Genomic DNA, 144,179 nt, shown 5'->3' with positions numbered 1-144,179 from the left:
TTTGATAAATCGCTTCAATTACCGACCAAAAATGCACTGTCATCAGTGTCATCGATTTTGATTGATGATGATCCGTTTTACGTGCAGTCGAAGCAATAAATCATCCCGGTTCCCAAATCTTCCCTCACCTTGAGATGTCAATCGCGAACAACATCGTCCACGAAAGCTAAAAAAACGCAAAATTTCCCGCTTTTATCACCGTAATGTACGACCAACACGAAAACCGCTACGGACGCGTCAAACGGTCTGATTAATCTTTTTGGACAGCGGCTGTATTTTCTCTCCTCATAATGATCTTGGCTTGAAGAACGCGCCGACATTTATCTATTGAAGATTTGCATGAAACAGCAAAGCGTTTTTATACGTTTCAGTTGATCTCTAAATTCGTCCTGCGTGTAATCAGAAAGAGCAATACAACCGCCCGCTACTTCTGAGTGTGAACCAGATGGTTTCTCTGGCGCCTGCATATTGACGGTATGTGTTTTGGTGCCATTCTAGAAATATCAATCACTGACTTTACCTTTTTGGGTCGTGTATGACGTTGGTAAGAAGTGAAATGTGTAATAATAATACGTGAGTCCCTGGCTCTGTGTGTGTGTGTGTGTGTGTGTGTGTGTGTGTGTGTGGAGTTTTTATCTTCTCCCCGTGTCTGCGTGGGTTTCCTCTAGGTTTTCCAGTTTCCTCCCACAGTCCGAAAACATGCAGGAGGTTCAGCGGAGATCCGTAATTGGCCGGATGTGTGAATGACAGGGTGAATCTTTATATGACATGTGAATAAGAGACTGAATGGTTGTACGTCTTTATATGACATGTGAATGAGAGACTGATATGATTGCGTGTCTTTTTATGTGGATTCTGTGGAAGAACATGCAGAAATTATTTGCAGCTATGGTGGGATTTTTGACAGCCGACGTGCAGCGAGTTCCTCGTTCCTGTTTTTTATATCTACAGGACTGTCTCAGAAAATTAGAATATGATGTTCTTTATCTTCTGTGATGCAATTAAAAAAAAACAAAAATTACTTTTTCATGATATTCTCATATTTTGAGTTTTCTTAAGCTGTAAGCCATAACCAGCAATGTTAAAATAATAAAAGGCTTGCAATATTTCATTTGATGTAATGAATCCAGATTGTATGATATTTTCTTTTACAATATTAGAATATCATGCAAAAGTAATTTTTTTTATTACATTACAGAATATAGAGAATTTTATCACAATATTATAATTTTCTGTGACAGTCCTGTAGATATATAAAGTGACAGCAACAGTGTTAAACAGATAGATAGATAGATAGATAGATAGATAGATAGATAGATAGATAGATAGATAGATAGATAGATAGATAGATAGATAGATAGATAGATAGATAGATAGATAGATAGATAGATAGATAGATAGATAGATAGATAGATAGATAGATAGATAGATAGATAGATAAATAGATAGATAGATAGATAGATGGATAAGATAAGACTACCGCTGTCACGATACAATACAAAAGAAATCTGAGCCGTCCTGAGCCGTCATCTTTATAATCAACATTATTATAGTAAGAATTTGTTGAGGGAGCAAATGTTAGGTAAATACTCTGAAACTTTCCAAATCTGACTGTTTGTTGGTGTGTTTGATATTGATGTGAAAATATCGGACCGTTTGTTGGAACAGGTTCCGTGTGCGAGATATTTGGGACGGGCTTTTTCCAATTACTTTTGGACATTTTGTACTAAATAACAGACGAGCTAAAGATCATCAAAAGTTTAGATCATATTGGAAATGATTATTAGTTGCAGCACTATCCTCTGGCTGACACCACTGTTTACTTCTATCCGTATCACCACATTGCTGACTAACTGGAAGCCCATTCCGGGCCTGTCTTCCCCACACACTAACATTTCCTCCCGGGGTTTTTATATTTTACAATATTGAAACAGCGCTCTCCTCGGCATCTACGATGCGGTTGTTGCCTGCGGGCAACACCTTTCCTCTTCTTCTCCAATCGTCTATTTATAAAGACTTTCTGATGTTTCGCTTCCCCATCAAGCAAGGTAACGATTGCCAATAGTGTAAGCCGCCTCATTCATCGAGCACACAAGCATCAGCTGAGTGATTAATCCACTCAATAGTGTGTGGGTGGTATGGGCCGTGTCCTCTGGGTGGTCATATTTTGGGGAATGTGAAGTCCAATAAAGGGGGTATAATTTGCTGGGCTTTTTTTTTTTTTTTTAATCCAGCCTATATAAATGTACACAAATGTCCCGAGGTTAAGACGGGATTTATGTTTACATTTATATTCCCCGTCTCCCCACATAAGTTGAGATCCAAACGAAATTCCTTTGAGAACCGTATGCAAATAAAGCTTCGTTCTTGCAGAAAATTTCCATTTGGCAATGTCTTTACCGCGCGTCGAGCGCAGGAGGGAGTCAAACCTTTGCCGTGATGGATTTCTCTTGCTCATGTGTTCAGTTTCCGGGAAAACAACAAGCTTATTGTTTTTTTTTTGTTTGTTTTTTTTTTTTGCTGATCCCGAGGAGATCGATCGCTGGTTTTCGCGCGGCCCCGAGTCACTGTACGCGTCTCGGCTCGGGGGTATCAGAGAAACCTATCCAGGGAAATGAGTGACAGGGAGCAGCGGGGAAGAAAGAAAGGAGCGAATGAGTGTTTTGGCTTCTTGACCTCTTTGCATCAGAAGTCTTGAAAGTTCAAACTCCAGTGATTACAAGCTGAGCTGGTATTTAGAGTCTTCCTTCCCTCCCGAATCTGCGCTCCTCTCATCCTCCTCCCCCACTTCACTGCATGTGTGATTGTCTCCTTATTTACTGTAAGGCTGCACAAACCTGTGTGTTTATATGTGTGTGTGTGTGTATATTCACAAGAATCATTGTCGGGATGAGATGAAAGTTTCCATTGATTGAATGATTGCGTTGAAGAGGGAAGGTTTTGCAAAAGTACTGTCTTCAGGAAATTAATGTAAGTCAATACATTGGCCCCTCAAGTTTGGACATTGGCTGTCCATGTGTGTGTGTGTGTGTGTGTGTGTGTGTGTGTGTGTGTGTGTGTGTGTGTTCAGGGGTTTAGTAAAGTAGATGGGCAGGGTCAGGGGTTGCTTAGTGGGGTTCTGGAGCCAGTGGGCCTTCTCCATTGTTCAGGCCAGAGGAGCCAAAGGGGGGTAAAGAGTATTGATGCCAAAGGTATTGCCTGCTTACGGCAGGCAATACCTTATGTGTGTCCTCTACTGTGTGTGTGTGTGTGTGTGTGTGTGTTTGTGTGCGCACCCCAGGAGAAACGCACAAGGGGCGGGAAAAGGAAAGTAATTACAGATGATATAAGACCAAAGGGAGGAAATTGATTAAAGAAAATGGGTGACCAGGAAGTAAGCAAGGATCTTTCTTTCCCCTTCAATTAAACTGAAATGTCTCAGCAGTCTTTTTCTTTGAGCTTCTTACAGCAGAGCGAGACTTTTGGGAAACAGGGACTAAAAGGGGGGTTCTTTCTGGACTTGGGGGGGGGGGGGGGGGGGTGATGTTGATGAATGGACTTGCAGCACAAACAGTGGGGGCCGACACTGATGACGGCGCTCCCGCTGCACGCATCCATCTGGCATCAGCTGTCTGCAGCTCGCGGGCACACACACACACCTACACCAGCGCAGGCTCACAAGTTTGGATATCAGCAAGCCCTTATTCGGGGATCAACAAACAGGCCAGCGATGATCCAAAGCGAGCAGCCACATTTGTGATAAGAATATAAGGAAAAAAAAACAAAAATTTGTCATTTCTAAGTTATGCATTTCACCACTTACACACTCATTTTTAAATATTAGCTGACATGTTTGCCCACATTCATTATTATTGTATCATTAAAATCTCAAAACCTTAAAAAAAACAAAAACTCGCCCATTTACAGTAAATTGTAATAATTTAAACTGTAATAATTTATCTGTATATATGTTCATAACTGTGTAATATTTCATAACAGCTACATGTACAATATTTTTTCATACTCTTGTGCACTCCTTATCTTTCACTTGTTACTTAAGACACTTTATAGTTTTTTTGTATTTCTTACTCTCCTTTTTTATTTTTTACTGTTTATACAATTTTTCTACCATTATTTTTCTTGTAACTCTGGCACAACAATTTCCTTCAGGATAAATACAGTTGTTCTTATTGTTATTGTTATTGTTCTTATTATTTTTAATATCTGGCATGGGATCAATTTATATCAAATCTATACATATACATTCATAAATATAAGAAGTCTTAAATGCAGTTTCTATATTCCAACTGAGCTCCACTTTCCATTCAAATGGTCAAGTGGAATGACATTTTAACACATTCTCTCCAAAGCAGACTCAATAATTCAGTAAGTTGATAACTCAGACCCAATAAGTTGTTTTTATTAAAATTTAGATATCGGGTCACGTGTGACCTACGTGTAATCTTATTTGCATTTAATGCGTTAACTTCTCGGCGTTGTGAACAAGTCAGGTGAAATCGGTTAAAAGGACCGGCGACGTCACTTTTGCTTCTCTCGTCGCTTGTTTGCGCAAATGCGCGTATACAGTATGAATGGTTTTACAAGGCCGGGGGGGAGAAATATCAGCGAGGTGAGGGTGTTTCTTTGAGAGGTGGGGGCGAAGAAAGAGAAAACAGGTTGTCAGTGTGGTTGAACAGCAAAATAGCATTTTCTCCCTCGGGCTCAGCCTCCACAGATGTTTCATTCAGGCCCCATAACAGGGCCACTCTAAAAAGTGCTCCAGCCCCGACACAATTCAGCCCCTTTGTGCGCTGAAGGAGAGAAGCTCAGCCCACTGTTTACTGCTCGTCCACCCCCCGTCCCCCCTCGCTGAACCCCCCTCCTCATGTTAGCAAGCGGAACAATTGGGGAGGGCCTTGCCCAGAGCAGGGGCGGTGTGGCAGGTCAACAGAATGGGCTGTGAATCCTGTGCCTCTGAATCCGCCGGGTGGGTGGTCCGGCTCTCTCGCCTCGCTCTCTGTCTCTCTCACACACAGATACACAGAGAAACACTCTCCTCTCCTCCTCTCCTTTCCTCTCCCCGTCCACTCGTCCGGGCCCGGGCGTCGATGCCCGCGCTCTAAGAGGATAGGTGTCCCCGGAGGAAGCCAGATGGGGGGGGGGGGGGTTTCTTTTTAGGATTAGCGAATTCCCGATTCGTCGCCGGCGCGAACGGGTCTCGGTCGGCCCGGCGAGGCGGCCGTCCACGTGGAACCTGCCAGAGACCGGGGTGGCGGTTAACGCGATTCCTGTTACTGATTACGACTGGCGTGGGGAAATAAACAGTAATAAAAGGGCCCCACGGGGCTGAGCGCGCATGCACGCTTGCGACGACTCCACCCGTATAAGACGAGTCACCCCGACGGGGTCGCGGCGAGGGGTCGTAAGACGTTCGTCTTCCCGCCGCAGCATCCTCCAGCATAAACGGCGGATTTACAGAATTGTAAATATAATGCTTCTCTCAATTGTTGCATGCGGGTAGTTTTTATTTTCTGTGCAGCTACATAGTAAAAAAAAAAGATATTTAACTTGAGCCCAAAACCCGGTGAGGAGAGTGAAACAGCGTTGACCAACTCTGCTGGTTTTTCCCTTAGCCACAGCGACATCTAGTGAAAGGACGAGAGTAATGCCATACAGACGTACTGTACATACTAAATTTCCTAATTCTGCATAAGTGGAAATAGTGAACATAATTTCACCGTTTCTGTGTTAATCTTTGCGAGACCCAAAGAAAAAAAACGCGCCGATGAACGATACGGATCGAACGACCGATTAAATAAAATGCAATATCTGAAAAATCATAATCATTCTCAGGTCAAACTATATGGAAATGGTTTCTAACTAAAAGCAAACGGCTTAAAATGTCGGACAAAAAGAGAAGAGTATGAAGCAACGTATAAGCTGTTTGATTCCGGCCGGTTTCACTGCTTGAGCAACGCTCGTCTGATACAACCTGTTTTGGTAAGAAGCTCTGATCCTCTTTTTGGTTCCTGTCGAGACTCTTCAGTACTGAAGAAGGAAGGTGTTGTGTTAAAACGCAGCTGCTGCTAAAAAGAGACCCGAGGAAAGAGACTTTCTCGACTTTCACAAAGTAACGGTTTTGCCAAAAAAAAACGCACAATGCCGAGGGTTGGTTTTTCCATCTTTATCTTAGGTAAGCCTCTTTAAATTTCCTACTTTTACTGATATAATACAATATATATTGCATTATTTTATGTCATATTATAAACCAGGGGGCCAGATACGGCCTAATTTGATGTCAAGGGGACCGGACCAGTAAAATCATTACCTAGAAGTAACACTAAGTCCAAATTTTTCCTTTGTTTTGGTGTAAAGGATGCAAACAGGTAAATGATAAAAATCTTAATATGTCATGAACTGTTCCTTTGAAAATTACATGACGAATTAATATTAAAAATGAATATTAAAAAAGAATTGATGAAATTACAAAATTACACCCTAAAAATATTGTTGAGTTCAAAGAGGAAATCTTGTCACTGTGGGAAAATTTGCCACTAGAATTTATTAGAATATTGATACGTATCATGTATAAAAGGAGTGATAATGTTTACAAGGCTATTCTGGTTATTAAATCCATCTTTTTAATTTTGCCCCTTTTTTTTCCCATCGGTTTTTTTTTTTTTTTTTTATAGAAATAAGAAAAGAAAAGCGTTAACAATGTCACTAGACGTTTTTTCATCAAAAAAATTTGATATCAAATTTTGAAGCAAAAAATACATCGCAGAGTTACTTTTTCATTTTTTTTCTTGCCCATCTTTTTTTAAAACCCACTGTATAAAACCCCCAGATGCATGTGAGAAAAGAAGCGCGGGCCGCATTAACACAAAAATTCGATTTCAGGCAAGGGGGCCAAAAAATATTCTTCCGAGATCCGCGACTCTGAGACCCCTGTTATCAACCAAAGACAAAATGTCACGTCTCTGACGCTCAACTTCTCCTGTCATAATCAAGTTTAATCGAATCTCGTGCAAAAATGCTGTTGTGACTTTCTGCAGGGGTTGTCATGGTTTCTGCCACGGCGGCCCAGGTACAGGTGGACATGACTTTACCCACCGTCACAACTCCATCAGAAGACGTGGAAAACACGACAGCTGAAAGTAATTTCACGTCGGAAGCGCCCCCCTCCAGCTCTAGCATCGATTTCACCATGAGTATGAACTCCATAAATCCCAGGATAAAGGTGAAAGGTGAGATGTGATCTTCCGTAACGTTCAAGTTTGTACGCCTCATGAAGGATTTTGTTCAAAACCGGAACACATAGATCAAGAATCTGAGCTAATTCACCGGGAGTTTATATCGTTTTAAATAAGAAACCTGCATCTTTCAGATAATGTCACCACGGATGAAGACCTGATAGGAAATATAACCACATCTAAACCCACGTCCACCGTGTCCACCACCAAAAACAGAGACGGGAATAAAAAAGGTGAGTTGAAAAGCAGGTTGATAAGTCGGCCGCTTTGACTCGCACGGAAATTAGAAGGAGTCACTTCAGCTTCTGATGTTTCCAAAAATAAACACGAGCTTATTTGTAACGTCCTCTCCGCTACTGAGTCACAAACTCAAGTCTTGTGAAAACTTGACTCAATGAGATTGTTATAAAAGAATTACAAGGGGACCAAAATCACCGAAGCCCCTTGAAGCTTAGAAAAACCTTTGCAAGCTATTTATATATATGTATATAAACATATATATAAATACGTGTGCAAATAGACACTCTCACACACACTATACACTATATGTATATACAATAATGATAATAGTAATACATTTAAGGTGCTTTACTTGACACTCAAGGCCACCATGCTGGCATATACTTATCCACAAAACACATATTTAAAAGAAAATTAAAAATAAAACAATAAAAGTGATATGTTTATCAGGATATATGTAGCAAGTAGATAAGCATAACCTATGAAATGCGGTTTGAGACGATGATGTCGTAATACTTATAGTCCGGTTGTCTTTGAACGGTGGTTAATATTCTTCTTTATTTCTTCATTAGTCACTTCCTTCCGGATGTTCGAGTGTGTGTCGGTTTGGGGTTTGTGATTATGTCGTCTATGAAGGACCTGATAACTTCTTTGCTTATTTATTAGTAATAGCAGGTGAATACAGTGGAACAGTTTTGAGTGTCTGGAAGGTTTATTCTAAGCCCCCAGTGACTTTAAGGGAATTTTCGACTTCCCTATTCCAGCTACTGTGTTCAGATATGAACAGCTTTATCAGGTGGTCAAAGATCTACTGACAATATTTATCGTTTTTGTCATTTCTGACAGTGTCCCACAGTGACAACACCGGTGAGTGACCTCTTCCTTCCTGTGCTTCTTAAATGACATCACTTTGTTTTCCACTGCAAGTAAACACCGTTGCCTTTCTTCGTTGTCAAGGCATCGTCATCCTCATCATCATCATCGTGGTGGCCGTTGGCGTCGGTGTAATCTGCTACCTTACAAGACGCCGAGGACGGGTTAGTGAGGACCACGGATATTCTCCGAGCCGCAACGGGATATTGACGCTAATGTCTGACGTTGGGAGGCAGGCATCTTTGCTTTGGTTCGAATGGTGGTTCGAAAAACGCCGGTCCAGGTCTGAGAGGCTCAATGAGGCTAAAAGAATAAACCGTGATGTCTTGCTTGATAATAATCATCATGCAAAATTGTTTTCTAACAGCTCATCAGCTTAGTTCTCCTGACCACCCGGTATCTGTAGAAGCCAAGTTTGGCTAAAAACAAATAAAGAAGATCCATAAGCCACTGGGCATCGGAGGGTCTGGTCACTTTTTTTTTTTTTTTTTATTCCGGTAAAATGCCATTTTCTTGTGTTTTTCTGAATCCCCTTTCCCCGCAGCGCCTCTCTGTTGACTTTCCTTCCCGACCGGATGAGGCCAACGTCCCGCTCAGCGCCGTCGACGCCGATATCGCCGGCGATTCGTCTAATCAGAACGGTCGGTCAATGTTAGTCCCGTATCTGTATTTGTTTAAAAATGACAAATAACAGACGCTCAAATCGGTTTTGTTTTGTCGCAGGGCTGCAAACCTTCACCGCTGTGGAAACTACTGAAAAGGAGTCCCAAGAAGGGAAGGCAAATAACGAAAGCGATGCAGAAGATAACGGCGAGCGAGGTAAATCGGTCATGAAGAAAAAAATAAAACAGAAAGACGGGCAAACGATGTGACAAGACAAAGCGAACTGTGTGCCAATAGCGTGGTATGTCTCTTCCTGTTTTTCAAGAACAAATGCAGGTTTAATTTTTTTATAGCAACTCAAAGCATCAGACTTTTAATGTAGCACTGTGGAGACTTTAACCTCAATGCCACTGCTGCGCAGTTTATTCTTAGCATTTGATTATGATTTATTTTATGTAAAACAAATCTATCTGGGGCAGCGGTTAACGCTTCCGCCTCACAGAAAGAAGATCTCTGGTTCGATTTCGACAGGCCGGATCTTTCTGTGCGGAGTTTCCATATTCTTCCCGTGTCTGCGCGGTTCTCCTGTTTCCTCCGGCGGTTCAAAAATATACAGGATGTTCATTTGAGAGCCTCGCTTAGCTCAGATGCGTTAATGAGAGGGGAAATAGCTCGGCTGAGCGTTAAAGAGAACCGATGAATGACAAGGAAATCTGGAAACGTGCGAAAAAAGACAACGCCCTCACAAATTCTGTTTCACAGAAATATGTGATAACGTCCAATTTATGGACTCCTCTGGAAAAAGCCTCCTGCAGTCTCCAAACCCGCCACTTGGTGGAAATAGAAACCTGGTCCCCAAATCATCCACTGCCTCTTCACTGTCAGTTTTGCAACCGAGTGAAAAATAGGCTTCGGCTTCTTAGGATGCATTTTACCGTTCTTATATTTGGTTCGGAGACTAAATCCGCATTATTAGCTTAACAGCCGATCTGAGTTATTTCAAGCACACGTGGAATAGTAAATTTCGTGATTCTCCTCCGTTACATCCACCCTGTAATGGCGCTCTTCTTGGAGGCTGTCCGAGAAGAGTGGCGGCGAAAGGTTCGAGCCCGAGCGTGTCTCCGGGCGCCGTGAACAGCAGATCCCTCTCAAATAGTTCTCTTTTCTCCCAGCGCATAAATGATTTCAGTCATTCGCAACATTCACAGCAGAGCATTAAGTCTTACTTTTAACTTACTTTTGCTTTAACTTAATAACTATGAAAGAGCTGGGAGACATTTCTTAAACTGGTTCGATTTCCAGCGTGATAATGACAAAATAAACCACCCTGCGTACGGCAAATTCCACATTTAGTCAGAAACAGGAAGTGACCTAAACGCAATGTTCTCACTTCAGAAAATAAGTTTTACACAATAATTATAGCCCCAGCTGCAACAGTGCAAGCTGTAGTGCAACTTTGTTGAAAACCCTGTCGTTCTTTTTCTGAAGTTTCATGCGGCTGTATTAAAAGAATTTTCAGGCAAATAAGTTTCAATTCCCACGATTGACCCTCACCTCATTCTCAAATATTAAAAGAATGAATTACGCAAAATGATTATAACATTCTACAGAACAGGTTGACAGGGTAAGACACAAAAATTGCAATTGTATTCAAAAAACGGTTCCAATTTTCCCATGGGTTATTATACCTCTGAAGGACATTGAAAAAAAATTGCCTGGCAACATTGAAAAGTCAGGTAAACGTATAAATAAACACGCTATTAAGAAAAGGGAGGATAAAAATTAGAATTAAAAATGTCTAGTAGCTATGTAAAAAACAAACAACCATAGAATTAACCATGTTTAAATAGGAAGTGAGGTAAAGCTGCATTGAACCCCAGCTGAGTCCTTGGTGTCTGATGTTCTGTTCTTAAAATATATTTATTTTAAACCAACCGCAAGGATGCGCAGTGGTTTGCACTTCCACCTCAGAAAGAAGGTCCCTGGTTCAATTCTGACAGGGTTTTCTGCGTGGAGACTCCATGTTCTGTCCTTGTCTCCCAGGTTCTCTGGCTTCCTCCAAAAGTCCAAAAGCATGAAGGAGGTTCATCGGAGTCCCTTAATTCACACACTCATTCAATGTGTGTGAATGAGTGTGTGAATGGTTGTGTGTCTCTATATGCGGCCCTGTGATCGACCGGCGTCCTGAGTGCAGGATAAGCAGTATAGGGAACGTGTGAATGAATGAATCCATCGATCAAAATCCAAAATGGCCAACATAGCCCCCTGAAATATTTATACACAAGTACAGGAAGAGTACACTTTTTGTGTTGTTGGTAAACACACTAGAGGTAAATGAATCTACTCGGTAAAGAAACCCCGATGTTCGCTTCTGTCTTAGTACCTCCGTTATGGCCACGATTTTGGTTCACATTCGGGAATCAAGAAAAGGGGAGATATTTAAAAAAAAAAAAAAAACGGCTCTGTTCAGTTCCCCTCCAAACTCTCCGGTGACTTGCAAATGTTGCAAGTCCGTTGCATCTCATCACCGAGGGTTTCCGGTCCGAGTGTGTTGCTCAAGGGTTATTTGACCTCCCATCGTCCTCCGCCGACGAGGTAACCGTGATGATTTTCTGAAATTCGGCGCCCGAGAAGCCGACCTCTGATTCGTCCTAACCCCAATGGCCGCCTTCCTCCCGGCTCGGGGTCCCCTTTCCCTGGGCCTAACCCCGGGTCACGTAATGACGGGGCTGCTGGACTTTCCCACAGCGTTCAACAGCTGCATGGCTGTGGCTCATTAGGAACTGCTCAGTAATCAGCCGCCTCATTACCAACATGGTGGCCTCCTCAAAAGCCTGAGAGAAAACCCCCCTCCCCTGCCAGAGAGAGTGCAAAAAATATAGGGCAAAAACTGCTAAATCTGCACCGTCACAGACGTAAAGATGATGAAGGTCAAAAATTCTACTTTTCTGGATTTTTTCACGTTTTTTAAAAATAAATTTACAAGTGCCTCTATATTGTAAAATATTAAAATTTTCCAATAGAGTCAATCAATTTGTAAAATATTGTAAAATAATATATATATATATATATAAATATATATATATATATTGTAAAATATTAAAATATTGTAAAATATTAAAATTTTCCAATAGAGTCAATCAATTTGTAAAATATTGTGAAATAATATATATATATATATATATATATTGTAATAATATATAAATATATATAATAAATATATAAATATATATTGTAAAATATTAAAATATTAAAATATTGTAAAATATAAAAATTTTCCAATAGAGTCAATCAATTTTAGGGGGAAAAAAAGTGAGTTTATGTCCTCGGGAACAACTGAAAGGGCCGTTTGCTTTTATTGTCCTTCACAGCTGAGGGTGAGAAGTCCGCGGACGATCACAACGCCGAGTCTGCGGCTCTGGGTCCGTCTGGAAGCGGCTCGGAGGAAAAACCCAAAGAGCCGACTCCCTCTGCACCTGTAGAGCCAGACATGGAGGAGAAAACTGATGACGAAGGCATCGTCTCCAACAAGACCTCAGTGGAGTCGCTGAAGGAGGTCAATGAGAACAACAGCAACAGCGTGACCCCGGGGAAAGGTTTGTTTTGAAGTATTTTTTTCTCCAAAATGTCCAACTGTGCAGCTCTTACACTTTAAAGGGTCTTTCAAGGCCTGTTCCGAACTTGATATTTTAATTGCATGACTATCTCGACGCGTCTGCACTCAATTCAGATTCTCTTTTATTACCCTTAAAACTGCTCGGATTCTTCCAGGGGGGGCCGAATTCCCGCAATTTGCCGAGACAATTTTACTTTGTGTGTTCTGTGCCTGGAACAGGTGAGTCAGCTTGCTCAAAAGGGAAAAAAAAAGGAAAAAAAAAACTTGGCAACAGACGGAAGAGGTCATCCCGCTTTTACTAAAAAAAAAAAAAAAAAATTACCATAACATTCGTACCAAACCGCATTTGAATGTTTATTTTATAAGGTAGCAGCTGAGAAATCAGAGCCCAACTCTTTATGTACAACATTTTTTACTTTCTACTTGTTTCACCTCTCATTATTTTATGGGGGAATAAATATATGATAAAAAATGAATTGAAAATATATGATCATGATATGATAATGAAAATAAAAATAAATAGTCATGAAAATGATGACAATGATAAATAAAAAAAATTAATAAAGATGAAATGAATTGAAAATATATGATCATGAAATGATAATGAAAATAAAAATAAATAGTCATGAAAATTATGACAATGATAGATAAAAAAAATTTATAAAGATGAAATGAATTGAAAATATATGATCACGAAATGATAATGAAAATAAAAATGAATAGTCATGAATATGATGACAATGATAAATAAAAAAAATAATAAAGATAAAATGAATTGAAAATATATGATCATGATATGATAATGAAAAAAAAAAGTCATGAAAATGATGACAATGATAAATAAAAATAAATAAATAAAGATAAAATAAATTGAAAATATATGATCACGAACTGATAATGAAAATAAAAATAAATAGTCATGAATATGATGACAATGATAAATAAAAAAAATAAATAAAGATAAAATCAATTGAAAATATATGATCATGATATGATAATGAAAATAGAAATGGTCATGAAAATGATGACAATGATAAATAAAAAAAATAAATAAAGATGTAATAAATTGAAAATATATGATCATGATATGATAATGAAAATAAAAATAAATAGTCCTGAAAATGATAACAATGATAAATAAAAATAAATAAATAAAGATAAAACAATATAAAATAAATTCATTTTGACCTTTTTTGTCCCTATTTGGAAATGCTTCACCCTTTGCATTTAACCCACTATGGACGAAGCATGAGCAGCGGGGAGCGTCTTTTTTGCTTGGGAACCGAAGCAGGAGCTTTCAGCTCCCACCACCTGAGTCACACCGTTCCAGATGTTTTCATGTTTCCATTACATTAAGGCTTATTCCCGTCACTGCTCTGCTCAAGGTCCCCGCCTTTCGTTTTACAAATTCATTCTTTCCAAATATGTGGTACAAACAGCGACAAGCTGTGAAAGCAACGTTTCAACATCCTTCTGATCGTCCATACGTGATTTTGTCTACATTTACATGGATCTATATTGATATCAGCAAACTGGAGCCTTTACAATTTTGGGATATACAGTCATTTCACTGTTGAAATACATTAAGTTTAAGCTCTCAGTTGTATTAGTTGAGTAATTCTAAAGAAGAAACAGTTGGTTTGCAGATCATTCGCCTGTTCATTTGCAGGCCCTTTAACTTTAAACAAAGGATTCACAGCAAATCTCAGCAAGCATTTTCACATCCTGGCTCTCCGAGTTGCCGCCTGCTTACGATCCGCTCGCTCGTCTCTTGAACAGATTCAGAGTCGACAAACAGCTTTGGGAAAATTTCCCTCGACAGCCCGATGTGAGACGGGATTCCTATTCCATCCCTCCCTCCGTAAAACATGGTAAGACCCCGGCCGGCACCCCTCAGCCTTCGGCCAGCTCAGGTGTTGGTAACAGGAGAGCTCCAACCCTGAAGTGCGTGTCAAGAGTCACCACACAAATCGGTGGCATCTTGGAATATGAAGTCAGCAAATGTGCCTTTAGTAAACTAAGGATATGAAAAGAATAAAAAAAAAAAATTAAAAAATGTGATTGAATGCTATACAGTGATCCCTCGCTATAATGCAGTTTACTTTTCACGGTTTGGCTACTTCAGGGATTTGCATCATGCGCTGTGTTCTGCATTCTGATTGGCTAAAAAGTCACTCCGCTTCTTCTCTACCTGCGCGTCAATAACGTTGCAGTTTAATATGTGCACGTACGTAAAACAGCTTGCCAAATTTACATTACGTACGTGCAAATTCTCTTGCAATTTCGAGTTTCTCTAAAACCCGTAATGTTGACAAAACGCTCTGGACCGACAAAAGCACCTGCGGCAGGGCCCAAAAGGCAGCGGAAGATGCTATCTATCGCAGATAAAGTTAAACTTCTGGACATGCTAAGGGAAGGTAAAAGCTGCTGTAGGTCGGCATTACGGAATTAATGAATCTTCCGTTCGTTCCATATAAAAGGAAGAAAAAAACATAAGGACGATTTAATTTTTGTAATAATTGTAAAAAAAAAAATTAAGGTTTCTAACCACCGTGAAAAACAAGGGTATACTGTATTCAATCACATTTTTTTTTATTTTTTTTTTATAATTCTCAGTCAATTCCACCTCTAGCCCATGTCAATCTCTGTAGTCTTCTGTCTAGGTTAAATATGTTAAATTTCATCCTGACTCCTGGCATTTTATAAACTCTAAATTCTATAGATAAATGTATTCTTAATTCTTCTACTTTTCTTAATTATTGATGTTTTATTTATTTTTTGATACGGCTGTGACAATCTTCCAAACAATACCAATTTATAGCCCTCTTGCAGTCAGGGGTGCGGTGATACGACTGCGTTTAAACAAATGCCATAAAACCTGAAGAGAAGAAAAGCAGACGGGATCATTGGGGTGATACTACATTTCTTGGACGCCATAAAACATCACACAGCCACCAGGATCTTTTGGGGATGGTGGGCGTGTTCAGCAAAGACCAATTCTCATTGTTTCCCATTTACAAGGCCTGGTTTCATACCCCCAAAGTCCGCCCTATGGCATCACCCCAAACCGCTGCTTGCTGCGTCCTAACAAAACCAGCATGATTGAGATAATTTTCGATTAAAATAGTCATATTGAGCTTCACATTACTAAATAAATGTATTGCAAATAATCAAGATGCAAATAACCATGGGATTTTAAACAAACAAAGCAGTGGATGCTTCCAGTGGGGTGACACTGTTGATCCAGTGGCTAATGGAATTCTTACTAAAAATCGATATCCAAGCTTTGCTCGGTGAGTTGAATAAAAAAAATAGTCGGCATCCTCGGAAAAACTTATTTCCCGATTCCTACGATATTCGCTCTCATTGCTTCGGCTTTTTGAAATCCCCAGGTTTGCTCCGTTTGTCCTTGTTTAATGAGATTCCTTCCCCGGCAGTAGTGACGAGTCGCCCCCCCCCACATCTTATCATCATCTACTTCAGATCCACATCTGCACCTGTGACTCTCTGCCTTTGCATTTAGGAGCGAGGAATTCAAACAGCTCTTAACAGCTGATGATAAGCTCACATTTGAGAGGCTGCCTGCTCAGATGCTCTGTGTTTGAGTAACGGATCATCTACCTTCACACAAAAACAGCAGCTTGAGAAATCTAAAGAATCTTAGTTTAAGGAAAGGTCGGTCTTCTTTCTGTGAGTCTTTATACCCGTGCACTTAGTAACAGGAGATAACGCTTCAGTGGCCGCGGCGCCTGATGGTGAAACTGTATCTGAAATATTTCCAGGTACGCAAAAGTAGCCACGACATTTTCATTTTTAATACTCAAACATTACTGGAATGCCAGGGATTTTTTCAAAATCTTCCAAAAACCGGGTCCATCGATGACAGGATTGATGCAACTGAGGACCCTCATTGGATTTAAACTTAGACCGCAAACCCGCTAAGTAATGTGAAGTGACAACATCCACGGCGTGAAAGCACCTGGGCGGGGATCTTTCCGGAAAAGAATTGCACTCTTTGTCTGAATTGCACTTTTTGTAAGTCACTTTGGATAAAAGCGTCTGCCAAATGACTGATACTGATCCTGTCCCAACAAATGATTTTAAGATCCTTTTGCATCTTTAAAAATTGCAAATTTCCAATTTGTTTAATGTTTGACAGTTTAATGCAACACACTGAGTATTTAGCGTGATTTTAAAGAGAACGCTAAAAAGCCTATGTGCCACAATGCTACCTGTATGAACGTACATGTAAGAACAACCATTAGTTCATTTTAGTTTCATTTTATTTCTGAGTGAATTTGCTATTCACACACAGTACTGTGAAATTTATAAATCCTGCAACCACCTCGTTGTTTTTGTAATGACATATCACACCTAAAAAAAACCACGATCGCATTTGGGCAGAGATTTGAATTTCTCGTCCTCGGACGGCTCATAACAGAAAAGGTATTTATTGACCGCGTGAAAATGTCAAACTGCCTAGTAAAACAAAAAAAAAAAATGAACTGATGCTGCAAAAACAGTGAATAACTCAATTTCGGAGGAAAAAGTGAACTCTTCACTCGCTCCCACCTGGTTCAGGTAGTGATGAGAAAGCTGGAAACCCAAGTTGAAAGGCGGCGTGTCGTTTTGTGATGCGGGATAATAGATATGAGCTGACAAGTCGTAAACTAAAGCAGCATAATTGAGACCTTGAATCTTAGCCGTGTTATTTTCCAGTTGGAGCCGGGCTTTCATGTTTCACGGAGGAAACGGTTCGCGTCGGCCGGGATGAATGTTTCACAGCGAGGAGGAGGCGAGCGAAAGAGAGCGACACGCTGACATTTACCGTGCGAGACAATGAGGCTGGCAATTACTTAAACGCAGCTTTTTTTATTTGCGGAACCTCTCGCTGGAAATGGCTGGAAAGTGACGTTTCAGAGAAAGGTCACGAGAATATGTGTAAAGTCTACAAAAATCGCACCTGAAAAATTCCAATTTATGTCTACATGCATGCCGGTAGAACCGGTAATTCTTCTTTTATATCGGTAATTCACTGACTTTTTGGTCCATATGTAAGCAAATATTTGAACAGAGCATCATCGTGATTGTGCTGAGTCTGGGATCTTCATAATAACTGGGAGGAAGTTCCACCTTGTGAGGTTTGATGTGGTTCACATTGGCCGTTACACCTGGGCGGCTTTACAAGAAGGAGGGACTGCCAGAAAGCGCAGGCTGACACTCCCATTCACACGACAAGAAGGGAACATCTGGTGGAGGCCGGTTTCTGCCCTCTCCTCCGCACTTCCTACCGCACACCATCACATTTCGGTGGAGAAATTGAAAAGCTAAGCGTGCAGTTACGAAGCTGTGAAAATAGCTATTACGCTCGCGTCATTAGAGGGGCCACGAGTGCAGCTGCTGCCACTCTGACGCTGGCATTGAATATCTTGAAGATACACCATTAAGTTTGGAGGAGTGACGTCGTCTGTGTATCGGTTTAAGTCTCTATAACATTAGATGAATGCAGGGAATCAAACATATTATGTATGTCAAGGGTATCCTAACTTTTTGCAAAGAGAAGCCATATTTGGTGACATTCTTTGAACATTAACATTAAATGTAAATGAACTATTTCATGAAATGTTTTTGATTGCACATGGTTTACAAAGGGCAACACGAATCTATAGTTTTTACCAAAATCTGTCTTTCATATGTGAATACGAGATAAAATGAGGAAAAGGTCTGTCTGGGAAAAGAACACAATGTTTCAAAAAGATTCAACATATCTAGAAATGTTACATATTATTGACTATTAAATGCTTAATTTCAAAACATGTGATCAGGAAAACAACCGATGTTGATGTGATATTATTCAGAAGTATAAAGCGTTGAGGGCCATATGTATAATTGTATTATTATCAAAAAGGAGAAATTCTGTGTTTGTCATTATTTCAATGTTAGACTCAGATCAAAAATACAAAATAGAAAAACAGGCTGGCGGACCACATTAGATTTTAGTATTGATTTTATGACAGGTATAATATTTATAAATTTGAACATGAGCTGGACTTTGGACATGCCTGAAATACATTGTCTGATCTTGGTAGCGCATCTTATAAATAAATGCAGGTCACGTGTCAGACAAAATATGTTGTTAACGTCCCTAAAAGGCCACCGAACCGCTTCTTCTGCATTACATTGCGTGTCATGTTAAGACAGGAAATTGTAAAAAGATGTACTGAGTACAAACACATAAGCCGCGAATTTCCCAAACTGAGCCGTTAGAAGCTCAGTTGTGGCTATTTAAAGAAATATATAAGGTAAAGATTAAAACACAGATGATTTTTAGTCAATATCTCAGCTTGTTTGTTCGTTTGGTCGTTAATTTCTCAGGAATTTCCGAGCCTCACTGCAGATCTTGCTCACTATTCTTTTACCTCAGTCCCCAAAAACTTTGTGACTTCTTAAGATAATGAATTGTATTAGAACCTCCACTGTCCTTGTGATTCAGATCCTTATTTAATTCATAAAAAGAGATTAGATGTCACAGCAGGGTTATAAAAGTGTGCTCATTCTCTCTGAGCCGTGGTTTCCAGGATTAGATGCCGTGTATGCATTTACTTTGACGCCTTTTTTAACACCTGCTTTTTCCAGCCTGTCAAACACATTTACAGAAAAATATAAGCGAGTCTGTTATGAGCTCACCGTGGGCCTTTTCTTTGCGAGGCCGACATAGAAGGTCATATGCATCATTTTCACTGGGAAGCAAGGCTTTTTCACATTGTGTAACGGTACACGAGGCAGATGTGTGTATTGTTGATGCCGCAACCTTTGTCAGCAGGCATACTTTGTGTTTACCTCCCTTTTGTTCCTTTCTCCTTGACTTTATTTATTTTTTTTTGTCCAAAGCAAAGGGTGTCTCCTTTTCCTGCTCCAGTCCTTCATCTGCCGAGGCTTCTGGTAGAAGTCTGTTACAGAGGTCGTAGGTCAGACAAACCTAATTAAAGGGTGCACATTGACTGCTCGGAGAATAATGTAGCTCAATGTCAGAGTCAACTCCTCTCACATTCTTTGCTTGTCATTAAGCAAGTTCTTGCAGAAGTGAATTCGCGCTGGCCGAAGTGACACGTATCCCGATCCAGTCCACTGATCACTTAACAAGACAAAACCTGAACTAACCAAGAATTCGCTTTAAAAGCTACTGCGTCAACATTTTCGTGAAAGAAAGTCCTCTTCCTTAAAGACAGAGCACGAGGACCCCATGCAGCTTCCCCGATGATCCCCATTCAGTGCACGATAGGTCCTTACATGCACTACTTTCACAGTAGGCGTTTCTGTCCAAGAAGCCGAAAATATTTACCTGTTCTTTCTTTGTGCCTCAGGCTATGACGAATGGTCTGCAAAATATTTATGTTTCCTAAATTATTTGTTGGGTTTTGTTTAAAATTCCTTCTATTTCTCTGCAAATTGGGGTAACACAGGTCAGTCAGTGAAAGAATCTAATGTCCTAATATTATTTTGGAATCATTTTTTTAACTAATTTTCTCATTTTGATCATTTAATGATTAGCAATATATTATAAAAAAACATTCTTTTGAATGGAGCAGTTCATTGAAGTTCAGTGATTCTGTATGTTGACGTTCATCAGAAGGAGGAGCAGACAGGGGAGGTTGAAGCAACTATTTTCCACAACAGTGCCGATGCTGCAGCTCGTTTCTGTATAATTTTCAAAATGCACATCGGACACATTTGTTTATTGACGACACTCTGATCGACTCAAATCACTCCATGTCTGGAAAATGTACATACAGTGTTTTTCTCAGATACTGTCTTCGAGAAATTCTACATTTCTGTGACTCTACAATAAGTGAAATGATATTCAAATGACTTTACTAAACTCTGGATTTTATTTGAGTCCTTTGGAATCCAGAGAAAGAAACAAACCAAGCGTTATCATCGCTCTCATTATTTGCCCTGTCTTTTGTCGAGGAAATACGTGACTTCACAAAATGCATGCAGTTTACATGCGGTGATGAATAACGTGATTAACATTTACTTCATTTCTATTGCAATATTACAACCGAACAGCAATGACAAGTTCGGTTTCCACGATGAGTTGTTCAACTTGAATTGCCCTTGTGAGTTTTATCTTCAAAGGGATGAATATACACTGCTCAAAAAAATAAAGGGAACACTTAAAAAACACATCCTAGATCTAAATGAATGAAATATTCTTATGAAATACTTTGCTCTTTACACAGTTGAATGTGCTGACAACAAAATCACACAAAAATGATCAATGGAAATCAAATGTATTAACCCATGGAGGTCTGGATTAGGAATCACACTCAACATTAAAGTGTAAAAACAAACTCCAGGCTGATCCAACTTTGATGTAATGTCCTTAAAACAAGTCAAAATGAATCTGTGTTCCGCTCCGGCGGCCGACCGGTCCCCTCGGATCTTTTCCTTTACCCGCGGCTCAACTCAGCAAAGCCACATAGCCTAAGATAATGAAGTATTACCTGCAACCTGAACCACGGTAATCACCTGACTCACCTAAAACCAAATCCCTTCATATTGGCAGCAGCTGAGATTTAGAGATTGTGAGGGAACCTTTCCAGAACGGACCGTGCGGTTTAGATGTTGGGAAAGGTGTCATGTTTAAAATTATGCGAATAAAAGATTAGTAGCCATTGTCTTAAAATAACCACAATTATTTAGTCTATTCTTGAGGTGACTCCCGGTCCTGCTGCATCCCCATCACCCTCGGGGATGTGTCTGATTTGCAGGCACTTCTAGCTCGGGCATAAATCACATCAATAGAATCGGAGGAGGATTATGTCAACTAACCTTTTCCTCAAACAGATGTTTCTCCCGAGAGCTCAAAGGTCATGGCAAAGGCCACATAAACTTGGCTAAAGCAGAAGTTACAAGTGGAAAAAGCAGGTGATTCCAGCACACGAGGCTGCGGGACGGGATTATTTTCGCCGCTCTGAACTCGTCTTTTCCTTCCCTTTCAGAGCGGAGAAGCACTTGGAAGCTACAGCAACTTCGGCACAAAGGGGCACTCTAGTCATCATATTTGTCGTCTAAGCTCCTGTTTCTCCAATTGTTATTATCCAATTGGTGCATATTCGATGATGATAATAATAATACAGCTAAAAATAATGATAACGATGTTGCATTCTCCATATTTGTAAATGTAATATATTCACATCATACTTGTATTTAATAATTAACTTCTTATCATGACTTATCTAATAATCAGCTACTTTGCTTGGCACGGCCCATGTAACATTATTCTCATTTCATTCATGTTTATCCGTGATATCTCTGAAACCTTACTTCCAAAACGAGTGGACACAGAGAACTCGTTTCTTGTTCTGTGTTTACATTGTGTATTGTACTCGCGCTGGTCTGGTGTGACATCGTCAAGTATTAAAGTTTTGCACTGACAGACCGTCGCGACGTGAAATGATTGAATTAACGCATCGGATTATCGTCAACGTATCCGCCAGTCAGAAATCGGTTCCGCTGTGAACGCAAACACGCGATCCAGGCGCGAACACGTTTAGTTCAAAGCGGCCGTGTTAAAAGACAGGAATCCCCTGACATGGTGCCACACACATTCCTGTGTCTTTCTCATTTTGGAGCCGGTGTTGTCAAGTAGTAGACGTGTAGTAAGGTCATTACCGGTTCTGATTTGTGCTTAAAAATAAAAACGGGATGACGTGCGAATTATTTCGATTGTATCCAGTTGATGTCTTTTGTGGTTAAAATTCTTCACACTCTATCAGGCACCGTTAACCGCCGTGGGAGGGTTTAACACATGACTATATATAAGGATGCAGATTCCTGTTCAGTTTATTTAGGCACGTCATATTTTTACAATTTCCGTTCACCGTAACCTGTGTCCCAATGTTTGGGTCGGATCCAGACGCTATATCCGGCCTGTTTCCATGGGCTTTGGTTGTGCCTTAATGAGGGCATCGACCTATATCAATCTGCCCGCAGGATGCTTGAATCCAGCACCCGGTAGATGAAATGTTGCACTGCAGCTGTGGGCAAACCCCCTCAAACCTGACAAGAGTCATGGGCACCCTGCAGCAAACCCTCTTCCTCCTTGGAACTGGATCCAAATGTCTCGGGTCTCAATATCCTCTATTTATACGCTGTGTAAAATTACAACGGGCCGGATGGGTAGCAAGCGAGCACTTTGCAGGGGCAAAAAATATATGGAGGCAAACAACTCTTCTAAGGAGATATGGTTTAGGAGGGGTAAACATACTTTCTAATGTATATGTCAGAGCTTCTAATCTTAGCCAATTCAATAATTACGCTGTTGATATCTTATTACAAGTTGATTTAGGGTGAGCTTTTTTTAAAACCGGGAAATATGCTACTTTTCAAGGGTTTCCACAAATGGTCGCCGACAAAAGGGAGCGAAATATGATTTAAGCGTTCGATGCCGAGACTTGCATTGCGCTTGCTGTGTAATAAATATTAAAAAAATGATAGGGTGGTTTGAGCGTCAATTCATCAGTCTAAGTAATATATTTTCATTTCGGACATTCATTACCCGAGGAACTTTCCTTGTGGTTGACCTTCTGTCTCTCTAATAGTCGATGAAGACACGTGAACACAGCGAGCCGCATCCGCGTGTTTCCCGCACAGCTGGTGCGCGTTGTTTATCAGCTGTACGAGTAGTGGAGATGTTCACGAGTGATAAGTTCTCGGACGTGCTCAGAATGTGAAGAATGATCACCGAAAGTGTTGCTTTCATAAAACCAAAGCATCCATTAGAGCCTCTGTCAGTGAGCTCAGCCGTGGAATGTTTGGATGATTTATGCGATTGGTGATATTTCCTGACCTTCTCCCGCACCAAATCATTGGAAGGTACAGTAGATATTGTGTTTTGTTTTGTATTTCCTATTTTTGTAGGGCGTATTTCGCGCTTAAAAAACATTCCCCGACGTCACACTTTGAACCTGGGCTGTCACCCGAGACGAAACCAGGTGTGGACCTTGAGTCGGCAGCCCGCGAGCATCACCGCGAAGCATCGTTTAGATTAAAAGCAAAGCCGGCTGCACAAATGCACCGGGAAAGGAAAAAAGAGAAGGAGCAGTTCGACTCCCAGCCACGGTTATTGATATAGGATTGGGATCCACTTGAGCTCATTATCCGTCTATCTCAAGATCTTTAGCCCTCGCTGTCGTCGTTATGTGACCCCGAATGAAAAGTTGATGCCGGCCACCGAAGCTTGACCTTGGTCAACTTGTCTCGCTGTTTACTTTGTTACTTATAAAAGGCATGTTGTGTTTTTTTCAATCCACAAACCGGTGGCTTAATGAATGCCTGGATATAACTGGAGAACGCATCGAGTACGCGTCCCCTTCCCCTGTCATCCGGTCATCCATAGCGGAACGTGCCTAAATAAGCTTTTCACATTTAACGGTTAAGAAATCAATCTTTTTTGATGAGTTTGGCTCCAAACACACCATCCCGCTGCCGTTTTAGTCCTTCTATTTTCATGTTCTACTGTCCACTTCCTCCGGGGTGAGAGGAATGTGAGTGAAATCCGGGAGTGACAGGGTATAAAAAGCTTGGTGTGTTTGTTTCTATAGTTACACCCGATGGTGTGCACCCCCTCTTTTTTTTTTTTTTTTTTTTATTTCTAGCCAGTCAAGTGAGGAGGGCAAGATTTATTTAAAGGATGCACTGAAAAGTGTGATACAGAATGCACATGGCATCTCTGTTATTTGGCACACGTTTTATGTGAAGGTTGCTGGGAGGTTCACGGTGTCATCCTGGAAGCATCTTTATGTCTAATGAAGATAGCAATGTGGACTGAATGGTAATTTGCATTGTGTAAGGAACATTACCAAATTAGACTGACCAATTTTAAGGGCCTTCAAAACATATTTTCATTTTATATATCTATGTCATTTGTGCAGATTATCAATCAACTGTTCATTAGAGGTGAATTGATTTGATTACTTGAAGAGTACCCAAACTGTTTCAAAATATGCAAGAATATAAAAGACCGTAAGTGTTTTACCCTTTTAAAATGAACACGATTTCAAATAAATCTTTTGGATTTAAAAAGACCGCAAGTAGCGGAAAAAAACGTTTTAGCCACGCGATCAGATCACTTCATCGAGCGTCACGTCTGCCTCAAAAGATTATCCATACAAGGTGACTTGGTATTTTTATCTTAACATGACCTTGTGCACCATATTGAGTACACATTCTCATTTCATCCAGGATGACTTCGTTTCTCCATGCCGGGCTTTGTCACTGTCACTGCAGGGGGAGGCGAACCGATACTCCTTTCTGTACGTTTTACACACCCCTGCTATCGGAAATACACCCTGATGCAACACGGGGGTTCCCGCATCGGGGGGGACACGCGGCCTCGTCTCAATGCTTTATTGTTTTAAATTTTTCTGCAAAAATTTCAACCCTCTTAAGCACATCTTTGAAATCTTGCAACTTGCCGTTGCATTTTCTGCGTGTGTGAGACCACACAGTGGCCATATATCACACGTGTCCTGCCAGCTGATGCCAGGAAACGATCCCTCGGCGTGGGACTGACGGCCGTTTCGGTGCCGAGGTGTCTTCCTTCCTGAGACGGGCCGAGACGTCCTCTGATGCATAGGCATACGCAGACATGTTTTATAATAACAGTGATGAATCGGTAAAACTTCAAAAAAAACATAATGCGTTGATTTTAACCAAAAGCTCACACGGAACAGCGAAGGACTGGTGTTTTTCTGGCACGTTTTCTTGTGAGAAGAGTTGTTGGATTTACCCTAAAAGGCGCGTCCCATCAGCTTATTGTATGAAATGACTTATTTTCCACATTTTTTCCCTTTTTATGACCAAGTCATTTAAATGTAAATGTACTGACCTTTCGGTTTGATTAGAGCACTAATGTTATGAGAAAAAAAAAAATGTACAGAATAGTTCAGAAATGGGAAAAGTGAGTTTTTGCATTTCATCCCCCCCTGGTTTTTCCTGTGAGAGAGGGCCAGAGAGATTTGTTGGGGGTGCTTGTCCAATAGTCTTTCTTAATTTAGCTATGGGGGCAGGAGGCTCCCTCCCTGCACTGACAGAAGGAGGGGTCTGTGTCACTCACTGTCGACTGTGTCATTATTACCTGCATCAGCCTGCAGCATTCACCACACTTCTGTGTCTGTGTGGGCATATAGAGACACAGACTCAAGGTCCAGACCGTCACAGGGGAGTTTTGTTGTTTTTTTTTTTTTCCTATGCTTTTTCCCCACTTGGGAGCGAAATCTGCCTGCTACTGCTGACCTGTAACAAAATTGCAAGGCATCCAGCAGTGGACATGGCAGGTTGTGTTAAAAGTTTAAAGCTCTGTAAAAAGGGCGCGCGCTCGTTTTGCTTTCTCGTTTCGTTTTCGATAGCGCTGTGTTTTGCCGCGGAAGATCCAGAGCCGTATGACCCGGCTTACCTGTATCACCACAGATCTGGACTTAATGAAGACAACATCGTCATCGCCAACAATGGGATCAGGGTGCCGTTCGGGAGGTCAGTGTTTCTCGACCCCGTGAATGATCTGATAACGGAGGTGCAGCCGGGCGACCGGTGCCAGATCACCGTTCTGGACAATGACCCGTTGGCCCAAAAGCCCGGGATGTTGACACCGAAAAAGTTTCCCTGTTCTTTCGGACCGGATGAAGTGAAATACACTCATTTTGGATCTCGGAGCCCCAGCAAGGACCGGGTGAAGCTGCAGCTTCGATACGATTCCCAAACGGACACCGTTATCATCCCGTTTATGCTAGAAGTGGAAGTGGTTTTCCAGCAGCTCGAGATCCTCACTAGGAATATGCCCCTTAACGTAGAAAAACTCAACGGCGAGAGCAATCCTATCGATAAGAAGGCCCTGGAGTTTTCCTTCGAGGACGGCGTCACCCAGTGTAAGATCGCCACTCTGGTCGGCGCCGGAGGTCTCCCCAGGTATGGCACTCTTTTGAATAACCCCGCCAATGGCCAAATGGTTGACTGCGATGAATTTGTGAAACAGGGCATTCGCTACAAGCACACGGCCAAAACCAATTCACCCAACAGGGACTATGTACCGATGATGGTTGAGCTGCAGGATAATGACGGCAATGTGATCATGCAAGAGCATTTCCAAATGATGGTCAGAATCAGAGAGGGATTGGAAAATACCGCCCCCAAACCCAGCTTTATAGCCATGATGATGATGGAGGTCGATCAGTTTGTGATGACAGCTATTACGAGCGATATGCTGGCTGCCGAGGACGTTGAGTCCGAGCAAGATGATTTGATATTTAACATCACTTCATTACCGGGCCCCGAGCAGGGATACATCATCAGCACGGACGACCAGAACCTGCCCATCACCTCATTCTATCAGAGAGACGTCAAAGATCTGAAAATAGCTTATAAGCCGCCTTCAGAGGACTCGGAGGTGGAGAGGATTTTCCAGCTGGAGTTTGAAATTGTAGACACCGATGGCGCTGTGTCTGATCCCTTCGCTTTTATGATCGTGGTAAAGCCTATGAATACGCTGGCTCCTGTCGCCACCAAAAACACGGGGCAGCTTTTGTTTGAAGGTCAATCGCGTCCTCTCTCCACCTCGCAGAATTTAGAGATCAGCGATGAAGATAACCTCGAGGACGTGAAAATTACCGTCGTCAATGGCTTAAAGCACGGGGACCTGACCGTCCTCGGGAGCAGGAGGAAATTCTTCACGCCTGCCGATTTAGATGCCGGCATCGTTGTGTATCAGCACGACGGCAGCGACACTTATAGTGACAACATTATCTTCAGAATGAGCGACGGCAGGAACGAAGTGGAGTTTTTGTTTCCCATCACGATCGCCCCGACAGACGACGAGCCGCCTATCATAAACGCCAACACGGGTATAGTGCTGTTCAAGAATGAAGTCATGCAGATTTCTCCCTTTATTCTGAGCGCGACGGATATCGACTCGGAGGATTCGACGATCAAGTTTATCTTGGAAGCGCCGTATTCCGCGGTAGGGGAGCTCCTGCTTCGACAAGTGGAGCCGCCCTCTGACCCCTCTCTGTGGAAGTTCAGCGCGACAGATGAGATGTTCGAGCAGGTGGTGACCGAGTGGTTTCAGCAGGATATTCTCGATGGGAAGCTGTTCTATCGCCACGTCGGCCCCCACAGCACCACCACGGTGATCGACCACTTTGTGTTCCGGGTCCAGGATGATAATGACCCTCCCAATCAATCGGGCGAGCACATGTTCACCATCAAAATTCATCCGGTGGACGACCTTCCCCCGGAGCTTTTTCCCGGCACCACCTTGCACATGACGGTGCAGGAATATGAAATTACACACTTTAAGAAGAAATTTTTGTGTTATACTGATCTAGATTCAGATGACAGAGACTTAAAATACACCGTCATAAAGTCCCCGACAGACACAGATGAGAACAACCCGGCCCCCTTGGGCGATATCGTGCTGACTGACTACCCAGACACCGTAATTACCGAGTTCACACAGGCCCAAGTCAATCACCATAAAGTCGCTTACAAGCCTCCGGACCAGGAGCTGGGCATCACGCCAAAAGTTGCTCAGTTCACGTTTATTGTGGAAGATACCGCCGGAAACACGGCGGACGGACTGTTCACCATTTTCTTACAGCCGGTCGACAACAAACCCCCGGTTATTACCAACACGGGCTTCACAGTTTTGGAGAGAAACGTTTATATCATCACCAGCAAAGAGCTGCACGCCACAGACACGGACACGGACGATGAGAATATCGTCTTCACTTTGACCCAGTTTCCACAGTACGGGCAGCTACAATATTTGGGCATTGACATGAAAAACGGCGAGACTTTTGTTCTCGACGACATCAAAAATGGCCGTCTGACTTACATCCACGGCGGAGAGGAGTCCGTCAACGATGTGATCAAGCTGGATGTCAGCGACGGCTTTCATGAGGTGCCCGTCGCCATCAAGATCACTGTCGAACCCGTGGACGACGAATCCCCTACTCTTATGCTCCCCGCCGGTCTGCTCGGGGCCACCATCGACGTGCTGGAGAACGGGGCCACGGAGATCACGAGTAATGTTATCCAGGGCCGCGATGAAGACACGGATGACTTAATGCTCATGTTCATTGTGGAGGAGCCGCCCAACCTGGGTGAAATCCTTGTGAATGGCGCTCCCGCTGAAAGATTCACCCAGATGGACATCATCAACGGGGCGGTGGTGTATGCGCATACGTCTGGTGAAATCGGACCCGTGAAAAAATACGACTCATTCAACCTTACTCTGTCTGATATGTCAGACCAGTGGGTCGTCGGTGGCAACAAGGTCCAAGGCGTGACGGTTCACGTTACCGTTCTTCCAGTTGACAGCATTCCTCCCATTGTTAGCGTCAGGGAGCAGTTTGTTGTAGTGGAAGGGGAGAAGAATGTCATCACCTTTGATCACATTCAAGCTGAAGACATTGATACAGAAAATGACGACATCCTGTGCACCATCATTGTCCAGCCAACATCTGGCTATGTGGAAAACATCTCTCCTGCCGCGGGTTCAGAGAAATCTAGGGCTGGAACGGCCATCACAGCGTTCACCGTCAAAGATGTTGCACTGGGTCACGTCTACTACGTCCAGAGCATCCACAAAGGCGTCGAACCCGTGGAAGATCGTTTTACTTTCCGCTGCTCCGACGGCATCAACTTTTCCGAGCGCCACTTCTTTCCCGTCGTCATCATCCCGGCCAACGACGAGAAGCCTGAGATTTTTGTCCGTGAATTCGTCGTTATGGAGGGCATGAATCTGGTCATTGACACGCCGATCCTTAACGCGGCCGATGCCGATATCCCGGGTGAGGAGCTGCACTTTGAGATCATCAAGAAGCCTAAACACGGAACAATAGTTCAGCAGCTGAGCACCGGCACCGTGCAAGTGGACACGTTCAGCCTGGAGCAGATTGTGGAGTCATCCGACATTGTCTACGAACACGACGACTCCGAGACCAAGGAAGATAGCTTTGAGATCCGGCTGTCGGATGGAAAACACAAAGTGGAAAAAACCGTCCTGATCATGGTTATTCCTGTTGATGACGAGACACCAAGAATGGCTATCAACGATGGACTTGATGTTGAGATCGGTGAGACGAAGCTCATCACCAACGGTATTTTGAAAGCCACCGATCTCGATTCTGAAGACAGCGAGCTGACGTACGTCGTGCGCTACGGCCCGGGCCAAGGCTACCTTCAGCGCATTAGCAAATTTGGGGATGTTTTGGGAAACATCACACTGGGGATGAACTTCACACAGGATGAAATTGACAAACAGCTGATCCAATATGTGCACACCGGCCAAGAGGGAATACGTGACTTGTTGAAGTTCGACGTCACCGACGGTATCAATCCCCTCATCGATCGTTACTTTTACATCAACATCGGGAGTATCGACATGGTCTTTCCGGAGGTTGTCAACAAAGGTGTGACTCTGAAGGAAGGAGGCAAAGTGACTCTGACCACTGACCTTCTCAGTACCACCGATCTGAATAGTCCCGATGAATTCCTCAGCTTTAGTATTACGCGCGCCCCCAGCAGAGGCCATTTGGAGTGCACTGACTTCCCAGGAGTCCCTATCTCCACCTTCACCCAAATGCAACTCGCTGGCAACAAGATCTACTACATTCACACCTCAGATGACGAGATGAAGATGGACAGCTTTGAGTTTGAGGTAACCGATGGTTACAATCCCGTCTTCCGTACCTTCAGAGTGTCCATCACGGATGTGGATAACAAGAAACCCGTCTTGACGGTGAACGGACTGATAGTGGAGGAGGGCGAAACCAAGCTCATCACGCCGTTTGAGTTGACAGCCGAGGATCGTGACACACCCGACAATCTATTGCGTTTCATAGTGACACAGGTGCCGGTGCACGGGCAGCTGCTCTTCAACAAAACACAACCGATTACAGCCTTTACCAAGCAGGACCTGAATGAGAACCTTATCAGCTACAGGCACGACGGCACCGAGACCAACGAAGACAGCTTCTCTTTTACCGTCACGGACGGCACTCACACTGACTTTTACATCTTTCCCGACACTGTATACGAGACGCGCAAGCCACAAATGATGACCATTACCATCAACACAGTGGACAACGGAGTCCCCCAGATTGTGGTGAACAAGGCTGCAGCATCACTGAGGGTCCTTCAAACGGGCCACGTGGGTTTCCTGATCACCAGCAAGGCCCTTCGATCAGAGGACCGCGACAGTCCCCAGCGGGTCCTGAGGTACACTGTGTCTGAGGCTCCTTTGCACGGTTTCATCATCAACAATGCCGTTGGGAATGACAGCATCACGACTTTCACGCAAGGTAAGCTGGCGTGTCGCATCAATTGATCATTTAATTGTATCGCGTTGCCGAAATATATACCGGCGTAACCGTGTCGGAAAATCGTACAACACAACTGACTATAATAAAAATCCAACCTGTGCGAATCACGTCTAATGCAACGACTAATGCAAGTGGAAAATCATTTTATGCGTACGATTAACAATTCTAGAAAACTCTTGGCATTATTCTGAATAATTCAAGATACGTTTAGACAAGAACAATGAAAGAAGCCCGATATAAATGAGAAAAAGGTTACCCGCTCGACGTGATCACAGTTGCAAGGGTTCAATCTGGTGCAGCAGTGATCCATTTAAACCACATAACAGTGCGTCTGTACCTGTTATTACAACAGCTGACATCAACGACATGAAGATCTGCTATGTATTGCTGGACGGGAGCAACGCCACGAATGATATCTTCTACTTTACAGTTGAAGACAATGGTAAGAACCCTTTCTTTTTTTTATTGTACTAAATTGAAAGAGGCTCATTAGTGAAAAATCAGTTGCACAAAGGTTTTCCTCCCAGACTTTATTACCCTTTAAATGGCCCCTTATAATCTAAAAAATCCCAGTCTCAGTCAATCTACCGAGTGTTTGCATCACAAAGACTTAAGGCAGTTGGCCATGACTGACAACCGATACAGACCCGCCATCTTTCTTCCTCAGTGGAACGGGTGGCAGCTTTAAAGGACAGGGGTCAAAGGGGGCTCAAGCTAAATACTGAGTCTGGGTTGGAAAAAAAAACGAGAAACACTGAACTACCTCATGTTCCAACCTTTGTTGTTAACCAACAATGGTTTCCTTTCCCTCGGGTTACTTTGCAGGGCTTTCCGACGAGCCCTTTTATGATGCGTTTGAAAAGACGGGGAGAAATATGTAAAGATACGTACGCAGCTTCGATCTGTTTTACATCCTCATGGGAATGGGTCTCACCGAATATCATTAAATTCCCTATACAAAAAAAAAAAAGAAATGTGACGTTCGGTTGTAACTGCAGGCTATTAGCTGAATATCATCAAATACATATCCAATCATTAACCACCATCTGGAAATAATAAAAACAAAGATATAAATGCAGTTACAGTTTCGTTTTACCTCTCCATTTACCGTTCATTTTCTATATAATATTCTCAGTGATTTTTCTTATTTGAGTAATTGAAGCTTGATCATTTACCGATTAAAAAATACAAATACAAAAGCCGGTAACTCGATCCATTACAAAAGTATGAGAAGAGGGTTTTTTTCCACATTAACCCGTGTAACTTAAAGACTTACAGTTTTACCATAAACCAGAGATTAATCAATCAACTAAATTTTCAAAAGTGAAAATTAGCAACTGAAAACTTTTGATAAGAATACGTGAATCAGACTTTTATAATCCAAGACATACTCCTTTTATATAGTACGAAGGATGGGCTCACCTATGAAGGATAAAAATGAATGCGTGTGTTTTGAGAAACAGAAATATTAATTCAAGCAAAAATACAACACTGCTTGAAAATAATTCGAAAAAGTTTTTTTTAATGAAGAGCAGGTATTGCAGTGTTTTAAACTTACTAAGAAATGGTAATCTCTGTGCTGGAAGCTCAATATTCTGTTCCATCGGGCATGATGGTCCTACATATTTTGAATTAAATCCAACTCCCTGGCTTTGGTTTCGGTAATTGTGTATTTACTGAATATTATATTTCCTTCAGACTGTAACGCCAGCCTTCATTTTAAAATGCCACCAGGGTACATGACGGACACAATCATCTTGCCTCTGTACTTGAAATATCGGCGTGGGTGTTCTTTTCCCCGCGGTGGACACACGATGCGAAGAAACTTTGCAATCTGGATTCTTTTGTGGTTTACCTCCTCGAACTCCACTTGAATTTGCGAAGAGTATTACAAATATAGAAAACCCGGGGCACTAAAAAGCAACAGGTGGTCTTTGCTATTTTAACATCAACTATAAAATGCAAAACAAGATTTGGAATTGCAATCGATGCTGCGGGTAAAGTTTGGTCTATAATTATGCTGGATTGATGGCCAAGGGATAATACCGAGGAGACCGTTGAGAGGGCAAACCGGTGTTTTAGTTTGGGCAAATTACAGTCATTTGTATCAGTGAAGACTCATATTAGCCTCCACTGTAAACCCCTCAATCAAGTTTCGCTCTCAGAATGTTAGTGTAGAAGATGTTTATTTATTGTAATGAGGGTTGACGGCTCAAGAATTGATTGAAATGAATAGCAAGGCCACTATTATCATCAATACTGAGCATGGACACCCACGTTATAATTCTTTATCTAGCATTTAAAACCTGTCCATCCACTCGAAGCAGAGCCATTTGTCTCTAAGTGGAGGCTTAACCACAGGAAGGGAAAATAAGAGCTTCAATTAGTGCGCGCGTGTGTGTGTGTTTGAGTGTGTGTGTTTGCTTTATTTCTCACTCTGGCTAACTAAGCTGAACCAGGTGCAGTGGTGCAAGCTCGGACATCAATCAAACCGTGTTGCTGCTTGACCAAACTTCACATTAATGGGTCTGAGACAAGTTCTTCCTCCAGGTGTCGCGACGGATGAGACGCGGCAATAGCGAGCTTGGTTTCAACAGAGTATGTGCATATACAACAACAAAAAAAAAAAACATAAAATACATCCGGAACGAGATCTAATAAGCGCGAGATGAGCCATTGAGTGAGCCTCTAACCTGAAGTGTTGAAGGGGTGACTCTCGAGGGGGTCGGCATGTCGGCGGACATGAAGGGGCATGTCGGTGGAGAGCACGCCGACGGTCAGCTTATCTGGTGAACTGTTTGTGTGCAAAGCAATCGGAAGGAATGTATTGTTTCATATCGCTGAAATTTAAAATCGAACATCTTGACGGGTTGTGCCGGCAGGATAGATTACGGCTCAACGCCTATCATTTCCGTCGTAGTGATACTATCGCCAGTTGGCAGCGACCCAGTCTTTCAGAGAAGACAATCTCGATGACCCAAAGACCGCTGTTTCCACCACAACCAATAAATAACCAATGAAATGTGAGCTGGAGGAGACCAATACATATAAACATATAGAGACAGAACATTTCTGTATCTTACAGACCTACCTGGCACCATATAGTACCTTCTAGTGTCGGTCGGTCACAACCTCCATAAAACCTGATCATAGTAATTAAGTGGGCCACCAAGCTACAACATCATATTTTCCCTTTTAATAGACAATGTAATGGACACTGTGTTTCCTGGATGTGACACCCTGAACCTATTAAGCTACTACTGTAATTATAGTTCGCACGGCTTGCGTTAGGAAATACTCATCGGATGCGGACGACTCAAGGGTCATAGTAGTGTTTAAAAAGGTAGCTGCGACAACATGCACTGCATTGATGCTGCGTCCTCCAAAAATACATGCAAACAAACAATACAGAGTCCAAATAGTTGGCATATCCCCCGATGGGGTAGTGTAGCAATTTGGCTCGCCTCATTAGACGGGGGTGTGAAGAGGAGTGTCTCGGGCAATGCAAAGATCTCAAGGGGTTCCCTGACCTCGCATGTGCCGGATGAATGATAAACATTTTGCGTAAAAAAAAATCATAGAAAATAATTTTTACCTTATTGGAACACAAATAGGAACAATAGATTCACTCATTCTGCAAAAATGATAAGCAGTCTATAATCCAATGCCATGCAGAGATATGCGGATACTTGTTCTCAGACGATGCATGTTCTTGTTAATAACTTGTTACTGGCAAACAGATCTGTTGGAAATTAACCAAACATTGACACATTCCTCAAAGACCTTGTCTCCTAGAATCTAGAGTTTTTTCACTTCAATTTCCCAAACTTTTCACCCGTGTCAGCGAAAAGGGGTTCCAATAATTAGACGAGTAAAGCTTACTTGGGATTCCGAGTTTTTGCTGCGTAAATCCAAGGGGGACTTTAATTTTGTGGAGCTCATGTTCGTGGTTCCTGATTATCTGATGACCCAGGTTCAGTGTGAGCCCTGCAGAGACAAAAGAGTAAAGGAAGTTTATTGTATTTATGTTCACCCAGAAAGCGTAGATCGTGACTCATTGTTTTTTTTTCTCACTTTATGGGAATAACACTTTTATCAAAGTGCAAGCACTTTTAAATCACGCACAACTTTTTTTTATGTCACCATTGACCCCTAACACAAACTGCAGTTAGTTGGTCACTAACCCCTGCCTGCCGGGAATTTCAATTGGAAAAAAATAACCCGCCTGCAAGTGACCAGGTCAGAGACTCCCTGCAGCCATTTAAAGTTTGGGACACCGAGGCAGTAAATACTTGTTTTTACAAGTGGACACACAGCTCGCGTATATCTTTGTCCATCAGAAGTGGCCAAGCGTGCCACAGGCTAGAGAGCCTCAGTGACTGTGAGACGTGTTGAGGCGTTAATAGGGGTTTTGTGACCGGTGCAGGGCAGTCCCCGACACTAGAGCTGAAACAAAGCCTTTACATTCAGATGAATTGGGATTCTCTCAGAGCAACAATATACTCCTCCCGGTCTGGAGAGGGGCAGTCGACCTCGGGCGGCGGAATGTTATTTGATCATTCAGAGCCGGGAGAGGAATGCACTTCCTCCAAGACTCCAGACTCCAGGGAAGCAGACAGAGCAGGGCCTGGAAGTGAATCGGTATCCCGAGCAGACAGGTGTGTACGTGAGAGGGACGGCTCATGCTGGATCCGCTTTCAAAGCCCTCGTCACCCCATTCCCCACTCTGCGGAAATCCAACCCATTCTCAGATAGCCCGATAACCCGCGGATTTCCAACGCAGAGGGTTTGTGAAAGGTAACTCCCACCGACGACGACGGTGTCACCGGCGGAGCGGTCAACGTGAAAACATTTGAACGCGACAGATTTTCCTCACGACGGCGAGCATCTTCCCCAAGGCTGCCGCGGGACTTTGTGCTGACTGGCACAGTCACATTACACCTCTACTTCCTAACAGGGCTTGGGATTTTACATGTCAGCCGTGTCAACAATCACCAGGAGATTTACTGGCGAATGGTGCCACAGTCTGGGCCCCCTGCGAGCCCCCTCCGATGCACCCGTCTCTTTTCTCACCTTCTCAGTTCCCCGTGAAACTACTCCAGGGTATTGATATTTTCTTTCTTTCACATGTCCATTCCTTTCATTTTTCATGTCATTTCTTCGTTTCTTATTCGCTCTTATGATACGTTTCAATCAACGCCTCAGCGCGGCCTCATTGTGTTGTCACTTCTGGTTTTTGCCCCTTTTCTTGATTTATGATGGGCGGAGGGCTGCCGGGCTGGAGAGTTATGATGTATGGTCACAGCGGTTATTCTTAACTGCTCTCATATGGCAAAGCTGTTGCTTCCCCCAGCCAAGCTGTCATTGAGTTACTCTTACACCATTCCTTATCATTTTCTTTTTTGTTTCCTTCTCTCGCCCTGGGCTCAGAGGCTTGACATGTATAAATGCTGCGAAAGGGGTCAACGTTCACACCCGGTGTCTCTGAGAACGATAGTTTATGCCCCTGTCATCTCTCTCCGCAGACATAGAGACACATTAATATTAAAAGAAAACAGCTAATGTTAGTCGAGAGACAATTAAAGCATGACACCAAATTTAGAAAATGCGCATGAAAGTTTATGAGGGCATGAGTAATCACATGCTCGGTTGCATTTGGCCGCACTGTAAATCTGAATTACTCACATACTGAACGCTGACTTTCCATTTTTTGGATCAGCATAAAGAAGATATGCGGGAAGTGGCGCTGCATGTCATTTGGGAACGATATTCTTAGACGGTTGCTCTCGGTTGCATCATGCTGGTGGACCTTCAAAACTTTGAACTGAGCTCATCTCCGGCCTGACCCGTCGCTTGTGTGTATGCGTGCGAGGTGACACAAACGTGGAAGGCTTAGATAGGAGCTGTGATGGACGTGAGGCGAGAGGAAACTCTTATTAGTATGTTTATGATGCTTTCCAGAAAGCAGATGTTGGTAATGTTAAATTGCCATGTTTTGAAATTGTTGCACGGTTATATGATTTGGGGGTTATGTGCTGTGTTACTTTGTTTTTTTTTTTTTTTTGCTTGTTTTGAGAGAAAAGGCAAAGTTACAAAGTAACAAAGGTCTGGAGTTCATCCAGAGGGTCTCACTGACATCCTCAAGCAGGAAAACATTATCATACTTGTTTAATATCCATCTCCTGCCCATGTCAGCAATAAGCATCAATCATAGTGAATGTAATGCATTGGGGAAGTAGCTAACGAAGACATTTGAAATAAGATGCAACCTATAAAATGCTTCATTCTGGTGATTAGTTTAAAATTTAATTGCAATGTGAAAAGAGCCAAGCGGCTTTACAGTATAGGATATGTGAATCATAAAATGTAATAAGACCACCCGTTCGGCATTGAAATCCTTTTCGAGTGTTTCGGCCTGTGTGTTCTGCTCACTGAAAACTCAAGCAGGATGTCAGGCGGCTTGATCATTTTTTTTTTTTTTTTTTTTTTTGATTTGGTGAGACTCACGCCAGCTCCGACCTCAGGGCCCGACAGCGCTTACAAAAGGAGGCAGAGAAAGGGAGATTCCCCGCTCCTACACTGGTGTGAACAATGTGGAGGCAGGCAGAAGGCCATGCCGCGGCGGTAAATCTGGCCCACCCACTGAGGCCTGCTGTCCCGCTCAGTTGTTCATCCCCGTAGCGAACAAAGCTGACATAGGGAGGAGGGGGAGGGCGGTGTGGGATACGAAGAGGGGTGGAGTACAGCTGTCACTCTGCGTCACATTATCTGTTTAAAAAAAATAAAATAAAAGGTTTTGTGAAACAAAAAAAAAAAAAAAAAAGCCGCAAAAAAAAATCCCTGCTCCGATACGTTCGAGTCGGTTTTTGCAAGACCGGGGCCGCGGTTTCGGGTTGCTTTGTGAGTCAGATGCTCGTGAATGGCTGAGTAAGTACTTTGAGAAAAAGAATAACACCGCAAATTAACCACCAACCCTGCGGCACAAGAAAAGCACCTGTTGACCACACAGTGTTAAACAATTCAAGGTGGACAGGCAGGGCAAAAATGGCAGATGTCACTCCGATAAACAACTGAATAAGGTTTCACAAATACATATACGAATCCATTATCATCATAAATCATTTACCTAATGTACTTATTCAAAATGCTCCTTGCAGTGGCATGGCCAGGGAAAAAAAAAACATCTATTATTCTGACAACATAACATATACAAAGCAGGCAAAAGAAAAATGCAGACGGTAACCGCGGCCGTGCACGCAGCCTCTCGTGTCATCTCACGTATGCCGTTTTACACCTGTCCCTTTATTTAACACACCCCGATAAAATCGATGCTGACAAACCACTGGGTATTTCTGTTTTAACTATTCGTTACGCTTGTTGACAATACAAGTTACGAGTAAGTCTCAGTCTTGCACATAATAAATTTTCTTGCAAAGCACAATAAACCTGTGCAGCACAACCCCACAAAGTGAAGCGGTTTACTATATTGCCTCTCAACATGCCTGGTGAGCCACAAACACCTCAGCGTTTTCTAAACCATAAACTAATACGTTCAAGACATTTTTCCATTTGTTCAGGTACTACTGCAAATATGAATAACCTGAAGACTTTGAGTAGTCTTTCTTTTTTTCTGCAATATCACTGGTCATGGTGAAGTTTCTTTCGGAAAAAAAAAAAATCTCTTCTTTTATCTAGTAAATGCAGACACCTTAAATGGACAGATGCCACTGCAGCAGCACCTCTTTGTTTTCCCTCGGAGATGACGACTGATTTAGCTTCTGGCCATATGGCTTTAACAACCTTGTGAAATAAATGCACGTTTGACACGAGTTGTCCATTTTGTCGCTTAAACGGTTCGTCTTTCCAGTGAGGAGTTCACAACAATCATCTTTTCATTTTAGAGGTAGAAGCTTCGACGGTCGGAAATTTCATTCACCGAACGACTCGGGGTTCTCGCGTTGCCTGCGCACAGTCGAAGCGATGAAATACTGTACGATATTTAAGTGCACGAGTACTTTAATGCGCGTACTTTATCAACCCGTGGAGAATTTGCCGCAAGCAAAAACAGACATGATACATGTTTCCTGTATTTATAGCTGTGCCTGCTGGAAACCTGAGCACGCGGCCATGGCGGAGGGTGGCTATGCCCGACGGGCTCTGCTGCTCCACTGCTGCTACCTCGAAACCACAGGGAGCTTTTGCAGAAAGTGCAGTTTTCTTTTTGAGTCAAGATGGAATTATTGAATTTTTGTTGTATTATTTTGAAAAAATACTTAAGGCGTTCCGGCACACCCAAGCAGTTAAGCCCGACGATGTGCCATCGCTCTCCGGGAATGTTTTCCTGTCTGTTTCTCAACACGCCTCTACCTTTTTGGCAAACACAATTTGTCCCCCTTGGCTCCAGCCTGGTTTGGCCCCGGAGTTGACATTATGGTTTGAGGAAGTGGCCCCCTTCCCGTCCTGAATAGCCACACTCGACCCCCCGGTGCTTTCATTCTGTTTAGTCACATAGCAGAAAGGCTGCGGCCCCTGCCTTCCACGCGGTGGCAAAACTGAGCTTAATGCTTTTTTTATTCTTACTTCTTACTATTATTTCCTTAATACATTATGCATTTTCGAACTAGCTCATGCATCCTTTAATAGAGGGAAATCTTAGGAGTTCAAGATCACGCTGTGCGCTGTATCGAACGACCAAATTTATCTGCATTTGACTGACCCAAAGAAGTCCCCTTACTCTTCGAAGTCCTTCAGCTGAGTCGGGTCAACAGGGCTGCTGTCAGTGCGGCCAACGATGCACGACTAAAGACAGACAAACCCTCCCTAACCTCCTTGATCCACAGAATCCACTGACCGTGACCCATTTCACATCAAAAGTCGCAGGTCACCAGTCTCGTCTTACTAATGGAAACACATTAGAGTTTCTTCATGCTTTTAAGAAGAAAAAAAAAAAAAACTATAATCTTAAATATCTCTTGGGTCTCTAAGTATCGAGTCAGTGACCGTGGAAGATCTGCCAGCTTTCGTTTAAGGGATTACACTAGTCATGGGATAGTATGGATTAAGGGTAGGATTGGATATATAGTTTGTGGATCAGTGGCTGGTGACTCTTCTCTTTGGTGTTCCATAAAAGATGTTTTGTATGGGGATGGGAAATACATTTTTTTAAAAATCAAGGTCAAAACATATCGCAGCCCCGACAACCGTGCATATATATATATATATATATATATATATATATATATATATACTCCGACAACGGCGTCATCCTTTGGCACCGGCCGCAACACTTTGCTCACACTTCCACTGATGAAGGACATGGGTGTGTGGCAGATTCGCAAGGGCTCAGCTCATTAAAGAAATACATCTGTGACTACATTTTTCCATAAGCTGACCCTGCGTGGATGTCATACTGTGAGCTGAGAAAGTTAATTCGGGCTGAGAAGCCGGTAAACGGCAGAAATTAGGAAAGAGTGTTTGGCAGAAAGGGAAATTCAGGGGAAACTAAATGGTAAATGTTCTTAAAGCTTGTCAAGTTTAAAATTAGCAAAAAGGCCAAGGAATTAAGTTATCATGTTGCCCTTAACAGACTAAAAATACCCTTTAATTGAATTGAGCCCAAATCCCAGAAAGGATTGCTGTTTATGCCTCGGTGACTCCTGATATGAGTAGAATAGTTTGTTAATGGTTTTGCAGCCATTTTGGAGCCATTTAAATGAGGTCTAGCCACATAAGAGATGAGATGAGATGAGAACAACTTTATTTATCCCGAAGGAAATTGTTGTGCCAGAGTTTCAAGCAAAAACATAACAGTAATAGATAATAGTAGGAAGGAGGCAGAATAAGAAATACAATAAAATATAAATTGTCAAGGTTTAAAAGGCATTATAAAGCATCTTACTGTCCCTCTACAGCTGGAAACAAACTAAAGCCCCAGCCCTTCCGGCTCAACTGGGCCTGGATCTCTCTGGAGAGGGAATACTACCTGGTGGACGAGGACAGCAAATTCCTGGAGGTGACACTGAAACGCAGAGGATACCTGGGGGAGACCTCTTTTGTCAGTGAGTAATTTCTTACGATTCAACAATACATGTGTGACGAACTGAACCGATTTGTGGATTCGTTTCCGTTACATTCCACTCAGTTGGTTATTTAAAAAATGGAAATGGAAAAAAAAAACAAAAAACAAAAAGCACCGCATGACCAAATGATTGTTTGCGAGATGGTTTTGGCGCTCGGTTTCAGGCTTTGTCCCCCCCCGGGAGAGCACGCGGGATGTTTTGTTATCTGGGTCAAAAGCAAATGCCAACACGCAAGTCTATTTGGACTCATCAGAGACTTGCACCATAGTGTGTAGATACCAGGTTTATAAATAACAGTTGATGTGCATCAGACACTTAAACCTTGTGGAGACTATAGGGATCTATAGCCATTTAACCTTTGTGGAAAGTGGGATATCTTGTTTAAATGACACCTCCGGAAAGAGGTCAAAACTTGTGGGCCCCCCTTTCTTTTACAGGTATTGCGACTAAGGACGGCACGGCTGAAAAGGACAAAGATTTCCGTGGCAAATCTCAAAAGCAGGTTCAGTTCAATCCTGGCCAGACCACCGCGACCTGGAGGGTGAAGATCTTCACCGATCAGGAATTTGAGACGTCGGAGACCTTCGAGATTCAGCTCTCAGACCCGGTCATGGCCGTGCTGGAGTTCCCTGACGTGGCGACCGTGGAGATCGTGGACCCCGGAGATGGTAGCATTGACATGTTTGAATAAAGTATTACATTTACGATCACATCTGCGAATATTTCACAGCAAAATCATTTAATGTACTTTCATTTTATTCCTTCCGACTGATTATTTCACGTTTTAATCATACAATTATATCTTAAAGGGTGATGGTACTTTTTTTTTTTTTTTTTTTCGCTACTGTCAGGTACGGTCACTCATTATCTCCATTTCTCATCCCGACCCAGAGTCAACTGTGTTCATTCCCCAAGCCGAGTTCAAGATCGAGGAGGATATCGGGGAGCTGCTGGTGCCCGTTCACCGCTCGGGAGACGCCAGCCAGGAGCTTATGGTTGTTTGTTTCACGCAACAAGGTGAGACCTTCCTTTGAGGAGGTTTTAAGTTGCCTTTCGTTCAATTGCATGTATTATAGCGTCAATCTGGCTTTTATATGCCCATTAGCTGAGCCAGTTAACTCCTATGAGTACTTTTACTAGTGTTGCCATGGATCATTAATTTTTTCATTTAATTACGTTCCCACAGCCACCGCCACAGGCACCATACCCAGCACTGTCCTCTCTTACTCCGACTACATCACCCGTCCCGAGGACCACACCAGCGTGCTGCGCTTCGACAAGGAGGAGCGTGAGAAACTCTGCCGCATCATCATCATCGACGATTCCTTGTACGAAGACGAAGAGAGCTTTAACGTCAGCCTCAGCATGCCCATGGGAGGACAAGTTGGCGCCAACTACCCGACTGCTAAGGTCACCATCTTGGCGGACAGCGATGATGGTGAGTGAAGCAGTCGTCTCTAGTCAGTATGGCTTAAGTTGATAAGAATGACTTCACTTTTCTCACAGCAGACCTTGGATTTCTACTGTAACTGCAACGTGCATAAACATTAACAGGTGTAGCAGGCTACTAAGTTGAGAATCAGACTTGCCCAAACATGATTTTATACTCAATTGTTGCATGAATAACTCCAAACAGTGCAAAGACAACTGATCATTGCAAGATGGCCTTTTCCCTTCCCGACTTCTTTGAATTTAAGTAAGGATTTCGGGGTAAAGCTCCCCGACTTAATTCAGTTGATGGCGCCAACAGAGCAGCCAAGACCGGAGGAGACTGGAATTGCGCATAATTTCGAAGTTAAACATTTCTCTGAATTACACATTGTTAGATTATCAAATGTTACCTGCTATTTCTTGACGGTGGGTTTAAATGTATGCATTGCAGGCCATCTGCATGCAATGTGTTTAGGTGTCATGGCAATTCTCCGCGGTGTCAATTCCCCGCCTGTGCCACCTGCTCCTCGCATTGCGAGGATTAATCTGGGTTAGGTGGTGATAGCGCAGGCTATGTGTATGTCCGTGTTGACTAATGCAAAATTGCCATTGTATTACACGGGGATAAAATTACATACTTTCATGTGGATAACTGCAATGCAAAATATATACGTTTTGACAGGCCTGCAATGGAAATGGAGAGATCCACACAAATCAACCACATCACAAATGCCACGAAAAAAGCCGAGTAAACAGCACTAAGGCCCGACAATTCAGCATTTTCTTTTTATCCGGTGCTGGCGATTTTGAAGACTTTACAGCGCAAGCGTTTGCAAGAAAATGCGCCTTGAGTGTCTGTCGACTTTGAACGGCGCACTCGCGACTGAACTCTGCTGGCGTCGGTAAATTAAACGCAGAGCCGCGTCATCAAGGACAAACGGCGTCATGTGTTAAGGCCATACCAAAATAGGCAGGTGTGTCTCATCCTGCCGCTCAGGCTTCTCTTTGATGCCGCTTATGGTTTCATCACACTGTTAATTCACCGGTGTCGGCCAGACTGTATCATAAACTGTCACCAAAACTAAAGCCCTGCATTCTCCGCTTGTCTTAATGGCTTCATACTATTCTGCGCATCCATTAACCCTCCCATGACTCACTCCTCTGTTTACACAATGCCTCATTTATCTCCGCCACCCGGTATGCATATCTCTCTGCGCTATAAACAATACAACAATGGACAGGTGCTGAGGAGACAACCAGCCCCGCTGGATGTCATGTTATACTGTAGCTCACTGTGGAAGATAAAAAGGACTTCAAACTTTGCTTCCTAAGTGAACCTCATCCTCATTGGCATTCAAAAGAGCTCAGGGGAAACAGAGGGCATCCCTTTGTCTGCAGGGACCAAAAGGCAGGTGGTGGAGACAGAGAAGAACCATTGTGCGGTGAATGCAGATGACTGGCATGTTTTTACTCCATCCCACATGATGCTATTCAATGCCAAGCTGCCTATGGAAGTCTTCATCTCAAAGGAGGATGTACTTTAAAAAAAAAAAAAAAACTATAAACCACAAACTTGACAAATACTTGGCATTACTGGCGAAAATTCCTGACGGACCTCCTTGGCCTTCTTTAGCGACCAGGAACACCAGAATCATCTTTCCTTTTTCCCCGCGGCTCTCCCCTCTGTGCATTCATCAAGGCTAATGTCTGCACGTGCGACAGCCCCGCTCACAGTGTGAGTATCCCTCCCACGTAATTTCCAAGAGGAGTACAATTGTATTAATAAATAATCAGTGTGCATTCCCAGACGCGTAAATAGACAGGACAAAACTGCTCATTGTAAGGCCCCGTTATGGTTCTGCAACTTGGTGGGTCCTTAACTAACACCCCACCATAAATTTCACACAGAGTGTCTTTGTGTGTGTGTGTGTGTGTGTGTGTGTGTGTGTGTGTGTGCACGCGCACGCGCCATCTGGTTGCCTGTGTAAACTGGTAGATTGGAATCTCGCCAATATCAAGCCCCTATTGTTACTGTATTTGTGTGGCTCTTCCTCCCACTGATCTTTGAGGTCGCCATGTTGGCACTCACATCCCCACGCGGCTCCCCTCTCATCACCCCGCCACTAAATAGCCGGCTCAGAAGCTGAAAGGCATTGACAGTTTGCCAGAAATCTTCCTGTCAGCATCAGTTGGATTTCTCAGCATCACCTCACCTCTAGGTCACCAGGCTTGTCATCCTATTGTTTCTCGAGCAGAAATAATTGATTTAAACATCGGTTTGTAAAGAAAATATGTGCTAATTTTAAGCAAACTATCTACCCATTCATACGACCCCTTTCAAGCATAATTGCGTGAAATTTGATTTAGCATCTCTGCAGTGTTTTGCAAATTTGCTGCTTCTCAGAAAATGAGTTGAATTTTTTTTTTTTTAAATCTTGCTAGGAGTAAACAAGAAATGACCTGAAAATCACTCCAAACAACAAATATAATGATTCAAATTGTATGACTAAACTTCATATCACTAATCGTGTATGACAAATTCATTGTTGATTCACCGTCTGCTGTGCAAAATGCATGAGATGTTTACAGCTGGATATTATATTCATATAGTGGAGGATCAAAGAGGTATCAGGGTGTTAGAGCAGAGGTCCCCAACCACAAAGCCATTGGCTGGTTAGTATCAGGAAAATACCAAAAGTCCTCCTTAATGGAGTTACCAAGATGTTATTGTCCTAATTGATCAATATTTATACTAGCTGCATAAAAACAAAATTAAAATCTCCCAACATATGTCATCCTGGGCTTACACGTAAATATTTTCAGTGTCAGACTTTAAACTGAAAGTCGGAAGGAAATCTTAGGGGTGCTTGGCCTTCCATCTTAAGACTAAAGACTTTGAAAGACTTGTGTAAAAGAATCAACTCAAGACTAGTTTTCAGAGGCTTAAGTCTTACTTAGACTTAGACTTATGGAAAACTACAACTAGATTCTTTCAGTAATTCATGTACCACCATGCAACGTTTTCACAGTGTATTTGCAGCGCCGCTGCTATTTCAGTCCAATCAGAATCCAAATTAGAGAAACTTTTTTGAGAGAAACAGGGGGGGGGGGGTACAAGCATAGCAACCTTGAGCAGATGAACTTCTATAAATAAATAAAATAAGGGAAAAATAAAAAATAGATAAAAATAAAATGAAGTAACATCAAGAAGATACTATAAATAAGGTATAATAATTATTATTATCATTATATCATAATAATGATAGTAGTAATAATAATAATCATTATTATTATTGTTGTTGGTGTTGTTGTTATTGCTATTATTATTATTATTATTATTATTATTATTATTGTTATCCTTCTCCACTCGTTTGTTTGTCGACTAGGTTTCCTTTTTCCGGTTTTGTTGGAGCTCATCTATTGGTTGTTGATTCAGACTTTGCGGTGACGTAACGCTGAACCTCGCTAGCATATCAACCATGTTTGTTGTTGTCGTCAGCCCGAAGACTGGGCAGAGACTGGGCAGAGACTGCGTAGAGACTGCGTTAAGACTGAAGACTACCACCACACGCTTGACGACTGAGATTACGGGAGCGCGCAACGACTATTGAGAAAAACCTGACAGACAGACAAACATCAGATAATCGCGGTACTAGCGACAAAGACGGTATTTTTTGGCGGTATGGATGAACGGGAACGGCGAATGACCACCAGATCTGTATGGAGCATCCAGAAAGAGGTGCGGATGGTGCAGGTAAGTTTGTACGATGTCAAACTAGTAGACAAGGAAAAATGATGGGCTGAAATAGCAGAGGCAAATACCAGGGGAAAACGCTGCATGGACGGAAAATAACCTGAAAGAATCTTGTTGTAGTCTTGTAAATAGTGACCCTTTTTAACAGTTTTTGTAAAATCTCAGAGAGACTAGGCTGAAACTTGGCTTAAAAGGTAGTCTTCAGATGTGCACATGATAGTTTTACACAAGTCTTTTCCAAAAATGTACAGAGTCGTTTGATGCATGGGTGGCATTGGTTTGTGTAACATTAGCAATAAATAAATAAATAAATAAATAAATAAATCACTCGTAGGCCGCCATTGTTGTTTACGTCTCAATGCTGTGTGGGTTTTGACAGCCGCACTTAGCTCTGCCGTGCCACACCACGTCATCTGTGCAAACCCTTCCCATTTGAACCCGAAAGAGTACAAAGAATAACACAGCAGACAAAAGTCAAAATCAGCATCAAAATTGAGACGAGAGAATAGGTAGCTGTGAGGAGCTCCATTTTTGTCATCGACTGTTCATTGTGTACTTACGGGCTGCTGTGCTTGACTAACCGGGTGACTCGTCGTTAGCTTCCTCCGTGATGTCCGGTCTCAGATTCTCAGATTCTTCTTCTGTGTAGTAGTGAGTTGTTGACATCCTGGCAGGAAAACGCCCTGGAGTCTCCTGCCTGTGGCGTTACTTGGAGCGGGTTTAACTCGGTGCCCGAGGGCCTTTTGTTTGCTTGTGAAAGAAAACTGTTTACACGGCGTTTGGCTCTAGTACCTGTTTCTAAGCTAGCTGCAACCATGAGCTCTTTCAGTAGCTTAGCTCGGCTAAATGCGTCAAGGACACAGTTTGGGAAGTTGTGGACATCAACGAGCAATTTCTTTCCCATTCATTTCTTCTCTTCTTGTCCCTTTGAAAGCTGCCCCCTTGTACCCCTTGTACAGGAAATTACACCCTTAAGCAGCACCGTGTGGCATTATTACCGTGTTCTGTAATGCTAAAGTTAACGCTAGTTAACAGACAGTTACCAGATGCAACCAATTTATGTCATCAACACAGCATGCATTGCGCAAGTAAATATATATGTTGTACATTGCGTTTGTTTTAGCAAAAAATTATAATTCCTCATGCTTTTTCAACAACACATTCAATGAACAGACAGACATTATAGTACAGTTATGCCCATTTTTCATGCGTGAGTTCTTCGCAACATATTCACCTGTTTCACATATTATGTGCTGAGCAGCTAATAGCTAGCTAAAGAAGCCACAAACCACTCAAATATATATTGCCAAAAAGTAATTAAGCACCCTGCATGAAAAGTAATGGGATTTTTTGGGAAAAAAAAAAAGTTAACTTGAAGAACAAAAGCAAATATTGAGGGGTAAAAGAAAATGATGGCGTAGACTGGACATGAGGAACACATTTCAAGTGTCACCATCTACCATCCCAAGGTGGGACCGTCTAATTGTTGGAAAACAAGTTGAAGTGAGTCACTAATGTTGGGGTTTATGTTGGTTCTTGTTTTCTGTGTGATTTGGGGGTTGCTGGGAATTTTGTGGGTGTGGTTTGGGGTGCAAGGAATTCTGTTTTTTTTTTTTTTTTTTTTTTTTTTTTTTTACCAGGAATTGAGTGGGAACAGTTAGTTGTATTGCAGGCTTGTGTGGCGTGGCTGTGGCCAACAACAGCTATTGCTCATTAAACGGACGTTTTACCGTCAACCAGCTGTTTTCCCTGACTAAAACGCTACAAAGTTCTATGTTCCCACTAAATTGTGCATTAAGATGATGGATATTGGTGTGATCATCATTTAATAGTTACTAAAAGTGCACAATAGAAGATGTAGTGTTTACATTTACATTCCTCTTTTTAAATATAAAATAAAAAATAAAAAAATCCCTTTTTGGGGGTATAAAATCAAATTCAAAATTGTATTCTTTTTTCCTTAGCACTACATCATTTAAAACTAATTCTAGTTGCCTGAAGATATTCAACAATAACATAAATAAAAAACATCTATTGGAGAAACATCCAACACCTATTATGACATTTGGCCCAAAATCATAGTCATATAGTATCAGATGGATGAATAGGTGGTATAATGTTTGTTAATGTCCAACTTTATGACAGCCTTCAATGCGAGATGAAAATTATGGTCCTACACCAGGGGTAGGCAAACTTTTTGCATTGACTTTTAAAATTTGACAGACAGGCTGGGTCACCACAAGATACGATACATATAACAAAAACGCATTTGTGAACAGAACATATCAGACTCGTCTGACATTTGCTTTGAAAATAAAACCAGCTTGGTTTTGAAGGCTCCGACATTTGCTTGCATTTCACGCACAAACTGGTTTTTCCCTTGTAGCTTCTCGTGCAGTTCATTCATGCGTGTCAGTATGTCCACAGTGAAGGCTAAATCACAAAGCCAATCTGTGTCATTCAGTTCAGGAATATTCTCAAGTGTTCTCAAGTAGCTCCAAAAGTGAAATAATCTGTTTGAACTTCCACATTCATTGATCCAATCATTCAATCATTTAAATCAAGTATGAATTCTGTACCAATCTTTGGCGGACCGGGTTGAAAAAAAAAAATGGGGCCGGATGTGGCCCGAGGGCCGTAGTTTGCCCACCCTGTCCTACACCAGCCTGCTGTTTTTTACCCAAAGTCAGGAGCTTGGCCCGTATCTGTCGATCTCGAAGAGTTTTGGCCCGACGGTGTGATAAAATCACACTTGATACAGAAGTGAAGAGTGAGGAATGGACTTAAGAGGCTGAATTCTAGCCCTCTTCAAAGTGAGTGATGTTTCATTGTCACTTCAACCCCCTGTTCCCTGCTGCTCATTCGCTTCTCCGTCGTCAGGAACTGGAACGATCCCTTCACTAATGCCTGATTATAAGAGCAAACACACAGTTGCCCGCTTTATTCTTCAGTCATATGCTGAACCCTTTGGCACCGACTTCAGACATATCTGTTTGGCTTCAGATTAGTGAAGACAAGAAGGCTGAGGGAGGACCAGAAAGAGGGATGACAGCTCCCTTCCTGTGCTGAGTCACAAACGGAGCATTTATAAAACTTCACGTCAATCCGTGTATGCGGACCGGTTGAAATGGTGCCAACGTTTGCGATACAAAAAACACATGAGTTACAGTGAAGATTTTAACTTAGCTCTGAATTGCTTTTGTTTCATTTTTCTGTTTTGTGAAAATCCTGCAGAGCCCTCACTATATTTTGGGGAGCCCGAGTATATGGTGGATGAGAGTTCAGGCTACGTGGAGGTGAAGGTCTGGAGGACGGGAACCGACCTCTCCAAAACGGCCACCGTCACAGTTCGCTCCAGAAAAAGCGAGCCCGTCTCTGCAGAGGGTAAGAGCGGTGTTTCGGCCGGAGGCCGCAACGCGGGAAATGTCACTCGCTAATTAGACTTCCTCTCTACCTGCTAGCTGGACTGGACTATGTTGGTATTAGTCGCAACTTGGACTTTGCTCCCGGAGTGACGATGCAGACCTTTAGGGTGACCATTCTGGATGACCTGGGTCAACCTGACCTGGAGGGTCCCGAGACCTTTGACCTCGTGCTCCGCATGCCAATGAACGCTGTACTGGGAGAACCAAGCAAGGCCACCATCACCATCAATGACACCGTCACTGACTGTAAGCAATTTTAGCACTCCGCTAAGATAATAACCTCTTAATTTTTGATTGGGTTTTTATTTTACTCGCTTGACCATTTAAATTGTTGCAGATAATGTTACATTTAAAACGATCCAGACATCGTAAGGATAAATTGAAGCACAGAAAAATAACTCGCTTGTTGATGGTCCTTCCAGTGCCAAAGGTTCAGTTTAAGGATGAGAGCTATAAAGTGGACGAATCAGAAGGAGAGGTGAAGGCCATAGTGTACCGCAGTGGAGACATCAGTCTTCAGTCCACGGTGCGCTGCTATACTCGGCAGGGCTCTGCACAGGTGATGATGGATTACAGTGAGCGGCCAAACACTGATGCATCAATCATCACCTTCCTCCCGGGTGAGACCTCTATCCAACCTGTTGTTGTCACACTGAAATGCCCTTTTTTATAAATGGTTCAAGACACAAAGAACCTGTCTACGCTCAGGATTATCAGTCTATCTATATCTGGTGGTCCTATCTAGATACTGTGTTTCTCTTTCATAATTCCTGATTATTACACCATTTTGAATAATATGATGAGTATAGGATCACGAGAGGAGACTTCCACATAATTTGGGATCTCTTAAATCACAACCACCACCTCTCAAAATAAAATAAGTGTGGTAAGATAAGCAGTAAAAGGAGGCCTCTGTGTCGGCTTCATTGTGCATCCTGTTTTTCTTTAGGTGAGACTGAGAAGCCTTGTGTGGTTAGTCTGGAAGATGACTCCGTTCACGAAGAGGATGAGGAGTTCCGTCTGGTCCTGGGAACTCCGAAAAGCAAGTCTCCATACGGAGCTTCTGTTGGGGAGCAGAAGGAAGTGCTGGTCACCATCACAGATGAAAAAGATAGTATGTCTTTTCTTAAAGCCTATTTTTCTTTTTGAATCCAGATAACCTCAACGAGCACATTTCATCCAAACCGCACAGCTATTCAACTGCACAGCTCACTTATCCTCTAGATTTCTCAAAAGATCATGATTTTTTTTTTGGGGTTCGCTGACCTCTCGAGGATCTCGTTCCTTTGTTTTGTGCCTTAATTTGGTTTGCTTCCTCTTCTAGAGCCCATCATACGTTTCTCTGAGATCAAGTACAGCGTGCGCGAACCACAGGTAAAAGGTCAGGTAGCAGTGGTAAAGATTCCTGTCTTGCGCGTCGGAGACACCTCGAAGGTGTCAGTGGTGCGAGTGCACACCAAGGACGGCTCTGCAACCTCCGGAGAGGACTACAATCCGCTGTCAGAGGGTGAGAGCCTGCCTCGATGCTCCTATCTTGGAATAGCAGATGCGAAACGGTTTGTGGTCATTGCAAATTCCGCTCTCTTCGCGTGTTAGATGTGGTATTCAAAGAGGGTGAAAAGGAGCACTTTGTGGAGATCGAGATTCTGTATGATGGTGAACGAGAGATGAGGGAGGCCTTCATCGTGCACATGAAGCCTGACGACAACATGGTGGCAGAAGTACAGGTGAAGCAAAGATGACACAAACATACGCAAACGTAAACAAGCGGCATGTCCTGAATGCGCATATGCACTGCCCTGCATATCTACCTATGAGGGCGCGCGCCCTGCTGTGTTAGCTTGGGTTAAAATAGCCAGGCGGCAGCTGGCATTGCTGTCAGCACTCCTGGACCCCAGTGTCTTATAAAAAGATTTTCCCTCCGGAATGTGATGCGGAGGAGAATGTCCCAGCAGGGCCAAACAGTAGATGAACCTAAAAACAGATCTGTGACATTCTAACCATATACTCTACATCAGGCATGTACTGCTCAACTGACTGAAATAGGTTGACTCTGACTAGACTGTTTTGTGGTTTCCCAGAGATGAAAGAACGACCGTTGAATTCAGTACTGATAATAATAATAATACAAACTACGACTGATAATATACTGATTAATTATTCGTGGCGATTTGTGTAGTTTGTAATAGATATGATCGACTGCTCTGCAAGTCACCCCGACCTTCCTCTCCTACCTGGAAGGCAACATTCCTAGTTACAACTGATAATGGTCATCCTGGCAACTGATACTTTAAATGGATGTGTTGCTTGTCAACCCCCTGCAGCCATGCATGTATGTCATGTGTTCAAAGGGTAAGAATGACAAAGCGGTTAACCCTGCCTCCCTCGGCAGGCTCTACCTTACAGCTGCCGCCGATTTACCATAACATCAAATGCATAACCTCTGCTCAAGAATCGACGGGTCCGTTTGCGTTCATGGTTAGATAAAGTTCAGCAGATGACGTGACAGAGATATTGGCTATCGGCTAATGACGCCTTCCCTCTTCCTCGCAGATGAACAAGGCCATTGTCTACATCGAGGAGATGGACAGCGTGGCAGACGTCACCTTCCCTGCGGTGCCTAATGTGGTTTCCCTGCTCATGTACGACGACACGACAAAGACTAAAGACAAACCCTTCCCACCCAATGGATACCCCGTCGTGTGTGTGACGGTGAGTAAGACGGAGCCGCTTTCGATACAAAAATGATTGGACTTGTTCTATTATTCATCTCCATTTGTTCCGGCTAATCCATCCGAGCGCATATTCAATCATTTTCATCTCGCCATCTCACGCAGGCCTGCAACCCCAAGTACCATGACTTTGACAAAACGGGTTCCATCTGCTCGGCGGAGCACATCAACGACACCCTCACGCAGTACCGCTGGCTGATCAGCGCACCCACTGGCTCGGACGGCGTGACCAGTCCCATGAGGGAGGTGGACACCAACACTTTCTTCACCAACACCAAGTCCATCACCTTGGATTCCATCTACTTCCAGACTGGCTCCAGGGTCCAATGCGCTGCAAGGGCATTCAATGCAAATGGTGATGCAGGTCTGGAGCTGTTGAGTCCTATCATTGTGATCAGCCAGGAGGAAGGTGAGAGGTGGAAAGAGTGGATGTAGTATTGATACGTAGAGATAATGTCAAACTGATGCACCTTTTTGTCTCAATCACCTCGCAGGTATGTGTCAGCCTCGAGTCCCGGGCACCGTCGGAGCCGAGCCTTTCTCTGCAAAGATCCGCTACACGGGTCCGGACGACCCCGACTTCCCTAACCTCATCAAACTGACAGTCAATATGCCACACATGGATGGTGAGCACTTGAGCTGTTGCTATCTTTTATACACGTTCACTTTAGTTGATTATTTCTAGCCAAAGATCTAGAAAAGCATGCGTCAACAACAAGCGCTTTCCTCACAGGAATGTTGCCGGTGATTTCCACGAGACCTCTGTCCAACTTCGAGCTCACCCTAAGTCCCGATGGCACTCGAGTCGGCAACCACCGCTGTTCTAACCTGCTGGACTTCAACGAGATCCAAACTGGCCATGGGTTCATCACGGACGCCACAAAGAATCCCGAAATCATAGGCGAGACATCGCCTTACCAGTACAGCACCAACATGCGTTCTGCCAACTCCCTGCGTTTCTATAGAAACCTAAATTTAGAGGCCTGCCTTTGGGAATTCACAAGCTATTACGACATGTCAGAGCTGCTGAACGACTGCGGAGGCTCCATCGGCACCGATGGTCAGGTAGGATATTTCGTGATCCCGATGGAAACGCTGAGACCGGCGGATCCACTTAAAAATTACATTTCTACAAATCCTAATGGAAAGGAGAGATAAAGTTATAGATTGAGGAGATCGCAGCAACTAGTCATAAATGTTAAATTCTACTTAGTTGTTGAATATATTGCTGGGTGGGAAGTTAATAGAAGTGATGCTCATTGTAAAATATATTTCAACAATTCTTTTGTACGGACATTGTGATGAAAAAGGACAACCCACTCTGACCAAAGTCACCATTGAACACCTGACAAACACAATTGAGGAGCATTCATTTGTATATTTTACATATAGAGGAAATACATGCAATATTTTTACTCACCTTTTACAGACCTAATCTTTTTAATTTGGAGTTGGGGGTCTTTGTTAAGGATTCTCTGACATTTTTGATTGTTGAACTCAAAATAAAAGCCCCAAAATGTCCAACACTCACTATCTCCCGACAGAATCTCAGTGATTTTTATGTAATTTTCTTGCACATTTTCATGTAATTTTAAAGACATTATTCATCTAAAGCCACAAGCTAATATACACTGCTCAAAAAAATAAAGGGAACACTTAAAAAACACATCCGAGATCTAAATGAATGAAATATTCTTATGAAATACTTTGCTCTTTACACAGTTGAATGTGCTGACAACAAAATCACACAAAAATGATCAATGGAAATCTATTGTATCAACCCATGGAGGTCTGGATTAGGAATCACACTCAAAATTAAAGTGTAAAAACAAACTCCAGGCTGATCCAACTTTGATGTAATGTCCTTAAAACAAGTCAAAATGAATCTTGTGTTGCTTCCTGAGTGGACACTATGATTTCACAGAAGTGTGATTGACTTGGAGTTACATTGTGTTGTTCAAGTGTTCCCTTTATTTTTTTGAGCAGTATATATATATATGCAATCAAAGTATTGTGAAGAAAGAAGACTTTAACCAGAAAACTAGTTAAAAGGTAATCTATACGTCTTGATCTTACCCGAATGTTGTGACTTCGACAGTCTATCTCAGCTCAATCTTGATATCTAAAAAGCATCTTAAAAGCCCAGCTGTGCTCCACAGCCCCCTCGGGGGTCTCAACCCCCATTTTGTGGATTTCCTTTTAGAGATTTACCAGTTAGCTCGCAGGCTGTGATTAGTCACTGTCACCGACCTCCTGGAACAAAACAGATTGTTTTAGTGAGGCGTTTTATCCCGCGACTCTTTGCCGAGATACTTCCCACATTTCCCTCCACGTGTCCGTTTCAGGTGCTGAACCTGGTCCAGTCCTACGTCACGCTGCGTGTTCCACTGTTCGTGTCCTACGTCTTCCACTCCCCCGTGGCGGTGGGAGGCTGGCAACACTTTGACCTGCAGTCCGAGTTGAAACTCACCTTTGTGTACGACACAGCCATCCTGTGGCAGGACGGCATCGGCAGCCCACCGGAATCCGAGCTGCAAGGTGTGTGTTTAGACCAACACTGCCATCTTTGGGCGCTCAGAGGGAGACGCCGTCTCGTTCGACGCTTACTCTCCGCTGTAATATTCACAGGAGCCATGTACCCGACCAGCATGCGCATCAACGAGGAGGGTCGTCTCGTGGTCAACTTTAGGACCGAGGCTCGCTTCAGGGGACAATTTGTCATGTCACACCCAGGTATGACATTGAAACGTCCACGGCCGACTCTAACCGGATCGCCTTGTGACCCCAAATCGTTCCACATCTATTTTTAAAGCTCAACTCTGGGAGATTGTTTTTGTATGAAAGGGCTCTTTGCAGTGTAGTTGTTTCACATCGGGTTAATGCTGCTTTTCACTGATTATATTGGCCTTGTTTTGATCAATGCGGGAAAAAAAAAACAAATGCAATTGGAGAAATATCGGTACAGAATGAAAAAACAACATCTAATTGTAAATACAAAATTCAATTTAAAAAAAAAACAAGAAATTAGCATTTGTCAGTGGTTCTCTCTGCTAAGCCTTGACTGCCATAGCTTTAAAGATGCATGGTAAAATAAGCATTTATTTCATGTCTATATTGTGTTGAAATTTAGAACTTTGTGATTTATATTAAACTAAAAGAATGCATCAGTAAATGTCACTGACAATGAATCACTGTGTTGTGATGCTTTTCAGAACATATTATATATTTTTCACCCCACAACATGCCTGCTCTAATGCATTTCACAAATTCACCGGACAATTATTGGATTGTGAAACTGACATTTATCATTTTTGTTTTCAGGAACCAGCGTGTCGTCCATGGTGATCTGCGCCGACCATCCCGGGTTGACGTTCTCCCTCAGCCTGGTCCGGACCGAGCCAACGTACAACCAGCCCATGCAGCAGTGGAGTTTTGTCTCAGACTTTGCCGTGAGTCCCGCTGATCCGCTCCCATTGACTATTCAAATACTCCCCAAGCACCTGTAACAATTGTGCACGTGTGACCTGCAGGTTCGTGACTACTCTGGGACCTACACAGTCAAACTGACCCCCTGTATCGCTTCCCCCAACGGGGAGTTCAGCAACCCTCCTGTCTGTCACCCAAGAGAGCCTCTCACTTTCGATATGGATATTCGCTTCCAGCAGGTAATTTCTCGACAGTCTCCATCTGACGGAGTCCATCTGAAGCGAGACCACCCACGATGCACACGACCCGATGACCACCATGACTATAATTATGCTGTGAAATCCAATTAGACTCATTATTTGTCTGTAAACAAGATTCTTAAACAGGGTTTCTACAGATATCAGATAATCTAATTTGATGATTTTTAATCCCCTTTTTACTGCCGCTTTAAATACATTTAATGCCCTTGTCCAACCGCAGATACGTTTATAATAATGTCAATTATTTTTACATCTGGAATTGATTCTGCACAGTAACTTCTTCTGATTATAACTTTGTGTATGATTGTTCGTGCATATTTCTTAGTTTGTTACCTTTTAGCTCCAACTCTGTCTCAATGTTTTTCAGTTCAAGGCATTTCTCCGTGTATCTCCTTAAAGTATTCGACTTAGGGATCATTTGAGCTATGAGTTTCAAATGTTTTTTTTGCACACGCTACAAAACGCCTCACCCTATTATCCTTCATCGATCCACGGTTGATGAAAATTAAACTTTATCACTTTCCCGGCACGACAATACCCTTCGTTCCTTCGTTGCACTCAACGTCCGGCGTTCGTGCTGTCACAACGTCGGCCGTAAACCATACCCGATTAAAGGGTTCCGCTTGTCAATCATCACCGATCATCACACTTTTCTGATCAAAATGATATGTTAAAATAGCCTGATCAAAATAAATTACGAATAACAATGTTTCTTTTCCCCATCAAGTGTATTAAAATGTTATTGCCTCTAGACATTGAGATTATGGATGTAGTGAGAGAGGATATGAAGGTAGTTGGTCTGAGAGGATACAGAGAATATATTGGGTAAGACGGAGAGGATTGATTTGCTGTGGCGACCCCTGAGGGGAAAAGCCGAAAGGAGAAGAAGAAGAATGCCTCTAGACATTGAATTTAATCCTATTTAATGTTATTTTAGGCCTTGATTTCTGCAAAATCGATTTAATGACTTTTAATCCTTTTTAATGACCCACAGAAACCCTATTAAATCACAGGGTTTAGATGTAACACCCGTCATTTTGACGAGTGGGCAAAAATGATAAATATATTAACTTCAGCGGTCTATTAATATGGGATTATATTTATATCAATCTTCAAAAATAAGATTGAATATGTATCTGAATTATTACTAAAAGTTTGATGAAAACAGGCTTCTTTTAAGTTTTGAAGTTATGACATCCAATTGCAATGGACACAGCATTGATTACAGATCTATTAGTACTCCATATTTTAAAAAAAAAGTTTCATTGGACATGTTCTCTATAAAGGTACATCAAGTCTATTATCTGCAGCGGTGAGGAAAATGTCTCGCGCAAATTGTTTTCTTTTCCGTCTCAATCACAAACCCAAGCCATAATGGTTTCTTGGCCCGTCCTCCAGGTGAGCGACCCAGTTGCTGCTGAGTTCAGCCTCAACACACAGATGATCCTGCTGTCCAAGAGAGAGCTGTGGTTGTCCGACGGATCCATGGGCTTTGGAGAAGGAACAGACGCTGCTTTTTCAGAAGGTCGGATACTGCAGCCTAAAGGGCTCTCTATGCCGGAAAGGAACCCCGTGTTCAATTTCCTCCTCCAATTCTATCTGTTGCTTCAGGGTCCACGATCTACGGGCGTGTGATGGTGGACCCGGTCCAGAACCTTGGCGACTCCTTCTCCTGCAGCATTGAGAAAGTCTTCCTCTGCACCGGAGCAGACGGCTACGTCCCCAAGTATAATCCCACTAATAAGGAGTACGGCTGCCTGGCAGATGCCCCTTCTCTGCTTTACAGATTTAAGATCCTGGTAAGATCCAGTAAATTACAAATATTACACTCAGGTTTTACAAAAGCTAACAAAACTTTTTTTCATATTATACGAAGCAAAGGGATTTTACATGCACTTATACTTGATCTTCATTTTAATCTTTTTATTTTTGTCAGTGCGTTAACAGTGCTTTGATTCTTTTATTAGATTTAGCTTTGCAGACATTATTCATATCAGGAATGGTGTAGTTTTAAACTGTCCGGATTTGCACTTGTCCTGTTTCTGAAAAGATTCCTGTGTTTCTCCAACATTTTTATCACTTCTATTTAAACAAATAGATTCTTAGCAACAGAAGTATTTGTTGTTTTGTAGGACAAGGCCCAGCCAGAGACTCAGGCCACAGCATTTGGTGATGTAGCGTTTGAAGCCAGACTGGCCCAAGACACACCCGGAGCTTTGTCTTTGGTTAAACAGACGGGATCGGACGGATTCACGCTCTCGTCGTCTCCACTGTTCCAGGTAACGATTGCACTTTTTCACGAACACACGTAATCACAGAAGAAACCCATTTCAAAAATACATTTAAATGTATATTTGTTTTGCAGGTGGCCGCCGGTCGAGAGTGGTTCATCCATACGATCTACACCGTCCGCTCCAGAGCAAACGCCAATCGCAACATCGGCAAGCGCAGCGTGGAGTACCTCCATCACAGCCTCTCGTCTGTCGAGCGACCTCAGACCTCTGACGTGGCCCTCCACCGCCAACGGCGCGCCGCCCTGACTTTATCTGGCCCCGCAGTGGCCCAAGATATCGGTATTGAAAACAACCGGGGAACAAACATCCAGCACATCGCTCTGGACCGAGCCGACCGGTTGGTCGTTAGCCAGCGCCAGCCGTGGTCTCCCAACCGCGGCTCTGTCATAGAGCGACCCCTACTGGAGAGCTCCGGCAGAGAGGCGCCCGACAGCTCCACCCTGCCCATGATCGTCGGGCTCGCCGGTTTGGTCCTCCTCATCTGTCTGATCGCCGCCATCGTCATTGTGCTGCTGCATCGCAAGAAGAGAGAAAAGAGGACCCAGTTCCCTCCGTACGCAAGCTCCTCTTCCTCTGCCTATAGCGGCTACAGCCAAGGCCAAGCCAGAATGTGGAGCAGTTCAGACAGCTCTGAGGTTTAGGTGTTGACCTCTCCAACACACCCCGCCCGACTCCTTCAAAAGGCCCGATAGTCTTCACCACTGTGCCTTAATTTCCCGACTTGTGTAGCACTGAAACAACCCGGTACAAACACGTGGACAGCACAACGCGCAGGTGCTCAGGGCGCACATCCAGAGAAATCTGATCGCTGATGAAGGGTAGCTCTGGCTGTAACCTGATTTAGGTTTTTAGAGCCTATTCAGAATTACAGGAGAATGTAGACACCCTTTACAATGTCACTTACCAGCTTCATTGGTTGCCAAGTTGTAACATATCTGACTTTTGCAATTTAAATATTCTGTCACCTCAAGACCTTGTTTTAATTGCATTCAATATTTGTTGTTTTGTGGAGTAAAAGGAATGTATGTTTAGTAAAGGCTTAATTGAATGATAATGGGATAAATGATTTTTAATATTGATAATTCACTGTTGTGCTTTCAAAGCCTTCTTAAAACCCACTGTATGATAGAAATATCAATATAATATCAATATAATGTAAGTAAAGGGATTGTAAATGTTTCAGTCTGTTGAAAATGCAAGTTCATGTTTTAAATACAATTTTTCAAGTTGGTATGGCTGAAACCAGATACTAAACTATTAGTGTATACTTCACTGTAGGTACTAATAAGGTATTACACACCCTGGTGAAACTTGAAAAAGTTGACTATGTCTTTCTGGTTTGTAGGTCAAGTCCTAAAACTAACATGCAGAATTTGGGAAAAGAAAAAAAAGTACAATTGTTTTTTCAAGCGATGGTATATTTTGGTGCCAACTGTACACTTTTATGGCTTATTATTTTAGTTTGATGCCATTTCAGAAGTTTTGATGTCTGTAAACTTAAAACTGCCAAATTTAAATGTTCTTTTTTGAACCCGTGTCTTATTAATCATAGTGGAGACGTGATTTTTTTTTTTTTTTTTTTTTTTTTTTTTTTTAAAAAGGGGGAACGTTTATTTGTGATGTTCAAAAAACATTTTCTACTTCACAAAGGGGAGATAAAACATCAACTGTTTTCTTCAAAATAAAAAGGGTACATATTGTTTCAAGCACTGGAATGTGGTACAACCAACAGGCATAAATACACTTATTTCAATTAAGTACTAGTAAAAAAAAAAAAAGAAAGAAAAAATAACTGGCAAACAAGAACTAAACCAGCACAGCTGCAGTGTTCTGGTTAGTGATGACAGGGCAGGCAAGGTGCACGTCCTAAAACCTAATATGACCAAATCAGTCCAGTAGAGGGATTTTATGCACAGTACGTCATCACAGCCTGCAAAACAGACACTAATACTACTGTTGCCACATCTGGCGGTCACTCACAAATTATGACACCGGGCGCTGTACAGTGATTTTGTCGGCTTCACAACTTGAGTTTTTTCCTGCGTCCGCGACCGTCTGGGGTTCCCTCGGACTTTCGTTTCTGGGTCTGTTGAAATACATCAGGTTGATCAGTCGTTATGCTCAACGAATTTTAGAAATCCGGCTGACATAATTCCCCTCTAAAGCCCTCTTACCGAGCCGCTCTTTGGACCTCTTTTCTTCTTCTCGGCCTTCTCTCTCTCCTCCAGCTCCATGTTCTCTCTTTCGATCAGAGTGATCAGAGTGTTGCACCGCCTCTGGAGCTCCTACGACCAGATTTTAAGGCAACGTTTTTAGAAAATATATTTAACTGAGGAATTATGAAAAAAAAAAAAAAAAAAACATGTCAAAATTCACCATGGCTGTCCTGGATTTTAGGAACCAATCGAAGCGGAACTGAGGCGAGTTGCGGATACACTGACGCAGCTCGTCGTACACGCTCTCCTTGTCAAAGCCCAGCTTGTGAAGCATGCAGATAAGGAAGCGGTCCTCCTCTTCTGTGTAGTTCTTCCCTTTGTTTGTGCCGTAGGAGATGCGGAGCTGATGGAACGGGGCTTTGTAGCGACCAATCTGACATGGAAAAACACACAGCAACTATTAATTAATCTCCCGGAGCTGATAATTACATTACATTGCATTTGGCAGACGCTTTTATCCAAAGCGACTTACAATAGAGGACATAGGGACTGCAAATACACTTGCAAATACACGATGCACAGGAAATGTACAGAACAGTAAGCTTGGGTTAGTGAGGGTTTTTTTTTTTTTTTTTTTTTTTGACAGAGACACACAAACGTACACACACACACACACACACACTGCATAGCCTAACTTGCTACCAACCTGATCTGGGGCATAATGAAACAATTACAGGATTCGCATAAGATTAAGAGTCAGGTTAGTGCTTTGGAGAAGGCGTAATGAGATCAAAATAATTAGGAGGCTTAACAAAAAAAAACTAAGGAGCGAAAATCGCAGGTACCTTTGAGTCCAGCGCTTTCTTAATACTGATTCTTCTCTGAATGCGGGCCTCTCCTCGTTCTATCTGAGCCATGATCTTCTCAATATCTTGTAGCTCGTTGCAGCGCTCCCAGAACACAGCTGGAAGGACAGGAAAAAAAAAAAAAAGGTGTACTTAATATGCAAAGAAGCCAAAGGTTTTGGAGACATTTTTCAACGGGCTAGTAATTACCAGAATATTCCATGACCTCCTCGGGAGTTTTTCCCTCGACTTCTCGGGCGATGTTCTCGATGTCGTCCCTTCCCCACTTTTCATTGGCTTTGATGAACTGGTTGAAGTCGCGTTTGTTCCAAATAGTAAAACCCTACGGTGTCGGGAGCAATCGAGCGTCAGACGCAAATACTCTTATTTCACGGTGTACCATATTGATCCGGTTACCGATCCGTACCTGTTGCAGAAGATTCTCCTTTTCCTCCAGTTCTTCCTCTGTCAGGGCTTCGGCCTCATCGATCTTGGCCTGCTCCTCCTTCTGGACCTGGGCTGAGTTGGGCATGTCGGGATTTCGGGGAACCTGAGGAGGCGCGGACGGAGTCAAATACGGCTGTAGCATTGATGCCGCGGCTTCACTGACGGGGCGTGACTGTCGCCTGAGAGTCATCGTGTACCTTGTAGCCAATGGTCTTTCTGTAGAACAGAATTTCTTTTTCTAGGAGCTCAAAAAGACGCGGCGGGAAGAACTGGAAATCCTGGACGTTCGGCTGCTTGGGAGGCCGAGGAGCCTGGCGGGCGGCGGGAGAAGAAGGTTAAACAAACAGGATGCGACGCATTTAACGCGAGAGGACGTTTGATGGAGCCTCACCTTAGGTGCTTTGGGCTCGCTGACTCGAAGAGCTTCTCTGAAATACGCATCCACGGCATAATTTGCTTTTCTCTCTCTCTTGGGCGGCTCGATCCAGTTGGTAATGACCTGTATTAATTAGTGTGACAAGGTAAATAATACATTCATATTGAGATTTATGGATGAAATGAGGGAACGTGGAGTTAAGAGAGGATGTAGGGGACAGAATTAGATGGGGAGAGATGGTTCAATGCGGTGACCCCTGAAGGGAACAGCCAAGTGGTCAGAGAAGACAACGGCGATAAGATTTGACCATGAATGCCTCTTTACCTTCTTCTTCTCTCTGTAGTCTTCGCCCTCAAACGTGTACACGCTGCTGTTCTCTGTGTCCATGGTGAAGTTTCTCAGCGAGCTCTCGCCCAGGGAAGACAACCGCTCTTTCATCTCCATTGTCTAATACGTGATAAGATCGTCATATTCGTTTATGAAGCAGAAGATAAACACCACCGTGCTGATTTTCTCGAAATGCGTCGAGCCGGACCTTTCTTTCGCCCCGTTCTAGGATCGCATCGATGTCGTCGTCGGTGATCTCGCTCTCTTTGGAAGCGAACACGTGCGTGGCCCCGTGACGGATGATGGACAGCATCTCATCCTTGCCCAGCTTGTTTGCACTTGGATCCACGAGTCGCCCTGTTTCAAATGAAAGCACAAGACTTTTTGTTTGTTGAAAGGAAAGCGGGACAAATCTTGTTTTCCAAAATTTAACATTGCATTAATAAAGCTGGTTTATGGTGCTCTGATAGCAAACTAGGAGAATATTTAAACAGTCCTGCAAAATATTTAGCTTTACCTGTAATTACTGAAAATTTGGTTAATTTCTTCTTGTTTTTGGATAATATGGAAACCCTAATAATCAAGCACGTCGAAATAATAAGCCCAGCCAGCGGGTATAGATACCTTGCTGGATGACGATGGAGTCCAGGCGCAGCTTCATCTCTGCCCTCTCTACAATTCTCTCCTCCACTGTGTTCTCAGTGATGAAACGAAATACGCGCACCTGCTTCTGTTGACCGATCCTGTGAGCTCGATCCTGAAAAAACAAACAAAAAAAAAAAATTGGTTCTCAATCTTTGGTATTACACACAACTATATAAAGTGCAGTCATTCTGTAGGGCGGACCATGGCTTGGAGGTCCACTTGGGGGTTCCAGTCGGAGTCGTAGAGAATGACCACGTCGGCTGTGGCAAGATTGATTCCGAGCCCGCCGGCTCTGGTGCTCAGCATGAAGATGAACTTGGAACTGTTGGGCTCATTGTATGCATTGATAGAGATCTGAAACGCATGAGATAATGAAATGTTACGCACGTGCCCCGGGGGGGGACGGTTAATCTCCAAACTTCAAAAAAACGAGATACGAGCCACGGCACCTGTCTCTCCTCGTGCGGCGTCTGGCCATCCAGGCGACAGTAGCCGTAATTCCTCCACATGCAGTAATCCTCTAAGATGTCAAGCACCCTGGTCATCTGACTGAAAATGAGAACACGGGATCCTGGAAAGAAAGAAGTTCAAATTTTAATATCCGGTCAAAGGAAGTACCGAGTCCCGACAAACTATTTGGGAGTCGAGAGGGCAAAAAGAAAAATGTAATTAATGGGATATTTATCTTTGTTGTCCAAATCGTCTCGGTCTCCACATACCCTGTTCTTTCATTTTGGGTAGAAGTTTGTCCAGCACGACCATTTTGCCGCTGTTTACCACCAGGTGGAGGTCGGTGGTGTACGGCGGACCCGGCTCGGCGCCGTCGAACAGATACGGGTGGTTGCAGCATTTCCTCAGCTGCATGAGCACGTTCAGCAGGCGCATCTTGTCCATCTTTCCCGCCGAGTTCAGGATGTCGATGTCTTTCATGAGAATCTTTGTGTACCTGACGTGACGGTGCGGGAGATAAAGTTACGCGATAATGCACCGGCTTTGTCGGGGAATACAAATTTTAAACCAACTTGAAAACTGCGAATGCTTACCATTCTCGTTGCATTTTACTCAGGCCCACGTACATCTTGATTTCTTTTTTTGGGAGCAGCGTCTTTTCCACATCAGCTTTGATACGACGGAGCAAGAAAGGACGTAAAACCTGCATGAAAATAAAGGACGGTCAAACCTATGCGGGAATGAATACATATCAGTTTGAAGCAGTTAAGGGGAAACTGCACTACATACAGTGTGAAGACGTTCCACCAGCTTCTGATCGCCGAGGCAATTGTTTGTGTCGAACCAGGAATCAAAGTCCTGGGGGAGAGAGAATCCGTTAGACAATGAAAACTGGACTAGAAGAACGACGACACGACTAACTAGTTCAACCTGATTCAATGATTTCATTAGATTACAGGGAACCGAAATACTCCTCTTTTGCTTCAAAGCGATTCTCACCTCAGATGAATTGAAGACATCGGGCAGCAGGAAATTGAGCAGAGCCCACAACTCGTGGAGGTTGTTCTGCAGGGGTGTTCCGGTCAGCAACAGACGATTAGTGGTCTTAAATTCTCGCACAATTTCCGACAGCTGGTTGGGAAGGGAACGCGTTTTTAAGTTTGTTGCCGTCTTGTTAAGATTAAAACCAGAAACTGTAAAACCAAAACAAATCCATTTCCTCTTCACACATCAGATCTATTCTGACCTTTGACTTCTCATTCTTGATCCTGTGTGCTTCATCAATGACCAGATATCTCCAGTTGAACTTCTTGAACACGGCCTTTTCGATGATCAGCATCTCATAGGAAGTGACGCACACGTCCCACTCTCCTGGCAGCAATACGTCTCTGATCAGGGCTGTCTGAATTTGGAGGGAGAAAATTGGTTACATGAAAACATTAAAAAACCATTTTTAGAGACTGGTGCCAATTTTCTTCATGTCACATTTTTTACTGGTATATCAAAAATAGAGGGTAATTTGACATGTATTAAGGGATTGGTAGACTTCAGATGACATCGATGTGATTTGAAATGTCGATCCACCAAAATCCAGCTCTGTGATTAAAACCATTGCCAGATTTTTCTTCTGGGAGGCTTTACGGTAGCGGGTGTCCGTGAGTGCATTACTGCCCCCTTCCCTACTCACTCTCCATCAAGATTTATTTCTTTCCTTAAAATGCCTTCGGGACGTTGCTTCACGGCGATGCTGTCTGGTTTTTGCGGCGGTGGCCGTCACGCCTGCCCATATGACATCAGAGCTGCATGGATGCTTAAAAAAGCTGTGAGCTCATTGTTTGCGGCTATGACATCGAAGCTAAGAGTCTATAAAGAGTCTGGTTTGGGCACGCATCCAAGCCAAGGGATGTGTTCCAAACCTGATAACTGTCCGCTGCCAACAGGTGACTGCTATTTTTAAATATCAGTAATCTACTGCGTAGCACTTCTACACAGGACAACATCATGTCCGATGACTTCAACATAAGTGTTCATTTAATCGACACGACGCAGCAAGCCACATGGCTGACATATCCAGATGCAATCGAACTTCAGCAAATATGAAAATTAAAAACAAAATACCCTTTGGTCTCGGTCTCCAATCAGGCAGACGGCTCGGAGCGTGGGCACCCAGCGCTTGAACTCGTTCATCCAGTTGTAAAGAGTGGACTTGGGCACCAGCACCATGTGGGGCCCTGGGATGTTTCTGTAGTGCTTCATGTAACCCAACAAAGCAATGGTCTGGAGTGTCTTTCCCAAACCCTGACAAGGTAGCAAGAGTGTGTATGAGATATAATGGCGTGGAGAAAACTGGTCAGAGAAAGATAAAATAGTTAAAATGTCAAACTATTCTAGCTGTGGGACAGTACTGACCATTTCATCAGCCAGGATCCCGTTGATTCCATTCTCATACAAAGAGATGAGCCAGTTCAGACCACGGATCTGGTAGTCCCTCATTTTACCAGTTTTGATATCTAGATGATGTCACAACAGAAGCCATGGGCATTTCTCCCGAGCAAGCAGATAGTTTACATTTTTTTAGCTCAACGAAGGGCTACTGCTTACAGGAGGGGGAATCGTCAAAGCGGGTGCAGACATTGGTCGTCTTCGTGCTCTCATTCAGAAGCTCTTCGTCCTCTTCTTGCTCTGTGCGCCGATGGCGATTGCTGGTAAACACAGTTCCACATATGACGCGTCAGAAGCTTTCAAGATCTGTTTATAGACTGCATAAAAATGGACAGCCATGTACTGTCCATGTACTTCCTGGACATTGAGAAAAAGTGCTGCGACAGTGGATTATGTCGGAAAAGGAACTCTCGTAAAATGCGCCGCAATAAACTCACTCTCCCGCAGATAGGAGGTTCTGCTTTTCATCTTTCTTGATGCGTGGACGTCCTGGTTTCATCTTCAAGGGGGAAGTGGGGGTCTTCTGAGCGGCCGGTTGAATGAAGTGAGCAAACAACTCTGTTTGCTTCAAGAGGTATTCGAATCTGTTGGTGCGGTCTGTTTGCTACACAAAGACACACACCCAGACATAACAGACTTGGTGAGGGACTCATGCAGTAAAATATGTACTTTTAACATTTCAAAAAAATTGTTTCTTACAACTTTCTCTTCATAGCCTGGGGCTGAATCTTTAGTTTTGGATGAAGACGATGACGATGCATCTTGGCCATCGGGCCCAGCCTCTGAGGATGACTCTTTTCCAGCATCCGAAGAGTCAGACTTTTCCTGAAGAAGAGACAAAGTAGAACATGCTGTCTATTACAGAGGCTAAGTTTGCGTGAAGAAACACGCAAACCCTTGCATGAATTCCCAGATGATAGAATGTCAGCATCATGTTGAAAGACATATCTGTGACTTGACACAACAACTGATGTTCTCCACTGCTCTCTCCATCACAGACCACACATGCACGACAATATTCTCGAGTTTTTTAGCACAGTTACGTCATTTTGTGTTAACAGGAAGTTAGTAATTCAGTGATCCAAATATAATTGTGATTCATGAAAACGATGTGGATTTTCGTGGCATGCCGATGTGACATTTTCCTACAAGAGAAAAATACGTTTTGATATTAAAAACAAAACCATCAAAGTGTAACAGAAGCAAAGTTGCTGGGTGTCAGCGGTGCTGTGGTTTCGCTCCTTGGGCAGTAACAGCAATAGCTGTACATTTGCAAAGAAAACAAAGACGCGTCCCCATGCGGATCCGCGATACTTTCTCGGTTGTTTGAAGGGGAAAAAAGACTTCGGGGGGGTCTGATGCCGAAGTAAACAACAGGAAAGCCGGAGATGGCTGGCGGCGGAGCGATCGTTACATCTAGGTCCGCTTATGAAACAGGCTGGCCTCGTCGCTGCTCAGAGCGGTAACGTTAGCTTCAATCCCGAGTGAATGGGACGTCAAGCTAATGATAGCGGCTAGCTAACTAGCTCAAACGGCAAGTGGTAACAAAGCGAAAGTTTGACAGAGACTGAATTTAAGAGTCCCGGGGGGCGAGGGAACAGCAGTCACGTCGGTGGATGTTCAGTAAAGTCGGTCCGGAGAGAGATCCCCTCGGTGCTCAGAGGAGACAATGCCCGTTTTAAACCGTCTTACCTCGGCTCCTCCAGCTTCTTCAAGTTCAGTCTGCTCTTCCCGCTGTTCAACGCAGCTTAGAATTTCAGACATTTTTAAAACGTTATCCTCTTCGATCCAGGGGTATTCTCCGTTATTAGATGTCCTCGATTATCCTGAATTGGATCGGACGAAGATTCCCGAACTTTACGTTTACGGCGCGTATTACTGTTGTGTGTATGAAAGATACACCGGTTGGCGCTAGCAATATTTTTTTCCCGAGCACCCGCGTTCTACTCAGAGCGTGCGGCGCCCGGTGTGACGGCCTCTCGCGAGAGTTGCTAAGTTGCGTTCAATGTTCATCGGAAAAATGTAAATGTCACCTTAAAACAAGGTGCGTTAAGTAAATATTTAGTGAACAATGAACAAGAAAAAACCCATTGAGGTTCCAGTGCAACGTTACTTTTGGCTTCTCACTTTTAACTAATATACACAACTTTTGCTACATATATATATACCAATAGAACGTACCGAAACATTTGTGTAAATGGCATTTTTCAACAAAATATCTATCGTTGATTTACTTATTCTGCTTCTTTTAAATAAATTAACTATACCAGTTCCTTTCCGCTTGAGTAAAAGTTGTTCAGTGTTAAAGTAATAAGCGAACAAAGCACACGTTATTATCAGTTGAACTGAAATTCCCCGATGAACCACGAGTCCTGAAAGCGACATATAAAGTACACAAAAACTATCCAAAAGGGGAGACATTTTGTCGACGTAAAGGTAACTATATTTTCATTCCTTTTATTTAAAATGCCCAGAAACGTCACTCAAAGGACGCCGTAGACATAACAGCTTCATGTTGACATCCGGACAACGGGCAGTCTGAAGACTAAAGTCGGACCGAGATTAGGGTCCTACCTACATCAGCGTCGGTAGGAGTGACGTCAGCGTGAGGTCAGCTGATTGTAGCCGATCAAATGAACCAAAATAACACGGTTATATCCGCCGAAAGACCGTAAACTCCAACCGCAACCTGGGGATAATCAGTTCGGACACTGTTGACATGCTCCATTTGGGTAAGCGCGGATTCCAACGCGTCTTTGTCGTGTCAGCGTGTGTCGGTATTTTTGTGTTAAAATCAGTGTCGGCATCGGACGGATTTCGGCTAACGACAGGCCGCGCTCCGCCGCTTTGTTCGTTCGACGGCTAGCGGCTCTCGGGACGCCGATTTATGTCAGCTGCTGCACCGGCTCGGTGCTAAAAACAAGGATAGCGGTTGTTTCTGTGTGTTTACAAAGAACGGCTACGTGTTTGTTGACAGCTAGTGTTGACATCTCGAAGCTAGCGCCATTAGCCTCGCGAAGTAGCCTGACTTAAGAAAAAAGAGGGGGGGGGGGGGACCGGGTTCACACACGAGTAAGGTGACGATAACGACGCGAACACTCCCAACTTGGAAGGGATGATAATTTTAACCCTAAAAACATGTGTCACTTTTTAACATTTTGCCTCTTGTTTTGGTCGCCGATGTTGTTTATCCAAGCTGGTGTCTGATGGAGGATTGAAAATGAACAAGACAATTGTCGCGGACTCGTGCTTCGCTTAACCTGTCAATCACATTTGTTCACGTGTGATGTAACATTTTAATAAATTGATAATCTTTTTAAAATGCAGAAATAATAAAAATGTAGAGACCTATACCGTCGATTGACATTTTTCAAAGAGTAAAATGTTTTGATGAAATCTATAAAACATGTCATTGTGATCGAGGTTGCAAAGTCTAAAAATAGGTTATAAATAGAATGTCATGGTAAACAATAAAACAATAGCATTAAATTAAATATGAGTAATGAAACCGAAAATTCAAAATGAATGTGGTTGTTTACAAATACAATAATGCAAATCCAAATACAATTTTCCATACATTTATGAATCGCAAAACCAAATGTATTTATGTATTCAGTTAAGTAGATTACTGTGAAAATAAATAAACAATCTCTGCCTCGAGAGATGTGGTTTTATTTTGTCAAAATAACTATGGTGATATAAAACTTTTACTTTTATTCGCAAGTGTTTGGCTTATGAGGGATTATCTGGTTTGTTTATAATATCAGCAAAAGATTTGGGTGTTTGCATTTCATTATTTCCTTTTATTCCTTCAGATTGGTTTATGGTTTTTAAAACTTTAATTCCAAAGTCGTGACTCAGTCCCACATGTTCTAAAGAAATAAATATAGTTTGGAAAAAGGGTCTATATGGTTCACATTCCTGTTGAAACAAATTTTGCTGAGTCCATGGTCTGCATGTGAATGCTGACGGAGTTCTCTTTACCAATGCAGACAATGTCTGTGTTGATTGGGTTTTAAAAGGGCTCTAAACACCTATCGAGGTCAAAACCAACTGTCATGCTCTACACACCTAATGCTATAACAGCTGTGGTTATGTTTATGGTAGGGGGATATAGAAAATGTGAATAGCATGACATTCAAAAAACAATTCTTGATGTGACGACATCATGATACCTGCAAATGCATGATAAATGTGCTTCCAACAAGTTGTCATCTTGATTCACTCAAATCACTTGATTTTACTTTTGTAATATATAATCACAACTTTTCATCTGTGTCTCAAGATAGTTTTCTGGTCGCTTTCCTGTAACTGCTTATAATTTTTTGCTAAACGTTACATAACAATTGATTACACTGAGGATTAGTCATTGAACCAAGTCTGGATTTTGTCAGCAAAAATGTGCAAAAACATGATCCAGGCCCACAGTTACCAAATGATGTGTATATATACATACAGTCATACATATTCTGTATAGTTTATTGATATATGTTGAATCTTCAGATTTTATGCTAGCCATGTGCCCTCCAATTGATCCTCTTGGACAAATAAAATGATTATGATTCTGACTCTATATACGCACATGAATGTCTGACATGACAATAAATCGCACACAAATGTGTGGGAGCAATTGATGAATTTTTAGGTGATTCAATGTATTGAAAGTCATCGATTGTTTCTGCAATTGTTTCCCGCAGACACTCATAATGGACAAGATTTTGGAGGGCCTCATCAGCTCCGATCACACTGTTCCAGTGAAGAGGGCCATTGTCAAGAAGGTTGTAGAAGCAGCAGAGAAAGAAGTGACAGAGGAGCAATGTCAAGCTTTGTTTAACTTCACCACCAGACTCATCTTGCTTGGTGAAGATGCCTTTCAGAGGCAGGTTGGCTTCCAGGTTTTGGAAGCTTATGCCCGCTACCATCGCGCAGACTTTGAGCGTTTTTTCAGCAAAGACTTTGTTGTCAGTCTACTTCAGCAAGGCTATTGTCAGCTGAGCCGCAAAGACCCAGCCACGATAGACTACATTCACTGCTGCCTGCGGCTCCTCATCAGCTGCCCCTCTGTGCTGGAGATCTTTAGTGTGATCCAAGTGGAGGTTTTAAGGATCGTGTGTGAACGTCCTGAGCCTGCCCTTTGCTCCCGCCTCAGCACCTTTCTCTCTGATTTTGTGCAGTGCATCCCCAGGGATAAGTCTGGTGTTTTGTTTTGCCAGCAGCTGGTCAGGACCATCAGCTACTTCCAATGCTTTGCCACCCAAGAACAGGAGCTCAAAGAGTATGTAGGTCAGGTGACTAAGGCTAGCACACTTCTGCAGAATATCTGGAAGGCTGATCCAGCCACACTGCTTCCCTCATTGCAGGAAGTTTTTGCCATCATCTCTTCCACGGGTGAGACTAAGTACTTTTTGATTGCACTTGAATGTTTTCTCTTACGGTATAGCTGATGAAGCGAGCCCCCCCCCCCCCCCGGCCATTGTTGCTCTGTATGAAAATGTTTAGAGACAGTACAATATGGGTCACAGATTATAGTTAAACACTTCCTGTAAAAAGAAATGCAAACGCTTCCTGTTAAAGATTGTGACAATGATGGGGATCCTATGCTGCTATTGGTTTCACGATCACTAACTGCAGAAACCCAATTCAACCTGCCGTCTGAGGGAACATTTTCCACATCTATTATGAAGACATTTGTCCTAAATGTGTCACCTGTCAGTATGTGTTGTCCTTTTTTTTAGATAGAAATGTGCAATAATTATTTTGAAAACGTGCATCACTGATATTTCGTGTTATCAAAGAATATAAGGATATGCGCCTTGGAGTGATGCCATTTAGATCTCAGATATATTATGATGTAGTATATCCTACCCTCAATAGCAGCTGGGAAGTTACCTTTTTCCAATCACTTTCAGAATTTCCTGCCAAAAGCAGAATTTTTGTCATTTATGTAGCTTTTCTTTTTATGAAAACTATATTGTATCATTGGCTCGTCTTGTTGAAGGTACTGATCTCATTGTAATACATATTGTTATAACTTGTAGAAATTAAGGCACCCCGGAACCACTTTGTGACAACAAAAAACAAAACTCCGGCTTTTATTCTGACCCGTGCATTTTCAGACCCTTCTTTTGACCCCTCGATTGCCCTGGCCAGCCTGGTGCAACACATCCCAGTCCAGATGATCACAGTGCTCATTAAGAGTCTCACCACAGACCAGAACGTCAAAGATGCAAGCATGACTAAAGCTCTCTGCAGGTTATATTACACACTCAAGTCATTTCAGACGCATTGGTTTACCAAAACCTTGTGGCTGCCACAGTATTTTCTACATAGTATTTTCCTCTTTCTGTCTTTTTTTAGGATGATCGACTGGCTTTCTTGGCCTCTGGCTCAACATGTTGATATATGGGTCATTGCTCTACTGAAAGGACTTGCTGCAGTTCAAAAGTTCACTATCCTCATTGATGTCACCCTGCTTAAAATTGAGCTGGTTTGTATTTCAAATTCCTCTGTCAAATAATGATGTCTCAAGAAGTCAAGAGCAAATGAAATATCACCAATTCTGGTCAAAAAAAAAATCTAACAAAGGATTTCTTCACTTCACCAGTGTACTTGTCTTATCAAGATATTTTTAAAACTTTTTTCCCAGGTGTTTACTCGTCTGTGGTACCCCATTGTGCGGCAGGGAGCATTAGCTGTCCTCTCCCATATGCTTTTGAGTTTCCAGCATTCTCCAGAGGCATTCCATTTGGTAAGGGATCTCCCATCGCTTCACAGCTCATTCCCCTCTCATATGGCCACTTTATTGGCTTTCTCATTTTCTCCTCGTCTGGATTGAATTACTTCAAATTTGCATAGTCTTCTTTTCCCAGAACCCCAGGCTCGCCACTTGTTTCTTACTAATGGTGTGTGAATTACTTAAATGCTGAGCAATGGCCTGTAAATTGGCCAGTTTTATCAGTTATTGAAAAAAAAACACAAATCTTTGCAAGTGAGACTGAACAGTCGCCGTTTGTTTTGTGCAACTTCCCTGTCTTCACATTTCTATGAATTATTTCACGCCATGTTGTGGTGCTAATGTGTCCTGAATATTTTTCCTTTTCATTTTTCTCTTGTCTTAGATTATTCCACATGTTGTCCATTTAGTTCAGTGTTTGAGGACAGATGGCCTCCCCAACAGCAAGACATTCTTGCCTCAATTCACTGAGCTCATACACTGCATGATGTACCAGTTCTCCGGCTTCCCCGACCTCTATGACCACATATTGGAGTCAATCAAGGTATTGTAATGTGTGAAACCCGTCGTTGGAAAAAGGCATACATTTATTTTCATTATGAAAATGTCCGCAAGATATATTAATTAAAAAAAAAAAAAATAGTCAACAGGATCTGCTTTGTGATTCTGCTACTTGGCACAATTTCTTAAATCAATTAATGAATTAAGTTTTTAGTTTGAGGATTTTTTTTTTCTCCTTTCTCTCAATAGGACCTCCCAAAACCAAGTGAAGAGAAGATCAAGCTGGTGTTGAATCAAAGTGCCTGGACATCCCAGTCCAACTCATTTGCTACTGGTCCTCTGAGGCAAGCTGGGAAGTCAGAGACAGGCAAGACGGGCCTGGTTAACCTGGGAAACACCTGCTTTATGAACAGCATTATCCAGACTCTCTTCATGGCCACGGAGTAAGTAACCACTTGCACCGAACATTTGGGATATTAATCCACCGTCAGTCTGGTTAATTTTTTTTTTTTCCCTTTAGTTTCAGGCGGCATGTTTTATCATTACATCTAAATGGTTCGAACACACTCATGAAAAAGCTCCAGCTTCTCTTTGCATTCCTTGCACACACTCAGGTTTGTGTTTTCATATTTATTCATTAAAAGTAATATAACAAAAGGTGGAAGATAGAAAGTGACAAATATGCCTTAAAAGTTTGACATATATTTTTGTGTGTGTGTTTGTGTGTGATCGTGTGTGATCGTGTGTGTGTGTGTGTGTGTGTGTGGGTGTGTGGGTGTGTGGGTGTGTGTGTGGGGGTGTGTGGGTGTGGGTGTGTGTGTGGGGGTGGTTCCTACAGAGGGCAGCATATGCCCCCAGAAACTTCTTGGACGCGTCACGTCCACCGTGGTTCAATGTGGGCTCTCAGCAAGACTGTTCTGAGTACCTCCGATTTCTTCTGGACAGGTACTACTTTTGGTCAAGCTAAAAAGTTTATTTTTGACTTGCTTTCGTGCATATTATCATCAATTAAAATATCAGTTCATTGTGTTTTCTACAGTTGACTGCAGAATGTTTTCTCATCAAGAATTGCGTTTTGCGTAATACAATATTTTTAAGTAATGTTTTTTATTTTATGTGCTGATAAACTAAATAGTTAAATTCCAAGTTCTTGTTGCCAAGAGATCATACAATTGTGCATTTGACCAGAACATTTGCAGTTTAATTTTTTATCCATGCAAGGGTATAAGCAAGCAGTACTTACCCCTGAGAATACCACTGAGGTTCATAGCAAAGCACGTTGTCACCGTGTACACAACATAGTCCTGCAGAGTACGTAAGGGACCAATATGGTTCTTTTCAAGCCTGTATTTTTTTTTTTTTTGCTAAATCAAAACCCTTTGATATGGGAGGGTTAATATAGCTAAAAAATGTAGGCCTAAACAATCAATTTTCATGATTTTCCATTATATTCCATTTTCTGATTTAGTTTCATGCTGTTTAATAAGCCCTACCAGTCAATGTGTTACTCGTGTGTGGGGGAAAAAATATTTAGGTGTCAGGAAGAATATCAGATGGTGGTCTGGATGTATCTCCTTGGCACAAGAAAAAGGGGATGGAAACTTTTTCAAATTAATGTACACTGATACTCCTCAAACGTTTAGCATCTGTTTCTGCTGTTTCCAAGGTTACATGAAGAGGAAAAAACCTTCCAGGTCCTGGAATCAGCGAAGCAAAAGGTTACCTCACCCGTGGACACAAACAGTGAATGCAAAACAGTTTTGGCGTCTTCAGAGGAGCACGAACGTTCATTTTTAAGTCAAGCTGAAGCCAAACCTGATAATGACAGAAGGACTTTGATCGAGAGGACATTTGGTGGGAAGCTAATCACAGGTATTCGCTGTACACACTGCAACAGTATCTCTGAGAAAGAGGAGCCTTTTACAGACCTGTCTTTGGCCTTTTGCCCCTCTGCCACTCCTCAGGACGGCTATCAAGCTGAGGGGCCCTCTGAGGATCCTAAAGTTTTTAGTCAGGGGTCTGTTAATGGTGGCAGTGAACTTCCTGAGCCGAGCTCAACCAAAGTCCCATCTAACCATGTCAGTTTTGTGCCGGTGACAAATGAACATTCTCTCTCTGTGCCTGACCTGGTCAACTACTTCCTGGCTCCAGAGATCCTGGATGAAGAAAATGCCTATTTCTGTGAGAAGTGTGGCTCCCTCCAGCGAGCAGAAAAGACCATGAAAGTGGTGTCAGCACCCGAGTACCTAATCCTCACCCTGTTGCGATTCTCTTATGACGCCAAATGTCATGTCCGCAGGAAGATTCTTGACAATGTCACCATCCCTCCACTGATGAGACTACCGGTACACGACCCTTCAAGGCTTTCACAATGTTCCTCTTGCACATCGTCCCCTCTGCAAGTTGACTCTCCTGAGTGCAGTGAGAATTTGGCCAAGAAGCTTAAACCATCGCAAAGAGATGAGAACGAGAGAATAGATGCGGGAGAGCAGATAAACATGGGAGAAACATCGGTCCTGTCGGTGCCCTATGTCCTCAGTTCAGTGGTGATGCATTCAGGGCTGTCATCTGAGAGCGGACACTACTACTCGTACGGTCGAAATATCAACGGAGCAGACGGGACGCAGCACCCAGCCAATGCCTTTGCCCCGAAAGAGGATTTAAGGAATGGCCAGGGCGAGGGCAACCTCTCCACTTGCTCGGCCCTCTCGGTTCCACCTGAACAAGGAGACCTCGTCGCTGTCGCTGGCCAGGAGGCGAGGGATTGGCTGCTGTTCAACGACAGCCGAGTGACATTCACATCTTTTCAATCAGTGCAAAACATTACTAATCGCTTCCCCAAGGACACGGCTTATGTGCTCATGTACAGGAAACAGGAGCTACTAGGACAGAACATAAATAGAGGGCTGATTGCAAATGGAATGAGATCGACAGCTGAGCCTCCTCTGCAGAAAGAACTATTGGATGCTATTATCAAGGACAACAAACTATACTTACAGGTGAGCTGGGGTGACCACAGTATGCTTTTTTTCACATGTGGAATTGCTAATACCTATTTGAATGTCTATAGAAATAATGTCATTAAAAATCGTTAACAAAAATAATTAAAACAACAACAACCAAGAAGCGAATTAACACTTTTTACCTACTTTAGTAGAACCACTACAAAAAGATTAATCGGGTATTCGCAGTTATACATTGTTCATTCATGTTTACAATAATATGTTTACCTCTTACCCCCTCGAGTAGGCGGTTACGAAAGCCGAAGATTGTATAAAGCTCTCTCAGGTGGAAAGTAAGAGGGAGGAAAGCCGACCGTAACTTTGTAGATAATCATGATACAGCAGCATATTGGATTTTTGTTTGGCCCACACTTTTCAACCAAATCTGAACCGTCCTGTTATAAGAAGCAGGGTGTAATTTCACGAGTCATTGAACTGTGCTCTGCCGAGTTGTCATTCCACCGCAGTTTTGCCAATGACAAGAATAAACGAACGGTAGAGGGAGCTGTTACAAAGCAAAGAGACTTGACGCACCGACGCTCGCATAGGTCACGAAGCATTACTTTATTAACTCTTACGTGTATTTGCATACTTAGGAAGAGTTAATAATTGTCTCTGTCGTTCTGTCGGTAGGAGCAGGAGCTAAATGCCCGGACCCAGGCTCTACAGGCTTCTTCATCGTCCTGCTCATTCAGGCCCAACGGTTCAGATGACAACAACCCACCAGGGAGTTGTGGTCCATCTGGTGGCGGAGGTGGTGGTGGAGGAGGGGGCTTCAATACCATTAGTAGACTGGTCTTCTAAACAAAGGCAATGCTGCTGAAATCCTACATGAACTACCGCAAAGGGAGATCTTGACTGTTTCTTTGAAGAGCCTTTATTGTCTTGAGTATCGATGTGCATACAGCCTCATGAAAAGCACTGAAATGATCTAAAAATGCACATATAAACACTCGCAGAGCATCTACAGTGATATACTGACTTTAGGCTTGATTTCTGACTTCTCTGAATGGTTTTATACCGCTGTTTGATGGGTCATAATTTAACCATTTTAATTTATTTAGATAGTTTTTGGCCATGTCAGCGTTGTATATTTCAAAATCTAAGCCTTTCAAGTGAACAAGAGCATTTTCTTTCTGAAAAAAGGAATAAATTATGGATAAACATATATTGCTAAGATTAAAGTGACTATTAATGTGAAGTATTTACTACATTTACAGCCTTTTTGAAAAACACAAAATGTTTCAATCAAAGATGTGCCCATATCTGAATGCACAACATGCAGCACATATGCAGTCAGAAGAAAAACAGATGCAAATAATATAGTACAAAGCGCATTCAATGTAAAATAGACAGATTTGTGGGGGGAAATATTTATAAACACACAGCTCCCACTCTTTTATTTACCTTTTTTATTTGCATGCAGATTTCCCTCATGAGCTGTGACGTTTGATTTTCATGATATTTCAATCTTTTTAATGTGTACTTTGGCATTTTATAGATACCATCTCTCACGCAATAAATGTAAATAAGAAATAAAATTTCATTCAGAAATATACTACAATAAAAAAACAAATGGAAAAATATGAAATTATATTGTTCTGACATTTCAGTATAAATATTAAGATATGTTCATGCTATGAACATGATCAACAGATAATTAAGTTCCAACTTGTAAAAGCAAACAGTCAAAACACTTTAACAGCATATTTTTAATCTGATTTGATCATTCAGGGAGACTTTAGTGTTCATGCTGATTTCTTGTGCCTTTTAATCTGAAATGCAGCTTTTTAAAGATGAATTTGTCAGCATACACACCTCAGCTGCAGAGTGTTTCTAACCATAATCTGTCCTTTCCTCCACAGAAATTGTAAATCTGCCTATTTTTCTGTTTTGTCGTATTATCCTGCTTGGCCTGGCTGGATGTGATATAACATTGCTACCTGTGGAAAAACAGATGGAATAAACCATACATATTGAATACTACCGCTAAAAGTTTTAAAACGGAAGGTGAAAGACAATTAATCTTCTGAACAGAAAGACCAATTAGCAGAGGGTTTCTGGAAATTCTGAATGTTTTTTTTTTTTTTTTTTTGTTCTGTCGAAACAAGCCAGAAACCAAAGTTATAAATTGTTTGTGTGCTCAAGTATACCTCACTGTCTGCTTTTTGGTCTTTTACTTTTTGTGAATTTTACCCTTTTTTAAAGCCGAGAATATATTCACCTCTGGGAGCCATCTCTGATGCTATATCTTAATCGGTAGAGTAGATTGCCTGTTGTACATACTTTTCTTTTCTCTCTTTCTGTCTTGGTTTTTTTTTTGAAGTACATGTAAACCTTATTATCACTTGTGCCAGTTTTATTTTATTTTTTTTTTCTTCTTGCCACTCAGTCAAAGTGTCTGGATGATCGCTTCGGAGCTGAGAGTGATGTTTTAATCCCATTGAGAAGATTACGTTTTCACTTGCATCTCCTCCGTTGGTTTTGTGTCTGTTGTTGTTTGTCCTTATTACCGCAGCCATTTTGTGTAAGATGCATTGTGGCCCGAAAGATATTAATTAAATTTGGTGCGGATCTGGATGAAAGGGGGAACCCAGTCTTTTCACTTGACTTTGTCATTAATCTCTCAGGAAGTGCTATACAGACCTACGCGAAAACAGAGTTTTTACAGTGATAATACCAATGTTTAGGATTGTCTGAAGATCCTGATAAAACTTTCATGGACGTCTTCAAAATTTCATGATTTAGATGATTGTAGCTACTGAGAGCATTGAAGAGTTACAAAACCGTGCAGTTTTTAGCATGTAAGTAAATCTGTTTATTAAAATAATGAAACACTTCTGTTGTATAATTCATCACTGCAAATTCATGCATGATTCAGTATTTTTTTTTTGATTTGTGTGCCAAATATTTAGTACTAATGGAAGTGAGTATACACGAAGCAGTAACTGGAAAAGGAACTACCGAAGCGCATGCTCTTTGTATCCCCACAGGCCTGGGGCACATGACTGTTGTAACAATAACCAATTATATTCTAAGGTGCCATTTTTACTAATTTAGTGTTATTTGCTGCAGAAAAAAAGCATGCTTTTCAATAATTGATAATCTAACTCAATATATTTTTCAGTGCCCACCAAAAACAAAAATAGGATTTAGTTTCTTATAACGGCCCATCCTGCCAAATTAATATTTTCAGAATCACTTGAGATTATATGGCTCATTCATGATGGGCATATAACCAAGATGTCATCAATTGGGGTTACAAAATGAACTAAGGATGCATCGAACCAAAGCAATGCAGGACATGATAACAATAGTGGAATAAAACTGTAACAGTACAACATTACCAGTGCTTTATGAACAGTTCCTATTTTGTTTTTGACAATAAAAAAAAAATGACCCCAAGAATTTGCTGAGACAACCCCCCCCCCAGGTATCAAAGTTAAGATGCATTACTGTGTTGTGGTTGAAAAGAATCCATTAACTGGATTCTATATTGTGCTTTCAATATTTAATTGCACCCTATTTTTTTTCCCATTACTACCCAAGCTGTTAACGGAAGTAATTTGCACAATGCACAATGGCAGAGCCATTAATCACAGTCTAAAAGGATGCATCCTTTGGGTGAAGTGTTTACCATTTCGATGGCATTCCGTTAAGATTCCTCAGATTCCATCCTAAACTATTGGTAACACCAATCCGCCGGTTGATTGCGTCCAGGCCTTTACATGAAATCGTCCCAAAATCTACTGGGTAAAATGCTGGCATTGCAGTTCTTAGAAATGTAGAAATACAGCTAAGGTGATGATACAGCGAAAAAGAAACAATTGAAACCAACTAATGAATAGAGCACGGATTGCATTTCTAAATCCTGTTGCAATCATGATCTTTTTTGCAAAATCACAAAATATCAGTTAGACATTTGGAAGTGATGCAATGACTGGAAATTAAAACCTCAATGATGCGATGGTGGGAACGCACCACGGCAATGAAGAGGATCCACACGTTGCAATGAAGCACAAAGGTCACCGTGTGCACACTCTTGTGCGTTGCCTGTTTAATGTTTTGAAGGTACCAACGCATTATGGATAGTGTAGTCTAGGCGTGCACTGATTTCTTAGGGTCGTTTACGCAATACTGGCATTTCCTTTAAGCTTTAACTCTTCCACCAAAGGCTACGTTGTGTGGTCGCTCAGAAGCGCTCAACACTGTGTTGTTCAATATTTCATTGACGCAAAACAGGGTCACAGTCCTCTATTATTTTTCGGGTCGGAACGTGGGAGCTTTTGGGACTACATGTCCCATAGTTGAAGCTTTGCAGAATTCCCTTCGCACCGCGGTCAGGTCACGCAATAAATCCAACAACGGAACTTCCGGTTTGTAATTTCAAAACAACTTCCCCGGACAACGAGCGTTGACACCCGTGTGATGTAGGCTCAAAATGTTTATCATAAGAAAGAAAAAAACACATCGATTTGACTCTAAAAGCTAAAAATCGAAGAGTCGAGATGTAATCTCTGCAATTGGGTTCATGAATAGCACAACACGCGTTGGTGTTTTATTTTGAAAAGGAGACATGACGGTTTCCGGTTGTCGTATCTTACGTCCGGGCGCTTGACGGAGTCATGTTCCCTGGGAGGGTGAGTTTGGGAAAGACGGAGCCACCCTGTCAATCACAATTAAGGAACCATGGGAGTAAACTGGTAGGAGAGCTCGGCAGAACCAGTGTTTTCGCAACGGAGAGTTTTTTTTTGAATATCTGCGCAAGAAGTCCAACTATGAACCGGGACACGGTGGGACATCCGATCCCGCCAATCGGGGAGTCGCTTCACTTTGACGGGAATTAGCATGAAGCGTTACATGTAAAAAAAAATAATAACTTTTTTTTTCAGCGGCGGTTTGTTTGTAGCGGACGGCTCTCCTCTTTTCGTATTTGTATTCGAGGCGTCGCCGTGGAGGTTCACACTTTCTCCCCGAAGCCGGGATACACACGGATATTTGTCCTACAAGTGGCGGAAAATCTGGCCTGGGCAGTCCGGAGAGCTGCCTCGTCGGTGAGGCGACTTTCGAAGGAGGAGTGACGGTAACAGTTTTCCCGACTCCCCCCCTCCTCCCCTCTCGGAGGAGAAATAATAAAAAACAAAACAACCAAAGAACGATTACAAATGTTTGTATCCTTTCGCGTTATTCCAACTTCCGACCAGATCCCTCCGCTCCTGCAGGTACGAGCGGGCACTCCCAGCCAGGCGCCGGGGCGGCGCGTAGCCGAACGAACACGCCGATCGTAGCGAGGGGAAGAGCCGGGGAGACGAGCCGACATGAGCGGGGGAGATGTGGTGTGCTCCGGGTGGCTCCGCAAGTCACCTCCGGAGAAAAAGTTGAGGCGTTATGTAAGTAATCTTAACTCGTAAAGTGACTTTGTTACGTAAAGTTCATCCCGTGCAGTGACAGATACTCTTACGTGTGTGCACGGCAGTAAAATGTGCAATTTATTTATTTTTACCCCCTCCCTCCCTCCCATCCACCCTACCCCCTTCTTCCTTTTGAACCCGAGTCACTGTGCAAGCTCCGCCAGCTCCCAGTTTGTTTTGTGTGTCACCGTGGGGCCACAGGGGCCCCCCTTCAATGCATGTCTCCACACTTATCTTCCTCACCCTAAAGACGATTATCATTTCCTTCCCCACACTGATCACATTTCATGTAAAATTCTGCACACTCTATGCTGAAGGTGGTCGTCACGGGTTCTTTAACTTCTCAAAACAACCCCCCCAAGAAACATCCTCCAAAGGATGACCTGAGCTTTCCCCACTGCAGCTGCAGAGAGCAATCCTAATCGAAGTATTCCGAGGGGTTGTTTTACATAACTTGTAACCACCAATGTTTACTACTGTGTTTGGCACATTGATACGCTTTCTAGGAAAAATAGAGGGATACAGAGGCCCGAACATGAAGACAGCCGGAGTGAAATTGTTTGCGGTTACTAATGCTGTTTTGTACCAGGACACAAGTGATAGCTGTTCTTGCACAAAGACTGAGGACTCAGTAGTGCATCTCAGCCATAACTAGCATTACCAGGCATTCTCAGTTAATCGATCACATGTGAACAGTTCTGAACTCAAAGATGGATATTGATCGACCGCTTGTGATGCATCTCACTCTCCCCGCTCTGTATGCAAATGAATGTGCACTTTATTACTGTTTGGACGCCTTCAATGTTTTGCTTTAAGCCAGCCAAGATAGCATGTTTACAGTGCACGGGAGAAGAGCACAAAATGAAGCAAAGTAGGCCATGAAACGACATTATTAACCAACACGTTCATTAATTTCCCCAGGGATATGTTGAATAGTTAAAAGGCCACCTAAATTGAAAGAATATCCTCAGAGTAAATTCAATTATCTATGGATTTATCTGGAAATTTCTGTAATTGTTGATCCCTGGGTCCCTTTAGAATTGGATTTTAAATGTAGTTAAGTGATCAGGTTTGGGTTCAGTCAGACCTTATCTCTAAACAAATACCTCATTGTTATCATGAAGTGACCGGATTATTAATGGCTTGCGATGATTTAGAGTGATCGCTTGCAGGACGAGCTAGACTGGGCTTTTATGAGTAATAGCCACCCACCGGGCTGTCAAGTCTTAAGCAGAAACAGAAAGAACGGAAACCCATAATCCATTGCCTGAAAGATGTGATACAAAAAAAAGGTTCATGTGCTGGTTCAAAAAAAAAAGAACAAAAACCATAAATCACATTAAGTCTATTCCTTAGCATATTTCAGGAAAAAAATCAGATGAATTCAAATGATGACTGTGATTTTCTTTTCGAAACTGTCAGGTTCATAACATGATGTGACTTTTCGTGCAGGACATAATGGCACACAGAGGGCATCGGTCAATTCGCAGGCCCGGGTCATAGTTGTATATTTCACTGCCCTAAAGCACGTGACCATGTCCATCTGTGCATTTGGACTGCACTCAACTTAGAGCAACCCGATTTCGGTCAGATCCATACCTCAATCCTTTCCCAGAGTTCAAACTAAATGCTAACATGCATCTTGGTTAATTCTCGTAACACAGTATTGCAAGAATAAGAGATTACTAGACAGTCCGCCAACTCACCATCCTTCAGATAATGTCAAAATTTGTGTTGACATTAAGATAAAATACCAATTGGCCTTCAGATATGAAAGACTTGATGCACTGCCCCCATAATTATTAGCCCTGCAGTCAGATTTCATTATAAAGTCAAATAAAGGGATTTTTTTTTTTTTGCATCTCGGTACATCTTCTGGGATGGTTGTGGCTCAGTTGGGCGTCTCTCCAATTGTAAGGTTTGCTGTTCGATCCCTGGCTCTTCCTGTCTGCAAGCTGAAGTGTCTTTGGGCAAAATACTGAATCCCCAGTGTCTCCCAATGGTCCGGCTAGCACATTGCGCAGCAGCGCTGCTGCCATTGGTGTGTGAACATGTGTGTGAATTGGTGAATGTGAAATCCAATGAAGAGCACTCTGGGACTGCAAGGTGATGACAGCTCTAGATAAGTGGAGACCATTTACCCAGAGTACTGCAGAAAAGCATGACAGGTTGCTTAAAGTGACATACACAAAAATAATGGAAAAAGTTCTGATGTTCTTGACTTTGAGGCAATGGTCATTAAACATCAATTCCAGGCAGTTGTAGATATTTATTGGTGTAAGGTGCAGAACACCACGTTTTGTTTCCAATCACACGTTTACAATGGCTCTCTCTCTCAAACAAAAGTGATTGATATTGTTGCAGCTGGCTAAAAAATAGAACTGCCAAAACATTTAATATATCTATGATATATTCACCAAGTTGCCTCTTTCACAAAATTGGCCATTTTGAAGGACTTCAAATGATTTGCTTGCTGAATTGAGTGAACTTCTTATTTAATGTATTGTTTATTTAAACGTTAAGTCATCACAGCCAGCTATGAAAGCCTAATGTTGTTTGTTCTTGTTTGTTATTGCATGGTTTTCGTTCGCCGAAGGGTGCTTGATATTCATGGGGAGCTGAGTTTGAACTTTTATTTCAAAGCATCAGAGACATTAACTTTGGGATGAGATCCCTAAGTGATCGCAATATTCATGTCACTTTATCCTGATGTCAATCATCACTGAAACTGGAAATTGGTCAGCAGCTTGACGAAGAGACTGTGACTTGAAACTAAATCGGTTTGCTTTGCCCGTAAGTTTGTCCTCAGTGCGAAGGGTTCATTGAAACTGAAAGCCACAGGTCTGCTCTGTTCTGCTAATAGAATATCTGAGGAGCATCATGATTTTTTTTCTAATGTTTGTTTTTATTGATACCCACAATATATTATTTAATTATGTTTTAAATTAGATCAGCGTTGCACAGAGCTGTTTTTACTTGTAATTGGCCAAAACTAATTCATATAAATAGGAGATTTAATTTAAATTGTGGTATCTATCATCCTTGTTAAATAAGCACTTTTTGCAGTGCCATTTGCAAAACTAGATTGCTCTAATCCAGTTCTACCTAATATATTGTCAAGTGCATGTATGCGGAATATACAACGCTGACTTAGCAGTTAATCCATTGTTGCCGTAAGAGATTTCCGAACAGAAGCGTCGTCTAGCCATTAATACACCATTTAGCAGCGGGAAAGTATCTAGCCGCAATTGCATTGCCAAAGATTTGCCACTGTATCCTCTGTAGTTCTCTTTTGTTGGGATTGCGTCTTCTATTAGCCTCTCCTCTCTGTTTCATTTCTCCTACTGCTTCAGTCTGAGTTTCGGTTGTGGTCCAGTGGCAAGCTGTCTTCGAAGGTACACTTTGATGATGTTGATCTGCCAGACATTAACGTTTTGTTTTCAAAGTGAGCTGAACAAATGCAGGAATGTGACGGGACACAAGCAGTAAAAATCCCCCCCCCCAAAAATTCTGCATGTGGTTTGTGCACATAATTCTGGAATGTTCAGTAAAATTAATAGTCCTTAAGTCAACAGTTTAGCTTTGTAATTATAAGCATAAAGGACAGCAGTCCCAACTTGAGGCCTATTGTTATTTTTTTAAATTTTGAAGGATGTCTTTTTGTAGGTCAAAGGTCACATGGCCATTTAAGAGTTGGTAAATTCTCTCATATTTATTACACTATCTGAATTTTTTGGATATACTTTTTTTTATTTAAATCTGATGGCTCGTTTTCTCTGTTTACAGACCATCATATCCCCTTTGTACTGTGGCCTGTTTCCTTCTGGGATCAGATTAAGACTTTATCGTAGGCATTCCTTAATAGGGACCGTATGAGCCGTTTGCTGCAGGGATGGCTGGAGGAGGGAAAATCTTGAACCCTCAAGGTCCTCCCTTGTAAAGGCCTGTTAAGAGTGATGAAGGACACGCTTCGCGGTGGGCCTCAGATCCGCTTCCTTCCAAAACATGCTTCGTCAGCACATCTACTAGGAGATATTCCTGCTGTTGATGCCAGTTACAGTCTACTAAAGAACAATTGGTACGCAATAAATAAGACACTCGAAGACCAAGACAAAGCTCTAGATTAAGCCGGTTGTTCATTAAATCTGCTTAGTAAGTGGAACAAACACTCAACTTTCAGGTTAGCTCCTCCCCACATGCCTAAAGAAACAAACAAGCAAGCTCAACTGAATGCAACAGAGGGATACTTGTGCAGCATTAGCCTCTTAGGCTAACAAAGACAAATTACTGGACCATGCCCTAACCGCCACAACGCCACAACATTCCATTTGAAGCAAGGCTATTGCTGTGTGATCCGCCACGGCTTGAGACTGAATTGCATGTGCCATTAATTATTTAATGTCCACTACAAACAAACAGGCATTAATTATTAATATATATGCTACTACAATTGTTATTCTTACTAGTCCACTTTTGTCACAGACACAGAGCATTACCATTTAGTTGTACGTAAGCATGTTGGTTTTAATGACGTACCGATTAGTAACGAATGTTGTTTCAAAGTTTGGGAGAAAAGAACACGGGCAAATGTGCTGCGAAACGGGGTGGAATAGATGATATGTCCAGCTGTTTGATTCTCACATTAAATGTGTGGCGTTTTTCGCCATTCTGCAGCTGAAGCCTTCTCCGTCGTTCTGGCTTGTCCTTTCAATACTGAACATAATTGTCGAAGGTCATACTGGGCGTATTTTACGCCTGATGCCTGGTAAATAACGTACTTACTTGGCAGCCATGAATAGCAGCTATGTGGGTGAGAATTTGTATAAAATTTTTAAAGCAGACCATATGAATTACAAAATTGTCTGTTTTATCCTTTCAGTTTGAAAAAATCTTGATGTGTCAGTAGTTTTATGAACATTGAAACACTTTGCACAATCTCAGGAACATCAAGTAGATTTCCCCAAAGATGATCCAGTGTCCATTCCCTTAGAAGTTATCAGTTTACTGGCTGGACACTCTTTCTATCATCAATTTCCCTCATATCAAAAATCAAAAAGGGTACCTTGTTGGTACCTTGTACGCAGAGGTGACCTTGAAGTAGCTTGAACTTTTTGTTTAAATTCCACTCACACAGGGTGCCTTATATTTTATTCAAAGCCAAGTATCTTTGTTTGGCTAAATGAATTATTATGCACTAGCCTCCACTGCAGCTCTCTAAGCTACAAGTTTGCTTTAAAAACCAAAAGCTGTCTCTTGAAAGCAGTCACTGAAATGACCAAAATCAAGAACAGTGTTGTATCTTCAATGGCCCATCTGGTGGTAGTACTCGGTCATTGCTCTTATTGCGGTTCATGTTAAATGGTTTCCGTTGAACGGCCGTGTGTAGCTCCCATCATTTCAAGTAATTTTTGTGTCATGTTAACATGTAGCTATGGTTAAAACACAATGGTCAATAAAACATTTTAGTGCATTGATGGTGGCGGTTGAGCACAGTCAAGTCCTGAATTTTATCTCATTTATTCTTTCAAGCTTATATAATCTGCCCAAATGCTTGTATTATTTATTAAAATATATGAGTTAATTATGTGGAATCATGAATGAATCATATATCAATATAATACATGAACATTTAAAAATTGGCTGTTTGTTCCATTGGAAATCCCAAAAAAGTTGTTGTTTTTTCCCATCAATTTTAAAGTGTAGAGACTGTTGGGTTATTGAATGAGTAGCTCAAGGCTGACATGGACCATTTTGTTAACAGATGTATGTTTTGTTTATTATTTTTTGTTTGTTTTTCTTTTTGCCTGGTGCAGATCTTTTTCTTCTGTGTGCAAGTCTTTGTGTGGAGCGACTCTAAAAAAAACTCTCTCCCGCGGAATTTGCTAATTTTGCAGATTTTTCCTTTTTTTAAACAACACAGCTTGTGATCTGATTCTGAGTTGCATTCTAATAAGTCATGTACCATGTCTTGGCATATCATCTTGAACAGTTTTGTCGGCAGCTATCCTTAAGTGCGGTTGACACAAAACACCTTTTCAAAAAGATACCTGCGGTTTGTGTATCCCTGTGATAAGGTTGGACTATCAGTTTTATACTCTGGCATATGATATGAATTAAAGGCAAGGCAGTTTTATTCACAAAGCATGTTGTAGAGTTCAGCCAACCACAGAAACAAAGTGAAAACAAGAGAAGTCTAAATACTCAATTGAGTAATCCAGTCCTAAAAATGCTGTACATTGTTTCTCATGTTTCAACTCTTCAGCTAATTGCTCCAGGCAGTAAAAATAGTTCTTGTCATAAGGCGGGTTTCTGTTGCCAGAGTGTAAGTCTGTGCAGAACATCGAATATGGCCAAAACACTAACCAGACAAAAAGGCTGGTCTGGTTTCCCATCAGATTGGCAAGTGTTCTCTGTGAGGGGGAAAAAAAAAGGAAAAATAGACAGAGGTTGGGCCAAATGTATGATAATGTGCATTCCCAGGATTCTATTTAAGCAGAGAAAATTGAATTTACAGTAAGGGTGAAGTGGAGTCCTGGTGGGGATGTACCATGGTTGCAAACAATACTTCTGTCATCTCTGTTGAGAAAAATGGAGGGAAAACAAATGGGATGAGAAAGATTGGAGATCTTCTAAAAGCAACACCATTAGCCAGGCTGCAGTGAGAGCAGTTCACTGTTCTCTCCCTCTTTCTTTCCGTTCCCAGTGCTTCTTGGCAAGCACATGCAGCAGGAATGTGAGGTTGCTCTGTGCTCCTCTTTGCTGGTCTGCTGGGGTGTGAGCGGCCGATCCCCGGCTGCCGTTGGCCGCTCAGCTAAGGGTAGGATGGGCCGGCCTGAACAGCGCTATGGCGCAAGGCAAGGCAAGGCGCTGGATGATTGTTGTTTCTTCAGCACCGAGAGGGAAGAAAGAGCCGCTCCCTGGCGCCCCAGCAAGGCATGACTGCCCTTTCCTGTGTGAAGCACTGATGGCTACCAGATGGCGGGTGTAGAGAGGAGGAGGGGTCCCATTCTCCATGTCCGTCTCTCTTCATCCTATCTGCTTTCAATTTATTTTTTGCATGAACACGCAATATTCCTCCTACCAATACACTTTATTTACTTCCAACTTAATTTTTATCTCTTTATTGCCAAGAGTCTCATAAAAAGGGAAGAGGGGGGGAGAAAGAATGGGACAGATGGTAATGTTGATGTTGCAGGCAGCCTGTGTCAATGAACTCTTCAATACGACACAACCAAAGACTTAAAAGAGCCGCATTGACATGTCTCGTGGCACAATACCATCAGTTAGTAAATGAGTTATTCAAAATGAATGAAATATTCATAATCAAAGCACCTTTTAAACTACCGAAACCCCAAGGATTCTTCTTTTTCGCTGGAAACCGAATATTGAAGTACCGGTACAATAGTACAGATTTATCACCGGTAGTTGGTACCAAAATGTTGAATTTCTATCGCAAATGTAGTCAATTATGCATTCTGTTGCTCCTGTTTATAACCTGGTTATATTTACAACTGAACTTTGCTATTGTCTGATCTCTGTCATTGCATTCAATTGTGATAACTTTGGGCGGCAAGCCACCATCCTTTCCTCTTGTAAACCAACGGGTCGCCACCCTGCAAAATGTTTTGAGCATACTAGTTTGCAATAACTCCTATGACTGTTATGTCGAGTGCACTGCAAAGCGATATGGGCCCCCATACAGTGAGAGTTTGTTGCTAGAAGTGGAACCACTGGATTGTTTTGACACACTTATGTGACAATGCAGGACACAATATACAGTGCAATTCTGAAACACTTACACCCTAAGAAGTTGTTTGTGTTATGTACTCATGGTCCTGTTCAATGAAGTTAAAACTTCACATTTTTGTATCCGGTAATATTCATTTGCTTGCAGTCATTTGTGTATGGGGTGCAGTATAGCTGCTCTTTAAAGATATTTAATTCACATCAAGTTTACATGTGTAAAGATATATAGGTCGTAGTTTAGTCAGCTAAAATGTCAGACACGGTTTGCGTTGACACAGCCATACTAGTTTGAATGAAATTGTGAAGGGCAGCAACAAACAATGCTTCAATTGTCATACAGATTATTGGAAATGCAGTGTCTTCCTACCATCTGCGAGATGATTTCATGACAGAATTTCCAAGCAATTTGGTGCTTAAAACTGTCAGATCCTTTCAGTGATCATGTTCGATGGAAGCTTTTGAAGATAAAAATATGCGCAACTGTATCTATTCACATTTAACTCCAAAAGGTTCACCTGTCATTACACAAACACATGCACACAAATGCAGCTGGCACTTTAGCAATGTGGTGCTGTGTGATCTGACCCTAGCCGCAGTGTCTGCAGCCTCTTAATATAGCCCACTGCTGTCATGGTAGTTTTTCCCTCTCTTCTCTTGCTCTGTGCTGTGTGCAAACTAACATGTGTGCATGTTTGTCGAGCCAGAGGACAGGCTGAGTTAGACAGGGGGTGTCAGGGTGTCAGCCTGGAGACTAGATGTGAAATATTGCTACTGACCTGTGTAATTTCCCAAGTTACTGTGAGTCAGACAGACGCACATTAAACTGGATCCTGTCTGTTCCTAATTGCCATCAATTATCTTTATATTTGGTTTAACAACAATTTCTTCTTTTTATATTCCCATATAATTCATTTTTCGTGTTACAATAAGCTGATCTTCCCATAAAAAACACACATGGACAGAGAAGTCCATGTAGATGTGCCTTCCAGCCCCGTACTGGGCACTGTCCCTGATTGCATTTGAGTTACTATGGTGCTCCCTGATATCTTTGGCCTGGCCCAGAGCCAAACACACACACACACACACACACACACACACACACACACACACACACACACACACACACACATGCACAGTGAGAGAGACACAGAGATGCAGTAAAGACCCCCGCTCTCAGAGAGTATTCGTTTCCATCCTGATTGGAAGCTGAGAGGTTGGAGGACCCACTTGCGTCGTCTACCGACTTTCGCTGAATTTCTGTGACCTTTCCTTGGCATTTTTGGAAGTATTTTGCCGGTGACCTGTGGATTACTCCCAACGGATTTTGTTTAAACTCTAAACACATGGCATTTGGATAATCAGCTGCTGAGTGTTTGAAGGAACTCAAGGTTGGTCATTTGTATTACTGTATGTTAAAGCCCGGTTAGGGAAAAACAATATCGTTTTGGTTACAGGTCCAGACAGTTAACGTACATTAGCCTTTTATCGGCAGGAGCTTGGGGAAGTTGCTTACAGGGATTTGTATAACAAACAATCTAATGGGGCACGTTGATATTTTGAATGAAGATTCAGTCTCCCTCGACAAATTACAGTTTCCAGTCTCCTCAAGAATTTGTGATGGTGATAATGTTGCATCCACAAAATTGCCACATGGATACATTATACTTTTCAAACAATAATGTGAAGCCATCCTACATGTTTGCGGTAAATTAAGCAAAATCAATTCCTGGATGAAATTCTTGAGTAAAACCGAAAAAGGGTCCATTTATGTGTCCTGAATAATTCCTAACATAGTTGAGTTATTCCCAACTGTTTGTTCATTTGAAGTCAACATTCTTTCTTTTTTTTTTTTTTTTATTCAAATATGTCTTACAGCTGTTGAGCTGATTTGGAACAGCAGCTTTATTTAGGTGGTTCTGTTTGCTGGTTGTCAGATATCAAATTTTTTTTTTTTCCCTTAAGTTCAGATTTATAATGGATTTTCCACCATGAATTTCCTTGAATAGACAATTACTTCCTGTAAAACAGTGATGTATTGCACCCCATGCTGTAATCACACTGCAATTCCCCTTTGTGGGATTGCAAAAGAAAAACCTGACCTGAGCCTGAATCTCTTCGTGTCATCAATATTCTAAGCCGGAGCCTGTGTCACTTGTAACCAGTCTTTCTGTGCAATGTAACTGTTTTAAGCTTAGCTTTTGCCCATCATGCTTCACTTTGTTACACACACATTTGACTTGTGCCTCTGCTCGACTGTGCACAAGCCAATAATTGTCAAAAGATTTTTTTAAGCATCCCCCGTTAACGGTCAAGGAAAAGTGCGATCATGTGAACCAAGTCTACCATGCAGGAGGAATGTGTTGAATTCTAAGGATGCAGTTTTGACAAGTGCATGTGACTCCGCGTAAGAGCCCAGATTGGCGAGGGCTGAGAAGCCAAAGCAGATAAGATGAAAATGGGAGAGGAAAGACAGCAGGTAGTCAAATGAAAGAATCTGATGGATACAAGTGTCAAGGTTGGGAAAGAGGAAAACATTTTACCTCCTGCTTATCCAAGGGGGGAAAAAGCTGCATTAAAAAAGAAAGACAAAACAAGGCTATGCTGCTTGAATTGATAAACATACCCTGAGGTCAGTTGAGGGGTCTTTATCTGCAGCGCTGCTGTGGTTCACATGGGTGAGAGTCGGCTGCCATCTGCACTCACACACCATTCTTCCAGTGTGCCGTTTGAATAGGGCACTGTGAAAGCAAAGCCAGTTGAGTACATGTCTGGAAATAATTTTCCACATAGATTTCAAGGTGCTACATTTGTGGTGTAAATGTGTCTACTGCAACATTATAATGATACTAACATGCCTTTAATATTTTTTATTAATAGAAAGGAAGTTATTTTCTTGAAGCAAGAGGCTGACAAAGTGATTTTTTTTTTTTTTATTGTTTTTGTTTTTGTTTTTGCACCGCTTCAGCCAATCACAGAGTAGGCGTGACAAACACAACAGAGGCCGTTTGCTATATTCCCAGTGTCCAAATACTGGGAAAGCACGAGCTCCTGTATGGAATGAGGGCACGCACTGAAATGCTTTCTCACGGACTTACACAGACCCATGCATCCTTCTCTGCCCCTGTGTGGCTCAATATAAATTTAATCCAGATCAAGGGCCATGGTATGTACTGTATCAACCAGTGTCTTAGCTGAAAAAAAAAAACACTGCTCCATAGAAATATCAATTACTCCCTGCTTGAAAAGCTGTTCTTACAAGCGGTTGGGTGGACATTTAGTCAGCCAGGACCACTTTGTGATTTTGTAAAGATTTTCCCACATGCAGAAGAGCAATATTATAGGAAGGCATTCATTTGAATGCAGAGAAATTAATGAAATTAGTGACTCTGACTAGACCTTAATTTGATTATCTTACGGTGGATAACATAGCTAAATGGGGAAAACGGACAGAAAATGGGACCAAATTGTTTAAGTACAATGCAGATAATGGATATGCAACCTCAACGTCTGTTTCTCCTGAGATAGATGTTGTCTGTTTGGCGTTAGAGTTCTGCTGTATCAAATGGTAGCCTGGTTTTGGCCATTACCACCACAGTGCATTTTTATCATCCTGTCAAAGCACAAACCTAGCTGCCAAAAATGTTTGAATTAATTGATATTCAGTATAAAATGGTGAATATACAAATATTATTCATGATTACACATTTATTAGAAGTGGTTAGCAGTAGCAGGGCTTTCCATTCCCGCTACCGTGCTTCCAACGACCCCACTCTTAGATGTATGCGCAAGGAGTTGTTGGCAGGAGGGAAGGCTTACTCATGTTACTCCATCGCAACATTTTGACTTGTAAAGCGTCCTCGAGTACCATGAAAAGTCTATACAAATCCTATGTATTATTACTATTATCGCAACAGTCACGCAAAATTCACAAAATTCACATAGTATTTCTCATGTTGGTAAACTATGGCTGGTTAACATGACTTTGTGAACATTTAGAAAAAAATACTCTCTCCCATTTTAAAATTATCATTTCCACTGTTAACGCTGCGTCTTTCTACCCACGCACATGGTTTTCAAAAGACTTATGAAGGCTTTGCTCGAAAACAAACACCCTTTTACTTTTGTATTAGTGAAGTGGGGTATTTAGAGGACTTACAAGGTAATATTTCATCTTTTAATTTAACTCTGTCTTCTTCCAATCATATCAGCATCATGCTGTACAGTATGTTCACAGAGCATCTTACATCTTGTATCTTACAATTTTGGGTTTATTGCCATAAACACAGAATTCTACATTTGTTCGGCTAATACAACATTTAGTCTCCAGGATACAATGACAGGCTAGTCGCTGTTTCAGAGACACGACTGCAGCTGGTCCACAGTGACTGGAAAAGTATTAGGGCCCTTTGCGTAACAGTTAAGTTGAAGACAAAAAGGTTTCGCATTGTTAACCTTTGCAGCCTTTATCGGTGGCTTAAAATGAACGCATGCATGGGGATTCCTCTCATTCTTCACTAAACATGAATCACTTTGGTGGTATCACATGAACACACACACACGGAGCGCACAATACGGAGGTATGTGTTTGCACGATGCAGCATTCCCTTTCAACTGAAAGTGAAGTAGTATCATCTGAATGTGACAACAGAGAGTGCAGGTGTGTACCAGTTTCAGGGGGACTGGCTGAAAAGGGAGGTGTGTCATTTTTAAGTTGCTTAAGTTGCATGCTCGGGCATGCTCAACACCTAAGCTCGTAGAACAGGACATGAAACATGGTTAAGTGAGGCAATTCCACAGACTCACAACGTTGTGTTACGGGCAGTGTGCGCACTTGAATATATGACGCAATTAACAGTTTGTTTAGTTCATTTGATAATGTAATGATACTCCAATCTTGTTTCATAGTTTCTTTTGCAAAGTAACCAGGCACTACTCTTTTCAATGCAGCACGGCCCATTTTCCTTATCTCTATATACATTATCTTGAGCCATTTCCGACTGGATGGACTGGAGAGGGGCTAATTGGATCATGTCTAAGGCAACCTCTCACTGGGCATTAAATGTGATTTGGGATAATTTTCATTGTACTGATTAAATTAGAGCTCTGCTGCCCACTGAATGGATATAGATTAGGTAAGACTCAAGACACAGATTGGTCTTCGAAGGAGCCTATAATGGGGAATCCTTGTTTAATATTAGTGCATAAAATGGCTTGAAGTATATGAAAGACATTTTCTGCTGCACTTGTTTTTACGATACATGAGAACAATAGACTTGCACTTGTTTAAAACACACACATACATAAAGAGTTACTCACTCATTCTCACACAGATGATTTTCAGGCCTGAATATGGAGAACTCATCCATTTCACCATGCGCTGGTCCCCCTGCAGGAAGCAGCAGGACAGTTATGAGTCTGCTTCTCAACCCACAACCTGCTGTAGTGTGAAACCCTCCGCTCGACCGTAGAGATGCAAGGCTGCATCACTACACTCCTTGCTGAATGTTAAATGTAAAATGATATAATCCCTGTGCAGTCGGGATACAAGCATATTTCTTTGTATGCTAAGCTTCAATTTAAACATTTTGAATGTGTATTTGGAGTGGATATGAAGTTGTGCTGGGGAGTTAAAAGTGGAGGGTGCACTTTTTGGCATGTAGGCACACTTTGTGGTGTAGTGGCTGATATTTTTGGCTCTACTCATCTATCCTGGGTTCATGTGTTGTAGGTGTAGCAGTTTTGCCGCCACTAGCCTTGATTCTCCTTACTAAAAATAAAGTGCAAAACAGAATGCTCGAATTACATATAATGCCTTTATATGTATCACATATAAACACAATAATGTTTTGTTGATTAATATAGAATTAATATTCAAAACGAATAATTTTGTGCTTTAGTATAATATATTTCTTCATCTCCACTTTGCATTAAAGCTTTAAGGTTATATTTTATAGGATTATCAGTTAACTCACCTTCACTTTATGTGATATGTGAGGGTGGAGCATATTTGCATTGCTTATGATTTTTTTTTTTTTTTTTGTTTTCAAGGAAACCCTCCTAAATTGTATCAATTCCAATACTAAGGCAGAATCCCAAAACACTAAAAAAGTAACAGAAACCCTCACAATAGAAGATAAACACAGCAGTCTTTGCAAATAGACTGATGCGGTTTTCTTTTGACCCAACCCTTCAGTTCTGTAAATCTGTCAGATTTCCAGTTAATTTAATTCAGAGGCATTTCTTTACTAAATTCTGATTTGTGGACGAAATTTAGTGTTTTTTTTGAAACTTGTTTAGACCCTCAATTATTAACTGAAGTTTCATCCCTCCATGTTTGATTGACTTTCAACTGGGTAATGTTTAATAGTAGTACAGTCGGCCTCAGGGGCCTCTGATATCAGTGTGTTTTGACAAATACATAGTAAGGACAATCACTTTCATTTACATTAACTTTTCAAAAAGGAATGTAAATATTTTGAATGAATCCCATTTTTTTTCTTCTGCTGTCCAAATGAGGAATTGCAAGAGTAACTTCAGAATATAAGTAGGAGTGCGTCATGTAGATATTGTCAACGTTTCCTTTTGATTGCAGTTGATTATTGATCGGTATTGCGATTCAGATTAATGTATTAATACACCCCTAGTGTAGATGTAGTGTGCTGTGCAGTGTGGGCTGCGGTGAGGAATTATTGCCAGGGGAGGTGGTACGTTATTTTGAGTCCATTGTGTCTACTTCCTGTGGGTCAGGGGTTATTGGAGCAGGGTGTTGCAGACTTTGTGGAGTAAAGAGGAGGGGAGGAGAGGGAAGTCAGCAGGGGCAGGCAGGGAAGTGGCCAGACTCACTCAACAACAGGCTGTTCAGCTGCTTGCTTACCTTGCTTCTCTCAAGAAGTTCTTATCAGTGCTACGCTTGGACTCATCAGATCCAGGTAAAGACCCATGACTTGCATTTACATGACCGACTACGCTATTCATGTAACCTCTAACCTTGCTGGGATCATTTCAATAGAATTCCTGACCAAATATTGTTCAATCTATAACTCAGAAATAAAGAATGCCAGTATTCGGTACTTGACTAATAATAGGCTCAGCGCATGCTGCACCTTCAATGGTGGTGTCAGGCAAATCAGTTACATGGGAACATCAACTGCTGACCTCTGGCAGAATACCATTTGACTGTTTGCAGATTCTATAGAAATGGCCAAGAATGCAAAGTAATATCCTTCAACCGGTCTAAATTGCGTATTTGAATCTCTGCCTTCTACAGTCATGGAATGAATGCCAATTTTCTGTGTATCATACAAATTTGACATGTTGCAGTTTTGCTGCCCCAACCAAAGCAACCAAAAGCTTTTATTGTCTCAGGACATAACCGATATGACAGCACCCACTCACAGCAGCTGTATCGGGGAAACCTCTTTGTGACCTATATTGCAAATCGAAATTAAACCTCGTGACGAGTGCATTTTGTTTTTAAAATGCTATTTGCGTCCTCACAGTTATCAAACCAATTCAGAGATTAGCAGCAGACTCGGAGTACCTCTGGCATTACTGTAAACGTTGAATTTGGTGAAATATATCAGTATATAATATTTGTTTTTTTAAATTCATTTATTGATTGCCTAAAACATGCTCTTGTGAAGAAAGAAAATACATGATTGTGTTAGTTGCCTGTGCTTCTTGGATTCTTGATGCAAGGAATAGTATTTGGGCAGCTAATTTTAACGTCTCAGACACGTGGTAAATGTTTTATGTACATTCCATATATTAAAATGCAGGTTTCACAATTACCCATAGATGTCTGAAGGGTCTATTTGGAAAAAAAAAAAACCGAATTCCAAATTGAATTTGTATTCGAGTTAGACGACGCTAATATAACAGGTGGTTTTAACATGCATTCGACATAAAATATATTTTTCACTTTCTTGTATTGAATTAAAATAAAACCGTGTTTATAGTTTCAGAGCTTTACATGTTAAACCTTAATGCGGACAGTATGCAGTGTTGTAAGGTCCAAAGCTAGCGAGGGTCACATTTAATCAAAAACATTTCCCGAAAGGTAAAAGCTACGAGTCTGAAATTCACTCCCAGTTACGGCCCAGTAATGTCGAAAAGCAAACAGGCTGAGCTGACAAAGTGGAATACCCATAGATAATATGTGTCTGAGGAATTGACAATTTAAGTCATTGGATTGGTTGTTGTTGGAAGACTGGGCTCTAATTGTCATGGCTAATACTGTGGGGAGGAATTGACTAACCTAAGTCTGCGTTGGATGTAAAAATCAATGGGTCCCACACCTGAGTGAGCTGATTTTCGCGCAGCAAGAGATCACCCAAGAAATAAGTGAATAAAGTCACATTCTGCTAATGGAGGTCTTTGTGACTGTAACCAGCAGTGGCAACGAAGGGCATCAGACATCTCCGCGGTGGTAAACGTTGCAATGTCAGCAAGTACTGTGGCTGAACGTTATCCCTGCAGCGCTACTTTTGAGCGATCTGGCCCTTGCCTGCTGGCAGCGCAGTGTCACTGACTAAAATGCTCGCAGCTGCTCTTTTGGTTTGAGCAAGCAGTCGGAGAACTAATGTTGGCAAACATTAGATACTAGCCAAGGACAAAAAAAACCAAACCAACCCCTATGGTTTGACTTTGAGGCTGTGCGAGTCTTGAGGTGTCTAGAGAATTGTAACCCCAGTCATGGTTGATGATGGTGTGTAGAGATTCTCTACATCTTTTCTAACATCTTTCCTACAGCTGAAACCGGGGGAACATTCATTCAACTCTGCTAGTATTCTGTCAAATGTGAAGATAATCTAAGCCCGTTGTCCTCTGAAAGGAAAGATACAAGTGCATTGATAAGTTGCATTTTTGCAGTCCTCAACTTCGGAAAAACAAAACAGATTCTTGTCTTGTGTCTTGAATCATGGGCCCATTTTCTAGTTCTGGACCCCTTCTGAGGCATTAGCTGTTACAGCATTAGGTTAATGTCAGGAGGTTCTAAAGATAGCACCTGACTGATCCCCAAACAGAACTACAGTGACAAAAGGAGGCAAAACAGGAAATTTTTTTGCCCAGAGTGTGTGTTGGGAACAGATGACCAGGAAGATAAAAAGTGCTAACAAAGTGGAAACTTCCACTAAGGGATGTTATTTTGCCTTTTGTGTGTTTTTTTTTCTCCTTTTCTGTGTTTCACAAAGCCCCGTGTTTCCTGGAAAACACAGTAAAATGAGGTTGATGTAGTTTTTGGTTGAAAAAGCTAATGCAATATACGCATGTTGTGCACTACCAGGCTCCCTTAGTAATACATGATGTGGGGCTCTGTTAATATTTAAACTTCCCTTTTCTGTTAATGACTTACCCTAAGAGCATGGTCTACCTAAACTGTCTAACAAAAGAAGAAAAAAAAACCTGAACGTTTTGTTGTTAACTTGGGGGTTTTGCAGGGTTTCATGTTTTCGTTAAGGGAATTTACTTCAGCTGTTATGCCAGATGGCAAATTTAGCAATATAAAATCGAGCCATTTTTATTTTCTGATAACCATCAAGCACACACTCCGTCATTGTGCCACACTTCTGATCTGTCCTTTACTTCCTGATGCACTCTTCGTCTACTCCTTCAAAGCTTTCTCCTCTCACTCTGTCTTTCCCTCCCTCTCCTTCTGGACATGGTAATGAATGTTACAGGATGATTACTTAACTCAGTTCTTGTCTCCGCCCTTCAAGTTGAAGTTATGTACCAGCCTCGGTTGCCTATCCAAGCTTCTGGATTCAATGTCGTGTGGTGGTGTTTTTATGGAAGAGGAAAAAGGGACAGCGGTATTTCTTTTTGAGAGTAAATCGCCAACAAAACCCTCACAGGACATAAAACCTTGGCTTTGAAACTTTGGTGAGCGTCTGCCTTATTGTCGGTTTGTCAACGGTAAGACTTAAAGAAAAAGCTGAAGTTTTCTTCGCTTTCTTTATTGTAATACTAGTATTCCCATTGACAGACTATGAGTTTTTTTTTCCTTACAATAACCGAACTTGCTTGATTTCAAGATGGTCTTTCATGGTTCTGCTGGTGCTACGTCTGCGAACTTCATCAGCAGTCTTGAAACAAAATTGACGCTTTAAACATTGAATATTTCTGCTTGAGTCAGATGGCACCTGGTCTGGCTGAGAATTTCACAGCTGCACATGAAAGTGGAGAAATTGATGGAGGGGGTGAGGGATTTGGTAGAGGATGAATCAGGCTTGCTTGTTTTTATCATATGCACAGTGCTTATGGATCAATGCATTGTTGATGTACACTCATAGGATACAAGCATTCTGAGTAACTCTCAAGAGGGGCACTTTCATGCAGATGTAACCACTGAGCGCTTCTGCTGCTATGTTTCTTCTGCCCTCTGCCCTTAGGTGTTTAGTAATGCAAGGTAGTGTTAACATATCTGGTAATTACATGAGTAGATGTCTTTCCAGTTGCACATAAACAAGCAGGCCCGTTTGCATAATTTCTACATTATAAAGTAAATCCCAGGATATTTCTAACAAGTTCAGCACCCGTTACTTATCTGTTATTTTCATTGGGTGCTTCGGCTGCTGATACAGATTGCTGTATCGGTGTTTCGATAAAGCCCCCCTTTTTCTAGAAACTCAAAATTCCCATGTCTCTTTTTTTTTTTTTTTTTTTTTTAATGTTAAGATAACATTTTCACAGACTCCGATGCATAACTCGTGTAGAAATGATTACAGGCATTTCATTACTGATATATTTTAAAGATTGTGTTCTCATAAAACCTATTTTTTAATGACTGCTGATGGACTTGTCACTTGCAAGTTAGACCTTGTGTTTAATTAGTCAGGTATGCATAGTAGCATATTCTTAGATGCATTTCTGATAGCATTCCTTTTGCAAGGCAGACTTTACTGGCAAATACACAGTACTGCTCCAGAATGAGGAAACAACAAATTACTTTGAAGTGATGGCAAATGTTATTGATAGGGGTTACATGTTATCAATTCTGTGTCATTGCTATCAAGTTATTGAAATAAAAAACACACATATTAAGTCGAGCAATTTGTGTGGCCTTTTGATTCAAGTTTAGTCATTTGGTTTCCATTTAAAAAATAAACAACAAAAAAAACGCATATCTTTGTGGATCTTGAGCCTCGGCTCATGTGGATGAAGTGAGATTCTTACTGTTGTTTCTGACCTGTGTGGGAAGATGGGGCGCTCGCACACAAAGCAAGGATGTGGTATTCCAGTTTAACAAAGATTTGTTATTGTTTTCTTTTGAAGAGGAGAGAAATGTGGACGATGACTTGGGAGCAGTGCATATGTGTCAGAACAGGGATGATCATTGATACACAACCAGCTGGGTGTTACGAGTTTTGGAAGCTGTAAAAGATATTGTCATTTAATAGTTCCCGTTACTCATTTTTCTCACTGTTTCTTCCGATATCCCTTTTGACCGCAGCCTTAGTCTCGTGTACCATGTGGCCTATTTACTTCCTATTTTAATGGTCCACAACCTCTCTATATAAGCAGAAATACAGAGATGTATAGAAATGAAAATAAAAAAATGTTGTTATCCCGACAGCTGATGTTCTCCAGGCTGCTGCAGCTTTCTGATCCTCTCAGGACATACGCCTTGCTGGCTTCTTGTTCTGCAAAACACTTGTCCTTCCTGGGAAAGTCCATTTGTGACGGCCAAACACCGTTACACAATTAAAAAGGGATTAGCGCGCAAAAACACCATATTGAAAAAATATTATGTCTGAGGGATTCTAAAAACTTGGCTCGGGTTTTTGCACAACACTCCTAGCTGAAAAACAAAGTAGAGTGACAACTTTTGTGAACCTTAGTGGAGTGGTCTACATGGGTTCAACTAGAAACCATTCATACAAATACTTTTTTTATTTATTTTTTTTCTAATTCAAATACATTGGAACACATGACTGTCCTTGTGAATTTTTAGTGAGCCATTATCAGTCAATGAATGGTAAACCAATTCAGTAAACATAAGCTAAGATAGTAATCAATCAGGATGGATGAGGCACAAAAAACTCTTAAAGTCCAACAGGAAATATGAAGGCAGTGTTATTATTATGTATATTCTGTAACCTTTTCACCTTGAGACATCCTTCAATCACAGACTTGTAAGTGTTGCAAAAATTACAAGACTGGTTTGGGGTCATTGCTCTTCCCAGGGAGTCTCTTTGCGGGCTGCTGGCAAGCAGAGACTTTCCTAACCTCTTTAGACAGAGTGTGCAGATGGGAACCAGAATAAGAGTCTTAACAGGAAGCAGAAAAAGGCTCAGATCCAGGGAAGTCCAAAGGTGGTTCCGAAGCAGAAAAAAATGGAGAAGAATAAAAATAATTGTATCCAATTTAAAGATATGTACAAATGACACCAATGTAATCCTAGAGTAGGAGAAGCAAAGTGAGGAAATGAGAGTTTGTTTTTGAAGCCTTCCAGACATATGGTCTTAACTTCCTTATTTAAGTGATTTTTTTTTTTCCCCTTTTGAACAAGAATGTTGATTTGAACATAACATATTTAGGAATGTTGGGAAGAGAGAGCTAGTGGCATAGAAATGCTAAAAAGGGGTTTCAAAAAATCCAATAAAAAATCATTCTTACTCTCACAAGATTCTAAATACATACATGAATGTTGAACATTTCAAAGTGTTTGTTAATAATGTGACGTCAGCAGAATGAAAATGGTGCAAGGCCAGCAAAGCCTTCAGTCTGGAGAGCACAAAAAGCATAGAGATATCCCGTAATTCATCTTAAGATGAAGAAGGAAGATATCCGTTATTTTGTCACATTCGGTTACACACACTGCGAAACGTCAGCAAAAATTTGTTCTCTGCAGTTAACCCACCACAGATGAACCGTGAGCAGCAGGCAGCCGCTGCACTGCTTTTTGACTCACGGGTTGAAGTAACTTGTAACAATGGAGGTTTCAAGCAAAATAGCATTTTCAAAGTTCAGACCTCGCTCCAAACCCATCCAGACATTACTCCAAAGTCGTGTGTTGCAGTGAAAACCGTATGCCAGTCATTTGATTGATGACAATGTGATTCTCAAACCTCCCAACATTTTACACTTGTCTCAGTGATCTAAATGTCAATATCTTTTTAATGCCATCCATTAACCTTTTCACAGAAATTGATATTATTTCTAGAGAAATTCTATGTAATGAACTGAAGTGTGCAGTTAATTTTTTACCGTATTATAGTGTCATAAGGCATAGACAAAATCAGATTTTCATATAAATCTATCCTGCTAGATTTCAGAATGCACAAGAGGCGCTGTAAAGATTTTTGATTTCAACAATTGGCGGTAGAGGACAAGTTTAAGGACATTGTTGACGTGCTTTCTGTTGGTTTGCCATATTCAGTGAAACTGAAACCACATCGCAGTGATGAAATGCATATTCCTTGTTTTTGCATCATTGGTTTTTCACATCCAAAGTTGCGCAAATGAATGCCTCGCAGTATACAAAGTGTCACTATTAATCTGTAGTTATTGACAACTTCTGGTTTGTGAGAGAATTGTATCAAGAATGGCACTTTGCTGTGATTCTTACCCTCAATCTTTCCTTTGCAGTTTGTAAATTTATTAATGACTAAAAAGAGCAAGATTGGGGCAGAAAAAAAAAGTCAACTCTGTAATTATGTTTAATGAAATAATTTCAGTTATCTGTCGGTGTGCATTGCCGCCACATTTTATAAACTGTTACTTTCTGTCCCACCCCCCTCTGATTAAGCAATGGCAGTTAAGAGGGTCTGGGCCATCCTGATTATATAGAACAGGAAGTTAGCAGTGGGAGAGGTCACAAACTGCAAACCCTTACACACACGCTGCAGCGCAAGATAAAGTCAGAAAGTGCAACAACGACAACAACAATGTCTTCTTGCTTATTTACACACTGACGGAAATACTATATAATGAATCACGGTCTTTTTCATTCAAGGTAGGCGCACTGTTGTTTTCATCACCTCGTTCTTTATTCAGCTATGACTGTTAATCTCAGACCTTTTTAGGGATGAGGTTAAAAACTCGGTCATGCAAAAAAAGTGGGACACTTCCTTTTCTTAGAAAAAAAATAAACACCACACCTAACCCTAACCCAACTGGCCATTGGTTCACCAAAGCTTGTTTTGGAGCCTTTGGTAAATTCCGCTTCTCTTTTCTGCCTATTATTGAAACATATTTGCGAGGAAAAGAGAATTGGATCTGTAAAAAGACCAGGATGTGAAACTCAATGACAGCTGAATTTGCTCTTGTTTGGTTTAGTTTGCGTCAAAAGTGAATTGGAAACTAACAGGGTTGGAACAATTCACAATGCCGTATGTGGTACTCTGTAATTTGTCTCAGATTGATTTAGGGAGCTGAGAATCTGTTAAATCCCTTATTATGCTACTGCACATTGCTCCTCTCTCATTTTAATCTCAGTTTTAGCTTTATGCTATCCTCAACTAGACCTTGTAAAATAATGACACGACTCAGCATCAACTTGCATGTGATGTCAGCTGAGAGCGTATACCCATCAGATTTACCCGAAAAAGGATGGAGAGCTTATGAAAATGTCTGCCATCGTTTGTCTCGTGTCATGAAGTTAGTGTTGTAAATGACGTTGTTTTCAACGACAGCTCTGAGATACGTCATACGTCGATTTATTTATTCATTTCTTTTAATTATTTATTTTATTTAAACTATATCGTTGCGATAGACTTTGTGTTACTCCGAGTTGCTATAATAGAGTTTTTGACTCAGATTCCCACAGGAGCACATCGGAATCATCTAGAGCGGAAATCCTTAAGTACTTGTGCAGGTTGGAGGTTCAACCCTCGTTGGAAGCTACAGTTCATGTCAGGCCAAGCGTACATTAATTTGGATCTCGTCATGCATGTGTATCAGATCGACAATTAAAAATAATCACAATGAAAGCGTTAAGGTCAGATGCTGGATGTACATTTTGGTGACCATCAACCACTATCCAGGCACGCACATCTGTCATGGAAGTCCCCTCTAGGTTCAGCGGGAGGAGGGCGGATGGCGTCTACTGAACAGCCTCAGTTAGCCAAAGGCCATGCACTTTTACTTGTATGTTAACTGCCCTCTCTGGTGCTCAAGGATGTAAAAATAGCTATTTAGCAAGAATCCCAGTCATGTCTCACAAACAAAGACTGATTTATACAAGTTGTGGCACCGAGCATAGAGGCGCTTTTGTCCCCCCCTTCTCCTTCTGCAGACCTCGTCACCAAGACCATGAGCGCCAAAACCTCTGACGCTCTTGACACTTCTCTTAGAACAGCCTTTGTTCCACAAAAATTCTAGTGTCCTGATTGTGAAGCCGACATGACGGTCAAGATTGTGGATTTGTTTACTGCAATTATGTCAGATTGCAGTGTCATGGAAACACTTCTTTTTTTAGTAGCTATTGTGTCAGCAGGTGCACACGTTCAGTGTTCGGGTATTTTTGGGAATTAGAATTAAATCATGGTTGTAATGCTCAGGACTAGATAGTCCCTGACTGTAGTATTGATAAGCTTGTTTTGTGTTAGCAGGATATCCAAAGACTATGATTTTGCATCTGTTGGCGGCAAAAGCTAGATGCCTATATAGTCAGTGGGTTACGTAGATTTGTGTAGCTCCCTGCAGTCTTTTTATGTTGATTTGAAATTTCTGCAGCATTTTTAGTTGGCCATGGATAATATTATCTGCCACTTAATTAAGTTTTGGAAAATGCTTCAAGCAACGTAGTCTAAATTGTTATAATAGATACAAATCTAATTGATCTAAATTGTGCAGTTTTAAAGCTGATTAAAGAAAATTTTAGGTGACAAATTATTTTGTCCAATTTCTGGTAAAGTCGTAGCGCAGTAAACTTCGTTTTAATAGCAGTGCATCAGCGGCTCTGGAAACCGGTGTGGTGCAAACGCAAGTAGTAACATTGTTTTGTCCGATCACTGGTTTTTGTATCCAGGCAGATGTGCACACTAAAACATCTCCCTTACCTTATTCCAAGCAGAAGAGATAAGGGGTCAGAATAGTATAATAAGCGAGGAAACATGCATAAGATCTGTGTAACTAGCATTTATGCACAGGTAACGGTTGATATAATACTTGCACACTTAATGTGTGACTGACAGATGAAAATCAATGTGAGAAAACTGGTTAAGAGAAATTAACTGTTGTCATATGTAAATATTCAGTTTTCTACTTTTTTGAAATTCAGTGGTGGTGTTGTGTAATATTAATAAATGGTCAGTTTAAATAGAAATTTATTGCAAATAATCAAAATGTCTGAAATGTACTTGAGTATCTTTGATGTTTGTTGCATTTTGTTTCATACTTTTTAACGGCACACTTAATGGTGCAACATTTACCGTTGTGCTTTCCGCATAAGACGTTTACAGATATATCCCAGTACGCTGTTTGCTGTTATGTAATTTCCTGCTCGGGAGAGATACACTGTGTGATGCTAATCTAAGTTTGTGTGTTTTTCTTTTTTAATCTCACATCAACTGACCTTAGAAGGTGTTCTTTTTTTCTTAGAGGCAATAATATGTTGCCTGGTGGCGATTTCTGGCAGATCAAGGGATAACACATACTAATATGCTTTATTATCACCAAAACATTGACCGTTCCTGCCTCTCCTTCGCCCTGTGCTCATCCCTCTTCATGTCCCCCCTGTGTTTTATCCCTTGCGCTGTGGTTTTTCTGAGAAACAAACAGTCAGTCATCCTAGTCAGGATGAGTCAGTGCAGCTGGGGTGCAGGTCATTTACCCACAGCCCACTAAGATGGGACAGATGGCCTGACCACTCGCATGCTGCTAGGTGCTAACAATGCATCCAGACTCTCCAGTTAAGCTAAGCTAATTCTACAACTAATGGACACACACTCAGCTAATCAGGTTAATTCACCGATCTACAGTATTTGTTGATCGGACACAAAACTCAAACAGTGACCGGCTTTGCAGTTTCAGAATGGTGGACAAACAAATCTGTACAAAATGAGAAAAAAAAAAGATAATGGTCGGCCCATTTCTTTCTCTCCTGGAATTTTATTAATGTCCATTTACATCAACGTACATCAACGTACAACGGACAACCCATGTTGGACTACTGATGTACAGCCTTTTTACAAATTGACCAACAAGTATTATAAAACAGTAACTTGTGCATCTTACGGGGACAGTCTTTTATAACTATTGCAACTGCCGCTGAAATAAATCAACCCACTGGCTTATCCGTCTCTAATCACGAGAAATATCGCAGATGACTTTAAGTACGCAGTATAAGTCCTGTACAACCAATACATCGCTATTAGCAGTTAGTGCACTTAAAGGCTTTTAAGGCTGCATTAAGCTATCTAAAATGTGGAACAAGGCTGTTAAAACATAGCAAAACACAAGTACAAAAGTTGGACTGATTATGGCAGAATGGCTTCCTTGTTATAAGTGCATACTTAATATTTAGACTGAAAAATTGGATCAAACTCATACTTGCTCCTATCATTCAAACTTGCAAAATTGGGCAGAAATAGAATAGAATAATACATTGACAGTAGTAACAGTCGACAAAATTTTAGATTTTGATCAAATACGGTTCTTGGCCCTTGGCTATAGATGTTTGTACCACAATTCTGCCTTGGTTTCAATGCTGTCACAACTCTTCTGTGTATGCGTGCATTGATATTTGAGATACATTGATAATCAATTATTAATCACCTTCTGTCTCTCATAATAGTATTGACTTGTGAAATCATTTCAGCCCAACAGACAGGAGCAGATGGGTTATGTGATGGCAGTTTAGACAGCGTGGCCTTTCTCTTCTGCACTCCACGTACAATGTTTACCTGCTTTGAACCTCAATTTACTTAAGTGTTATTAGGTATGTTTCCGCAGGAACACGGCATGTAGACATTTTGAAACGATTTCATCATCAAATGTTAATGATTCGGGTGAGACTTTTTGTAATAAACAGAAAGATTCATCTCAGGAAGTAAGAAATTAATTTCAGGAATTCTCAGCTCAAACTGTCATTCTATCAGGTTAAAGTGATAATAGAGAAATGTGTGTAATGAAATGTAAAAATGTGTTACAAGTTTGTGTTTTGCAGCCCATGCAGACTTCAAGTCCAGAATGTGGTCCTTGAATGGCATGGAATACCTTAAAAGTACTCCGTTCACCCACCAAAGTATTCTGTCCACACCAACCTTCTGACATGAACTCAAAATGCCCGTTTATGCTGGCCGTCTGTGTAAAGGTGAAAAATAATATGGATCTAAAGTTCTTTTGGTCTAATTAGATTCACCGCAATGTCATCAATATTTCTCGTGAGCTTGGGAGGCCAATATAACCGTCCCCTCTTTCAGACACTTACTTAGACCTTCAATACCCTCTCTGTCTGGCCACCATGGGCAATCGGAGCTGAGGGGGTGAATAGAGGGTGTCTTACTGTGTCCCCCCTATCCGAAGACACCAGGACACTTTGAGGGAAGGGGCGCGGGTGATCAAGACGGGCTGTCAGGGACAGCTGCTATGCCCAGGGGAGTTCTCCCCGGACCTATAAATTTCCACGTCATCGCATTCCCAACACTGGGACAGACACTCGGCTCCCACAAAGGGAAGTGGCTTTTGTTATTGTTGAGTGACGAGAATGGTCCCAAAGTGGTTGGTGTAGAAAAGATGGAATGGATGAATATGTATTTTGCGCTGGTCCGATGTTGCAGTATGGCGTACACCAAATGGTTTTAGCGCTTAGTTCAGCTGGGGCGGCAACAACATCTACAACAACAACAACAATGGAATACACTTTAAAGAAATAGGTGTAGAAACCACATACTCTTCAATTATGCTTGGCTAGTGGTATGCTTTGACGGACAACGACTTCTTGGCTCTTTCCTTTAAACTGAATTAATGTCAACTTTAGTCCTAGTTATCTTGAATTAGTCAAGAAGACCATTATAATTTCTTTACTGATTTTGTTGTAAATGAGGAAACCTCATTAGAAGGAAGTTATTTTCAGCCTGCTTTGAAATCAGAAATCTCGAAAAAGGGCTTATGGTTAAGTCCTGTAAAAATGCTGCTGACATTTTCTCAGTGGTTTGGGCTGCTTAATTGTCAGGAAGATTTAGTTTCTATTTCAATATTGCCATATTTAGTCTCGTGATTTTTTTTTTTTTCAAGCTTCACACAGATACATAACCAATTACAATTAAACAAGGCTTAGATTGTTTGTTTTTTTTCTTCAAACAGTTTTTTCTCCAAACAGTTAACTGATAGTGTGTAGTGTGGACATGTCTTCTTTTCCTGAGAGAAGACTCCAAACAGATCATTTTTCAGTATCAAAAGTGTTGGATGTGCATCTGATTCAATACCTTGCCTCTTTAAGTGCATTGGACTCAAATTTGAAAAGCGTTACCCATAACAGCCATGGTTTTCATAGGCACTTGCTTCATGTACCGCTGACCAATTGTCAACAGTTAGCACCCAGGACAGGCCTGGCCCAGGTGAAACCCAAGCTCATGGTCCCTCTATCCCCTTTGGGGCAATATGATCCTAGATTGCTTTGTCATGTGCTAGAAAGAGATGTTCCCTTTCCACACCCACTGCCTTTGTGCCACGAACACAACATAGACACACCATTGTCATGTTCGCTTTTTCATTTGCATTTGGTATTTAAGACTGCAGATGTAGTGTTTTGGAGCCTCACTTGGTCAATATGTGCTGTAATAGTGAGCATTTTATAGAAACCTTTTGAGCTTCAATGTTAATAATGTGCCATATCTTTGTGAGAAATATCAGTTTTCAAATGCCAGCATGCTCTTAGCTCAAATCTAGAGTTTTGTGTATTGGCAGTTATTCTCCATCCCGTTTGTGAAGGGAAAGGTCTGATGCTCGTCATGTTGTCCCAGTCTAGGCTTGGCCCTCTTACAAAGAGGACCCTGTGGATAAAAAACAGGCTTACTGCATTGTTGGTATGGATTAAAATCTTACCTCAAAACAACAACAACAAAGCTTTAATTTGCATTCCTCACACATGGCTGGTATGCTCCTGATTGTTCTGATCTGAGCATAAGATGTTTTTTAGCCCTTTCCAATTTTTTTCGTTTGTTTGTTTTGGTTTATTTTTCATGAAATAGCAACTAGCTTTTTTTTTCTTTGTGGATGAAACTTCAAATACGTGTCCACGCATACTGTCCCTTCCTTTTTTGGAAGAATTCTTGATCTAATGGAATTCAATGATTTTCTTTTCCACAAGCCCCATTGCCCCCTCCCCCGTTTTTTTTGTTTTTTTTTTAGTACTATTTCAAGTCACAAAAGAAAACATCCAGCTTGACTTCCATGACTCAACAAGATCAAGAGTTCATGACCTTAAAGAGAGTCTGCACTTATACAGTATGAAGGAAATGTTTTCTAAACAAAAAAAAATACCTGGATGGAGGTGGGAGATTATAAGCAGCAACATGGTGTCAATTTTGATAACCAAGATTGACAGTGGGTCTTTTTATTATTCATTATTTATTATTCTTATTTATGGAACAAAATGAGTGCCGCAGTTGAATTTGTTGTTTCTCCGTATTTTAAGTTGCGCATGTGTTTACAACTTTGCTTTGAATCTTTCCTCGGCTATTTTTACGTTTAATATAAGGATTTATAATGAAAATGGTCCTCATTAACGTTCAATATGCAAGACTGATAAAAAGTAATCAGCCTTACTCTTTTTGTTTTGTCTAACATGTCAGAATTTCCCTTGTCTGCTTTGTGGCTCATCTTGCTCATAGACAACAAATGCCATTTAGAAGAAGAGTCATAATTGCTCGTTTCTCTTTATAGAATTTCTTATTCACTCGGATCAGGGTGCAAGACCAAACTATGTTGCTTTTGTTCTGGTTATTCCAGACACATATTTCTGGTTACAGACCTCTTCCCCCTGGCTCTGAGTGAAGGCAGCGAAGGCAGCGCAGCTGGTGGAGAATTTACGTCGAGGCACATGCTACGCTAGAACTTGTGGGCTAAACAGGAAAAATAAAGCATTTGGTCAACCTGTGGTCAGTTGGGAAAGGACCAGTCATTGTGAGCGCACACTTATAACCTTTGGCCTCGTTTCTGTGCTAACCCTGCAGGCATGGAAGAAGCGGTGGTTTGTTCTTCGCAGTGGCCGTCTGACGGGCGACCCAGACGTGTTGGAGTACTACAAGAATGACCATGCCAAGAAGCCCATCCGCGTGATCGATCTCAACTTATGTGAGCAGGTATGGTTCCAGACCGCATATCCCCCCCTTCAAAAGCACATGATGCTTCATATGTACATTCTGTTTTTTTTTTTCTTTTTCCAAAAATAAAATGACACTTTGTTAACCCAGACTTCCTTTGCAATCAGAGGTCTTTCATTGACTATACGCAAACATACAGTCAAGGTTTGTACTTCTCCTGCAGGTGGATGCTGGGCTGACCTTCAACAAGAAGGACTTGGAGCACAGCTTCATATTTGACATCAAGACCATCGACCGGATCTTCTACCTGGTGGCTGACACTGAAGAGGAGATGAATAAGTGGGTTCGCTGCATTTGTGACATCTGCGGCTTTAACCCAACTGATGATGGTAAGGATAAGCAGTAAATAGTTGAATAGATCAATACCTTGTCAACCCATTAAAGACCATCTATATGTCAAGTATTCCCGTGGGTGGTTTTTACACACACTAAGATAAAAAAAAAAAAACGGATGGGTTTTTTTTCCAGTTATGAGTTCTGCAAAGTGCATTGTGTGCCATCACAATACGCAACGATCAGCATTCATTTTAAATGGGTTTATTATATGAAAGTTTCTAATGGCAAGTGTCTGCTTTAAATTGTTGAGTGGTAGAAGTGGTAAAACGGTTTTAAAAATCGCTATGAGCGCTTGGAAACTCATCGTATTTTTGTCTCATCGCAACGCCATGATATTGATCGACGCGCGAGTCTGTACAAAACAAAGAAGAAATATTTACTGCCGAATATGTTTATTATCTACACAATCATTAGTTTGCTTATATATTTCTTCTTACACTGAATCTTATTTGTACACTGTTCTTATGTACCTTTTTATAAGAACTCTGAAGTAATTTTGCAGGATAAATCTTGGCAAGCACATACTTGTTGTGTATATGTTAGATTAGATAGAACTTTATTGATCCCTTGGGAGACTCCCTCGGGGAAATTGTGGATATGTATATACATAAGTGGCGCTATTTTCTTGTCAAACATCTGGGCCAGCTTATAAGTGGCTAAATGTGGTGGAGAGCCTATATTTGGCTATTTGTATGCATAGTCTAGTGATCCATGTGTCAGTCTATGTGTTGCATTGAGGCTCATGTTACCCACATCCGTACAGAATAATCAAAGCATTGTGTGACTTTCGGTCTCGCTGCCCGTCTTTTATTCATTCCCTCTTTTCTGATTCTATCTTGTGTGCCTCTCTATAATGTTCACATCAAAGCTTGATTTAAGCTCCTACACTAAATGTGACTTTATTTTTTCTTGTGTTTACGGTAAAACTTGCAGCCGTCTGCTCTCACTTTTCAACCGAGAGTCGCTCAAAAGAAAAATCTATTTTTCTCAAATCTGGCAACTGAGTCAGTTCTGTTGTCCCAAGGTTATCCTCTCTACATTTAATGTGTCCCTTTCTCCATCTTGTTACATAGTTGGTGTTACATGGGTAACTTACTTTTGAAACACTTCAAAAATCAAACCAAACAACTATTCAAGAAGAGCAACTCACTAGCTAAATATTCCTGCAGATAGCCTTCCTCTTAGTTCTTATTACAAAAGAATGTCCTTGGCTCTTTTTTGCATTCACTTGCACGACTCTGCTTGTGAGACCCAACTCCCACTCCTCTGTTGTGTGCAGCCACGCTAGAGTGCTACATTACTGAGCAGATATTAGAGGAGGGAACATTAGGAGGGCTGGGGATAGAGTAGGAGGTATAAATGAAAACGAGTGAAGGGGATTTTCCCATTTCCTGTATGAATCAGCACTCTAAGCTTTAAAAAACAACTGGAAAAAAAGGAACGAAGATGGAGTAGCAAGTGATGCACCACAGAGAGAATATTGACTACAAAAAGGAGAGAAAAGCATGGCCTTGCATGGGATTACACCATGTTTGTTATGGAAGAGAGTGGGTGGGCGAACTGTGAAGAGGAGAGAAAAATAGAAAGATGTGAAAAGAAAAAATGGAAACATTTCACTCAGCATACACATTAGCCAACTTGGCTCCCACAGCAGGACAGCAATCAGCTTAAGCAGATCCAGTAGATCTGAAAACAATAATGCATTAGAAAATTGACTGTGGCGAGGAAGGATTGTGTAGTAATCAGGTGGTGTGTGTGTGTGTGTGTGTGTGTGTGAGAGAGACTGCATGTTTTATAAAAATTCTGATATTTTGATATGGCTTGTTTTTAATATTACTTGTGAAAAAGTTGATTTTGGCAAATACAGGTTGCTTATGGTTAACTCTTGACAGAGAATATGAAAGTAACAGCTTGTTTTAATGTGAACAACTGGATGTTGACAAAATTTTATGGAGTGCCTGCTTTTTTCAAAGAATAGATCTATCTATCTCAGGTCAGTTCAATGTAAGTATTATGTACTTCCTTGTAATGAAGACAGGCAACCGTTATCAGCTAAAATTGTGCTCTAAACTTCTCTTAACACCGATACTGTGCTGAAAAGATTCGTAAAAAAGTAGATAGTGACTTTCATGATGGGATAAAAACAACATGAATACGCCCATGGAACTGCTAAAGACTCCTACATAATCATTATATATTCATTGAATATATATTTCAAATGAAGTCCAGTGTCAATTCCTGCAAAGTAGTCAAACCTTTTTTTTGCTCCTTCCAAGGTGGCAGTTTGTGTCGTATCTGTTATAAATTTGTTTGCAGTGTAAGTCATTGCAAAAACTCTGAACAAATGCAGTAACAGTATTTTCCGCATTATAAGGCGCATTGGATTATAAGGCGCACCTTCAATGTATGGCCTGCTTTAAAACTGTTTTCACTTATAAGGCGCACCACATTTTAGGCGCATAGAATGGCCGGGGTTGCGTTATGTATCCACTAAATGAAGCTGCGCTAAAGGGAATGTCCACAAAACAGTCGGATAAGTCAGTCAGTCAAACTTCATTAATATAATGAAAACTAAGTTCCGACAACTCCGTTCACTCTCAAAACAAGTTAGTGCATTCACAATACGGTACTGTATATACCGGTAGCTATTAACGGTATTTGCGCTGCCTTCATTGAAAACAATGTTTTTCCAACTCCCATTTGTCACAGTTCAAAGCGTTTCATAAAACGAAAGCACCAAGAAGGGCCGCATGTTCATGTCGCTAGTGCTGTTGCCATCATTCGAATTGTGACTGTACTTGCCGCTCTCTGTTAAACAACCCACTGTTTTGAATTTGTCCCCCAACAGTGGCCATCTCGCTTTGTTTCCTCGGAAACTCTGTTTAGTCTTCTTTACTCGGCACAGGTCATCTTGTTGCCTCCTCCACTTCCGTACTATTGATTCATTAATGTTGAATTCTCTCGCCACTGCTCTATTCCTATGTTCTACTGCATGACTGATCGCCTTGAGTTTGAACTCTGCGTCGCAAGCGTGTCTCTTGAAAGGTGCCATTTTGGGGTCTTTCGCTGCTACTTTGGCAATGCCCCGTTGCTGCGGTTACCATAATAACCAATATTGATCCATATATAAGGCATATTGGATTATAAGGCGCACTGTCGTTTTTTTGATAAAATTAAAGGCTTTTAGGTGCGCCTTGTAGTGCGGAAAATACGGTAACTATTTCTTAGTCCAGTGTAGCAAAACCAGAGTGGCTTATTTTATTTTGTCTTTATTTTACCAGGATGTCCCATTGTTTTCAGAAATCTCTTGCTAGGGAGACCCGGCCAAGATGGCAGCCATGTAAAAAGAACATAAAACACCTATATGATCCAGGAATGAACAATAATTACACAGAAGCATGCACATGACACAGAATTGAACAAGAGAGCAGTGTTCAGGCACATTGGTCTCTCTAGGAAAACAGTGACAGATATTGGAGAAAGTTAAAAAGAAAGAATCTATGTGAGAAAAGCTTTGTGTGTTTAGTGTGGAAGCTTTGCCATATGCTTTAGATATCACACTTTTAAGAGATACTCCTTTTGGTCCTTATGGGACGAAGTCTGCAATTGAGTCTTTGGAATGACCTACAGATGCACAATGTATAGTTAAGTGTTTATGTTTATAAGTGGTGATTTACCCCCCAAACTGCAGATGGAATTATGTGACTGCAGGGTAAAAGCTGCTCAGAGAAGAGTGTTTGTGTTTATTGAATGGAGAATGAGTCATTGTGCAGGTGCTTCTGCGTCTGTCTGGGAGTATGCAAGAGAGAGACCAAGGCTGCGGGGTGCACAGCTCCAAATTATAACTCCGTGTTCAATGAAATTGAGGCTGCAGCCCCAGGGGATGTTGCCCGCTACATCTTCTATACCACCGCTGCTGCTGCGGGTTGCTCGGAGGTCAGGGTCACTCGTTTAAAAGACATTTTAATTGAATTTTCAATGCCATCACAGCTTCATGAACCTATGTGATGTAATGGTTGTTTTACAAAGAACGACCTCCCTAGTCTTTTTAGGCGCGAATCCAATCACACGTTTCTTGCTTTACTCTGAACAAGACTGAACATTCGAACAGTATCAGTTTCACTTGGGTTAGTAATAGGGTTGTGCATCTCATCCTCTTAGATAATTCAATACAAATCTTCACACGGAATGCATCTACTTAGTTTAAAATAGACAGCAATTCAGAACAAGAGGAATCTCTGCTATCATAACATTATGGGGTGCATGGGAGCAAAACAGTGCATCATGATTAAGGCACCCCATCAAAACAGCTACATTTGCAGAGCATATATTTTCTTGAAGATAGAATTATAATTTTCGAAGTTACCTATTCAGGAACAGAAAAAAAATGAATATTAAAGACCCTTTGCATCTGTCATCTGTGTCCAAACTTAATAATTGTTGCTATTAATTGGAGTGAGGGCACAGGAGTCACATTTCAGTTGGAGTGAGTGCTTCACATTAGGAGAAGTAGATGGATTGAGAAACAGTTGTATTCTGTCTACAGCAATATAATTCCATTATCGACTTGTAACTGTTCTGAGATCAGTCAACGTTATGGTTTCTCTTGATTAAGACCCATATTAAGTTGACTTTTTAATGGAAGTGCTCATAATGTCATAAAAAAAAATTGACCCCATTGACCGTAAGATATCACAGGTGTATGCTACAGATACGGATTATGCATTTAATTTAAGTTATTATAGTCCACATAAAATTTACATGCAGAACGATTAATAGTTTCTCACATTGTGAGATTTCTAACAAATGTAATTAGACCTGGAAGGGATAAGAAAACCTGGACCGCTGTTATTGACCTGTAGGTGAATACGTGGCAAGACTGAATGTTTAATCGGCTCTGAAATGCTTTCCTCTCTGGCAATTAAGAAGAATAAGAATAAGAACAACTTTAGTTATCCCGAAGGAAATTGTTGTGCCAGAGTTTCAAGTAAAACATAACAATAATGAATAATAGTAGGAAATTGTATAAACAGTATAAAAAAGGGGGAGAATGATACAAATAAAACTATAAAGTGTCCAAGTAACAAGTCAAAAATTGTTACTAAAGCAAGAAGAAGTAAATAGAATTAAAAAAAAGTAGAAAATTTAGGAAAAAGAGATACTAAAGCGAGGAGAAACTCTGGCAGGCAGCAATTAACTAATGTTTACAAAAAAAAAAACACCAGTAATATTTCAAAGCAAAATAACAATGATATAAATGCGACACTAACTCGTACGCTATCCAAAGAAAAGCGATGTTATTGGTGCAGCATCAGACCAATAGGTGTCCCACCAATACCTTATGGGGATATTGAATGGTCCTACTAGTTAAATTTGATATTGTTGAAATAGAGCACACCATGTGACATTGATCGTATCCACAGTACACCACTTAGTCACACCACATTCAGTATCGTAGCACTTTGTTATTCCGATTGTAATAACAATAATAATTTGTTACACATAGTGATTGGTGTTACAGTCGGTAATCAATAATTTGGACTCCTGTTCCGGGTTGCCTGTCTTTATTTATGTTGTTCATATTAGTATTTGCCCTGAACATGTGTTTGAAGGTGCTATTTTTTTTTTTTCTTCATCCGTTTACACAATATAAATTAAGATCCAAGACTTGAAAATTTGACATTCAGTTTGTGTTCATTCAAAGCTTCATTACTTTTTTTCATGCTCTCTCGAGTTGCAAATTGTTCGTGCCACGTGTGATTATTAGACAACTGTCACAGGCAAAGAGCAGCAATTGTTTTGATTATCCATGAAAATGGTTTCACCGCCATCCGTGTCAAGTTAGTAAGTAGTGACAGAAGATTGTGTAATTCATAGAGCAGGACAGATGGAAAACTATAATAGAGGCAATAACTAACTCATGAATATGTTTGGGCAGCTTGAAAAAAAATAATGAAAAAACACCTCAACTGTTATTTTCATATAACTGATTACAGATAATCTACTACATTATTGTTCATCTTGGACTGAGTACAACAGTGCCGGTAACCAGCTTGTGTTCCTGAGCGGTAATGAACTGAAATTTCCCAAGAGTGTCTGACAGACGTTGACGTCATCATCTACCTCACTGCCACTTTGGTCTCTTGATTACTATCTCTAAATTACTTCACTGAATTCAATGGCAACTTTCTTCTGAAGCTTTTTTTTTTTTCCTTTTTAATTAAAATGTGTTAATTTAGTTTCTTGTTAGATGGACGATGCAAGTGAAAGCTTGCGGAATTCCCTATTAACTAATGGAGAGAACCTATGGCGTTGGACTCTTCTACCTCAGTTGTCAGGCAGGCCCAGGTTGCCAAACGAGAAGCACAAGTATCATTCCTTGTTTGCACCCAAAACAATTGTCATATTTTCGACAATGCATAAAGCTGTCTTAAGCATGTTTTAATATTATTAACATTTTTGGAACTCCGTACAACGCTCCAAGACAGGATGATAGCTGAACAGATGTTCGAACACCTGATGAGTAGAGATTTACACGAGCTGTAAACTGCAGATGGAAATGGGGTGTACGAAAGAAGGAATTTAGCCATTTGTGGCAGAATACCATAATTTTCGGACTATTCAGAGTAACTGACTGTAAGCCATACAGGCTGAAAATAAATGTATGTGCACATGTATGGGCTCCATTAGTCTATAAGCTGCAGGTGTCCTCGTTGTAACATGAGATAGTTACACAGAAAAATGTCACAGAGAAAGTTTTTTTTTTTTTTTTTTAACTTTTCATCAACATCCACAAATACGTACTGGAAATACTTTTTTTTTTAATTGTGCTGTAACACGGCTGATGAAAAAGATTAATAATACTTAACACAAGGAAAAGTCCACCCATCCATCCATCCATTTTCTATCACCATTTTGTCCTACTCCAGCGGATCTCTATGTTCATCTTCCTCCTGCACACTAAAACCATTAATGTTGTTGTCTTCAGTGTCAATTTCGCTGGTCCGATGTGATGAGGCTAAATGTTTTGGCAGTATGAAGTTTGTTAGCTCCAAAAAATCTAAATTGCTTAAGCCACAGTGTTCACAGCATGTGAATAAAGTAGCCGCTTATTCTCTGCAAATTACAATAATGGTGTTTACCTTTAGTAGATATGGGATAAAAACATGCTACCCCTTTAAGGTGTACTTTCCTCACCATAACCGCCATACATACATACTTACTTTACCATACATACTTTTTTTCTCATATGCCCAATTCACTGAAGTTTTGGCTTTTTGTTTTGTTTTACACTCAAAAATACAAAACAGATCATGTGCCGATCAGCTTTTCAGAGAAAATCACATCTTCGTCTGGGTTATGTTGACATCAAGACATTAGAGCTCCCAGACAGTTGTGTCTCTGGCCCGCACCTGCCTCTTACACATGAGCGCTGACCTTCAGATTGGTTTATTGGTGTTTTGCACAAAACACGCCAAGGAATTCATGAGGGAACTTTGGACTACCCCTTTGAAGTTTGCATGGGGCAGCAGTGATTGATTGTGTTCTGAAAATAGCAGAAGGGGATTTTGTCGCACTTTGAATGAATCAAAATTAACTTGCACTTTTGAACCTGCACTGTTATGTCAAAATAGCCAATAGCCTTGGTGGTAGTTTATTTGTCAAAGCATAATGCATAAGGTAAATCCTTCATTGTCTTCAAGAAAATTAGTTGCTGGCCGTAGGCTGTGTTACGCAAACATTAGTGTAACTACGCTGAATCCCACAAAGGTATGACCAGAGGTATTTCTTTTTCAAGGGTCCCCTATCCCGTATAAACCTTATAGATGGACTTTTTATGAGAGCTAATTATTGCCTTCTTATTTCTATTATCTTAGAGGCCGCAAAAGCTGCTCATCAGTCAGCCATCGGAGGCTTGGTCGTGGATACCCCCCCGCAGCCGGCTCTCGGTAGTATCGTCGGCCCGGCAGCGGCAGTGCTTTCCAGCGTGCCCCCGCCATACCAGCCCGTCAGCGTCCGACACTTGGACTCCCAGTCGAGTTCAGAGGAGCCCCAGGACTACCTGTGGCTGGTCAACTGTGAGAGTAAAAAACCCGAGCCCAGCAGGTATGTTTTACACTCATAATGTCAGTGTGGGACTGGATATAAGAGTTGCTTTTGTCCAGCTTCTGCTGCATTTGGTGGATTACAAGGACTTTTCACGACCACATGTGAAGAAATGAGATCCAAATGACTAAGTGCGAGTTTTCAGCTCGGCAAATAACATTTTATTTTAGAAATCTTTCTAAATATGTAGATGTATGGGGTGTAGGATGATAAAGTCACACTTTTGGTCTTTCATAATTAAGGCCATGTCATGCCGCTGTACCATAGATATATGGGAGAGCTGCAAAAGCTGTGAACAGGCCTAAAATAATGCAGTTATTCTCTGCACAGCCAAAAGTAACAAACTGTTCTGTTGGGGTTTTTTTAAGCACCAAACACAATATTTGTAACAAAAGCAATGTGTGTACTCTTGTGTTAGATAGCTACGTTTTGCAAAATAACCAGTAGTAAAATGTAACTTCAAATATATCACTTAAAATAAATTCAGAAATATGCCCTTGGCTTCAAAACAAGCACATTTACAGGTAGGAGCTGTTTGGAAACAATATTTAATTACCGTCAAAGGACTTTAACTTCACATATATTATAAAAGAAATGAGAAAATGCGCAACAACACTGTTGAACATAACAGGACTTTGTCATTTGAATAAAGTTGATTTGGCAAGAAGGCGATTAAAATAAATCATTTAAGATTACAAAAAACAAAAGTCTGAAAAAAATGAATGTATCAAGTAATTCTATTTTCAAGTTTTTCAGAAAGCAAAAGAATCGATGCCATATGTTGAGTAAGGAGTAGGTAAAAACAAATCATTTTTCTCCAAAAATGACAAAGGCAGTAATTATAAGAAAGTGACAATGTCTATTTCCCTTTTAATTGACTTCTCAAATACATTATCATCTCAATTCTATCATTTAGTAGCAAATTAGCAATCCTACTACCTGTTGCAGAAAAACAACTTTCCTTCCTTTTCAAACGACGCTCCGCATTTGTCCTTTCTGTACATTTGATCTGTGCTGCCGCTGTTGTCCTTGTCCCCGCTGTGCTGTGCAGTGCAGTGCAGCCTCACTCTTCATTGGAGGGACAGCAGGAGTATTTGCTCCTGGAGGAGTGTGAGAGCAAGACTCTTCCTCCACAGGCTAGTCTGTGAGTTGCCAGCCAATTCAGCTGGAACGGTTAACTTGTGTGGAGTGCTTGACATAAAAGAACAACTCAGGAGTGACACAGACCAACACCGCGAACCCTCTGCTGCAGATGTGAATGCCTCCATAGAATAGGGCGTGCTGGGCTGGATTTGTTGTGTCTGAACCTGGGTTGGGCAATATGGCTGGATATGGCAGTCTGAATATGGGGAATTTTCAACGTTTTCTCCAGCCTGCTCTCGGTACTTTGGGGAAAGAAAAGAACAAAAAAACACACGTCAACAGTAACTTCTGAAATTTCAGTTGCACACTATTGTAAAAATTGCCTTTTTTGCTTTCTCATCTGGTTGGATCACCAGTTTTCTTTTAACAGCGTGTCAACTTTCCACCGGGACACTTCGCATATCGAGCAGCACAAGAAGAAGGAAAAGATAACATTGGTTATTGGACCCGGGCTGGTCATTCAACCAGAAAGTTCTTCAATAGTAACACGATCTTTTACCTAATGGCGGGTTGTTTATCAACTTTGAGGTGCAATGTCACCACCATCTGGCAGGAGTTACATACTACTTCAAACTTCTTGCAAAACAAAGGGCCAAATACATTTTAATGACAACCTGATAGAATCTTTGATTTTTCATTTTTTTTAACAATGAATGGATCATATAAAACTCATAACTCATATAAAACACCAGTCTGCTCATTCCTCCTAAAAATTCTCATCGGAAATGATGGGATCCCAATTTGTCCATCATAATCTGATATCTGATATCTTACTCGAGATGAAATTTAAATCCGTGAAGAAACCCATATGAAACTCGGAATAGTTTTGTTTTTTTCTCTTTCCATATTGCCCAGCCCGATGCCTGAAACTACTTAAAGATGTCCAGATGTATTGTACTTATCTTCCCATCAAATGAATTTTGACAGTGTTTTGCATGTTTTAGAATTTACCCAGGAACAATCGAGAGGCTCAGTCCTCGTTTAATAAAAGCAGCAATTGTACATTGTGGTAGTTTGGAAAGATGTGTCACCATCTGCTCTAATGTCATTCAGCTCTTTCCCCAACAGCCTCTTAAAAAGATAATACCTGTCAGCACTTGTGTTCTCATAAAAGGCTTAATGACCTTTCATCATCCTGCTAATTATTACTTCTCGAATGTCAAAAAAAGGAAATAGAAATGCTAAAAGCAGAATTTCTAATTTTAGACCCCCCCCCCCCCAAAAAAAAAAAAAAAGATTTCTATATATATATATTTGTGTGTCCAAGACCTGGAGGACATTGACAGCTACCAAACTTATGTGATGTATCTTGCAATATAGCATTGAAAATAATATCAGTTCCCTTTGAAGGGCCGCTGTATCTGAACTGTCAAAAAAAGGACGGGGAAAGAGTTACAGTTACTAACTGTTTATTGCAAACAACAACGATAAACATTAGAGGTCTTCACAAAATTAAAATGGACGCCAGTTGTGCAAATAAGATCCAGCTGCTGTTGGGTCGACCTCCAGCAGATTTGGTAATCAAACTGATAAATGCTAAATCTTTTTGTGTTTTAAGTGAATTACACCTCAATTACAGATGCATATATTTGTGTGTGTGGTGAGAATGTCATTAGAGCAGTTAGTACGCTCTTGATCCCTTAGATTTGGGGAAAATTACTGTAGGACCCGAGGCACTGACTAATAAATAACACTTTTTAAAACCTGCACCCATTTCCGTGAAGACTTCTATTCAAAGTGTTTTTGAAAGCTACTCCAAATCTAACAGAGGCTTCATTCTGTAATCATACATCAATGTTTTGTATGTGTGTTCTCCTTTAGAGCTCATGCTGAGTGTTCCAAGTCTACCTCTTCAGAGACAGACCTGAATGACAACCTCCCCTCTCACCGCGCACCCACATCCTCCACCTCCTCGGCAAAACACACCTTGCAAAATGGCTTCTTTCCACAGCACCAGGCGCCTGCCTCTGCATCTTCCATCTATGACTCCCCACCATCACGTGGCGCTTCGCTTTTGACTGACAATGGCCTTTACCACCTCCCCCGCAGCTATTCTCAGGACACTGTGCTGCTCCCCAAGTCCGCCTCTTCCCCCTCGGCCCACCCAGACAACGGGGACAACCCCGAGCTTTACGTCTTCAACACGCCGTCACGGAAAGCCTCAATGGAGACACAGATTCGCAACCTTTCCATCAGTTATGATATTCCGCCTACACCTGGTGCAAACTCTACCTACCAGGTTCCCCGCACGTTGTCCTCTTCAACAGGCGGGGGAGGCTCAGAGGGCGGTGGAGATGTAGTTCCCCCTCCCAGGCCGCCCAAGCCTTCACTCAGTTCCACCTCAGGACTCCCTCCTCCGCCTGCAGAGCGCTCACCTACTGACACTTACTGCGTGCCTCGGTCAGTCTCAGAGACAGATGGAAACTACTCTGTGCCCACCAGCGCTGGGAATAAAGCGTTACGCAGCAACACTATTGGCACTGTGGACTGTTCACGTCTTCGGAAAGGTTTGTGTCGCTTAGTTTCTCCAGACCGTCTTTCTATAATTATCTCGTCTTTCTATTATTAATGCATCGGGCTCAAAATTAGTCGTTCTATTTATTATTGCATTTCAGACGGGGAGCCAGCAGCAACAGTCACAAAGCCATATTTCTTCATAACATTATGACCTTTATATTTTTGCACTGCTTTTATGATGGTACTGTTCATTTTCTTGCAATGCATGATGAGAGGCACTGCTTGAAACAAGATGTCTTTCATTTGCAAGCCTTGTTTTTACTTTTGGAGCTTCATTTCTTGCACAAACAACGAAAGCTAATCAATCCCGAACACCACCGACAGTTATCTTGAGGAGGTTGTTTTCGGTCTTGGTAATAGACATGGCAATAGTTTCCTTTTTTGAACACTTGAAATTCTCTCTCTCTCTCCCTCTCTCCCTCCCCCCTCACTATATATATATATATATATATATATAGTATCAAATCTTTGGTTCTCTATTTGGTCAAAGCCGCTTACACTGACAATCACTTCAGTGGATAAATTCCTATCTATTTCATCACTATAACAGATGCCTTAAGCTAGTTATCAATACACAAAAGAACGGACACAATCTTGTGAACGCAGCAGCTCCTCACAGATTTATTGGAACGATGTCCCCCAAATGTGCTCATAACACAGATATTCTTTGCCTGCTTGTATTCCCACAGATTATTCCATTACAATCTGACATGAGACCATCTCCGCTCAGCGGGGTTTCCGAAATGGCAAAAGAAATAAATTTCCATTTAAACGGTCGGTTCGCTTACTTTAAAAAGGAAATTTAAATAACTCAACAACGCTTTATCATGATAGCAAGATTTAGTCATCATCATGGGCAAGACTCATGACAGGAGTAAAAACTAGGCCAGAGACTTCTAATTTGCTACATAACTATATTGTTGCACAGTGATTTTATCAATCTTCCTATTACTCTGCAGGACTGATTAAGTTTCACCAACAGCTACATATAAATATTCTTTTTTTTTTTTAATTTGTACAAGGGAATATGAATGTTGAGTCTCTTTTCCCCTTCCAAATGATTTACAAAGTAAAAATCTCTCGACATATAAAGCTAATGTTTTGCCTTTGTGAAGTCTATGTGGGCACTCCTTGAATACCTCTTTCTAGCACGGCTGTGGTTTTTGCGGCTATAGCCATTAGCATGTGCATATCAGGAATCTAGGACATAGTAGTGTTACCATGTAGTGCAGTCAACAACAAAAGTGTGGATAGGAAGATTTGTTGAACATTTTCAATTATTTGGTCCAAGGCAAAAAACAAAACAAAAAACAACACAATAGGTAATATTCAGTAACTTGATCATCCTGTGATTTTGCGGTCGTTTATTGTGAAACTCTGTGATGTTTTAATCACAGAGTATGAGAGTTTGATAGCCCCAATCGTCGTTGCTCATCTAGTTTTCCACGATCATCCAACTGGCTGCTACCAAATTACAGGGATTGACAGTTGGCACTATGATTTGGCACAGTGTTAAAGCTGTTATAACGGATTTTGAGCCCTGTTACAAACTTTTCTGTACCAGAAATCCATTTTCAAATCTATATATACCATCAAGATTAGACAATTGGTTGATGAATCTAAAAGCCTCTATTATTTTCAGTTATTTTTTGGGGGTGCAGCTCTTCAACAACTAAATTCATCCATGTTGGAGCTCCCCATAGTTTAATTAATCCACAGTTTGTATTAGGCCTATAATTAACAATGAAGCTCTGAAATGGAAATTGTACGGTAATACTACTGTTTTTTTGTAGAATTCTTAGTGTCTTATGTATTTTTACTTATTTTGTTTCTGTATTTTTTTTTTACAGATTTTGCATCCCAGGACTGCTATGATGTACCCAGGTCATTCCCCTCTGACAAAACTTGTTCATTTGACTTCAATGAAAGTTTCAACAGCTATTTTGTAAGTGGTTGCATAAATCAGGATACTGTGTTGAAGAGGTCTTTGACTGCGAGGTATTGCTGTAATACTACCTGCTGCAAATTTTGCATTCATGTACTCTCACCTGAGTTATTTTCCCAAAAGATCTTATGGAAAGATGTTTCCAAGATGATGTTGTTCTTCTCTATCAAGATGTACTTCTACTTCAACTTGTATTTACAACATTACAATAATACTGGGTTTGTACTAAGAAGCAGTGTTGCAAAAAGTCTGAAGATGAGCCAAGAATTCACAAGATTAAAGATTCACGCTGAAATCCAAATATAAATGGTTATATAGCAAGCTATAAATTAGCACACTTCAAGCAATGGTTACTTTTAGAATTTTTCTTTTTTCCAGCGCAACATATCATCTCACGGACTGAGATGATGTACTGCAGTTTGTTTTGTCGTAATTTGCTGTAATGAATGCTTAGCAGATGAAAGATATTGTGTTTGTTCAACTGCACTAATTTCTTTCTGGAAGCCATTGTCTTGATAGGAAAATGTTGGTCTCTTCTGACTGCGAGCAGTTACAACATTGGAGTGGAAATGTTCTACTGTTTCAGTTCATGGTCGATGTGACCTCATAAAACTCAAATCACACACCAATAATGATGAGATTTAAAACACACACACACACAATAAAATAGACTGTAGGGATTATGATGCCATTTTCTAAGCAAAAGATCATAGGTTATCCTCATAGTTACATCATTGATATTTAAGGACTTTTTAAATGACTTTTGTAGACATACAACTGCTATGGTAACATCATTCTTGAATATGTCTTTGTTTTGTTAATTATATGTTTGCTCTTCATGTGGAATACATGTAGTTTTTGACCTGCGCGGCATTACTGCCCATCAAATCTCCTCTGGTGTCATTGGGTTTGCTGGCTTGCAGGGATGTTGGCACGTTCCGTCTCCTCCTTTTAACCCGAAATATTCCTTGATGAATGAGCAGCGCAAGGATATAACCTGCTGTCTTTGGCGGGCAGATCTTGTCCTAGTTGCCCCAGATGCATGTCCTTTTTCCACAATCAAGGCCCGATGCCTTGCTCCTTTCCCACTATACGCAGATATTTTAAGGCTTTGGACTGGTTTGCTCCAGTGGCTCCAGTGTTCCTGCTGTACTCAAAATGCTAGCTCGCTTCCTTGGACCCTGTGGCCTCGATCTTTACTCTCCATTTATCCAAGTCACCTCTAACAGCACCCGTTCCTCCCACTTTTTCTTGTTGGCTTTGGATCAGTGCTGGAGGGCTTGTCTCCACAGTGGACCTATCCATTCCCACTGGAAACTACCAACAATTGTTTTTCTGCAGCCTCCTAAATGCAAGGCCAGCTTCAGCATGGCTTTTCAAACATCTCTACCCAGCACGGGCCTCAATGTTTGCATTCCTTGTTGTTTCATCATTGAAATTCATCATCTATGAACCTCGCCCTGTTTTTCTACGGCTGGGAGGACATGCAGTTTGATCAAGGCTTTAGAAGGAGCTGTAGCATGTGCGTCACAAAAAAAAGATGGTTTGAGTGAGGCGAGATGGCAAGTCCTGCCTCTTTCAAAAACAAATTGGCTATTCTAACTAACACCACACCTTAGACTTTCATGGAAGATGGCTTCAGTTTAGCCTCACCAGGCTATCTGTGACCCAACCATCTGGTATTTTTTGTCAGCACAGCCACTCGATCATAAGATAGTCATTCTTAGTGCCAAAACAAATACCCTGGATATCTATATTATTCTTTGTAGGGTTCTTGCACCACTTCTTCATGTCTCTCAGCTCCCCACTAGTGAGCTCCTACCTCCAAATTCTGTGTCCTCCTGCTGTTGTATGGTATACTTAAAGCGATTCTTCAAGAATATGGCTTGTTCTCTCTCCCTTCATTTCTTTGTAAGCTAACTAATTAAACCCGGTTCAATCTCTAATCCCTCTTTCAAAGTCTTTTCTGTTGATGCCTTTGTCCAGAACATTCAAAGTTGATATTACTGCATCAACCTTGTCATCTCTTTTTTTCAGCTCTGTTTGTCTCAGTGTCTTCTTGATGGCAAAGTAATCTCAGCCATCATCATATGTATGGCAGCTTGTACCTTTTACCATTTTTGTCTGTATTTCCCATTTAGATCAATCTTGAATATTACGAAAATTCCCGTAAAAGGTTTTGTAACATCCTCTCGTCTGAATGTAACTTGTCATTTTTACATGTGGTGTCAATGGTCTTGGATTGTTTCCACATTGAATCATAGAATGTATTCTTCAATGTTTACATAGAACTTCATTAGCGATTCAAGGTTGTTTTTTTTTATATAAAATATGACCAAAGTTTCACTAAAGACATTTTACAGGCATATGGAATAATTTCACATTTTCCATTTCAAGAAATTTCAACCCTTTTTGTTCAGCTCTACTACCTAAGCAAAGGTTTGAAAAAAATTTACACACTGAGAGTGCTACAAAATTAAAGATAGCTTATTTGAAAGAAAATGTAAAGAGTAAAGAAAATGTATTATAGCACGACGTTTCGAGCCAAAATCCGCTCTTCTTCAGATGCTTTCTAAAATATGTTTAACCATATGTTTCTACCCTTAAACCTTACAGCAAACATTTTTTTTGTCACCCTCAGAAAAACAAAGGAATGATGCCAGTGGGCAGCCAGTCCACAGAAGAGGTAGACCAGAACTATGTACCCATGAGTGCAAACTCCCCGTCACATCATCACTCGGGCAGTTTGTCAGAGCCCGTGCACGAACCAAACTATGTACCCATGACTCCAAGCACGATGGAGTTCTCCTCCTTGGGAAAACAAGTTCCGCCACCTGCCCACATGGGCTTCCGCTCCAGTCCCAAAACGCCACCGCGCAGGCCAATGCTCAGTGACTGCCAGCCCCCGCCCGTGGACCGAAATCTTAAACCTGATCGCAAAGGTGAGACGACAAAATCTCTGTGTGCTCGTACATACGTACCTCTCTCTGGGTTTTAGAAATATTGCGGCGGTGTGTTTAGTTTATGCTGCTTCATGCTGGTCGGTGTGTGCTGAATTGTCGTGTTGGTCGGTGTTGAGCAATCCAACAATTGTCAATGCTTTGTCTAACAGCTGCTATTCTCACAGTGCTGGCTCATGGTCGTACTGCAAATAATCAAGTCTTTCCCAACATTCTCACAGATGTGACATTGTTGATTTTACTTGAATTAACATTTAGATTTTTTTTTTTTTTTTTTGATTTGTATCTCATTCTCATATGCTCTTTATCTGCTGTGCCTGTTCTCGACCATCTCATTTCACCTCTTGATGAGTTAGTGTAATGGCTACCATATCCATTCAAAACTAACACAGTGAGTTCCTTGTCAAAAGCACGTCTGCTGAGCTTGAGAGGCCCCGTCGACTGTTTTGAAGGGGGTTGTTCGCTGTGCCATGAAGTGACCAAACTCGGAGTGGTCACCTCTATCCCCTTTGTTTCCCTCGTCTGAATGGAGCCCATTGATGATAGAGCTAATAGCAAGGGGAATTACCATCTGAGCAAGTTGAAAGGCTTAGTAATGGGCAAAGTGAGAAAGAAAGTTGAATAATAGCAGAGGCTCATTATTGGGAAGCCAACAACCGGAGCTTTCGTTGGGTTTAAAGGATATGCAACATATTTTAGAATTTTGCATTTCCAACTTTGGAATCCTCTCATACACTTTCCCCCCTAAGACCTTTAGACCAGTGATCTTCAAGCCTCCCATCTTTCATATGTTTTCTGGGGATCAATAACAAAAAGTGAGCTGCACAATTACTCAACAGCATAATCTGACACCTGCTATTTTCAAACACAATGAATTTGTAATATTTGAGGGTTAAATGTGTTAATGATTTCTCTGTTGGAATAGGAGAAATTAGGGGGAAAATTGTTATATAGATATTTTATAACATTAATTTTATAAATCATCATTGTGTTTTAACAAACTGTCTTTGTATTGTCTAAGTAAAGAGCAGTGCTTCTTTAAAGTTGGATGTATTTAGCTTGTAAGTGAACCACAGTTTGAGTCATTTGGCATCGCTATTTTATCATCATATTAAAATATTAGGAGCCCTAGATGTACATTTACTACCTTTTAAACTATCTCTAATCTGTTAGTTAAAAATAGTCTCCACAAAAGGCATAACCTCTGGTCATTCTTGAAATTCTAATGTAATCATGTACCTTTTTTTTATTTTGTGATTTGTCCATCTTGTATTTATTCGAGTGCTTTCGTTACATTGCAACACTTTTCTAGAATACTTTGTATCTCTTGTCTTGTTATTTCCATTTAAAAGGATCATGTTTTATTTCATATTTATCACCATTAACCTCTCAGGCTCAAATTAAGTTGAAGTTGCAGGAAAAATCTGATATTTGGCTGTCGCAAATCTGCAACATCTGCCTGGAGAAGGTTAAGACTCACTGTAGAAACTAGTGCCCTGGAAGTAAACCTGTTTTTGCTTCAATAATTGTAGAGTTACATGACAAATTTTTTTGAAGGTGTATAAACACTAATTATATTCACAATACAAATACCAGCCCCTCAAAACGGTTAATGGTTTTACTAATTGGGAGGAAAATTGCGTGATTTAGATAACAATCGTTGGCCAAGTCCTGACAAATCCGAAGTCCAAAGACAGATACCTTACTGTTTGTTTCACCTTGTTTTTCACAAAGTTCAGCTTTACAGATTATTTATGGAGCTGATAAATCGTTATCATTAAAAAAAAAAACAAAAAAAAAAACAGTGCCGATAGCAGCAGTTAATTTCAAATTGACAAATCTATTCTTATTGTCATTTTTAATAATTTGTCGTATTATCAGCCTCTTTTATCAGTGTGATCTTTAAATACAGGTATCATACACTGAAAAATGAATGCTACTTTGTTCAGTTCCCTTTGTTTTTAAGGTTAAAATCATTAATGCTTTTGAGTAAAGGCACATTTTTAGAATTATATGTTCTAAAACATTTCAATTTCTTGATTATTTATGTCTCTACTTATCACAGATGATGCAGGAGTTACACTCCGGACTAATACGTCTCATTTCATGCGATGTTTAATATTCTGTGTACTTGTCTTTCTGCCCTCGACGTCGCAGTCCTATGTTGTGAAAGCTTTGGCTTCTGTGGTAGGCTAGCACATGGCTCTCACTCACCTACCAAAATGAATCATTCTAGTTTTGAGGCCGTGGCATATTGAGGAATTTGCTTTTGTCGGCGTTTTTTTTAAAAAAGAGGCTCCGATAAGTGTTGCCCACTCAATGTCTCAATGTACTCCTCAATGCTTACGGGCAGCTCGTACTGCATGCACAGCTGCAACGTCAGTCTTTGTGCGGGAAGTCTCGGTGCATGGAATAAGGTGCATGTTGGGCAGTATGGGTTTGCTGTTGTCATGACAATCGTCCTCTTCATAACTGTGCTGCAAAAGAACGGGTGACAAGGATACATTAGAGCGTAGTGTTTGTTTAGCTGTGTCTCGTCTCATCTTTTTGCTTTGCATGGCAGGGAAGTTGTCACAGGAGGGCTTTATTGTGATTACCATTTGTTTATAATAAGCAAAGTCTTCTTTCACCAATCAGGTCAGAGTCCTAAAATAATAAGAGCAAAAGGTGTCTGTTTAGAGCGAACCGACTCTCAAACAGTAGGTGAATTCCCGAGGGGACGACGTAAGGGTAGGTACTTCACACCGAACTGCCATTGTGTATTTGAAAAATAAACTCTCCACTCTTTGACCTGTCTAAATTGTTCTTCATCACCACACTTTGCATGTTTTAAGTGGTGCACTGGTAGGATTCCCCCCTCCCCCGCTCTGTATGTTGTCTCTCTTTAAAATGAACTAAAAAACAGAAAACATTAAATCATACTTAATACTCACCGTCCTGTGATCCATCCAACAGATTGATTGCCTTAAATGGGTGTCAGGACTGTTGCCTTAACCAAGTTTTTTATCATTACATCCCTGCAGGTGGTTGATGACTGCACTTCATGCATGCTGGACGTTACTCTTTTTGGTTTTAGAGCATTTGAACACTTGAAGCAATAAACTGTTTCGCTCACATATTACCACAGTCTAAGTGACTCGGTATATTTTTCACTCAATCGAAACCGTAACTCACTAACATTTCTCTTCTTAGGCATGTGTGTTTTTTTGTGTTGGTTTGGAATGGGAACTGCTGGGTTTAAAAGGACATAACTGGCCACATAATTGTCAAAAAAAAAACACTTCCAGAAATGCAAAAAAAAAATGGACAAATGCAATGACCACCGTCTGGTAGAAGAAGGAAGATCTGAGCATCTACATATATACGTGTGTGTGCAGGCGTGTGTGTGTGTACAGTGACTCCACACCATGGCATTCATCATATACCATTTCAAATAGTTATCTTAGTTATAATACACAAATTAACCATCTGTATCGCCACATCATGAGCACCACATACATCATCCATCTCCATATTCAGCATAATTTCTGTGCTTGAGACTTTTTTTTTTTTTTTTTTTTTTTGCTCTTACTTACACAGTGATGTACTATTTGTAACTATCTTCAGGAAAACCAGCTCCACTTGAGATCAAACCACTGCCAGAGTGGGAGGAGCCTTGTACACCTGTCCGCTCACCTGTGACACGTTCATTTGCCCGGGAGTAAGTGTCAAAACATATTCCGCTGCTACAACAGCTGTAATAATTGTACATTATGCTAACAGCAAAGGGTGTGTTCACACACTGCTCAGTACTATGGCTGGATTTCAGTTTTGGCTTTCTGCCGCTATGTTTTCTTGGAACAGGCAGAGAACATTTATTTTTGGGATAAATAAAAGACAAAAAGTTTCGGCTAAGAGGAAGTCGCTGCATTTCTCATCGAGCCGAGAAACGCAGACGACTGTTCGGATATTTTTTTCTCCCATTATTGTAGCATTTAATTGGTCAGGAAAAAAAAAGTTACCCTGTGTGACCATACCCTTTTGTAGTATGTACAATTAACCAACAAAGTAGACACTAACACTCCATGCATTACATTAGTTTACTTTGTGACCATAGTAGCGCTGCTAATACTTGTACCAACAGGTTTGGAACCTCGTCAAAGCTACATTAAACTCAAGTGATTTTTTTTTTGTTGGCTTGGCTTAAACGGGTGATCTGTTTCCGTGCTTAGTGTTTTAGAGAACGTCTCGCCGCAGTTTGTTTGTAACCGTGGTCTTAATGACTGTACTATATTTTGTCTCCACCAGAGACTCTTTATTTGCCTGGAAATTGGTGTGTAAACATTGTGAATGCTGCTCAGTCTCTCTAGGTTTCCAATGCCAACGAGACCCCTGTCAGTGCATAGCACGGCCTCCAGCACTGACTCCGAGGACAGTGATGAGAATTATGTAGCCATGCTCTCTAATATGAAGAACCAGTCAGATGAACCAGTATGTAACACACAACTATCCTCTGACACAAGTTTCATATATTTATAATTTGCTAAATATAAGCAAAAGAAGTTATGTTTAAGCTTGCTCTTTATCATACCATGTGATTTATTTATTTATTTTTTTCTTGGTCTGTGTTCTTTAACCAACTTTATAATCGTTATTGAGGACCAAACTAGAATACGTACACCAGAAATTCAGCGAAGGCTTGAAATTGTTGAAGGCAGAAAAAAATTCCCAGGGTTAAATGCCATGCTGGCTTGAATATTAAGTTGTAATTACTGCACACAAAGTTTTCCAGTCGCTGCTCCTCTCCCTCAGCTCTACACTAATGTGGACAAATTACTGGTTGCTGCAGACGGACTCCTCATCTTTCCAGCTCTTTTCTTTGCAGTTTGCCGCTCTGCTTTCTTTTGTTCTGTTTTGCATCTCAGGTGTTTTGTTTTTTGAATTGTTTTTTTTTTTTTTTTAGTTTTGTTTTGTTTTTCTCAAATTACTCCCTTTGCTATTACCCTTTGTTTATTCCCTGGGCATGGACCGGAATGGAATTGAGTTAAGGTCTCTTGAAGTCATTCAGGAACGCTACCGAAAAGTTCGCTTTTAAAGCACAGCAATCTTTGTTGCTAAGTGATATTACACGGACTGTGAAGTAAATTTATTTTCCTGTTTCTCTTGCTGTAACCGTTTTAACATTTCTAAAATTTGCTTGATTACTGTCTGCTGACTTCCCGGTCTGTCATCATTCATGTTAATTTCTTTCTCCCTAGTCCCTCATTTCTTCACCAGGCTCTGGCTTCATCCATTTTCTTTTTCCTGCACTTTCTCCTTGACCATCTGCTCTCTTTCCCCTTTGTTACTCCCCGCCTTCTCACTTTGTGTAGAGAGGAGTCCTTCTACTGCACTGTCCCCATCACCCCTGTAAAGAGGGAGGTGGAAGAACTTGACAACATAGAGGAGGTGAGCAGGGTTGCCAGATTAGAAATGCATGGCTCGCCCTGTCAGATCACCAAATCATGATAGATGCAGATGTCGATGAATCCTTAGATCATCCAGAGACTAGAGCAGACCCTGCTGTCCAACATCATCCAGAAGCTTCGGCTTGGATACAGGTGTAGTGGACTTAGATGTGAGTTATAGAACATCAGCGTCCTTCTAGTTCTCGCAGTCCCGAGTTGTAGAGATGCACCGATCAATCGGCTGCCGTCGGCTGAACATCCAAGCACTTCGAATACCGCCCGAAGATTAGCCCACCTATTTTATTAGTGTATCCCACAGAAATCAAACAGTGGCCACTCGCTCTGGTTATAGAAGTGAAAACCCCATTCAGTCTCCATGAGGAATGTAGTCATGACGATTTAAGACTCTTCACAAACTAGAAGACACAGGTGTTATTGTCAAGACATTGGCACTGACGCTTTGGAGTACCCATTGTCAACGATGCTACTGTGCAACAGTGACATCAGGTGCCAGTTAGAGGAGCTCACTGTCGTGCCTCATTTTCTTGTTTATATCCATCTTGTACGATGGGGACATAAATTCGGTTTACATTTCCTGCGCTGGCACCGATCACAATTTCCCTTTCGGGTTTGCTGGATTTGTTCTAGAGCCCGAGCAAGGGTTAGAAAAAAGAAAACGGATACCATCGTAATACTCTGGGATTATTTGTGTGGAAAATTTCGAGGAAAAGAAATTTAGGGGGAATTCACTCCTGATATCAGAGCCATAAAACGAGTGGTTACTTTTGAGCTCTGTTCTGGATTTTTTCTTTTTTTTTTTTTTTTTTTTTTTTTTTTAGGGAGCACAGCGGTGTTAAGTCATCTTCATTTTACTTCACTCTTTCCGCCTTGCATGCAGGGAGGGCGGCAGGCAGCAACTCAGCAGCAACAAACACAATAGCAAGCCTCTGGTGTGGAAATACCTCTCCATGACCGGAGAAATAGTGTTTTGCTTTACACAAGTTTTGTAAATCCAAAATAGAGAGGGACAGAGCGGCCATGAACAAGCTTCACAGCTCCCATAAATCAGATGTTTATCGTCTCCCTGCTGAAGATGACTAATCAGAGGAGCCCGGAAAAGCCTGTTAGATAAAGTTGGGAGTAGCGCAATTGATTTTCAACGGGTCCAGTTTATAAATTCTGTGTCCGGCTTTGAATTGGTCCTTGTTACCTTATTGAAGTAAATGTACGCATATACTTTTTTTTTTTATACCAGATGTTATATTTATTTATGGTCAGATATCTCTTAAAAAAAACTCATCGCACCGTAGGATTGCAATCAGTGCATCTCTACCCAGTACTGTCACCATCCTAATTCTAATTCTAGTAACTCCATCCAACATGTAGTTGGAAATTTAACACCACCTCTGGACCCGAACAAAATAAGTGTTGTCACAACATCATTGTTTCGATGGTTAATGCGTTCTGAAAACTTCTCTAATCTTGGAAAATGCCGCGCATAAATTCAGTTAAAATGGAGAAACACGACAGGGTTTTATTTTTTCAGTTTGAACATAATGTACTGCAAATTAAAACAAGCCCAAGTCTTGGTTAATGTCGCTTCCATCCGATTGTCTTTCCACCTCGAACACTTCCAAATCAAGTATTTACAGTCGCCTGGACAATCAGTCGGTATGTTACGTCACAGTTTATGAATGTGTAGGAAAAATGTTATTGTGACAACACGGCACCGTTATTTCTGAGCCATATTTGACTGTAAGGGTGCCCCGGTCGTCCCCTCCTCCCATTTAACTGGTCCTCGTGTGGCGTGTGTAGAATACGAAGCTTGGTGCACCGATGACTGTGGATGGGGGAAGCAGCCCCATGGTGAAGCCAAAGGGAGACAAACAGGTGGAGTACCTTGATTTGGATCTTGACTCTGGCAAGTCTACCCCACCTAGGAAGGTAAGAAGTTTCCCTCCGCACGTTGAACCTTTCCCTCAATTTCAAATTCAGCACCTTGAAGGAGCATCAACGCTTGTGTGCGTTTTTCTCCCTCAAGATGAAAAGCAATGGCACCGGCATGGCGGCGTCGGACGAGCGCGTCGACTACGTGGTCGTGGACCAGCAACGGACACAAGCCCTTAAGAGCACCCGGGAGGCCTGGAACGATGGCCGACAATCCACAGAGACCGAAACGCCATCCAAGGGACCCAAGTGATATTGTCGCCCCAACCAACCAACCAACCAACCAACCAACTAACCAATCAACCAACCAACCAACCACCCACCCTCGAAACCCCGAGACCACAGGGCCTTTTTACACTGATGTACTTTAGGCTCTGGTTTGTGCTTTAGGATGGTCCAGTTCTTATGTTCCTCCTCGACGAGATCCTTAACGTGTCCAGGCCAGTGGCGTTCCAAAGCCACTCAACCAACTTTAGTTTGCACTGCTGCCAGGCCTAGGGCAGCGCTGTGTGTTGTAGGAAGGGGTGTGGGCCAGGAATAAGCTGTATGAAAGCAGGTGGAATGACCGGACTTGCCTTTGACTTAAGCAGACTCGAAAACGTGGAACATTCACTGCCCGCTGTATATGATTTGAGTTGTTTCGCTTTCTCTTTCAACGGACCATTGGCGCTGATCCAGAGCTAACATTTCCTTAAATTATAGCACTGTGTGATGTTGTTTTGGAATGGAAGTGAAATCACTTTTAACAAGATCAAAATGCTTTTACAATGCAACGTGTTACTAGTCGGCATAGCTGGTTAACAGTTGTTCTCTCAGCGTGACCTCTGAGCGGGGTGAACTTTTCTTTGTGCTGGTCACATGTCTGGTTGACAGCGGATCACTGCAACTGACATTGATTCTGTAGCCAACGAAAACTTCACTGGATCCATAAAATAATGCAGTATGGTGTAATTTCATTGAGGATTTGGTTATTCTTTTCAATGACACGGGAGTGGAACTTGTCTATTTTACATGCAAGTGCTCAATTTAAGCTTTGGATTCACTCATGGTTTAATCCACTGAACATGATTTAATTTCTGTTTACTTTGTGAGTGGATATGCTTCAAACTGTTGCAATGGAAGTGCGAAGTCTGTACAAAAGTGTTATGTATATAAACAGGAAAAGTGTCCTTTATTTGTATGGAATATCCAGCATGTTTGACTCGAAGGTATGTGGATTCTGCAGGGTTGAATCCTGTGCCTGTTCTCGGTGGTATCATGACTTGTGATTAATGAATGCATTACTGTGAGTTTTTAAAAAGAACACGACAGGTTTTTTCTATAAGTTATGCAAAGATATCAAAGTTAGGTTAGAGAGAAAATCAGGTACTCTTTACAAATGCATACTAATACGACTATCATTTTCTAATTTATTTCTGAAATGAATTCATCATGTGGTCGCCGTGGCCGCCTCTAGCTCAGTATTCTTGATTCACATGGACAAGCACTCGCTAAAGCCTGTTGAAATGCTTCGTTTGACACGCACTGGTCAGTTAGTTTCACAAGTTCATCGATATTTCTCATTTCCAACTTTTTAGGTTTAATTTATTTCAAATTGAAGTGGCATACATTTTCGGGGGGGGGGGGGATTAAGACGCCTCATGTAGACAACTTGGTCTTTTATCGACAGTGAAAAACGTTGTGTCTGCATCGACTTACTAACCTGTGAATTCTCACTCTGACATCCCAATCATGTGCTGTCACAATGTCATCGCTGTACATATTTTGCCATCAATTACATTAACCTGTATCATTTGAAAAAATGTGCCTAAGTCATCTTCATTCTACTTCACTCTTTCCTTGTTGCAGTTTCTTTGTGATACGGACTGCAAAGCGGATGATGCTTTATCTTTTTTAATAAATCTTGACAGAAAATGTAAATTTTAAAAGTGGACTAAATAAAATCCAAACTCTTGCACGTGCTGTCTTTTGTAGATGCAATCACTGCGATGGTCTGTGTTGACTTATAGGAAGAAATATGGGATGGAGATTGCCAAAGTAGAATTAGTATAAAGGCTGAATGACTCAAGGCAAAGTGTTAATTTCTATTAGCCTTCCCCTCAGAAATAACTTAATAGGAAAAAAAAACAAGTCAGATGCAGACACTTGCACATTATTTTCATATTCCTGTTATCAAGTTTCAATGCGCAACTGTTTTTTTCAAGGATTTCTTACTTTGTAAGCAAAAGCACATTGATCATTAGAAAATTAACATTTCACATAATTACCCGAACAATCTGGTTGTATTTTAAAGTCACAAACCAAGGGTGTGGAATAATGGTGCGGAGGTTAGTGCTTCTACACTTAACATTTGGGTTTGCACCAACTCCCCCGGGGGTCACGCACGTCTGCTGATGGAATTCGGGACAATTTCACTTTAAATGTGTAAAATCTCACAAGGGTAGGAGAAACGTTGAGCCGCTATGATTCACGTCGGACTGACCACGTTTTTGCAAAGCAGAAACGACCTCTTGGAGGAGCAAGGAAAGCATTGATAATTCAAGATACTCATGCACACACACAAATATTAATTTGGTAAGATTTGATGGGTTGGTTAGCTGGAAGTCTGTCTGAAGGTAATAGTTTAATCACTGAGATACTTAACAGCTAATCCAGAGTGCCCTCCGGCCCCCCACGGCTCGCGTAACACCGAGGCAAGCTTTGTGTTATGTGTACTACTTTTGTTTTATGTGGACTGACCACTAGATAGAGCTGTTGTTTGAAGAAGAGTAAAGCTCCCCATCCACAGCTCCTCACCCAGCCTACATCCCTCCAGTGCAGTCATTTCTCCTGACGTCCCCCCCCCCCCCTCCGCCCGAGGCTCTGCAGTGCTGTGGCAGCTTGCATTTCATACAGAGCCACTCCAGCGTGAACCCCACCAGCCAAGGTGTCGCCCTCCCATATTCGCGCAATGTGACTCTGCTCCGCTCACACCCTGAAATTTGTATTTCTGAAAACATGTTCATCTTTTATATGTATATAAGTGGCCAACACAAGTTCATTCTGTAATACGAGAGATGTGGATTGCTTTGCAGAAATGCCCCCCCAGCATTCACGGCTTTCTGTGCACTTAACCGTCTATATTGGCAAGATTGTGGCCAAGCTTTGCCCCTGATGTTTCTTTCACAGCATTTATTCAAGCGCAGAAAACCTCGGGTTGAATGCAAGTGAATGCAAAGCTGACATGCTGATTTTGAAGCTCCTCGAGCAGATATGAGCCGGCAGCCGGAGACGTTTTCCGTCCTCCGTCGTTCTCCCGGATGGCCGTGCGATGGGAGCGTGTCCCGACCGTGTCGTGCACGGAAGGGGCTTGTGGCTCCAAAACATAAAAATTCAAAACCGCATCCCCACGAACGTCTGTCTTATATGGATTGTCATGATGCACGAACTGAAAAAAATCTGCAAGGTCACAAGTCTGGCGGGTAGTAAGATGGCTGATAACCCTCTGCTGTTTTATTGCAACTGAATTTGCACACTTGAAACTCTCATCGTATTCAAGAAGTACGTGTGTATGACTGGAAGGCCGGCGGGTCATAATCAATACGGCACAGGAGCATTATTTCCCTAACCAGCTGAAAATGAGCTGCAGATGGATGTTGAACAAAAAAAATTGAAATAAATTCAGAAAAAAAAAGCCTTTATAAAAAAATCACCTTGAACTGGGCTGCCACGGAAGAAGCTACAGAAGCCTTTGGAAAGTTTCCAGCGTGTAACACCGGGCGAGATTGAGCTGAAGCCCGGCTTTGTGCACGAGCTACATTTTTTTCTTTTTAAAGTTAACGCTCTCTTTGTCAGGTGCAGGGCGCCTTGGACATCCCTGATATCGGAGCCCAAAAAGAAAAAGGTGAACAACTGTGACATTTCATTATTTCACCGGCGAGGTTGTCTTTTAAATATTAATCTTTTTCAGTGGAGCACCTGAAATTTCTATTTATTCTTTATCTATCCCGCCTATTCTGCAGTCAGGTTTTGCAAACTCCACACAGAAAATCCCACGTTTTGGAATCAAACCAGGGACCTTCTCACAGTGAGGAGGAAACGCTAACCATCGGGCCCCCCAGTTGTCTTTTAGGGTTGGCCAAAAAATGTCCTCACGCTGTCATTCCTAAAAGTTAGGTCTCGGAAGCTTTCGTCGTTCATCATATAGACAGAATATCACCGGGAGTCTCAGTAAGCTCATTACCATATATTTGTTAATTTAGTTTAGGCCTTCATTTGACAGGTGACTGGCGTCACAATCATGTCTGTCACCATAAATCCGTCACGTTCACATTTGTAAGAGCCGTATTCCGCCGCGCACATGTCTGCGTAAGCGCCGCGGAGCAAATATTGTCGTTTTTGGGAGGTAGAATTATAATTGCCATGGTGACAGGCGGCGGATTGTTAAATGTTGTCCTGTGACTTTGTGCGTTGTTCAAATTGGATTTAAAAAAAAGGACAAATCCTGTCACTTTGCTAGATGGGGCTGATAGGATGACGGCTTAGCGTAAGGCAATTACAATCGCCGCGTGGGTTTGAACCAAACCCGGGCCTTTCTGTCACAATCAGGATCAAGTAGAATGCCAAAGAATAATGGAAAATAAAAAAGCACTTCATTGTGTTTAATACTCATTTCCCATTATGTACAATTAGTTTTTTCTTTTCCCAAAGACACATCAATGACAGTTGGCTTGTCTGTAAGTGAGAAAAACGACAATAATTACCACATTTCCAAATCCCATAAAACCATTTTTGATAAACAGACATCAGACAAAAGCGGACGTTTTAGCCGAGCACATTGAGACGGCTTCCATTTGATCACGCGACATTTCTTTATCCCCTCAAACAAAAGCATACGCGTGTCATGACGAGACGTTTTTTTATCATGTTAAAAATACAATTCGAGTTGTTTTTTTTTTTTTGTATTGGAGTCTCCATATATCCAGATGGGGGGGTCTCTGGCTTCTTTAGGGGCCGTTGGGGAATCGCTGCGTGCCGAAGCCGAGTCGTGAGGCTCTTTCCGGGCACCGGGCCGCCTGTGAGCTCCGCCGGATTTAACCTGTCCCCTGGACGTCCGCCTCGAGTGCTGCCCCGGGTTCAGTCTTTCTTGGGCTACCAGCCTTTGTATACACGAATAGAACAACCGGGTGGCACGTGTTGGTTTAAATGTGTGTCGGGAAACCTGACCTAGTTAAGCATGCTCAATTTGTCCAAACCAATTAAAGTAAAGGTGTTGCTGATGGTAACAAATAGTGGCGGCTGTGGGGGTGATTCGGAATTTCGAAACTACAGGATGCCCTTATCGAAAATCCTACTAATGAAAGGCCTGCTTGATTAACACCATTAGTATGAGTGCGAAGTCAGCAGTATAAGACTTCACTTGATAATGCAGACGCGTGTCATGTAAATGGCGAACGCACCGCAAGTGCAAAATGAACATTCCTCATGAGACATGTTTGCCCTACCGGCTGTAATTGGGCTGGCAGAGCAGTTAATTGATGGGATAGCCGCGGCAGCTGCTCATTTCCTCTCCTGAAATCGGTGCCGCACTCCCAATATTGATCATGTGAATACCGTGGTTTAACAGCGGCATCGGGAACCGTTTTCCATTCACCTAATCCGCGCGCGGCGGGTAATCGGCGGGGGCGGGTTTTCGGTCGCGGCTCGATCCCGATGCCCTCGTCCCTGACGACTCATTCCGGGTCTTCCTGGGAGCCCCGAAAGGTGTTACCGGCCCAGATGAGATATGCAATCCCTCCGGCCTTTTCTGGGTCAACCACAGGGCCTCCTGCCAGTCGGACGTGCCCAGGAGGTTCCTCAGAAGAGGCCCGACTGCCCTCGATGTGAGGGAGCGGTGGCTCTACTCCAATTTCCCACCCGATGTCTTTGCTCCTCGTTTCCGACGGTATTTCCAGTCACCCTGGAGTGTAAACTCATTTCAGCCACTTGTATACAGAGCCTCATTCTTTCGGTCACGACCCGGAGATATTGCGCATATGTCACAGCTGGACAGAAATAGACTTCCTTCACCACAGGAGACCCAACGTATCCTCTCCCGAACCCTAACCTGCATCGCTTTTGCTCTCCGGTTCGCGCTCCGTCTTACTCTCGCTCGCGAACAAGATCGTCAGATGCTTGATCCCTTTTGCCCGAGGAGGGGGGAGCGATCGCATTCTGAATTTGAGGGCTGAACTGTCAATTCCTTGTGGGATACTTGAAGACGCTGATGCCAGCCTTCAGGCCCAGAACCTGCTGGAGGTCAGGCTGGGATAAAAACTAACAGTCAGATAATTTCAACATAGATCCCCATTAAGTAGGGACAATCCTCTCACCCTGACTGTCTCACCTCTCACCCTGACGCAGACAAATACAGAATTATTAAAAATGATTAAAAATGCAGAATTTGGTTCGGAATTCTGCACCTAAGCTTGGAAATTTGTTTTAAAAGCCCCCAAAACAACCTTGTACAATCTAAAATTTGTGGCACAACCTGCTACATAAAATATTAAGCCTATAGTTTTGCTTTGTTTTTCATGTCTTTCATACTTGTATCATCTGTACTAATGTGTAACTGTAATTTAATTTAATTTAATTTAATTTAATTTAATTTAATTTAATTTAATTTAATTTAATTTTCAAATAAAATATTCAATTTAATTTAATTTTATTTTATTTTTGAAAGCTCTGTCATTCATGCTGGATGACTTGCCTTAAATTCAGTGTATTATTTCTTATATGGGCAATTGACAAAAATATACCGAGTTCCCCTAACTTCCTATTCCTGACAGTTTTTCTCCCATTCTGTGATTTCAATTGGACTTTCACCGACCCGCCTCTCTGAACGAACGTCCTGAAATCTCGGATACGCTTTACGATCAAATGCATCCCATTTCTGTACCTCTTGGCAGCTCTGAATGACATCATCTATGGTTTGTTCAGTTTTGTTCACTCCTTCATCCTCTGGTCCTGACAGTGAGTCAGTCAGCGTTCTTTGTCTTCACCCCCCTTAACCTCTCATCATGTCTGCACACAACCTACATATCCACATCTTTTTTTCCAGTCGCATCAATATTAAGTTCTTGTTGAAATCTCCTTGTCGTGGCAACTGGACTTGAATTTCAGTTTGAACTGGAGAAACCTCTCAGATGTGGGGCGAAATGTCTTTGATTGAAGACATCGTCATGACAAATCAGTCGTCATGACAAGAAGAGTTGAAGAAGAAGAATTCACCATGACCTGGGTGATTGAGAACTTCCACAGACATCAATATTGAGTGTTTTTTTTTAGCAGAATCCAAAGTAACTTAAAACCGTGGGTAGTTTGTTCAGAAGATCTGGACGACACACCGCAAAAGCCCTGAAAAGGAGGATCCCACTCCACCGCTGCTACAGCAGTTCAGACCATTGCAGCCGCCGCTGAAAGTACGGTCCAATCAGCATACATGGCTGCTCCGAGAGGAACAACCCATTTTTTTTTGGCCGATTTTCAGTCAGGTCAAAATTGTAGAATCACATTTGAAATCCTTTTTTTTTTTTCTCAAAAAAAAGGTACTTCAGTGCATTCCCTTTGGGTTTCGGGAGGGTTTGCAGATACGTGCTTTCGTTATTATGTAACCTGCTCAGGACAAGGAAGGGCATCGCTTTGATGCAGTCACTTTCAAGTCAGAAGAATTCTTTTGCATCTCACGAAATTCCTTTCAGTAGAGAAGACAAATTGGCAACGAAACAATCACGACCCCCTCGATCAAATTGAAATATTAAACAGATTCAATGTGATTTTGACAAGACAAACCTACATTGAGACAGTTTGCTAGTCACCTGTTAATTTACCTTTTTAGTGGGTCACCTTCATCGTCATTGCTAAAGTAATCCCCCCTTGATAATTTTGTCAGGAGCTGCTCAAAACTTCAAAATCTGCCTGTGAACAATGGAAAAATAAAAGAATAGCACATCATGAGAATAAAACCAGTGGATGTAGAACCTGCAGTGCAGATGCTCCACGCCGTCTCGTCTCTTTCCAACGGCTCGAAGCGGCGCCTACCTCCTTTGCTGCAGTCAAGTAAACATCAAGCACATTTCGGTTAGTTGCAAGGTCAGTCTGAACAAAAGGTCCCTTTTCCTGGCAACGTTACTGATTGCTACTACGTTTGGCAGCCGAAACAGAGGACCCCGATGGTAACCTCCAAAGCCAAGACATGATCCCACTCATATCATTATAGATGTGGGAAGGTCAGAAACCTTCAGCTAACCCGTTACCTTTTATCCCCCGCGAGCACGTCTGTGCCAGGAACTAGAAAATGCACATTGCCTGAGGTCGGACTTTGAGCAAAACTCACAGCGTTCTAACCCGTTCGTATTCCCACGGCAGCGCCTTCAACAATGAGCCGTCAGTCCTTGGGAGGATGCACGGGTTTGATAGAAAGGCCATTTTGAAATGCGCAGTCAATGGAAGTCATTGAACACGCACGGCGAGGTCACCCATCTGCCAACAACTTTCGATTTGAAACTGAAGATGAGCGAAACAGCGGTGAGTCTCTTGGTCATCAAAGTAAATAAATAACACATCCCCAGGACAAGAGATGAACCAAACAGATGATGGAGTTTGTTCACGAGAAAGAGTTGCCTCAGTGTATTTCCAGATAGAGATCTCCTGGTATGTTTTACCGACTTAGATTCTCGTCGTAGTCTTCTTGACGTGGCACCTGGACTAGAATTTCTTCACTTGAAGACTTTTCACCCCTCATCCCAGAGGCTTCTTCAGTTCCAATGACCTCTTGGACGTGTCCGAATGTAACCGAGAGGATTTTGGGCGGGTCTCGGTCATGGTGGTTTGTTATGTACATGACGAGTTGATCGTCAGAAAGTAGGTCTAAGGGGGTTGTTACGCCGACGGGGTGTTTTTCGTTGGGATTACCTGGATTGGAATGTGAAAAGGTAATGCAAGACAAAGGAGTGAAACCTGTTGGATCGCATGAACTGAGGCTCATGAGGAAATTACCGGTGGCTGGTTGTGGTAGTGAATCTATCATGGTTGTTTGGAGGGTGCGGATAGGCCTGGTCCGTGTGCGCAAATCCGTT

The 144,179-nt window shown here is 41.6% G+C and overlaps 5 protein-coding genes across 16 annotated transcripts; 4 read left to right on the top strand and 1 right to left on the bottom strand.

Moving 5' to 3' along the window:
• Nucleotides 1-5,962: 5,962 nt before the first annotated feature.
• Nucleotides 5,963-22,006, top strand: LOC147228967 (uncharacterized). 2 transcript variants are annotated; one of them, XM_086157360.1, is made up of 10 exons: nucleotides 5,975-6,172; nucleotides 7,035-7,226; nucleotides 7,367-7,465; nucleotides 8,319-8,339; nucleotides 8,430-8,509; nucleotides 8,890-8,986; nucleotides 9,069-9,164; nucleotides 12,320-12,544; nucleotides 14,344-14,435; nucleotides 21,570-22,006. In XM_086157360.1, exons 1-9 carry the CDS (start codon nucleotides 6,139-6,141, stop codon nucleotides 14,394-14,396), a joined length of 897 nt encoding a protein of 298 aa, XP_086013486.1. In that variant the 5' UTR covers nucleotides 5,975-6,138; the 3' UTR covers nucleotides 14,397-14,435; nucleotides 21,570-22,006. The 2 variants fall into 2 exon arrangements, with proteins under 2 accessions (XP_086013488.1, XP_086013486.1); XM_086157362.1 differs by lacking the exon at nucleotides 14,344-14,435 and having other exon boundaries at nucleotides 5,963-6,172.
• A 3,775-nt stretch (nucleotides 22,007-25,781) lies between these two features.
• On the top strand, nucleotides 25,782-60,143 carry frem3 (Fras1 related extracellular matrix 3). Its single transcript, XM_086157355.1, has 24 exons — nucleotides 25,782-30,929; nucleotides 31,303-31,392; nucleotides 40,862-41,008; nucleotides 41,467-41,697; nucleotides 41,921-42,046; nucleotides 42,216-42,467; nucleotides 49,449-49,598; nucleotides 49,676-49,885; nucleotides 50,062-50,266; nucleotides 50,596-50,753; nucleotides 50,964-51,146; nucleotides 51,236-51,366; nucleotides 52,193-52,351; nucleotides 52,477-52,780; nucleotides 52,866-52,997; nucleotides 53,105-53,436; nucleotides 54,717-54,909; nucleotides 55,000-55,104; nucleotides 55,693-55,820; nucleotides 55,902-56,036; nucleotides 57,456-57,582; nucleotides 57,669-57,856; nucleotides 58,190-58,336; nucleotides 58,423-60,143. Exons 1-24 carry the CDS (start codon nucleotides 25,901-25,903, stop codon nucleotides 58,990-58,992), a joined length of 9,432 nt encoding a protein of 3,143 aa, XP_086013481.1. The 5' UTR covers nucleotides 25,782-25,900; the 3' UTR covers nucleotides 58,993-60,143.
• On the bottom strand, nucleotides 60,005-68,165 carry smarca5 (SNF2 related chromatin remodeling ATPase 5). Its single transcript, XM_086157356.1, has 24 exons — nucleotides 67,732-68,165; nucleotides 66,739-66,864; nucleotides 66,477-66,643; nucleotides 66,199-66,299; nucleotides 66,007-66,107; nucleotides 65,716-65,895; nucleotides 64,844-64,999; nucleotides 64,597-64,728; nucleotides 64,387-64,455; nucleotides 64,191-64,300; nucleotides 63,867-64,093; nucleotides 63,597-63,718; nucleotides 63,349-63,501; nucleotides 63,127-63,259; nucleotides 62,711-62,859; nucleotides 62,500-62,622; nucleotides 62,191-62,298; nucleotides 61,997-62,110; nucleotides 61,780-61,902; nucleotides 61,563-61,695; nucleotides 61,353-61,471; nucleotides 60,728-60,940; nucleotides 60,526-60,636; nucleotides 60,005-60,437 (listed from the first exon to the last, which is right to left on the bottom strand). Exons 1-24 carry the CDS (start codon nucleotides 67,801-67,803, stop codon nucleotides 60,372-60,374), a joined length of 3,108 nt encoding a protein of 1,035 aa, XP_086013482.1. The 5' UTR covers nucleotides 67,804-68,165; the 3' UTR covers nucleotides 60,005-60,371.
• Nucleotides 68,166-68,645: 480 nt separating this feature from the next.
• Nucleotides 68,646-79,114, top strand: usp38 (ubiquitin specific peptidase 38). Its single transcript, XM_086157357.1, has 11 exons — nucleotides 68,646-68,771; nucleotides 70,737-71,427; nucleotides 72,156-72,291; nucleotides 72,397-72,526; nucleotides 72,686-72,787; nucleotides 73,158-73,316; nucleotides 73,523-73,716; nucleotides 73,794-73,887; nucleotides 74,112-74,218; nucleotides 74,940-76,272; nucleotides 76,909-79,114. Exons 2-11 carry the CDS (start codon nucleotides 70,746-70,748, stop codon nucleotides 77,077-77,079), a joined length of 3,108 nt encoding a protein of 1,035 aa, XP_086013483.1. The 5' UTR covers nucleotides 68,646-68,771; nucleotides 70,737-70,745; the 3' UTR covers nucleotides 77,080-79,114.
• Nucleotides 79,115-80,902: 1,788 nt separating this feature from the next.
• gab1 (GRB2-associated binding protein 1) lies at nucleotides 80,903-137,041 on the top strand. 11 transcript variants are annotated; one of them, XM_086157343.1, is made up of 15 exons: nucleotides 81,003-81,068; nucleotides 81,168-81,358; nucleotides 81,498-81,665; nucleotides 110,555-110,683; nucleotides 110,868-111,033; nucleotides 118,918-119,146; nucleotides 120,198-120,290; nucleotides 122,111-122,796; nucleotides 124,657-124,751; nucleotides 127,393-127,693; nucleotides 130,349-130,441; nucleotides 131,318-131,411; nucleotides 132,052-132,181; nucleotides 134,953-135,081; nucleotides 135,179-137,041. In XM_086157343.1, exons 3-15 carry the CDS (start codon nucleotides 81,594-81,596, stop codon nucleotides 135,335-135,337), a joined length of 2,376 nt encoding a protein of 791 aa, XP_086013469.1. In that variant the 5' UTR covers nucleotides 81,003-81,068; nucleotides 81,168-81,358; nucleotides 81,498-81,593; the 3' UTR covers nucleotides 135,338-137,041. The 11 variants fall into 11 exon arrangements, with proteins under 11 accessions (XP_086013473.1, XP_086013474.1, XP_086013476.1 ...); XM_086157347.1 differs by lacking the exon at nucleotides 132,052-132,181 and adding an exon at nucleotides 133,063-133,138 and having other exon boundaries at nucleotides 80,903-81,358; XM_086157345.1 differs by having other exon boundaries at nucleotides 80,971-81,329.
• Nucleotides 137,042-144,179: the final 7,138 nt, after the last annotated feature.

This window comes from Fistularia commersonii, chromosome 12, assembly GCF_037954325.1.
Source record: "Fistularia commersonii isolate RoL2024-O1a breed Wild chromosome 12, RoL_Fcom_v1.0, whole genome shotgun sequence".
NCBI lineage: Eukaryota > Metazoa > Chordata > Actinopteri > Syngnathiformes > Fistulariidae > Fistularia > Fistularia commersonii.
The sequence above is the reverse complement of the archived record's forward strand: the minus strand, read 5'-3'. Positions and strand labels throughout refer to the sequence as shown.

Coding starts and splice junctions, on each gene's coding strand:
- gab1 (XM_086157345.1), top strand. CDS start 81,594: ATGAGCGGGGGAGATGTGGTGTGCTCCGGGTGGCTCCGCAAGTCACCT. Junction 81,666..110,554: donor AGAAAAAGTTGAGGCGTTAT/GTAAGTAATCTT, acceptor CTAACCCTGCAG/GCATGGAAGAAGCGGTGGTT. Junction 135,082..135,178: donor AGTCTACCCCACCTAGGAAG/GTAAGAAGTTTC, acceptor TTCTCCCTCAAG/ATGAAAAGCAATGGCACCGG.
- LOC147228967 (XM_086157362.1), top strand. CDS start 6,139: ATGCCGAGGGTTGGTTTTTCCATCTTTATCTTAG. Junction 9,165..12,319: donor AGAAGATAACGGCGAGCGAG/GTAAATCGGTCA, acceptor TGTCCTTCACAG/CTGAGGGTGAGAAGTCCGCG. Junction 12,545..21,569: donor CAGCGTGACCCCGGGGAAAG/GTTTGTTTTGAA, acceptor CTTCCCTTTCAG/AGCGGAGAAGCACTTGGAAG.
- usp38 (XM_086157357.1), top strand. CDS start 70,746: ATGGACAAGATTTTGGAGGGCCTCATCAGCTCCGATCACACTGTTCCA. Junction 72,788..73,157: donor CTCCAGAGGCATTCCATTTG/GTAAGGGATCTC, acceptor CTCTTGTCTTAG/ATTATTCCACATGTTGTCCA. Junction 74,219..74,939: donor CTCCGATTTCTTCTGGACAG/GTACTACTTTTG, acceptor GCTGTTTCCAAG/GTTACATGAAGAGGAAAAAA.
- frem3 (XM_086157355.1), top strand. CDS start 25,901: ATGGCAGGTTGTGTTAAAAGTTTAAAGCTCTGTAAAAAGGGCGCGCGC. Junction 52,998..53,104: donor CAATATGCCACACATGGATG/GTGAGCACTTGA, acceptor CTTTCCTCACAG/GAATGTTGCCGGTGATTTCC. Junction 58,337..58,422: donor CGTCGTCTCCACTGTTCCAG/GTAACGATTGCA, acceptor TTTGTTTTGCAG/GTGGCCGCCGGTCGAGAGTG.
- smarca5 (XM_086157356.1), bottom strand. CDS start 67,803: ATGTCTGAAATTCTAAGCTGCGTTGAACAGCGGGAAGAGCAGACTGAA. Junction 62,860..63,126: donor CTCCATCGTCATCCAGCAAG/GTATCTATACCC, acceptor CATTTGAAACAG/GGCGACTCGTGGATCCAAGT. Junction 61,472..61,562: donor GGAGGTCATGGAATATTCTG/GTAATTACTAGC, acceptor CTGTCCTTCCAG/CTGTGTTCTGGGAGCGCTGC.